At 37.7% G+C, this 131,299-nt stretch overlaps 6 protein-coding genes across 9 annotated transcripts; 4 read left to right on the forward strand and 2 right to left on the reverse strand.

Moving 5' to 3' along the window:
- The first annotated feature begins 47,137 nt into the window (after nt 1-47,137).
- ptger1b (prostaglandin E receptor 1b (subtype EP1)) lies at nt 47,138-50,413 on the forward strand. Its single transcript, XM_056233224.1, has 3 exons — nt 47,138-47,239; nt 48,402-49,308; nt 49,898-50,413. Exons 2-3 carry the CDS (start codon nt 48,445-48,447, stop codon nt 50,165-50,167), a joined length of 1,134 nt encoding a protein of 377 aa, XP_056089199.1. The 5' UTR covers nt 47,138-47,239; nt 48,402-48,444; the 3' UTR covers nt 50,168-50,413.
- A 3,233-nt stretch (nt 50,414-53,646) lies between these two features.
- ilf3b (interleukin enhancer binding factor 3b) lies at nt 53,647-73,826 on the forward strand. Of its 3 annotated transcripts, none has more exons than XM_056233237.1 (19): nt 53,647-53,722; nt 55,791-55,866; nt 59,710-59,939; nt 60,026-60,206; nt 60,304-60,451; nt 62,895-62,986; nt 64,627-64,722; nt 65,248-65,359; nt 65,569-65,666; nt 65,774-65,885; nt 65,986-66,099; nt 66,188-66,393; nt 67,445-67,597; nt 68,104-68,241; nt 68,380-68,523; nt 68,609-68,735; nt 69,573-69,620; nt 71,777-72,154; nt 73,060-73,826. In XM_056233237.1, exons 2-19 carry the CDS (start codon nt 55,864-55,866, stop codon nt 73,191-73,193), a joined length of 2,514 nt encoding a protein of 837 aa, XP_056089212.1. In that variant the 5' UTR covers nt 53,647-53,722; nt 55,791-55,863; the 3' UTR covers nt 73,194-73,826. The 3 variants fall into 3 exon arrangements, with proteins under 3 accessions (XP_056089212.1, XP_056089221.1, XP_056089229.1); XM_056233246.1 differs by having other exon boundaries at nt 68,380-68,493; XM_056233254.1 differs by lacking the exons at nt 71,777-72,154; nt 73,060-73,826 and adding an exon at nt 70,204-70,627.
- Nucleotides 73,827-74,425: 599 nt separating this feature from the next.
- On the forward strand, nt 74,426-83,307 carry farsa (phenylalanyl-tRNA synthetase subunit alpha). The gene is made up of 13 exons (XM_056233262.1): nt 74,426-74,618; nt 75,262-75,399; nt 75,933-76,031; nt 76,128-76,246; nt 78,364-78,456; nt 78,612-78,740; nt 79,672-79,787; nt 79,882-79,966; nt 80,563-80,662; nt 80,739-80,907; nt 81,059-81,136; nt 82,578-82,692; nt 82,780-83,307. Exons 1-13 carry the CDS (start codon nt 74,472-74,474, stop codon nt 82,883-82,885), a joined length of 1,494 nt encoding a protein of 497 aa, XP_056089237.1. The 5' UTR covers nt 74,426-74,471; the 3' UTR covers nt 82,886-83,307.
- Nucleotides 83,308-92,135: 8,828 nt separating this feature from the next.
- On the forward strand, nt 92,136-103,266 carry syce2 (synaptonemal complex central element protein 2). 2 transcript variants are annotated; one of them, XM_056233382.1, is made up of 5 exons: nt 92,136-92,235; nt 98,685-98,771; nt 98,846-98,922; nt 99,017-99,224; nt 102,437-103,266. In XM_056233382.1, the coding sequence occupies exons 2-5, from the start codon at nt 98,688-98,690 to the stop codon at nt 102,629-102,631; spliced, it is 564 nt and encodes a 187-aa protein (XP_056089357.1). In that variant the 5' UTR covers nt 92,136-92,235; nt 98,685-98,687; the 3' UTR covers nt 102,632-103,266. The 2 variants fall into 2 exon arrangements, with proteins under 2 accessions (XP_056089357.1, XP_056089365.1); XM_056233390.1 differs by lacking the exon at nt 92,136-92,235 and adding an exon at nt 98,285-98,353.
- Nucleotides 103,217-114,019, reverse strand: gcdhb (glutaryl-CoA dehydrogenase b). Its single transcript, XM_056233358.1, has 12 exons — nt 113,994-114,019; nt 113,395-113,507; nt 112,584-112,622; nt 112,350-112,490; nt 112,153-112,215; nt 110,901-111,071; nt 110,613-110,742; nt 109,518-109,734; nt 109,114-109,217; nt 108,811-108,936; nt 106,923-107,083; nt 103,217-103,742 (listed from the first exon to the last, which is right to left on the reverse strand). The coding sequence occupies exons 2-12, from the start codon at nt 113,492-113,494 to the stop codon at nt 103,669-103,671; spliced, it is 1,326 nt and encodes a 441-aa protein (XP_056089333.1). The 5' UTR covers nt 113,495-113,507; nt 113,994-114,019; the 3' UTR covers nt 103,217-103,668.
- A 681-nt stretch (nt 114,020-114,700) lies between these two features.
- Nucleotides 114,701-121,596, reverse strand: LOC130069447 (uncharacterized). Its single transcript, XM_056233325.1, has 9 exons — nt 121,483-121,596; nt 121,044-121,292; nt 120,348-120,947; nt 120,053-120,216; nt 118,931-119,148; nt 118,542-118,715; nt 115,449-115,560; nt 115,204-115,292; nt 114,701-115,089 (listed from the first exon to the last, which is right to left on the reverse strand). Exons 1-9 carry the CDS (start codon nt 121,493-121,495, stop codon nt 114,978-114,980), a joined length of 1,731 nt encoding a protein of 576 aa, XP_056089300.1. The 5' UTR covers nt 121,496-121,596; the 3' UTR covers nt 114,701-114,977.
- Nucleotides 121,597-131,299: the final 9,703 nt, after the last annotated feature.

Genomic DNA, 131,299 nt, shown 5'->3' on the forward strand with positions numbered 1-131,299 from the left:
ATATTTTCTTGATAGTTGGTTAGAGACGAGTGTCTGTGTCAGAGGACTGTCCGAGTTGCTGTAATAATAACCCTTTTCTCCAAGTGCAGCAGGCCGTGTTTTTTCTCCATCTCAGTCTAATCCCCATCATCGGTCAGCATCAGATTTTGGCAGCAGAACAGAGAGGTCTCTGGAGATCTCGCCGAGCTGCTACTGATTCCCTCTTGAAAAACGGAGGGATTCTAGACATCTTGAAAGATGAAGTTTGCATTGATCCGCCAGATTTTCCGTCAATTCCAGATTGTTTTTGTCGGCAGATCTGATTTGGATGTTATAGTATTGCATGGCTTTCAGCGTTATATTGTTCTGTATAAGATGAATCTCTGATGGTTCATAATCCACACATATTCAGAAGTGACATCCAAAATAATTTGACTTGAAGATGATTTCTAAATCGATCATAGCCTAAAATGTATTCCAATTGAATTGATTGTTAAAGACCCACTCCGATGAAAATAATGTTTTTCTAGGTGTTAACATGTTCTTGTGGCATTTTTCTGATGTTAGAGGACATACCTTGAGAAAAATAAGCTCAAAGTTGTATTTCTGAGTATTTCTACATTCAAATGGCTGTGAATCAGTAGCAGACGATAAAATGCCGGCTAAAATAGACTGGAGTTGTGACGTAGTAACTCCACTGGGCGTCGCCACACGCGACGTCTTGGAGTGAAATAATGATTGGTGATCGGTGATAACTTTGATTAACTACGGATAATAATAATTAACGTGTATATAATACTGTTGCCCCACCGGTATTGGGGGTGTAAGCTAGCGGGAGAGACAGAGCTCTCAGCAACGGGCAGGGGGAGGGTCGTCTCCGTGCCAACGGCTCCGCCCACAACGCAGAGGCGAATTGCTAATGAGCTACTGCCGCTCTGCTGAAGCGAAGTCCCAGAAAACGGCACAGGTTTTGTGATTTTGGCTAAAAATGGCATAATCATAATTTAAAGACCACTGGGAATGTTTAAAAATAGCTAAAAATATGATCGGAGTGGGACTTTAAATGAACATAGATTATGTACCAGGGCTTTATGCTTAATGTGATTTTTGTTTCTTTAAAGTTGGTGTAAAAGTGAAATGCCTGAGTAAGAAGTTCATATGTTGCATATACTTTATTGTGTTAACTGGATGCCAGCGCCATCAACGCACAGTTGTTATTAATAATTCATAGAAACATTCATTTCACCATCCATTTAACATATGCTAATGGTATCAAACCATCGCTATATGCTATGATTGCGAGAGTGATGTTTATGTGAGACAACATCTGTCAGTGAGTCATGTTCAACTATTTCATAAGTTGTATTACAATTAGAATCCTAAATCCGCGGTGAACAAACACTTAAGAGATTTCCTCTCTTCTACTAAATTGAATGTAGGCTTACTGATGTGTGTCTTACTGTAAGACATTACTGTTAAAATCCTAGCGAATTTATTCAATGTCCCTCCCTTGTACTTTGATGTACCTAGTTGACACTGATTCATTTACAATCATTTTTTTCAAATCCCACCGCTCAATCTTTTTCATAAATCATCTTTAGTTGATGTCCAAGACCACAAAGTCCACATGACACAGTTGAGCGCTTTTTCTGTTCAAAAGTCCCAAATCAATTGGCATAAACTGTGGTCAAAAAGCCTTCATGATGAATTCTGCCATCTAAATATTGAATTGAAGTGAAGTGCAGGTCTTTTTTTCACAACAAAGTGTCTTTTGTGGCTTTTTCCAGCTTTCCGAGCTCTCATCCGTCACTCAGCAGCCGGAGAAGCGCCTCTTCCATGACTTCACCTACAGTAAACGCCTCTGCTCAGCCTCTGTTTCTCTCTTTTCTGTGTCCACGTTTGACAAATCTAGACTCTACTTGAGCTCGAGAGGGTTTTCTGAGTAGTTCAGCTTGATGCAGGCTGCATCTGTTGACTGTTGTGTGTTTGTACAGCCACATTTAGCTTGGCATCTGCTCATTTCTTTCCAGAAAGGATGCAGGTTAATTCCCTGGGAGTGTGCTGTATAGGAAAACAGAGCAACAGCTCAATGACACCGTTGTTTTGCTTTGATTGTGTGCGTGTGTGTGGGTGTGTGTCGGTAGGAGTTGTACAGCAGATAGTTGGAAACTTGTCATGTAACTGGATTTTTTGTTTGTTTTTGTTAGTCTTTTTGCCTAGTTTTGCTATATTTAACATAAACAATATAATGTATGTCTATATAACCACATCTAAAAGTCTTAAGGTACAAACATTTTTCTGAATCATGATGCACGATAGTGTTGAGTTATTTAATATGATGCTACGATTGTTTCTTTCCTAGATAACACAGGGAACATTCTCAGAACCTTGGCAAGATTATGAACAAAATGTTCTTTCAGGAATGTTAATACAATGTTCATTCAAAGTTATCTGGTCTTTATCAACGTTCTCAAAACGTTAGCACAAAACTCTTTTTATACATCGCTAATGGAACTTTTTTTACTTTTAGTTGGATGTTTGTCTAACGGTTTCTTAAAGGGGTCATATAATGGTACATGCACTTTTACAAGTTGATTGTACTGAAATGTGTGTTGGCAGTGCCTGTACACAACCATCATATAATGATAAAAATCCATCCAGTGTTTTTGTTTTAATCTCCTTATATGTTTTTCCCTGCCTCAAATTGAGCCGTTCGTTTTTGTGACGTCAATAAAACGGACGCCCCTCCCGCGATTGTTGATTGACAGCAGTGATTCAACACAGACCCGCCCTCGCTCGTCCTGTCAATCATAGTCTGCGCGGACCGGCGCGGTCATTGTTGATATGCTGGAGCACTGTCTATGAGCAGAATGGCGTCTAAGCGATTGTGGTGTTCTGTTCTTGGGTCTAATAACGAACACAGCAGTCATTTTAATGTTCCTGAATCCGAACCGCTGAAGACGCAGTGGCTGAGTTTGTTTTCGAAGGGAATATTCCCCACGAGCAACGTCAATGCTTTCATGTTTGCCGAATCATTTCTCAGTGGACTGCTTTATAAACGAGGATCAGTGTAAAGCTGGTTTTGCTGAGAAGCTGCACCTGAATAAAGGATCGGAACCTATTCGTCTTCCTGCTGAACCTTCAGAAGAACTAAAGTGAGTGTAACGTTTTATTAATCTTTATATTAATATTTATATAATCTTTGCAAATCGCCAGCTCCACGCTTCACGATGAATGCGTCGGTTTACACTCAGGATACATTACAGCATGTTTTCTATGTACAACGTTCTCAATATAATTCATAATCCCACGTTTATAATGAACAACGCGTGGTTATTGTGTTATTGTGTTACAAACGGTGTATGCGCAGAACAGAGAGGCGGAGTGAGCAAAGCTCATTATCATTTAAAGTCATATAAAAAAAATATAAAAAAAAATCCTTTCCTCTAAATCCTCGCTTGCCTGGCTTATGCTACTCCGAGCTATGTCTGAACTTTGTATTTTGAGCACTTCTTGCGTTGCTTTTGCCTCTTCACGATGACTCGCTTGGTTTAGTCCTCAGTTGTAAGTCGCTTTGGATAAAAGCGTCTGCTAAATGACTAAATGTAAATGTCATATGCACTGAAACGGCGTGCTGAAAACAGAGCTGTTTTTGACCAGGTAAAATAAGTGTTTTCTTACAATACTAATGAGAATTTTTAATTAAAGTATATTACAAACTTTTAATTTAGACCATAAAGAATCATATTAGCTTGTACAAAAATGGCATTATATGACCCCTTTAAAACGAATTTTTACCACACTATTTCGATGGTCCACTTTAGACATTCTACTAACTTTAAGTAACTTTGCAACTACATGATAATTATCAGTCATTAGCCTATTAGTAGAGTGTCTGCTTCATATCTGCTAACACTTTATTTTAATGCTCCCCAACAGAAATTCTACTGACCAGTAACTTTGCAACTATGTGAACCCTAATCATGCAGTCTACACATATTCTAATGAGAGTCAGTTGGCATGTAGTTGCAAATTAATGAGAGTTATGCCATGACACCTCTCAGAGTGTTTGACATGGCAATGTATTTGACAATGTTGATGTGTTTGGTCTTGGCGTAACAGATCTGCTACGCTGCTGCTGTTATTGCTGCTGCTGCAGAGCAAGTACGGGATTTGCTACTTGCCAATACATACACGACACGCTGCTGTGACCAAGTAAAACATTCTGCTGCTTTACAATATAGCATACATGAATTACCCGTAGCAGATCTATACAGGTGGAGCTGGGGGAGGTGGAGGGTTCCTAAAAGCGTGCTGCAAACTCATTGGCTACTGATTCAGCAGGAACCAATCAGCTATGCCCTATAGAGAATGATGTGAATGCTAGCAGGTTGAGTTAAGGACCTATCAGCGCTATCCTTAGTTTCATGACAGAACTTTGTTTTTTAGTTGACATGTAGTTGTAACGTTGCTTATAGTCTAAAGTGGACTATCGAAATAAAGCGTACGTATGTTCACTAGTTTATATTGCAGACTGTTTTTAAAAATGGTATTTAAACCGGAATGCATTATGCAAACGTATGCTGCATTTTTGTCACTTGACCACATTGCATGTTTAATTTAGCAATTATCAATATTAATATAATAAAAGAATAATTAGCTACTCAGTTTTGCTTAAAATGTTATTTTGCCTCTTTAATCAAATTTGTGTAGAATTATTGTTTTTTTTATTTAATGTCCTATCAAATATGATTATAGAAAGAGATGGTAAATATCACGGCTGATTTCAGAAACACTGGAAATAGAAGGATTTTTGAACACATTGCATTGTGGGATATTGCATGGAGTGTACTCTGTTCATTCTGGCAAAAGTAAAATACAAAATTGTTGCCTATAATGTGTTATTCCAGCTTTCCGAACATAGCCACAATTCCTTAACCTGCTAGTCGTGGTTATGCATCTGCATCACAGCTGATTGGCGTTCAGGTTTGCACTCTTCCGTATAGATTTGTGTTTTTCCTTCAACAGTGTTATTCGGAAAATGAACTCCAAGATTAAACCTCTGCTTATTAACGCATTCCTGAAAACCATCAAGCTATGAAATGCATAAAATGGGAATAAAACTGTACGGTTATAGCTTAGGCTGACCATCCAGCTCTGGTTTCGACCAGGATTCCCTCTTGAGTGTTGTGCAATGGATATTTCCATGATAACTCATTGTAATATGAAGGCGATGACTGCTTCTTGGTCACCAATGAGCCTTTAAGGCTCAAACACCAATCCAAGCCAGAGTTATTCATACACGGATGCAATTCAGAGTTTTAAACAAAGAACATGAGCGTGTCCAACGGTGCATTTATCAGTTTTATTCATCTTTGATGAATCTGAGTTTCTTAAATGTATGCATGCATCGTCTCTGTGTCTTACTCATACGCTTACATAAAACTGTCTTTCACAATGTCCCAAAGATTCAAACAGTTACTTGCCAAGATATATGTCGTTCCAAACGTGTATAACTTACTTTCTTCTGTGATGAATGCTCTTTTCCATAACATTCAATGCACAGTCAAGCCCTATAAAGGACAAAAAGAAGTATTTAAAACAAATAAAAGTTTCAAATTTAACTTGTTTGCTATGTTTCTATGAGCTATATATCTCATTCAAAGGAAGCTTTTCAATTAATAACACCACAATAAATGTACCTCTGTTTTTCAAACAAATAATACTGACTTCAAATATAGTGCAATAGAGTCATATGGACTATTGTTATGGTACTTTCAAAGTGCTTTTTGGAGCTTGACAGCCCTTCGTCACTGTGTTGTGTGGAAAATAAGCATCATGTCAAAATGTATTTTTGTGTTCCACAGAAGAAAGAAAATCATAAGAGTTCAGAACAACACGAGGGTGAGTAAATGATGAGAGACTTGCCATTTCTTTTTTCTTTTTTTTTTTAAATAAACGTTTTGTTTCGCTCTCATTGAATGCATTTTAAGACTGTTTGCTGTAAGGGACAGATGTAAAGCACAGCATGTTTTTCTACATGGTCCTTTGGGGTTAAATGTCTTCCTCGTGGTGATAAAGGATGAAAGCCAAGGACAGAAACCCTTACAGAACAGACATTCCCCTTCCTGCATATGGGACCTTCGAGACAAACTTTCCTGCCAAAAACACTGTACACCAGACACAGCTGCGTTAGAAGAACAGCAGTGCGTCTAGCAAAGAAGTAACCTTATATTCAGAACTTGTAAAGGTAAAAATTTAAACTATCCATTTTGATTAAATGGACAGTTCACCTAAAAATACTAATTCTGTCATTATTTACGCACCCTCATGTCCTTCCAAACCAGTATGGAAAACATACTGTAAGTCGATTGAGCATTTATATTTAATACAGCTTTTGACACACAGTGACAACTAATAGTGGGCAGAAATAACGCAATAAAAGTATGTCAGTTTTGTGTCAGTTTTGAATCAGTTTTGTGCCTAAAATATTGAACGTAACTATAATGAAAACTTTGTAAGTGCATTTGTAAGTCCAGATCAGTGAAATAAAGAGGAGAAAACAGTTAGTAAGTAAAAAAATGTGCCTGTGTTTTTTCAAAGACATTTTATTCAGATTCAATTAGTTGTCTTGAAAAGTTATGTTCAATATTTTAGGCACAAATCTAGTTCCATGTAAAAGTAGTGCAACAACTACAGATTTATGTGAAGAACAGATAAAAATTTAAGTGCACACATGATATAACTACTTTTATGACACGTCTGTGCTTTCAATTTGTTCTTTTGAGTTATACACTGCTGTTCAAAGTTTGGGATCGGTAAGGAAAAAAACAAAACAAATGAATACTTTTGTTCATGCATTAAATTAATCAAAAGTAAAGTTTCTACTGCAAATAAATGCTGTTCTTTTGAATTTTCTATTTGTCAAAGAATCCTAATCCTATGATTTCTGAAGGATCATGTGACACTGAAGACTGCAGTAATGATGCTGAAAATTCAGCTTTACCATCGAAGGAATAAATTACATTTTACAATATTCACATAGAAAACAGCTTTTTTACAGTAGCATTGCAATAAAATTTCACAATATTGCTGTTTTTACTGTTTTTTTTTATCAAATAAATGCAGCCTTGGTGAGAATGAGAGAAAACATTTAAAAATCTTAGCTTTTGAATGGCAGTGCACATGTTTTTATTTTGGGTGAACCCTTTTTTTAGCCATTGAAAACACATATTGGTCTTGAATATTTATAGTTCCAGCAGCCGTTGGCGTCTCCATCCACTTCTCTGGCTTGTTATGTTGTTGTCTTTTCTGCGTTCACACTCTTTCTCCAAGTCTTGCTAAGTGGGTTAGTGTTTACGTTGACCACGAGCTACGTTTCTGATGCCGTTAAGATACCGACAACATGATGGAAAGTGTGTTTTTCTGAGCAAAACATGTGTTTAGAGAAGATTTGCCTGTGTCTAAACAGATCTGACAAAGATAGAGCGTCTCCGCTGAAATTCATCTCCCAAAGGACCGTGCCTGTGGGGTTTTTCCTTCTGAAGTGTTTTTTCTGTCAGTGTTTGTCAGTTTATTTCCCCATCATGCCGTTTACTCTCCTTTTCCTTCCTTCCCTAGGGTTTTGCTGCCAGATGTGATGACAGAGATCTAGTAGTCAAAATTAAATATGATTAAATAAACAACAGCCTGTTTTGTTAGGCGATTGTAGTCTCTTTAAAAAAAAAGATTCAGTGGGGTTCTATATAGAATCCTGGACTCAATTTTAAAGAACGCTTTATGACAAAAATTCATATGGTAAAAATGATTGCATATATTTTCATGTTTCATTTTTTTCTAGTGATAAAATGTTTAGCCTACTGCTTAAAAAAATGAAAACAAATAAATTAAATCTAAATCCATAGAATGATCCCATGGGAATCCCTTAAAGGTTCTTTGAAGACAGAACCTTTTAAACTTCTATATAGAACCTTTACTTCTAATGGTGTCAAATACGCGTCTATCGCGTCTTGACGCTTGAACATTCGCTCGAGTTAAAAATTTTCAACTTGCGCGAAAGACATTCGCGTCATTCGCAACGCCCGGCGCGAATGATGCGTCTATTCGCGTCTTTGCATTGACTTTATGTAATCTTTTCGCGCAAATAATTAAATTCGCGTTCGTGTGAACACACCATAAGAGTCAGTGTGTCACACTGAATATGCATGTGCCAATCTACCGTATGTTAAAGCTTATTTATTGTTTTCTTCCTTTATGACATCTGCAGCATGTGTATGCCCTCAAAGTAGGATTTTCCCGCACGAATCGTTTGCATCTATAAGCATGCATGTATTGGTACGGAAATGTCGTGTTTCTCAGTATTCTCTGGGGCGAGTGCATCGAGGTTGCGATTGCTTTCTCGTAACTCTGATTCATAGTTTGGCCCTGTTCTTGAGGGACTTTGAAAGCTGATTTCCTTGATAACCATTTTTCCACTGGCTTTTTCATAAACCATTAGCTTCTGAAAAGCCTTTGCTTTATATTGTCAGTGGAGTTTGCTTGTTTCCTTGGGTGACAGTCACACTCATGCTGTGTGTGGATCTGTTCTTCTTGCCAGATAGGTTTTTAATGGTAGCAACTTATTTTAGTTTATTAGTTTAAAGGAATCTGACATTGACAAAACACAGCTATCGGAGAAGGACTGAGTTTTGTCTTGTTACTATCAGCAATATGTAAAGTCAGAGAACTATGTGAATGTGGAATGTGCTGGACGTTCCAGCTGAAACCAGTTAAAGGTGGTTTTAGTTGGTCAAAAACTGGGCTAAATTGGTCAGTACTTGATCCAACCTGGTCCAAAGTGATAATTAGTTGTTTCAAGCTGTTCCGAGATTATCCAAACTTGCTATTAGCTGGTCCAAACTAACAGAATTAGAAGGAAAACAGAGAAAAGTGACTCAGCGAGGTGTCAGATGTCTTGCTAGTATTGATCAGTTTTCCTCAGAGCTTTGCCATAAACTCATCTGCATTTAAAACACATTTACAAGTTACCATGAAGGCTTGCTCTGCAGAGACCAATGAAATATTATTATTCACCTCATTATTTATGCTAATTTTCCTTCTATTGTCTTCTTTCTTTTTAATAATGTATTGATTCTCCCTAATTCTTTAAAATTGTCCTTTCTTAAAAAAAATTTAATTTTAATTTGACATTTTTATGATTTAATCAATCATTAGCTTTTCATCAACTCACAATCTTCCCTGCAAGTTCTTTCATTAATACTCTAACATAATTTAAAGCTTAATGCACTTGGAAAGAATGGAAAATATTCTCTCTCTCTCTCTCTCTCTCTCTCTCTCTCTCTCTCTCTCTCTCTCTCTCTCTCTCTCTCTCTCTCTCTCTCTCTCTCTCTCTCTCTCTCTCTCTCTCTCTCTCTCTCTCTCTATATATATATAAAGTATATATTAATATGTCACACAATAATCCCCATTCAAATCTAAGTGATAAACGAGTTACAAAAGTAATCGAAAAGTAATCGAAAAAGTAGTCCGAATACATTACCTAAAACGAGTAATCCTGACAATGTTATTAACAAAAACTTTTGTTATGTTATTTGTAATCAGTAACGGACTACAATTTGCGAGTAATCTGCCCAGTACTGACTGTAAAATATTAACTTATTAACCGCACGTTTTTCTGTAATTAACCGCGATTTCCAAGTTTGTAATATATTTTTATATTGTAATACTTTCACATTGAATCTCCAAAATAGTGTACAAACACCATAAACATATTATAAAAATTATACAACGTTTAATTTAAGTGAACCTTAAACATTCTTCACATTAACCCATGCATTGTAATAATTGTCACATTTAGCTGTGCCTTTAATATGTCAGGGCACAATGCTATGTTTTTTTTTCCTTCAGATTTTTACCTGCCCAGCTAAAATGCACAAAAAAAATATTGTTTTCTTTGCTTTTTGACCCATGTAACCTCGTAAACAGTGCTTCAAGATTTTCAGGTAAGTCAACATACATAAATTAAATAATTTATTGAATAATTTGTGTATCTGTGCAGTTAATAAACACTAGACAGTCTTCACTGCATAAATTATAAATCGAATATAGATTAATCCTTATTAAAGCTACAAAAGTGATTCAGTCAACAGCAGTGAGTGAATTTCTCTGTCTTTTGTTCTTTGATTTTTGTTCTTGTTAGGCTGCTGTCACTTTAAGACCTGCCACATGTGACGCATCCTATTTACTCATAAATCTTTGAGTTCATTTATCAATTTTTAAGCCATTTAAGACTGTGCTGTGTGATACACGACAATAATAGGCATTTCAACATAATTGTGTGGTTTTGTCCATTCACGCATGAAAGATAACTCAATACGGTGAGCACAGATTTGAGATATTTTTGCGTCTTATTACGCTTGAATGGTTTAAATGCACTTGAATGAATGGTAGCGTGATTCAATGAATAACTTCCGCATTTGGAAGTATGATCAAATGTCAGCATTGACATTGATGTTTGCTTGATAATTTGACAGTATATCGTTAGTGTAAGACAGCTGGGAAAATGTCAAGTTAGCTGACCTTCTGACAAGTTCAATTCTAAAGGAAATATCATATTAGGCAATGTATTACCTTCTTCTCCACATATAATCCCCACATTACGTCACACAGACCCTCACTCGTGACTTTCTGAGAGCCCCTGCTGATGCTGGCTTAGACACTAATACCCTTTCCTTCCGCTGCTGTTTAATTGCCATCTGGGGCAGATGAACATGAAGTGGCATCTTTTATTTATAGTCTTACTTTCTTCCTGGCTCTGATGGTCAATCGATGTCGGAAAGATTCGTTCAGTGCATTAGGAGGCTTTAGTGTCTCTTGTGTCATCAGAAATATTCCGGTATCTGCTGACCTCCTCATCAAAACAATACGGATTCAGTTATGAAGCTGTCAGAACAGGTATTTCGGAATGTGCAGATATATGACGAGCGTATTATTAGTAGTTTAACTGTTCTGAAAAATATGCTAAAGATATCTTCCAAATGAGCCATGACCATGATTATACAACGTTTATCTGCAAAGCTTTGATTTCAAAAAGGAAAACTTCAGAAAAGAAGAAACAATGTTAAGATTTTGGAATTATTTTAAAGATGATTAAGTGCCCACTGTAACACATCGGGTAATTATACAAATACTTCATGTTATTTGCTATATATATAGAGAGTGTTGATATGACTTTTTCCATTGTCATCTTGTTTGTTTCCATGTCAAATAATGACCAACACCTGTCCTTCATTTAGTCTCTTCATCTTTTGTATTTAAACCTTCAGTCATCGTCTGTTCATTGTCTTCTGTTAATGTTTCATGCATGTATTATTTCTGATGTTTTTTTAAGTGTGATTTCATTGTTTACCTGCGTCAAGCATCCTGTTTTGGATTTATCAAGTTTATCAGTTTGAATTTGTACAGACCTTTTTTTTTACTTTTTTTTTTTTACTTCTGTCTGTGTGAAAAAAGTTTGCCGTTGATGAACTCCACATCCAGACACATTTGAGTCACAGACACCTTCACACTTTCCATAATTCCTCCTACAAAACATTCCAAACTTCTGAGTTCCTGAATTAGCCACGATCAATCTGAAGCTCTTCTCATACCAGTCTGTGCGTATAGCAGTGCTTGTCACACCAGTTCCTTCTGCATATCCTCAGAAGTAAATAAATATCTGTTCCTCATCAAATATTGAATTAGTCACCTAGATTACTGAGATTAACCAGCATGTTTGAACTGGAAGCCAGTGAAATGTATATGTAATTTCATCCAACAGAAATCAGAAGTCAGTTCAACATATACTACCATTATCTTTTAAGAATATATATATATATATATATATATATATATATATACACTCACCGGCCACTTTATTAGGTACCCCATGCTAGTAACGGGTTGGACCCCCTTTTGCCTTCAGAACTGCCTCAATTCTTCGTGGCATAGATTCAACAAGGTGCTGGAAGCATTCCTCAGGGAGTTTGGTCCATATTGACATGATGGCATCACACAGTTGCCGCAGATTTGTCGGCTGCACATCCATGATGCGAATCTCCCGTTCCACCACATCCCAAAGATGCTCTATTGGGTTGAGATCTGGTGACTGTGGAGGCCATTTTAGTACAGTGAACTCATTGTCATGTTCAAGAAACCAATTTGAAATGATTAGAGCTTTGTGACATGGTGGAAGTAGCCATCAGAGGATGGGTACATGGTGGCCATAAAGGGATGGACATGGTCAGAAACAATGCTCAGGTAGGCCGTGGCATTTAAACGATGCCCAATTGGCACTAAGGGGCCTAAAGTGTGCCAGGAAAACATCCCCCACACCATTACACCACCACCACCAGCCTGCACAGTGGTAACAAGGCATGATGGTTCCATGTTCTCATTCTGTTTACGCCAAATTCTGACTCTAACATCTGAATGTCTCAACAGAAATCGAGACTCATCAGACCAGGCAACATTTTTCCAGTCTTCAACTGTTCAATTTTGGTGAGCTCTTGCAAATTGTAGCCTCTTTTTCCTATTTGTAGTGGAGATGAGTGGTACCCGGTGGAGTCTTCTGCTGTTGTAGCCCATCCGCCTCAAGGTTGTGCGTGTTGTGGCTTCACAAATGCTTTGCTGCATACCTCGGTTGTAACGAGTGGTTATTTCAGTCACTGTTGCCCTTCTATCAGCTCGAACCAGTCTGGCCATTCTCCTCTGACCTCTGGCATCAACAAGGCATTTCCGCCCACAGAACTGCCGCTCACTGGATGTTTTTTCTTTTTCGGACCATTCTCTGTAAACCCTAGAGATGGTTGTGCGTGAAAATCCCAGTAGATTAGCAGTTTCTGAAATACTCAGACCAGCCCTTCTGGCACCAACAATCATGCCACGTTCAAAGTCACTCAAATCAACTTTCTTCCCCATACTGATGCTCGGTTTGAACTGCAGGAGATTGTCTTGACCATGTCTACATGCCTAAATGCACTGAGTTGCCGCCATGTTATTGGCTGCTTAGAAATTAAGTGTTAACGAGCAGTTGGACAGGTGTACCTAATAAAGTGGCCGGTGAGTGTATATATATATATATATATATATATATATATATATATATATATATATATATATAACACTTTACAATAAGGTTCATTAGTTGACATTAGTTAACTACCTTAGTTAACATGATCTAAGAATGAACAATACTTCTTCAGCATTTATTAATCTAATATTAATTTCAACATTTACTAATACGTTATTAAAATCAAAGGTTGTATTTCTTCCCATTAGTTAATGCACTGTGAACTAACAAACAATGAACAGTTGGATTTTTATTAACTAACAGTAACAGCGATTAATAAATACTGTAACAAATGTATTGCTCATTGTTAGTTTATGTTAGTAAAATTAACTAATGTTAACTAATGAACCTTATTGTAAAGTGTTACCATATATATATATATACATGGTATGTTTATATATATTTATTTAACGTCTCAAACTGTGCTCAGACCAGCCCTCAAGTTCAGAGATTTCATTTTGAACTTAATTTTGAACATTTCTCATCTAATTCCTCCAAACATATACAGTATGATCTGAGCTGCTATCATACTCATTTTTCAGCTTTATCCTCTTTGTGAAAGAGGTTGGTCTGTAATATTGACGTTTAATTTAAAAGCATGCATCGGAGGAATAAAATGCCTCCCTTATGTTTTTGTTTCAGTCGTCATGTGTTGTTTTAATCCTCACTAACTTGTTATGGATTCCTGAGATTTATAAGAGTAGATTTGTGACACTTTGGGGTTCAGAGCTCTTTCTGAGATCCAAATCTTCTCCAAAAATGAGTTTAATGTCTCCAAAAATGAGTTTAATGTTTGTTTTATACTGTGATGAGTTGTCTGTTAAGAGTAGTTCTCATGCAGATGACCTCTGGTTGTGTTTAAAGCCTGCATAGGCGAGAGATGGTGGAGATTATGAATATTAACACATCACTTAAACATAATCGGGGCTAATGCACCAGTCGCCACAATTTTGAATGTCTACTTCATGACTTTAAACAGGGAGGGATTGATTCAAACAAGAGGCCTAAAGGCTTGATTACAGTTTCAGTGCCTGAAACGCTTCTTCTAAACACTGTATTTGTGGGTGTTTATGCAGAGGTATACCAGATAGACAGGATCTCACATCCATCTCCATCAAACTCTCTGTCCACCTCAGTCTTTCTGTGCACTCTCACAGCTTTCTGACTATACAGCTGCCTTACACTGGAAAATACCTTTTAAATCCTTATTTTTGTCTGTAAAATCCATTTTACCCAATTTTATGCACTATTTTGACTTTTTTTATTGTCTTTTTTTTTTAACTGAAAAATCATTTTCAAGAAGTATTTCTTGTCTCTTTTTGTATTTCTTTTCCTGCAAAAATCAGTTTAATCAGTATTTTATATTTTTGTCTTTTTTAATAAAAAAATCCTTTTTAAACAGTATATTGTCTTTTTTATATTTTATTTAAAAATCTTTTTTTCTTTTTTATCTGTAAAAAATCCTTTATACCTGTATTTTTCTTTTTTGTCTTTTCTTAATCACTATTGAATTATCGTTTTCCTATATTTCTTTCTATAAATATCTTTTCTCATGAAGAATTTTTTTTTTCACATTACACACTCACCTAAAGGATTATTAGTAACACCTGTTCAATTTCTCATTAATGCAATTATCTAATCAACCAATCAGATGGCAGTTGCTTCAATGCATTTAGGGGTGTGGTCCTGGTCAAGACAACTCCAAACTGAAAATGTCAGAATGGGAAAGAAAGGTGATTTAAGCAATTGTGAGCGTGGCACTGTTGTTGGTGCCAGACGGGCCGGTCTGAGTATTTTACAATCTGCTCAGTTACTGGGTTTTTTTACGCACAACCATTTCTAGGGTTTACAAAAAATGGTGTGAAAAGGGAAAAACATCCAGTATGCGGCAGTCCTGTGGGCGAAAATGCCTTGTTGATGCTAGAGGTCAGAGGAGAATGGGCCGACTGATTCGAGCTGATAGAAGAGCAACTTTGACTGAAATAACCACTCGTTACAACCGAGGTATGCAGCAAAGCATTTGTGAAGCCACAACACCCACAACCTTGAGGCGGATGGGCTACAACAGCAGAAGACTCCACCGGGTAACACTCATCTCCACTACAAATAGGAAAAAGAGGCTACAATTTGTAAGAGCTCACCAAAATTGGACAGTTGAAGACTGGAAAAATGTTGCCTGGTCTGATGAGTCTCGATTTCTGTTGAGACATTCAGATGGTAGAGTCAGAATTTGGCGTAAACAGAATGAGAACATGGATCCATCATGCCTTGTTATCACTGTGCAGGCTGGTGGTGGTGGTGTAATGGTGTGGGGGGTGTTTTCTTGGCACACTTTAGGCCCCTTAGTGCCAATTGGGCATCGTTTAAATGCCACGGGTTACCTGAGCATTGTTTCTGACCATGTCCATCCCTTTATGGCCACCATATACCCATCCTCTGATGGCTACTTCCAGCAGGATAATGCACCATGTAACAAAGCTCGAATAATTTCAAATTGGTTTCTTGAACATAACAATGAGTTCACTGTACTAAAATGGCCCCCACAGTTACCAGATCTCAACCCAATAGAGCATCTTTGGGATGTGGTGGAACGGGAGCTTCGTGCCCTGGATGTGCATCCCAAAAAAACTACTGCAAGATGCAATCCTATCAATAGTGGCCAACATTTCTAAAGAATGCTTCCAGCACCTTGTTGAATCAATGCCACGTAGAATTAAGGCAGTTCTGAAGGCGAAAGGGGGTAAAACACAGAATTAGGATGGTGTTCCTAATAATCCTTTAGGTGAGTGTATATTAAAGGTAGGGTAGGTAATTTCAGAGAGGTTAGCAATAGCAAGCTAGCTTTGAAAGGATCCCAGCCTCCCTTCAGAGCATTTCCAGACACGCCTCCTTCAAAACATTTACATTTATTCATTTAGCTGACGCTTTTATCCAAAGCAACTTACAATTGCTATATATGTCAGAGGTCGTACGCCTCTGGAGCAACTAGGGGTTAAGTGTCTTGCTCAGGGACACATTGGTGTCTCACAGTGGATTCGAACCCGGGTCTCTCACACCAAAGGCATGTGTCTTATCCACTGCGCCATCTCCACCTCAAAACACATGAACACACACAGCAGATTCTGCAAAGTGTCACGAGAAACAGCGTGAAATTACCTCATGCCTCAAAGCACATGACATTACAATAATAATGAACATAAACAACTTACAGAGCTCTAGTTCGCCGTTGATAGTGTTATAAATCAGAGTCTGAGGACGTGAACAGCTCCGAGTACATCACGGTGATTATGGTTATGACATGGTGTTAACTTAGCATAAGCTCGTTGTTTTTGGTTATGGGAATGACAGGCAGGACATCGTAGCATTCTGACCGAATTCAATGATTGGACGACCATTTTTTTGGTCCTGAGACTTCCACAGAAGATATATATGTTTTAATATTTAGACTACTTTTATTTTTGATTGCTATCAAGATGTGAAAGTTTTAACCAGAATAACAAAAAGTATTTGACTTATTTTTTTTTTGACATTTATTTATTTATTTGAGCTGTTCACAATCATGTTTGTTACAGAAGTCTTAAACTTACACAATAATGGAAGCTCAAAAGGGGTAGGCTGAAGCAAGGAAGCTTATGTGCGCCTACCCCCATGTTCAATACTCTCAGTACTCATGGATTTCACGATTGTATTCCCAATTGTAACTCAACTAATTACACTGCATTTAAAAAATTATATTGTATTTATAAAGTTACTACAAAATATGCAAAAAATTCAAGTATATCATTTTCATACCCAGGCACACACAACCACGAGTGTGCACCTGTTTGTGAATTACATTTCCAACCATACAATCAGTAATATGGACATTGCATATTGCAGCATTTGAGATGGTAAGAGCTTGTGGCTACATTCCACATCAAACATATTGTCGCAAGCTTAGAGATAACTATTCAATATTTGAGTTATACATCTATTGTACAAGCAGCATGACTACATCTGTAATAATAAGTTCTTCCATAAGGCATTATGTCGCGAAGGATAACATTAACACAGAATTCTGCATACTACTAGAAAATTTACACCTGATGTTAGCAAAAACAAAAAACAGAAACAATCATAAATTTATAAAAACAATTGCCTATTCCCTACCTTTAACAATTGTTTTCATGCAGCCTGCATGTTCTTTTAATTGAGCCAAGAGGTCAGTCTGTGACATTTAGATCCTCTATAGAGCTGTACTGATGAGAATTTGTACGCAAACCTGAAAGGTTAATTTGCCATGGCATCTCTCAGAGATTTACTGTGGGCTTTTGTAATGGGCTTTTTCAAATTATAAGTAAAATAAGGCACGAAGTAAACATTACTTGCACAATTTGTAAAAAAAACAACAACATAAACTATATAAGTACAGCATTTAATATTTTTTTTATATTTTTTTATATGGCATCTTGAAAATTCAGATTTGAGATATATTGAGTGTAATTTATGTTGTAAAACAAGACATCCAAGTATCTGCAGGTCATGTTAACCAAAACAAATATTTCACTCATAATTTAAACAAAAAATCCAGGAAATTCCAAAGGAAACTCATGGCTTGAAAATGCTAGTTCTCTTCCAGGTTTTTCCCTTTTCGCTATGCAGATTCATAGGTCAAAGTGCACCAAGCTTAACCAGTCAGAACACCATAGCAACCACCTAGCAACACCCTAACAAAACACCCTAGCATCACACTGCTGAATTGTTCTTCAGAAAAATGACCTTTCTTTTTTTGCATTTCTGATGGGTGTCACTAATGAGAATAATAAAAAGAAAAACTATATCATTCACACAAATAACTTGAGAAAGAATAAGAAATAGAACTATTACTGTATGTGTCACTTTTTTTTCTGTCACATGGTTCTTTCATATTGACCTCTACCAAAATATAAATAAATAGTAATAATAACAACAGTGTTTCTTCACTGTTTCTTCTGAAACTCTCAAATAATTCCCTCCCGACAGACTCAAGTGCCGCATCGTCTTCCCGGACCCAAAGGAGAAGGGCAAAGACATAAATCCCCCAGCGTTGCTTAAGACCTGAGTCTCTCTGCCAAATTTATGGTGTTTGTGGGAGACAGGTTAAATATAAGGAAGTCTCTCGGCTCAAGTCATTTCACCGGAGCATTAGAGGAATATTGAGTTCAAATAGCACATTAGGGAGAGTCACTTTGGTGCGTATACCCTTGACATTACCTCTCAGACACCTCAAGGCTTTGAGTAACTCTACAACACAAATTGGTAATCGCTACATCTGGCTGTACAGGAAGTGTCTGCAGCTCTTGAAATGAGTGGGCTTGATTATGTTTGTATGTTCCCTGCACTCAAACTCTGAGTAAGTGAGTCTTATACTTTTGTGTGAAACAGGCCATCTTTATGGCTTCTGGTGAAATACAGTGTAATCAGTGCAAACTGCAGTCATTCGGGCTGATATTTTGCCAACTGTGTGTGTGTGTGTGTGTGTGTGTGTGTGTGTGTGTGTGTGTGTGTGTGTGTGTGTGTGTGTGTGTGTGTTTGAAGAACAATTGCACCGACTTGTCCGCAACAGAACACAAAGGGTATTTAAGTTAATCAGACAGTTTGTCTATAATCTAAGAGATCTGATTCACTCTGCATTGGAAATCAATCTCAATTCAGTTCTTTTGATCATAATGTTTCATTTTAAGCCACGTCATTTTCTCATTTAAGATGTAGGCCTATTTTTAGGTTTTTCCATGCATGCATCACCTACACGAACGTGCCAAGATCATATAACTGTTGCTGGTGTTTTATAAATTCAATAATCCACCTGATGCTGTGCTTTCCAGTGCTTTTAGCCTGCTTCATGTTCTGGCTTTTCCCTGTGCTAAAATCACAGTCAGATCACACTGGGCTTTTCAGAAGGAGGGGTTTGTAGAAATTGGCGCGTTTCCAACAGACTGGGAATAGTGGTACTTCAGTAATGTGTATGTGAAGCATAACGTGTTTTGTGAGCATTAAAGCATGTTAACTTATTCTATTACACTCAATAAACAAAATAACGAACTTTAAAATAGCTTCATACAGTATGACCCCTTTAATGCACGGCCTCTAATGCTTTATTTTGATCAGGCATCAGATACTCAACTGAACAGTCAAACATGGGTGGAGGAAGAGAGGTCAGACACAATAGCGGGAGTCACAGTGAGTTCAGGATCCCGAGGTCAAGTATGTTGCCAGGTTTGTCTTGCAGAGGCTTGGGAAAAGGAATTGTGTATGATCTAATACTGTAAATGTGAGGTTGTAAATGTACAGTTGTATAAAATCATGGTTTAGAAGAAAAAGCAGGGTGTTATCTTTCAAAAAGAGGTTGAGGATCCCATTGTTTTTTTTTATGGAGATGTCCTGTACTGGTATGCAGTCACTAAAGACCGAATTTAGCTGGGCGGGTGATAGTTACACAGAATAATAACAAATGCTCATTCCTCTACGGCTTAACACTGAATGCATTTGTTGTGTTTGGCAAACAAACCGGCAGGAGGATCACTCGACCCGAACAGACCGGACAGTGTGTGTGCTTTTGAACTGGAGTGCTGCATATTCAGGACAAGCACTAATGTAAGTGGTGCAACATAAATCACATTCCTAGATAACACTGAAGGATAAAAATAGAAGATGCAGCAGCAATTAAAAACGTCTTTTGTCGGGGCTTCGAAATCACTCTCGAAGTCTTGGGTTTTGATGGGAGAAGAATAGACTTTGTTATCAGAGATATAAAGCCGAGTTGGTCTGAGTCTGCAATGCAAATGTTATACATAATATAGGCTACAGTTTTCCATGTACTTCAATCGAAGGCAGAGTCGCTAAAAGACACTTTATTGTACATCCCAACCTATGTAATATAAAGCAAGAGATCTCTGTTCATCACGTTTTCTCATGTAATGTGAAATGTCTCATGTCTCTGTGTGGGTGCGTGCGGCTTCGAGCGGCCTCTGCACACATAGTTCAACATGACTAGTATAATAACTTAACATAAATGGCTATATTCACAATCTTCCACACAGCAGTGTGTCACAAACTGCTCTGACACGGTTGAAGATCCAAATGCAGCTTTATTAGGGCAATCCAGAATCGTAACCCATAAAACAGAGATGGTCCTCACTGCAGAACACGAAATCCAGGGTTAGGGTTAGGGTTAGATATTACATATTACACCTTACATATACCTAATCCTACCCATCTCCGCCCCCTGATCCCTAACCCCACCCCTAAACCTACTCATCTCCGCCCCCTGATCCCTAACCTCACTCCTAATCCTACTCATCTCCGCCCCCTGATCCCTAACCCCACCCCTAAACCTACTCATCTCCGCCCCCTGATCCCTAACCCCACCCCTAAACCTGCTCATCTCCACCCCCTGATCCCTAACCCCACCCCTAAACCTACTCATCTCCGCCCCCTGATCCCTAACCCCACCCCTAATCCTACCCATCTCCGCCCCCTGATCCCTAACCCCACCCCTAATCCTACTCATCTCCGCCCCCTGATCCCTAACCCCACCCCTAATCCTACCCATCTCCGCCCCCTGATCCCTAACCCCACCCCTAATCCTACTCATCTCCGCCCCCTGATCCCTAACCCCACCCCTAATCCTACCCATCTCCGCCCCCTGATCCCTAACCCCACCCCTAATCCTACCCATCTCCGCCCCCTGATCCCTAACCCCACCCCTAAACCTACTCATCTCCGCCCCCTGATCCCTAACCCCACCCCTAATCCTACCCATCTCCGCCCCCTGATCCCTAACCCCACCCCTAATCCTACCCATCTCCGCCCCCTGATCCCTAAACCCACCCCTAATCCTACTCATCTCCGCCCCCTGATCCCTAACCCCACCCCTAATCCTACCCATCTCCGCCCCTTAGATCTGGATTCAACTCCGCCCCCTGGATCTCGTGTACTGCAATGAGGTGCTACTGATAAAACAGGCAATAGGTCAAAACACAGGGCAGATTTTCCAAAAAGACAACAGGGCAGAGAAACATAGGCAAACAGGGAAATCCACCAGTCAAAACCAAAACAACGGGTAAGCACACTCAGAAATGCAGTGTGACACTTACAAGACTTCACAAAGAATGAGTGAAAACGCAGGGCTTAAATAGGCAGGCATTAACAAGATAATGAGACACAGGTGTAAGTAATCAAACAGAAGTCCAGGCAATGGGTTATGGGAATTCCCAATTCAGAGGCTGCATCCTTCCAAGGCCGTTTGCATTGCCACGAAAAAATTGGGGTTTTCCTAATTCAAAGGGTCCTTCAAATGCGTCGTCCAAATGCGCCCTTCGTTTCCCGTGAAATGAAGGATACAACAGATGGATCCTTCGTGGCCTTGCCTACCCCAGAATTCATTGCACTCCAGTGATTTTCTTGAGAGAAATCGACAAATTACACTTTTAAACGTAAGTTTTGGGTTTCAACTTACTCAAATATCTAATGATACAAATGTTGATCTCTGTGTCACTTTCAAATCATTGTTTTATTGTTGTTTTTTTAAGCTCAACCCATGTTTGCGTTTGGTGGCGGGACTATCTTTTTTTCAGACTAATAGCAGATGGAGAAGTGTTTGGGAAAATGTTTGAAATGTTCCTTTTTGGTTGACATTAGAGGCAAATTTTTTTTCAAAATACAGGAATTCAGATCAGTTCATCTTTTTTTTTTTGACAAGCACTGCTTCATTGTTTTTGTGCTTTCAACATCTGGCCTGTTCTGCCGTCGCGATCAAATCCGTCTGGGGAGATTAATTATGTGTTGATGTCGTTTTCCAGGGAGCAGAGAAGGTAAAGTATTGAATGATGAGAGATGTGGATTGAGCAGGACTATCTGAAGAGCTGCAGAAACTGGCTTGGCCTGGTTTAACAGAAAACTGCAGGCTGTCTACTCCTCAACACACCTACAGCTGAACATCACAGAAGTACTGGTGTTCTAGACGTATGATGAATAGGGCCTTATGGGTTTTGTTTGGAAATCAGATCCAAAGATCGGCTTGTCCTTCCAAGTTTCCAACTGCTGCATAATAAAATCGAGTGGAAATTATTATTATTATGAAGCCTGATTAAAAGGTTTGGCCAGAATTAAAGATTTTATAGTGTTACTCCACTTATAATCACAATTATATGTTTTTCTTTTTATTATTATTGTCTTTAAAACATGTGCACTGCAGATGCATATTAAACATTGTTTTATATGGCACAGATGTTTTTCAGGAAACCATTGGCTGTCAAATACAGAGGAATTATTAATGGTGTGTTGTTTCACCTGCTCTCTGTGCACCAGGCCAACGAAAACAGCTTCCAAGAAATACCAACATCACCGTCCAGACTTCTTAAGTGCCGAGAATGATGTTGAGAATTTCACGGTCACTTTGTACATCAATGAATGGAGATGTGAATGTGCAAAACAGCGAAGGTATGTCCTCTATTAATTCATCAACTGCACTTTTAAGCAGGTAAAGTTTCATTGCTGCTAACAAGGTCAAAGTTCACCAGATGATTTGTACACTAATGTAGTCTATATGGTTCATGGCTAGGCCTTTTGAGCAGACAAAATCTGCCTCTAATTATGAGACAGTGTGTTCAATTTAGAAGAATGTCAAAATGGTTAAAACCTGAATAAAAAACATGAATTACATTAAAAAACAAAATGGATTATTTAATGCAAAATATTTTATGGTAATGGGAAAAATTTGATAAAATATTTAATCAGTTTATGGTAGAATATATAAAATATTAGGCTATATGAACTATATTTATAATAACCTCTGTATTTCAGCAAGTGCTTGAGCCAATAGCTGATCAGAAAAAAATGTTAAAAATAATCAAAATGGGCAGAATTTTCTTTTATGTGAAAAGTAAGAATTATCTTGCCTTGATCATATCCATATGTTAAATTTAAAATGCACTTTTCGGGTCGTGAATCACTTAAAAACTATAGGGAAAAGCACATAGATTCCTGCATTACTCATCACATATTTATGAGTTATGCTTGTTCATCTTTTTGCTGTTATTTATGTGCATTTGAGTGCTTTAAGTTACTTTTATTTGGCAGATACTTTTATCCAAAAAGACATTCAGGGTATTTTATGAGGATTTGTGTTCTTTGGGAATTGAATCCATGACCTTGGCGTTTCAAGCGCCATGCTCTGCCAGAAGCAGTTTTCATTTTTTATAAAATGAAAAGCGCAGCAATTTTTACAGTGCACAGTACAAGAACGTATATGCTTTTCTTTTTTCCTCTGCCGAACAGTCAGAAATGACAAAAAGCACCGTTATGTGTCACTTCATGTTAACAAATATTGCTTCTCAAGTCTTTATCAAATGGTATTTTCACTTGATCTTAAAATGGAGTCAGAGAAGTGATTGTTTGTTTGTTTGTGTTGCTCTCTGATCATATTGTTTGTTTTAGTCATGTGTCTTCCCGGTTTTGTTATCACAAAGCAATAGATAAACAGCTGGTTGGACATCATCCCTTGATACACCAATGTTAAATAAGGATGTCCGGGAAGCCCTACATGTACTTGGCAAGATAGCAAGGACATATACAGTTGTGGTCAGAATTAATGGCACCCCTTGTAAATATGATCAAAAATAAATCTGCATTGTTTATCCTTTTGATCTTTCATTCAAAAAAATGTGCAAAAATCTAACCTTTCATTGAAGTAATAGAATTGAAAATGGTCACATTATGAAATAAATGTTTTTCTCCAAAACGTTGGCCACAATTGTTGGCACCCCTAGAATTTTTTACAAATAAAATATCTCTGAAGTATATTCCCATTAATATTTTCCTCTTTTTTTTTTTTTTTTAGCACACCAGGGTGACTAGGAACATGAAATTGTCCAGCCATGACTTCTTGTACAGGAGTTTAAATATGAGGAAACACAAAGGTGAAATTCCCTTAATCATCCATCACAATGAGTAAAACCAAAGAATAATATTCTTTGGTTTTACTCATTGTGATGGATGATTAAGGGAAACTCCACAAAATAGAAAGTGGCTGTAAGAAAATAGCTAAAGAATTCAAAATCCCCATTTTGACCATCAGGGCAATAATTAAGAAGTTACAATCAACTAAATACATTGCGAATCTGCCAGGAAGAGGATGTGTGTCTATATTGTCTTAATGCACGGTGAAGAGGAAAGTTTGGTTTCACTTTATTTGGATGGTCCCTTTAACACGTTCAGTTGACTATAAGTAGCGTTGCACCTACATCTCTACTAACCCTCACTAGAGTGTTAGTAGAGTATTAGTAGACTGGTAGGGTTAGGGATAGAATAAGTTGACATGTACTTGCAAAGTTACTTATAGTCTGTAGAACGTCTGTTGGAGGAGCATCACAATAAAGAGTTGGCAGATATTAAGCGGACAGTCTACTAATACTCTAATGAGAGGTAGTTGACATGTAGTTGCAAAGTTACTTATAGTCAACAGAATGTTCAAAAGGGACCATCAAAATAAAGTGTTACCGAAAGTTTTAGTGGCCAAAGACTCTTCAAGGATCACAGATGGAGAATTGCAGAGATTAGTTGAGTCTTGGGGGTCAGAAAGCCTAAATGAAATATCAAACAACCCCTACATCCCCACATGTTGTTTGGGAGGGCTTCAAGAAAAATCCTCCTCGCTCCTCTAAAAATAAACTCCAGCATATGCAGTTGTCAGACACGACTGGAACTTCAAAAGGGGCCGAATTCTGTGGTCAGATAAAACCAAAAAAGGGCTTTTTGGCAGAAAACACACCAGATGTGTTTGGTGCAAACAAGGATAAAAAGTACCCCATGCCTACGGTTAAATACACTCCTGAATCTTATATGTTGTGGGCCTTTTTTTTTGCTGGAGGTCCATCTTGTTCAGATACATGGCATCATGGATTCTAGCAAACACCAACAGATAAAAAATCAAAACCTGACTAGTGCTTCTGCTAGAAATCTTATAACGGTCCGTGGTTGGATCTTCCATCAGGACAACAGTCCAAAATAAACATCAAAATCAACACAAAAATGTGTTACGGAGCACAAAATGAAGCTTCTGCCATGACCGTCCCAGTCCCCTAAACTAAACCCTATAGAAGATGAGTGGGCTGAACTGAAGAGAAGAAGTGCCAACATGGATCTGGGAATCTGCAGGAGATTCTGTATGGAGGAATGGTCTCTGATCTCGGGTCAGGTGTTCTCCAAACATCAGGCATTATAGGAGAAAACTCAGAGCTGTTATCTTGGAAAAAGGAGGTTGCAAAATGTATTTAATAACAGGGAGCCAATAATTGTGGCCAGCGTGTTTTGGAGATAAGCATTTATTTCATAATGTGATGTACCCAGCAATTTATATTCTTGTACTTCAATGAAAGGTTCGATTTTAGCAAATTTTTTGAATGAAATATCAAAAGGATAAACAATGCAGATTTATTTTTTACAGCCATTTTTTATCATAATTTCACCGGGGGTGCCATTAATTCTGACCACATATAGATAGCAAAATATAAATGAAAAAGGATATATATCTAATCCAGCTCTTTTTAATCTGTTCGTCATCATATATGTTTTAGTATTAATGGGATTTAGATTTAGATTCTTTTAATTAATAAACTGAAATATCAGAAAAAGTATATTTTTATATAAATGTGCATACAGGCCAAAAATATATATATATATTGTGTTAATCAATACCATTTTTCATGCAGAGCTCAGTTGGTCTTAATTGCTTTATTAATGGAAACACACTCGGTTATATTTCAGCTGTAATGCTCAATGCATTAGCTGCGATTCATAATGAAAATAGACACCCTTTCTGTTCCATGTGGGACTCTGGAATGGATGTGGGATTGGGTTAAAGCATCTGGTTTGAGTTCTCCCTGTCTTCTGGACTCCCGCAGTGAAAATGAGCTTGGCATTCAATGAATTCAGCAATTATTGTAGAGCTGGACAGTGCTAAGCAAATGCAGTATTTTACCATATATGTGCTTTTATCCTGTAAAAGCTTAACGTTTTAGGTAAATTCGTACCAAAATGTTAATTTTGTCATAATTTACTCCCTCTCAAGACATTCCAAACTGAAATTTTTAGCACACGCAATGTTTTTCATCTGAATGATTACAGAGCTTCAGCAGATGGAAAGATTATCAGTGAATAATGAGGTCAAGTTTGGGTCAAGTAATATGCTTTTAGAAGATTTGGAAAAGTCATTTGGACTATATAGGTTTATGATACTGTTATGGTGTTTTCGTTATTTTTTGAGCGTATGGTAAATGGCTTCCTGAAAAAGTTTCAAATGTCTTAATTTGTGGGCATTATGGCGATATGACATTATTTTTTGGGCTGAATGGTATTTTCTACTTTTTTAATTGTATTTATTTGAAAAATGTTATTTCACATCCTGCCCAATGTTGTCCTATACTAACATGGTTCATATTGAAGACAATGAAAACAAATACAGTGAATTTAACCATATATGCTATTAATACATCATGTGCAAAAAAGGGTTAAAAACACATTACATTCTGACATTGCAACATTACAGTCTAAAAACAAAAATAATGTTTTTTAAAGCAGAAGTTATATTCACTAAACTAAAAACAAAAGCACAGACTAATTATATTAGACTATTTGATTACTATAGTAACATTTCATAAAAATACAATTAGTTCTATGGCACATTTAATGTCCAACAACAAATATTTTAGCAAAATGTTGCTATATTTTAGTAAGAATTATTGGCAGGTTCACAGAAAACAGAACTCCATACGAGTTTGGACGAGAGACCTGTGAGTAAATAAATACATAATTGTCATGTTTTGGTGATGTTTTACATTCTCTTTATTTGTTTTTCCTTTATCATTACAGACTTTTTATTCATTTATTTTCATTTGAAGACCCACCCCAGATTCCCTGAAGATACAATCTCCTGAAGCTTTGCCAGAGAATACTTTTTTTTAACCTAAAAAAAGACTTCTGCTGAACTGATTGTGGAATATAAACATTACAGTACGATTAAGATAAAACAACTCTAGGCCTTCATTTGCATTTGTACTCTGATTAATCAGAACTTCATTTGAATTTATGTTGTGATATGCTTCTCCCTAATCCGTCAAAAAATAAAACTTGATGGTAAGTATGGTGATACAGTGACATAATTCTGTGCGTACAAGAAAATGCAGTCAGCATGCATGAACTCCTTCAATACAGTCAATGAAACTTCAGGGTCACTAGTCTTTTGACCTTCTTCTTTCCCCCTGGGCAGTTATAGACAGAGAAACACAAGGGTCAGTGCATATTAAAAACAGCTGCTGATTCTTGTAAAATGGCATAAATAAGCGAGAAATTATTTGACCTTTAATGTGGTCAATAAACAAGCTGAACTTTGGACATTTTTAGAGCCTTATTGGCATCGTGCTTGGAGTAGTTTTGAGTTTGATGCATTTTCCATTTTTGCATCACTCAGAATGCTTGTGTTTCTAAAAATGACTAGTCTGGAGATCTGCGGAGTATATCATTGGCATGCATTTAAGGGGGGTTTATCAGTTGTTTTTGTTTCTGCAGCACAACATGGAATCTCGAAATAATTTCAATGTTTTCCTACACTAAGGTGAGGTGGCAGATGGAGGTCCAGAACAGATGTTCAAACATTCCCTGGTCGTTGTTAGCAGCATAATTTGCAGCTTAACTATATCAATATTAGCGTTATACTGCTAATGGCTTAAATAACTCCCTAGTCCCGCACCAGCATTCAAGGAAAGCTTAAAATCCATTGTAATTTTTTTTCTAATATAGTAAACATAAAACTAGAATGGCTCCATCTACTTATTACATGCCATGGAATAATGGGATTATAAGCAGAATGTGCTTCACACACACACACATATATATATATATAAAAAAGCCCTTACTTATGATTAACAAGTAAAAAAAATTGATGCATTATGGTCTTATTTGCCAATGGAATCAGGAAATAAAAAGGCGGTGTAAATTCTTTATTGGCGAAGGCTGCTTTCAGTAACTCTGGCTATCATTGCTATCATTTATCTTTTGTGCAAATAGCATATAACATCTGTTTATGCTGTGTGTGAAAATCATCACTATATGCACTAGTGTAAACAAGAAGCTATTTGTTTTTACACGTATCTAGTGCGTCTACCACTATTTACACCTGAAGAAAAGGTTCCAAAAAGGAGGTTTTTGCAGAAATGGTTCATCAAAAAATCTTGCACTGACCAGTTCTTAAAAGAATACTTTTTTTCTTAGTTCATTTTAAAAATCTAAGTAACCCTTTTGTGATATAAAGAACAATGGAAAGTTTCTTTATGGAACCATCAATGCCAATATACAACCTTTATTTTTATTTTATACGATATGATACAACTTTGTCAGTTTACAGTAAAATTAACTTCGCATCCATAAGGTCAGATTCATCAAAATGTGCAGAACACAAATTTACATATAACATACATTTATATATATATAAATGAACAAAAAAGTAGCATATCTTTAGATTAAGTGCACTGCATCATGTTTTTTTTGCAGTGTTGTCACAGCTTTCTATATTGCATGAACATGCAACACGGTGAATGTTTAGTTTATCGTCTGTTCAACATTCGAAGTTCTTTTGTTGAAGTGTTTCCCATGTTCAAATGCTCACTAGGAAACAACTTGACCTATAGATTAATCAGTAGCCTTTCCTTTAACACCGCTGTCTTGCTTTCCCTTCAACCTTGATAAGATTGAACAATGTGGACTTAGTGTGTCCATGAGAATAAGTGTGTGTGTGTGTGTGTGTGTGTGTGTGTGTGTGTGTGTGTGTGTGTGTGTGTGTGTGTGTGTGTGTGTGTGTGTGTGTGTGTGTGTGTGTGTGTGTGTATGTGTGTGTGTGTGTGTGTGTGTGTGTGTGTTCTCAGGGAAGGGTGGGAGAGATATTGTAGATGTTGGACGTTACCCAAAACACACATGTTAGCAGTCACCAGCATCTGTCGGCACCTCAATCTCCCATCATGGGTTTAATGGAGCTGCCCTTTTACGTGACAGCTGACCATGATATCTGCACGGCCTTCAGTGGACCAAAGAGCTCTAAACATGATTGATATACATTTAAATTAAAGCAAATTGGCTGAATGGGGAAAAATAGAATAGAATTTAAAATAGAATTTTGTTTATCATAAATGCATACAGGATTTGGAGTCGTTTAAGGCGAATCTAAACAACTAACATTTGGGAAGTTTTATAAAAATCCTTTTACAAATTAACCTCTCTTTTGTCCTTGTTAAATCATTTGAAGGAAGGAACATAGTTTATTTTTTATTTATTTATTTATTTAACTTTTTTCATACCTTCAGGCTCAGCTTAGTGAATAATGAAAGAGAAGTTTAGTTTCATTGACATAATTTAAATGTTGCAAAAAAACTAAAATACACTAAAAACCGATTGTTACTTACATTTTAAACCGATACAATGTCAGACATGGTTGTACTGTGACAGTTATGGCAGAGTTAAAAATATATATATCTAAAACTACAACTTTTCATAAAAAAAAATAAAAAATAAATAAATATATATATATAGCCTATATATTAAAGAATATACATGTTAGCTTGAATGCTTGTAAATATGAGTATGTAATTTTGGACACAATGGTGTCTTATACAGGTCCTTCTCAAAAAATTAGCATATTGTGATAAAGTTCATTATTTTCCATAATGTAATGATAAAAATTAAACTTTCATATATTTTAGATTCATTGCACACCAACTGAAATATTTCAGGTCTTTTATTGTTTTAATACTGATGATTTTGGCATACAGCCAGGGCCGGAGTGGGGCCACTTTTCAGCCTGGGAGTTTCAGGCCCAAGACCGGCCCACTTTTTCCATGGAGGAAATTGGATAAATGAAGCAACAGTTCAGCTCTTACTATTGTGTAGTTTTTATTAATACCATGGTTCAACAATAATGTAAAGGTTAAATAATAATTCACTTAAGCTGAGAAGTTAACAAAAAATATCATGGTCATTATAATTTTTCTGCATGTATCAAATTGTGGTAATTTACTCCTTTACTACACCCACTTCTGAACAAACAATACATTTTGGTTTATCATGTACCGTCATATACTGCTCTTTCTTAAAATTACAGAGGGATTTATGGATATCTACTTTTGTTATCCTGCAAATCAGAATATACTGTCAATAGCCTTAAAAAAATGATTTTCACCATGTTTTTGGGAATAAAATGTTATATAAATCAGGCTACGAATAATATATTTACAAATCCCTCTGTAAATGTCTTCATAATATAACTAAGTACAAGACTGGAAAGTGTGGTGTATAGGTGCTATACTGAAGTGAAGATTTCAGACTTGGAGTATGAGAGAAAGGTCATTTTGAGAAAATGGGCTTTAAAGATTTAGCATCAGCCAATGAGATTGCGCATTCAGAGTTAAATCCAAGGGGGTAATCCATCGACCGGAAGTTGAAGTCGGCCGGGTGCCGCCATCTTGTAGCAGAACTTCACTTGCGTTAGCATTTCCATTGACTCCCATTCATTTTGGCGTCACTTTGATAGCGAATAACTTTACATCTGAGGCGTTTAAAGACTCCATTTGTCCATTATTTATTTCTAAAGAAACACGACAATGTATAAAAGGCTCCATTACCTTCTATGTTACGTTATGGCCCCGTAGAAACAGATTTAGTAAAAATAGGCTAACGACTGCGTCATAACCACTCGACTCTCTGTCGCGCTGTACAGAAATGACCGTATAGACAGAAGTAGAAACTCGCGCGCAATCGGGGGGACGTCGAGGCATAAAGTCAAGGGAGAAGCCCATAGAGAGTTGTAAAGCTGCTCCTGCTGCGAGCTCATGGACAGCTAATACTCACGATCTCCGGCTCTGCAAGTTTTGGAAGGGAATGATACAGATTCCTCTTGGCACAGCCACTAGAAGATTAACGTCTGTCAGACAGGTTGCTCACGTCATCAAGCTTAGTTTGAGTCGGTTTGAGTCTGCGCGTCAGGAACGGAAGTGCTCAAAAATCGCTAAAAATGGGCTTCAACTGTCTCAATGAGTTCCAATGAGATGGCTCTGTCCATTTCTTTTACTGTCTATGGTTAAATCCCCCCCTTTTACTTTCACGATTGGTTGCTGATAAAAAGGAAATGACCATATTTGTATACGACAGCATTGTACAGCAGATAGAGAGCTTTCTAGCGGCCCGGTGTGTGTGATGACAGGGTGCAGAGTGCAGACAGCGATCGCGGAGCAGCGGGATGATTTATATCGCCAACTTTTGATGAATTTATGAGAAATCTACAGACGCAAACAGACAGTGTTGTAAGATAAAGACCTAAATGTGTATTTCGGACTTTTTTTCACCACAAGTCTGAAAGAAGACAAATACCCCAAAATCTCAAAATTGACCAGTAAAAAAATAATGTTTTTGCCTGCCGTGTCTCGCCTTAATTATATTTAATATTTTGCTTGTGACTAGGTTGACATGCTAATCATTAGGCCTATCTTTCTTTACCTGTTGCCACTTGTGTTTGTCCTCTTGAAAATAAATCTGTAAGTTTGGCAGCATCCTCCTCCAATGCCTTTCTTTTTTTAACCTGGCTTTATCAGCCCCTCCTGGCCTCTTCTTCCCATCCATCCTCCCTGACGCATACAGTAACGGTAGGGCCGGCCCAGCCATCGGTAGCCTATACTACCTGAGAAAACGTTTTGAAAAAGACGGGCTATGGACCCAACCAACTCTATTTGGAAGAGATGGGGAGAATTCCCTTACATGGTACAACCCATGCAGAGGCTGCGCGCTGCGGTGTTAGAATGTGGAACGTGTGTAGCCTTTAAGAGAAGATAGACAACGTGACAAATGTAAAAAAAAAAAAAAAAAAAAAAAAAAAAAAATTCCTCGACCGGCCCAAAAGTGAAGCGGCCCACCGGGAATTTTCCCGATTCTCCCGATTACCCACTCCGGGCCTGCATACAGCTCATGAAAATCCAAAATTCCTGTCTCAAAAAATTAGCATATCATGACAAGGGTCTCTAAACGAGCTATTAACCTAATCATCTGAATCAACTAATTAACTCTAAACACCTGCAAAAGATTCCTGAGGCTTTTAAAAACTCCCAGCCTGTTTCATTACTCAAAACCGCAATCATGGGTAAGACTGCCGACCTGACTGCTGTCCAGAAGGCCATCATTGACACCCTCAAGCAAGAGGGTAAGACAGAAAGAAATTTCTGAACAAATAGGCTGTTCCCAGAGTGCTGTATCAAGGCACCTCAGTGGGAAGTCTGTGGGAAGGAAAATGTGTGGCAAAAAACGCTGCACAACGAGAAGAGGTGACCGGACCCTGAGGAAGATTGTGGAGAAGGACCGATTCCAGACCTTGGGGGACCTGCGGAAGCAGTGGACTGAGTCTGGAGTAGAAACATCCAGAGCCACCGTGCACAGGCGTGTGCAGGAAATGGGCTACAGGTGCCGCATTCCCCAGGTCAAGCCACTTTTGAACCAGAAACAGCGGCAGAAGCGCCTGACCTTGGCTACAGAGAAGCAGCACTGGACTGTTGCTCAGTTTTGAATGTCATTCGGAAATCAAGGTGCCAGAGGAGGAAGACTGGGGAGAAGGAAATGCCAAAATGCCTGAAGTCCAGTGTCAAGTACCCACAGTCAGTGATGGTCTGGGGTGCCATGTCAGCTGCTGGTGTTGGTGCACTGTGTTTTATCAAGGGCAGGGTCAATGCAGCTAGCTATCAGGAGATTTTGGAGCACTTCATGCTTCCATCTGCTGAAAAGCTTTATGGAGATGAAGATTTAATTTTTCAGCACGACCTGGCACCTGCTCACAGTGCCAAAACCACTGGTAAATGGTTTACTGACCATGGTATTACTGTGCTCAATTGGCCTGCCAACTCTCCTGACCTGAACCCCATAGAGAATCTGTGGGATATTGTGAGGAGAAAGTTGAGAGACGCAAGACCCAACACTCTGGATGAGCTTAAGGCTGCTATCGAAGCATCCTGGGCCTCCATAACACCTCAGCAGTGCCACAGGCTGATTGCCTCCATGCCACGCCACATTGAAGCAGTCATTTCTGCAAAAGGATTCCCGACCAAGTATTGACTATTGAGTGCATAACTGAACATAATTATTTGAAGGTTGAGTTTTTTTTTGTATTAAAAACACTTCTTTTATTGGTCGGATGAAATATGCTAATTTTTTGAGAATTTTGGGTTTTCATGAGCTGTATGCCAAAATCATCAGTATTAAAACAATAAAAGACCTGAAATATTTCAGTTGGTGTGAAATGAATCTAAAATATATGAAAGTTGAATTTTTATCATTACATTATGGAAAATAATGAACTTTATCACAATATGCTAATTTTTTTAGAAGGACCTGTACATATGAATATTTGCAGTGTGGTTTATCTTTGTGATCCCAACAGGAAAAGACAGAGAAAACAATTGTGAATGAAGGGCGGAATGTGTTCTGAAATTCTAGTCCTGTAATTTCTAAAATAATTGCTGGGAAAAGCAGAGCTTTCACTGCTGTTTCGCCCCTGCAGTCAACTTAACATTTCTGTCTCTGTCCTGTCAAAGCCAGCGTGTGCTATAAGAAACATGTTTCGGTGCCAATACCAACAAATTTGGGGGCTTGAAGGTGAATGTGGCCTCAATCCTAAAACAAATACTAACATGCTTGCTTGCATGCTTAACCCTAAAACAGGCAGCATGCACCACATGCAGAATACATATTTTTTAGTCTCTTGTAGGTGCGAGAAAGAATTTTTCATCCAGTACAGTTGTCAATATCATAGTGTGGGTCACATCAATTGGTTCAAAATTTCTGTGCTCGTTTTGTCAGTTTGACCTAAAGCCAAGATGTCCGTCCATAGTGCTGGACATTCTGACTTTGTATAAAGTAGGCATATATTAATCTTAGTTTTTTTCTGAAAAAAAAAAAAAAAATACACCTGCTAATATTGTGAACATTGTCTTAAGATGTTAAAATAGAAAACCAAGTCATATGTTGATCATGCTGTTATTTACTGCATTTTGAAAAGTATGTATCCCCTGAATTACGTTGCCAGATTAGGGTATTAAAAATTGTGCAAATGGTAATGTTCAATTCTGATATAGTGTTGGGCAACGATTAATCATGATTGATCGCATTCAAAATACATGTTTACATAATATACAGTATGTGTGTGTAATGTGTATAATCATTTTGTATACATAAATACACACACATGCATGTATATTTTTAAGAAATATTTGTATGCATATACTGTAAATATATTTACATATTTTTTATTATATAGAAATATAAATATTTTATATATAAATAACAAATTTTTCTTAAATATATACATGCATGTGTGTATTTATATATACAAAATAATTATACACAGTACACAGCACACACATATATTATGTAAACACAAAATTTTATTTTGAATGCGATTAATCACGATTAATGTGATTAATCATGGTCTTGCAGAGTTAAGCTCCAACCCTGATCAAACACACATGAACAGTCTAAAGTTTTCAAGGTTACTTAGGAAATTACAAGTTGTATCATAAATCACATTATATCAGTGGTTCTCAACCCTGTCCTGGCGTACCCCCAACACTACACGTTTTCCCTGTCTCCCTAATCAAACACACCTGATTCAACTCATCAGCTCATTAACCCATGTGATAATGAGCTGATGAGTTGAATCAGGTGTGTTTGATTAGGGAGACAAGGAAAATGTGTAGTGTTGGGGGTACGCCAGGACAGGGTTGAGAACCACTGCATTATATGATTGATTAGAGATGGATAATGCCTTCAGGACAGTGGACCTTAAGGGCTAGAGTTTCCCACCACTGAGGTTGAAGAGGAAAATGTTCAGCAGTGAAAAAATATAAGAAATGTATATCAATTTTAGGACACTTAGATATGTCATACATGCAGCATATTTAGCATATTACTTTTTTTTTTGCATCAAACAAATCACAGAAACATTGTGCTTTGGTCCTTTTTTATACCCTAATAGGGCAACGTATCCTAGGAGATACAACTCATAAAATCCAAACTATATCAAATATTTCAAAAATTCCATTGGATATGTTTTACTTAAGGTGACATTAAAGGGGTGGTATAATGCCCTTTTCACAAGATGTAAAATTCTTTGATGTCCCCAGAGTGTGTATGTGAAGTTTTAGCTCAAAATACCCCACAGATATTTTCATATAGCATGTTAAAGTTGTCACTTTTTGAGGGTGAGCAAAAACGAACCGTGTTTGTGTGTCTGTTCCTTTAAATGCAAATGAGCTGCTGCTCCCGGAACAGGGGGCGGAGCTTCAAGAGCTTGTGTCCTTTTACCTCACACAGACATGCACTGAAAATTGTTCAAACCAAAGTCAGAAAGATGGAGAGACTCAAGAAGAAGTGACAACATGTAGACAACATTTCTGAATGGTTAGTTGGTGAATTTATGTAGCTTTTGTGTAGGCCTAGTTATCCTCTAGTCATTGATTAGCATATTCTTTCTTGATAATCTAAATCGTGTTCCGTGGGCGGGGTTTATGTAAATTTTAGGGTTCATGATGTCACTAACCCAGGAGGAATGTAACTTTAGTCCCTACCAGTTGTAATCCTTAAAAAGCTATTTCTTTAAAATAAAATATCTCCCTTTGCTTTGAACTTTGAGCGTCATAACTTTGCAGATGTTGTTTATGCTCAAACAGCAACATTACAATAATTACACACTAACTAAAGTTAGAAAAGTGAAATCAAATTCAACCACCCCTTTAAAAATGACATGAAATAATTTTTTGATTATCATTTTCCACTCTTGCTGGTTTTAGTATTAATTATATTGTCAATCATATAAATACAGGAATTTTGTGGATTTCCATATTGATCCATAATTCGACTGTACTGATTCACGATTCAACTCTTATTTATTTTAGTTTCCCAGAAGGGCTTCAGGTCAGACGGATTTGGGTCACGGAGAACAAAACACAGCTGCCAGTATTTTTCCATTGAAATCTGCCTTTTTTTTTGCTTGACCAATAGATGTTTAGCATTTATATATCAGCAGGTCACGGTGATGCCAAATCATTAGTGTAATTAGTGAGATGACTATCAGAGGTTTCATCAGTTGAGAAGGTTAATGTTCATTTGAGAAGGTTAATGTTCATATCAAAGATCAAGGAAGAGTGTATAGCGTGCCAGAATAAGGTCAGAAAGAGTCAATAATTGTTTTAGTCTCGCAGTGGGGGATTATGGGTAAGAATAGGGGAATTGTTTGTGCATTGAGTGTTAATATGAGAATCCATTGAGACAGCAGATGAGGTTTGGTATTAGCTAATGATGATGTTAAGTTATCATCTGTCAACCGCAGAAACTGTTTATTAATCTGTCAGAGGGGTTTTCTGCATGAGAAGATACATGTTTGAATGTGTGTGTGTGTGTGTGTGTGTGTGTGTGTAAGAGAGAGAGAGAGAGAGAGAGAGAGAGAGAGAGAGATAGAGAGTGAGTGTCTGAAACCAGAAACAATTAATTTAGTTCTTCACGCTTTAATTATATCACATTTAGTGAAACATTTCATTAAGGCCTAAGGGTCTGGATAACTTTTTGGGAGGCTGATCTCTCGCAAAGTGTACTGCTAATGTTTTTCCAGCTGATCCTGGACTGTGGATTTTGGAATCATGGACATGGACATTGTAATTGCCTCTTTAAAGATGTTTTATATGGCATGGCTTGTGGGATTTACTAATACCAAATATTTGCCCTCGTCCTTTTAACCAATAAAAGCAATGTTCTGGGTTTAGTGTTAAGTTAAGCATTGCATGCTGTTGATTGCCACAGCAAATACGTATCCCTCACTTTGTTAAAACATGCCAAAATTGTGTTTACAGCCGTTTTAGTTTATAAGTTTATATGTTAGTTTATATGGGGGGACAGTGCCTCAGTGGTTCATGTGGGTTGTCTACAAACCGGAAGGTTGGTGGTTCAATCCTCGGTTCCACCTGACCAAGTGTCGAGGTGTCCATGAGCAAGACACCTAACCCCAGCTGCTCCCGACGAGCTGGATGGCGCCTTGCATGGCTGCCGTCGCCCGTCGGTGAATGAATGAGTGAGTGAATGGGTGAATGTGAGGCAAATTGTAAAGCGCTTTGGTGGCCATTGGGTCTGTGAAAGCGCTATATAAATGCAGTCCATTTACCATTACCATTTACCATATTATTATTTATAGTATTCATTAATATTTATTATTTATTTTGAATTCGATTTTATTTTCACATTTTCATTTCAATTTTAGAAAGTTTATGTGCTTTTGCTTTTTTTGTTAGTTTTTGTTGTTTATTAAAAGTATTTCTATCTAGCTGTAATTTATTATGTATTTATTATTTCCGTTTTTGTCGTTTTAGTACTTTAACTTATTTTATTTCAGTTATACAGTTGTCAAGGCAAGAGTTCTTGTTTTCATTTAAAAGTCCCCATGTAGTCAATAACTGTATCACCAAAATTACATATTTAAACGTTTTTTTTTCCTGTGAAAAAAAAAACCCTATACATGCTTTAAAATAGCTTGATGTAACTACACCCTTGCCTCATTTATATGCAGAACCATGGATATGCTAATTATCCCCGCCCCCACGTGAGCTCAGAGATTCACTCGCTGCACATGGTATCGTTGTCGTCGGACACATAACGTTAATTAATATGATTAGCCTGTTATGTTAATATGTTATCAAACAGCTAATAGTGTTGCTAATGTTACACAAGTTCCAGTTCGCCATCTCATTCTGCCTCCTAACTATCATTAGAAATGCTTTGAACAACTCAGAACATCAGTGGAGAAAGGCATGTTCATCATTACATCGTAATATACACTCACCTAAAGAATTATTAGGAACACCTGTTCAATTTCTCATTAATGCAATTATCTAATCAACCAATCAGATGGCAGTTGCTTCAATGCATTTAGGGATGTGGTCCTGGTCAAGACAATCTCCTGAACTCCAAACTGAATGTCAGAATGGGAAAGAAAGGTGCTTTAAGCAATTTTGAGCGTGGCATGGTTGTTGGTGCCAGACGGGCCGGTCTGAGTATTTCACAATCTGCTCAGTTACTGGGATTTTCACGCACAACCATTTCTAGGGTTTACAAAGAATGGTGTGAAAAGTGAAAAACATCCAGTATGCGGCAGTCCTGTGGGCGAAAATGCCTTGTTGATGCTAGAGGTCAGAGGAGAATGGGCCGACTGATTCAAGCTGATAGAAGAGCAACTTTGACTAAAATAACCACTCGTTACAATCGAGGTATGCAGCAAAGCATTTGTGAAGCCACAACACGCACAACCTTGAGGCGGATGGGCTACAAAAGCAGAAGACTCCACCGGGTACCACTCATCTCCACTACAAATAGGAAAAAGAGGCTACAATTTGCAAGAACTCACCAAAATTGGACAGTTGAAGACTGGAAAAATGTTGCCTGGTCTGATGAGTCTCGATTTCTGTTGAGACATTCAGATGGTAGAGTCAGAATTTGGCGTAAACAGAATGAGAACATGGATCCATCATGCCTTGTTACCACTGTGCAGGCTGGTGGTGGTGGTGTAATGGTGTGGGGGATGTTTTCTTGGCACACTTTAGGCCCCTTAGTGCCAATTGGGCATCGTTTAAATGCCATGGCCTACCTGAGCATTGTTTCTGACCATGTCCATCCCTTTATGGCCACCATGTACCCATCCTCTGATGGCTACTTCCAGCAGGATAATGCACCATGTCACAAAGCTCGAATCATTTCAAATTGGTTTCTTGAACATGACAATGAGTTCACTGTACTAAAATGGCCCCCACAGTCACCAGATCTCAACCCAATAGAGCATCTTTGGGATGTGGTGGAACGGGAGCTTCGTGCCCTGGATGTGCATCCCACAAATCTCCATCAACTGCAAGATGCTATCCTATCAATATGGGCCAACATTTCTAAAGAATGCTTTCAGCACCTTGTTGAATCAATGCCACGTAGAATTAAGGCAGTTCTGAAGGCGAAAGGGGGTAAAACACAGTATTAGTATGGTGTTCCTAATAATCCTGTAGGTGAGTGTACGTCATACAACCACTCAATTGCTAAATCTACCCGATGTTTCACATCAACAAAAATATACAGGGATAACCTGGCTTCTCTCAAGATGCTGTTAATGATATGCTAAAGCCCACCGACACGTTGACCTGATTGGTTACAATGTAGTTTGTGACGTCAGAAACACCAGCTATTTCAAACTGCGTTTTTTTTAGGAGAAAATACTCAGCAATGGTGTTGACTTATGAATTTGCACGTGGCCTGTCTTAAAAAACCACATAGACATATAAACAACATTAAAAACGTTTTTCATTGGATACTGATATAATTACACAGAGAGGGTAATCAATAGAACAGATACAGGTGCGTGGAACTTATTAACAAACAAGGAAACTAACAAGGGAACACAGGCAGGCAAAACAGGGACTTAACACAGTGACAAAAAACTGAACTGCATGTTAAGTATAGCCTAGTCTATAGTCTTAAACATACTTTATAAATAAACTATCATAACAGAGTAATTTTACATCATCCGTCGACGTGATGCCAGTGCTATGATCAGATGCTTTCTTTACTGCTGTTTTCGCAAACTTGTCATTTTCATTGTGTGTTCATTGAGAGGAAAGCACGCAGCACATATTTACATATTCATCTAAACGTCGCTCTCAGCAGCGTGGAAGGCATCAGGATGTTTGTCTTAACAGTATATCGCTACAAAGGTATTTCAAAATTCTTTTGACAATCACGTTCAGTCTCTTGTACGTTACATAAGCACAAGCTCGAACACTAGCAATAAGTTGCTGACTGCAGTTCACTTAACGGCCACCGGTGTCGCTAATAACAAGGGTTTCTGAATTCTACATATAACCCCTTTAACAATAAAAAAAACACTGGTTTACGGTAATACTTATAATAGGAGTCTAGGGGGCAGAACATTGCACTGGAATAAATGTTATAATACAGATTTTTGGAAAGTTCAACCACAAAAATGTCAATTGTTTAGCCTAGTCTATGCAAACTTACATGCAATTTTCAACTCCTGTATAAAGCCAATTAACTTCACATGATCAGCACAAACACAATGATAACAAAATGGACTGTTTACTTACTGTAAAGGGAAATCCAGCCACAAAAACTGTTTACTCATAACTAGAAGCTCTAAAACAGTTGTGCAACTACTAAAAGGATGATATGAAGTCTACCACTCAAATAATAGTTTTAGAAGAATATTTTCAGTGCACTGCTTCTTTTTAACCCTCTTTAGCCCCTTAGGCTGAAGTGCATTTTGTTTGTTTTGAGGGACACAACAAAATAATTGTCAGTGCTAAACATCACATATGCTACCGATAGAGCTTGAATCGACCCCAAAACATTCCTTCAAGATTGATACCACACACCAATCCCTGCATTAACAATTCAGCCAACTTGTGACTGATCTGAGAAGGCCAATGAAACATTTAACAGGACATTACAGCAAGAGTTATAGTAACTAAAGAGGCCTTGGTGGAAGATACAGGAGGCCGTAGATACTCTCAGACGTCACTTCATTAATCTTCATAGTTGTAAATCTGCGGTTATTTCTGGTAGCTGTCAGCAGAGGCACTTGAAGCGACTCGAGCAGTGGCATGACTTTATTTCGAGGATGGGCTGTTTATCACAAGCTCACAGTGTGGCACAGCCGATTAAGAGCCCAAGGGGTTTATAGTTCAGGGTGGTAAAGGGGATTTGTGAGCTGTGTGTTTTTGGATATTGATGCCTTAAAGGGCTGCCATCTCAGTTTGTAATTGCCCTTTTTTGCTCATGCACAAGGACGTCTAAGGGTTATGCACACAATGCATGCCAGTCACACATTACGTACTATTGTCAGTGGCTTAAGTGGATGATTTCTACATTTCTTTACACAAAGACTGACATGAAGACCGGTATAGTGGTTTGGTTTCACAAGTGCACTTCCTTTTGCGACATCTTTCACAATAAATAAAGTGTATGCTCCATTTAGTGTCCAGCAACAGGGTGTTTTGAGATCTTAAGGAAATCATAAGGAAGGAGTATAAAATACACTGCAGATAGCATATATAGGGAACAAGTGTATCATTAAATAAATTAACAGGATGTGGGTAGGGAAATTCAATTTACCCAACATTTGTTGTGCAGTACTAAGTTTGGCGAAACTTAATATGTCATTTTCTGTATGTAATGAATCTATACATTACATGTTGCACTTGGTACGTTATGTTTACCAAAATGCTCAGATTGGTCATTCTTTCCATTTTACATCTCAGTTTTTCTCCATGACTTGCTTTATGCAGTTTTGGTGCCAAACATGTGATTTTCATTTCACTGGAAAACAAGTCCCACTTGGGTTAATTGATTACACTTTACAAAAAGTACATTTTAAGGAAGGAAATAACTCTTAATCGTGCCCCAATTGCACTCTGTGACTATGAGGCAGGCTTAGAAATCTCAACTGCTTTCACAGAGCAATCATGCAACATTTATGCAAATATTTCATTTATCATACAAATCGTCTTCCCAAATTGAACCATGCAGTTGCAGTGCAGACTAAGCCAATCTAAGTATGACTATAGCACTAGGCCTACCAATAGCATAGAAATTCATTCAGTCAGGGTACAGATTTTTTTGTACAGATGTGTTGTTTATTTCCCTGACAAGTCCAGCCAATATCATTGCACATCAAACCATTGTTTGGCACAAGAAGAGTCCCAATTCTCAAATATTTACCTCCATTCCAAGACAAAGCAAAACAATTTTTGTGAAATAACAGTGATATTCTGTGAGAAACTGTGATCCTTTTCTGCATTGGGAATAATTTCATGAAGCCATTATCTTTTAATTTGATGTAGTTCATTTTCTGTACAAGTCTCTAATCGTGCATCAATTTTAAAAGATCACGTTCTGTTCCAGATATATTTACTTGCCGCCCATCATTGTCCCACAGAGGTTATATTTTCAGTCAAACCTCCCAGAGGAGGAAATATGGATTGCTAAGATGCTGTACATCAAATGTTCAAACCTCAGTCTTTTTACTCTCTGAGAATGGCCAGGTTTCGATCTGTTGTTCTGATTGCCAGTAAATCTAAAGATCTTTTTAAGTTCTGCTGCTAGAGAAAATGCCCTTGGAGAAAATGGCTTGACGTTTTTATAGCACTTTCGAGTCCTTCAATTCAGTTTCTCGTCCATTTCTGTCCATCTTAATCCAAATCTTAAATGTTTTGACAGCATCAATCATTCATAAATCAATGACTGATTTAACTTTACTTTTAAAACTTTGTTTCTGAATACTTTTAAAGCCCCATGTGGTGAAAATCAAGCTTTTAATGTTGTTTATATGTGGTGTTTTTAATATGCTTTAAGAAAACCATGTACAAATTCATGTCAACACTATTGCTGAGTATTTTCTCCCTAAAACTGCAGTGAACCAAAGACAGTCACAAAAACGCGGTTTGAAATCGCTGGTGTTTTCTGACGTCACAAACTACCTTGTAACCAATCAGGTCAACGTGTGATTGTCAACGAGAGGATCTCTGAGCTGTTGCGAGTGACTGGAGGCGGGGCTCATTTGCATATTCATAGAACCGCATATACTAAATGAGGCAAGGGTGTAAAGTTACATCCAAGCTATGAAGACATTATTTTCAAGGGGAAAAAAAACATTTAAATATGTATTTTTTTGTGATCAAGGATGAATTTTAAGGGATACAATTATTGACTACAGGGGGATTTTAAGTTTTCTCCTTAATTTCACAAATTTTGTCTGGTGATTAAACAGCCAAGAAAATGTGCATAGAGTTATCAGTGTACCATGGAAACTTGAGCTCTTTTGACTTTGGGTTAGTAAGAAACTACTCACAAGACTAGCATGCAGCATGTTTTTGCTGCAAATGACATAGCTGGGGGATCATATGTTATCAGGGGGTGATGTTGCGGGGCGGTGACACAGTGGGGGATTTTAAACAAAATTCTAATATTAAACATCCCAAAGAATGAATGAACATACAACTGAATGAGGACATAGAACATAGTGTGTCATCTTAGGGTTAGTTCACCTAAAATGTACTCATCCTCATTTCGTTCCAAACCCGTAAGACTTTCGTTCATCACAACATAAATGAAGTTATTTTTAATGAAATCTGAGAGATTTCTGTCCTTCCATTGACAGTCCACACAACTACCACTTTGACGCTTCAAAAAGTAAAGAGATCGTAAAAATAATCCATATGAATTGAGTGGTTAAGTCCAAATTTTCTGAAGAGACACGATCGCTTTATATGAGGAACAGATTTAATTCAGGGTTTTATTCACATATCAACATTCATCAACGCACACTTTATTTATGGTAAACAGAAGCTGAAGCATGCTTGCTTGACGTGCAAGAACCAATGAGGTTCATTTCATTCTTGTGTTACACAGCACATTTGAGCTTCTGCAAGAACCAATGAGGTTCATTCTCGTGTTACGCTGCACGTTTGAGCTTCAGCAAGAACCAATGAGGTTCATTCTCGTGTTATACGCAGCACATTTGAGCTTCTGCAAGAACCAATGAGGTTCATTCTCGTGTTATACGCAGCACATTTGAGCTTCTGCAAGAACCAATGAGGTTTGTTCTCACGAGTCAAGCATGTATGGTTGAATTTCTGTTCCCTGATCAATGTTTATATGTGAATAAAAGTCTAAGTTAAATCTGTAATAAAGCAATTGTGTGTCTTCAGGAAAATCCTGACTAAACCGCTCAATTCATAAGAAAACGTTTTACGATAAGGTAAAACATTTAAAAAAGGTGTGCCTTATGTAACGGTACATCCCCAGTGACAGCTTTTATACCGTTTTTTATAGAAAATGTTAAAGTCTAGTTTACTTTTAAAATGTTTTCTGCAATTTCCGAATTGTGCTTCCCTTTAATATCTGACTATTTCCTCTCATAAGACAAATGGATGAGCGAAATATCCCCAGTAGTGTATTTTGTGGGCCTAAAAGCCAATGACATCGTGATAGCTGCTAAAGAACATTTGTCTCAGTCAGAGATTCCTCACTGGAGACCGATGAAGTCATTAGTCACTGCAGTACTTAGTCCATTTAGCTTTTAGCGAAAATGGAAAAAAAAAAACCCTTGAAGATGTGGTATATTGGTTAAGGCCCAGGGCTGGTACTCAGAAGATTGCTGGTTCAATCTCCACTGTGCAAAACACGTCACCTCAGGTTGCTCCAGGGGGATTCACTCTGTAATAAATGCTGTGACACTTGCTTTGGACAAAAGTGTCTGCTAAATGTCCTTGTATGTGTGAAACATGTAATTGACCACGCTCGAATAGCTTTAGGTTCCAAAGTACTGAATTGTAGCACATTTATCCAAGCTCTGTTCATCTGCTTTTATTCCCCCTCCAGATTTATAGTGGATAAATTCGACTCTAAGATAGATTTCACACACATAATGACCAGAGGAAAGTGCTTGGGTGATGGCCTGCAGTTTTGTGGTAGGAAGATGTGGTCCAGTTAATCAGGACAATGAAAGCCTCAGCAAATGCCTGATGTCAGCATACTGTAGAAAGATGTTCAGAAATTTAAGTCAAACTAAAGATCACATGCAAGTTAGTGTTTTTTTTTCAAATGTTTTGCAAACTTAAATGCATGTGTATGTTCTAAACCCAGATGATTGTTTTATTGCTCAGAAGTTGCTCTTTCATAGCTTAGGAGTTCTCAGTTATGTTTACATAAAACATCAAGCTGTATTTTTTTCTATGTACATTTCTGAAATGCACTTTCTGTAAAGCTGCTTTGAAACAATATGTATTGTGAAAAGCGCTATACAAATAAATTTGAATTGAATTGAATTGAAGTAAGCACAGTTTAAGAACTCCCTGAAACGCCTCGATTGAGTTTTCTTCCAGGAACAAAGGGCATAAAATATATGTTTTTTTCTGTGTTTTTTTTTTAGGATTGTTTTGTATGTAATATTCTGTTGTTTCAAGAGAACATTAGACCTATATTGTTATCTAAACTAAATTTATATGCGGTAACGGTTCTCATTCCGGAAAGCCTGCAGGAATGGTGGGAAATCAAATTCTGGTGCATGTTCCATTATCACAGACCAAGGTTATCCTGATCTTTTCCATGAGACCACAATTGCCTAGGGAAAAAAACAATTGTTTGATGTGCGCCAGATGACTTGGAACTCGTGTTGAGATCTTAGAGAAATAACGGGTTGATATGACAGTGAAAAAAATTGACCAGACATGTTTGCATGCATTTTAAATTCTGAAACCACCTCTCTGGGTCATGTTCTTTATTAACACGGGCTATAGTTCATTCATGTCCATCAAACACAACCCTGATGGAAGCAACACAATGTATGTGGAAATTGCGTATGCTGTATATATTAATTTCTTGCATTTTATACCCAAGCTGTTTTGCATTGTGTGGGTTTCTTTTTATAGAAAGGTATTCAACATTGACATCATGTGATTATTTTTTTCTCTGAACGTTTAAAAGAGATGACGCAAAAGCGACCAACCCTTTCAGTCGTGACGGGATGGTATTTGCTGGGCTTTTCCATTTAGTGCCAAATTAGGTCGGTTGGGAAAAAAGGTCAGTACCAGGAGAAAAATGAAAGCTCTTTTGTAAGGTTCACTTGATTGCCCTGTTCCAGGCCAGTACTCTTCAAGAAAGACACTTTTTGGGTTTATGTGTGTGAGAAGTTTTGTATACATCCTTTGTTTTTTTGTTTTTAATCTGCAAGGAATTGCTCTTTTATGGTAAAAAAATTACCTCTAACATTTATCCCTCTACTCCTCCCCTCAGGGTCCTTAAGTGGAACCAGTGGGGCCAGATTCATGTAAATCTACTTTCAGAAGAAATTTAAGATAAATTCTGAGAGAATCAAGGAAAACATCTTGGAGCGCTGAAGGACCTTTGTTCAGTAATCAAGGTGCTCTTTGGTTGGGTTTCAAAACAAGATCCAAGGCACTTCTGGTTCAAAATCTTTAAAAAGCCTTTATTCAAACCATGACTTATCTAGACACATTAAAAAAAGAATTTACTGTGACATTTTAAGAATAATGAACAATCTCAAGAAAAAAAGAGCATTCTTAAAGAAGAACTTTGGGAATACAATCATTTTTATTCTTATAAGAATGTTTTGTGAATCTGGTCTCATATTCCAGACCGGTCAGATCTAAGACTCTTTGGGAAACGCTCATTTAATTGGAAATATTGGACGGTCATTGATCCAGTTCATGAATAACTAAAATGCTGTTAAAATCTGCTTTTCATTTGATTTCTGTCACCTTAGATGAGGTTGGAAATCAAGCACCGAGACCTAAATTACAATGAGTAGCTTAAATTAGATGCTTTTAATTTAACATTTAACACTATATTTTTGACAGGTCCATGGCGCCCTGTCCATTTACTTGCTCAGCGTAGTGTCTCAAAACCTTGTGAACTGTCTACAGCGTCGTGTCCAACACAAAAGTAGTGTGCTGCCTTCCTAAGAATATGGTTATCAACTATAAAATATGATGCGTAAACATACTGTACGCGGTCATTATGCTTATAAATGTTTCATGCATGACGCCACAAAAACCGTGAGACACACACAATGACGCTTCATTATTTAAGGTGCGCAGCAGAGAGTCTCGCGCACTGAGCGCTATAAATACAGCAGCGCGCGCGCGGGTTACGCCACACATCGCGCGGTTCTCTGCGTGTTTTAATCGACTTTATATTCACTTACATCGGACTTTTCTCAGACTATAGATTCTACAGTACTATTAATATCACTGAATATGTGTATTAAGATTACAAAGACACTTTTATTCGTACGGGAATAAGTTTTTTTCCCCTCAGGAATAAGTATTAAGACTCTCCAGACTAAATGGATGATGGGAGCTTGATATCGCCTTTCGATTCTCAAGGACTGTTTCAAGGACTGTTTGTTTAATTTTTCCGCCTGTGTTGTTAAATGTTATAAGATGTTCAGGTGGAGTGATGCTGCTTTGGATATTCTGAAAGGTGTCTCAAATGGTAAATATTTCTCTCCTTTTTCTCCTTTTAAATCGAAATAAGCATAGAGACAAGCATTGATTCTTCCTTAATGCTATATAAAATATTAAAATAGCATAAAAAGAACTCAAAGCTAAAATGTACTTATGACTGGTACTGTGTTCTGAACCATTGCAATGCAATTGCATGTAGGCTATTGTATTTTGTATGTATGTTTGTGTGTTTGTGTATTAATCTACCTGGTCTGACCCATTTAAATACTTTGGTGTCATGTAATCAGTTTAATTTAGACATTAAATAATAATTTTGATTAAAAAAAACTATTTGAAGCACATTTTTACTTTGCCTGACCATTTTTTTTTACAGTGTTAAACATGACTTATATGTTGATATCACTGTATCTCCAAACAGTTGTTTAGTTGTCGTTACTAGAAATTATAGTGGTAAATGGTCAGAAGTGTTGAAATTTGTACTGCACTTTTTTTCTTTTTTCTTTCTCATGTACCCTAAAGAGGAAATTGTGAAAAACAATGTTCCTATTCACTAAAGTTTTCTAAAAGGTGTGTCAGTGTATAATTTCAGACCTCTGGACATAACTTCCCTCAATTAATGTGTGTAAATAAGATAAAACAAACAAAAAAACAGCATAAACAGGAAGGCAATCACTTGCTTGTTAAATGATTAAATTGTTCCAAATAGCTGAGCTTTGTGGCCAAAATCAACAGTACATCACTATTTTTACATCTTTGTTTGCTGCTTGTCTGCTAATGAAACTAATGGTTATACTTTATTTGGTAACACGTTATTTGACAGTGTCCTTGTTACATATGTTACATGTACTTGCCATAACAGTAAATTATGCATAATTACATGCCAAGTTAACCATAAACCAGAACCTTATCCTGCCCTAACCCAATAGTAAGTACATGTTGGAAATTATTATTACTCAGTAGTATACTTAAATATAATTACACTGTAACAATGACACCTTAAAATAAAGTGTAACCCTATATAGAGTTATGCTTAGGGTTTGGTTTAGGGTTAGTTACTTGTAATTCTGCATAATTTACTGTTATTTCTATAGTAACATGTAGTAACATACATCAACCTAAAATAAAGTGTGACCAAGCTTGTTTGCATCATATAATCTCAGCTTTCCACTTCTTTCCTCTTTTCTCTTTAGCTATGTGTCTCTAAGGTCAGTGGTGCTCGTCCCATATCTGGAGATGTTGGCCATCAAACACTGCAACAGTTCAGACGTTGTGGATGTAGCGTTCAGCAATCAGACCCACCAGATGTTTGTGGTGGAACCGCTGCGCTGCAAGGAAAACCTGAACTCCACAACCAGCCCCACGGCGGCGGGCCTGTCCATGACACTGGGCATCGTGTCCAACATCATAGCTCTGGTCATCCTGGCTAAAGCGTACGCTCGCCTGCGGAAGCGCTCAAAAGCCACGTTCCTGCTGTTTGCCAGTTGTCTGGTGGCAACGGACCTTGCCGGTCATGTCATTCCAGGTGCCCTGGTTCTGCGCCTCTACACTGCCGGGGAAATTTGTAACCATCCTGATGCCACCTGCCATTTCTTGGGCGGCAGCATGGTGTTCTTCGGCCTGTGCCCGCTGTTTCTCGGGTGTGGCATGGCGGCCGAGCGGTGCATGGGTGTGACGCGGCCTCTCCTGCATGCCCGCGTGGTTTGCACTGCACGCACTAAGGTGGTGCTGGTGATGATATGGTTTTTGGCTTTAACAGTAGCACTGCTGCCCTTCTTTCGGCTGGGCTCATATACCTACCAGTACCCACAGACCTGGTGCTTCATTAAAGTGTTAGGCAATAAATGCATCGCAGACGAAACACCCCCGACCCTCACAGACGTGGTGTTTGTGCTGCTCTTTTCTGGACTGGGACTGGCCTCGCTGGCCGTGGCACTGGTTTGCAACACTATCAGCGTGATGACGCTGGTCATCGCCCGTCTCCGCAGGAAGAAATCAGCTAAAGATCAGCGCAGATCAGCTAAATCGCATGACATTGAGATGGTGGCACAGCTGGTGGGCATTATGGTCACTTCTTGCATCTGCTGGAGCCCTCTGCTGGTGAGTGTGACCATTACAACTTATCAGGGCAGAGCAAAGAGTTATGAATTATTGTACTGTTTTTACTGTACTTTATTTTATTTTCTATTCTAAACTGTTTTAATTATTCTTTTTTTTTTTTTTATTCTTTTTTTTTCCTATGTAAAGCACTTTGAATTACCATTGTGTATGAAATGTGCTATATAAATAAACTTGCCTTACACAAGTAACAGAATATATTTATCTATTGATCTATCTATCTATCTATCTATCTATCTATCTATCTATCTATCTATCTATCTATCTATCTATCTATCTATCTATCTATCTATCTATCTATCTATCTATCTATCTGTCTGTCTGTCTGTCTATCTATCTATCTATCTATCTGTCTGTCTGTCTGTCTGTCTGTCTGTCTGTCTGTCTGTCTGTCTGTCTGTCTGTCTGTCTGTCTGTCTGTCTGTCTGTCTGTCTGTCTGTCTGTCTGTCTGTCTGTCTGTCTGTCTCTGAGCAATACAGTTGTCCTCCAGGATGTTTGATCTGGATTCTTCTTTTGCTGTCACAGCATGATTGCTTCGTCTACAACTAACTTCCTCTGTTATTCTGACAGATCTTCGGTCTGATGTCAGTCATCCGCTCGTACAGAGGCTCTATGGGGAACGATCTGGAAACCTACAGGACTTTAATGGTAATGGGAGTGCGCCTGGCCTCCTGGAACCAGATTCTGGACCCTTGGGTTTATATTCTTCTACGCCGGGCCGTCCTCAGAAAGATCTACCGCTTAACCACCGGCCGCAGTGACCTTAGGGGGAGCACATTCCGGCGGTGGGAGATCAGCTCCTTCCAGAACTCAGTGAAGAATGCAATTAATCTGAACTGATGAAGAGATTCCAGAAGAGTGTGAGTTCTTCCACATGGAAAAAATTGGAAATGTTTGAACCAAATCGCTGCAGTATAACTGAAAGCAGATGTAAGATCCTACTGTATTGCTTGAATGGTGGATGAAGGAGCAGCTTACTGGAAGTTGTAAAGCGAGGCTCTGGAATAACCACAGACACTTCAATAAGCTTTGTAATTGAGCACAGTGGGGTTCTGGAAGTCAAAATCCCATTAATTTTCTCCATAAGGAGATAGCAACAATATATAAATCTTTCAAGCCAGTGGTTGTTAAGTGATAATGTGCGCTTCTGTCTGTGCGATTTCAATAAAAAAAAGCACATTTAATTGCCAAATTTGTGGTTTTCATGCACAATTCATCATCAATGACTCATTGCCAATCATAATACCATTGTGTGTTATTATTTATTATTTATTTACATCATTCACAATGCTTCATGTGATGAGTAATTAATTCCCTCATAAAATAATAGTCTTGTACACTGAAAAAAATGATACTTTGGACCAACCTAAAAAATTACTGTAATTTGTTTATTAGTCTTTCTCAAGCTATATTTTTGATTTGGTTTAAACTTTAAATTTTAATTTAATAGCAATCAAAATAGTTATTCTGCTCAACAAAAAGTTAAATGACTCTGAAGCAGTGTTAAAGTTAATGAGATAATTAATTGATTAATTGAGTGATGATTGAGCATTATTGAAGACACCTGATGTTAACAAGCAGAATCACTGAAGGAGAAAAATAATAATTTTTAAGTCACCGTTATGGTGATCAGTGTGTGTTTTGGTTGGACTCTTGACCCTTAAATCATTAACTTTTAATGTTGTTTGGCTGCTGACAGCCAGATTAACAACTAGAAAAGGTGATCTGATGGTGTTGGTTGAGTTTTGACATAATCATTATTTCACAATAATTTCACCTGAATCAACTCATATTGAGTCCCATTTAGGTTTACTTTATTAATTATAGCAGCACTGGCCTTGTTAAGCATAATATTTTTAGCCTTTTCAATGAAATCCAAAATTCAATAAAAAGAAAACTTCAAAACCACTTATGTTGGCGCACACACAGACATCAATAATTAGCGTATGAATCTCAGCAATGGTGACAAACAGATCACCTCTGAACATAAGCTCATTATTTATTCATGCAGCAATGCATGCTGGGAGCCATGAATGAGTTTTGATTGGTGGCACCCAGAATGCACTGCAACATGCTTATTATTGTCACCATTGATGAGATTCACAGGCTGATTCTTGATGTCTGTGTGTCTAAAAATGAAATAGAATCAATAAATTATTTTTTGTACATGAGACATGTTTAAAAAATATCTTTGGATTTCATTGTAAAAGGTAAAAAATATTATGCTGTACAAGGCCAGTGCTGCTATAATTAATAAAGTAAACCTAAATTGGACTCAATATGAGTTCAGTGATTCAGGTCAAATGATTGTGAAATAATGATTGTTAAAACACAACCAACACCATCAGATCACCTATTCTAGTTGTTCATCCGGCTGTTATAACTCACGTACAGCAGGCAAACAACATCTAAAGTTAATGATTTAAGGGTCAAGAGCCCAACTAAAACACAGACTGATCTCCATAACGGTGACATAAAAATTCCGGTTTTCTCCTTCAGTGATTCTGCTTGTTAACATCAGGTGTCTTCAATGATGCTCAATCATCACTCAATTAATCACTTAATTATCTCATTAATTATCTCATTAACTTTAACACCGCTTCAGTGTTACTTTAACTTTTTGTTGAGTAGAATAACTTGATTGATATTAAATTAAAATTTAAAGTTTAAACCAAATCAAAAATATAGCTTGAGAAAAACTAATTAATTTAGCTGTAACAAATTACAGTAATTTTTTTAAGTTGGTCCAAAGTATAATTTTTTTGTGTTTGTTATTTGCTTTAAGGAAAACTGAACAAAACAGGTTTAAATCAGAAACTGTGATTTTCACTTTAGGCCAATATAAAAATGCACTTTAAATGAACGACACAGTAGTTTCACTTTTTTCAGTGTACCTTTTCTTTTTTTGCTTCAGTTCAAAGTTTGTAGTGTTGATTGAAATTTCTAAAAGGCCTATGGAGAAAATAAGTGGGAAAATATAGTTCTGGAACCAAGGGTGTGAAAAAGTAGGTGGTCACTGGTCACTTTTGCAATCTGTAAAGTGAGTCTGCTAAATGAGAATGTGAAATGGACTGCAAACGTGCCCTCCTCATGTCACCTGCATTATTTTACCATTTCAAATGTTGATGTAGAATTGTTATAATCATAAAGAGTCAATTAAACTTATGAAATGTTAAATTATAAAGATGACAAATATCTATTAAAAAGAACACACTTAGCTCCCATGTAAAACAAGGGAAAAGAAATATAAAAAGGGCAAATCATGATACAGGGAATTCAGAGGACGAGCAAATAAAAGAAGTGTTGTGTAGGCCTGGGTTTTAATATGCTAGTTTGCAATTGTTACTTTCAGGACAAACAAGCACCATCTCTTGTGGTGAATCATCATAATATGATAATAGTGACTTCACCAAAATGTTTTTGAACATGATGAAGCTTTTTGTTTTTGCTTCAGAGCTATTGCACAGGATTTTGTATTGTCCATTGCACTATATTATTTCTATTTCATACAATATATAAAAGTAAAATAATGAAAAATACTGTATCACTACAGCCTAAAAGTTGAACTTTTACATGTGCATGGCAGTTTCAGTGTTCTTGTAGACCTATCTGTATATTTGTGTCTTGCCCTGTATTTGTGATCTTGAAAAGCTATGGAATAGTCTATAAAAGCTATTGAATATATTATTTTGACCAATAAAGGTTCACTTCTGAAGAGTTCTTTCTGTCTCCATGTTGCACTTCCATTTCTACTACACTGTATGTCACATAACTGATCAATAAGTTATGACAACATATGATTTCACATTGCTTTAACTCGTCAAAATAACTTTTTTTTGTAAGTTATACAAGATTCAACTCATTTTTTCAAGTCAGTTTAATGTAATTTAAGTTGAAATGACTTAAACATCCAAGTTAATTGTAGCTAGTTAAGGAAATTAATACTTTTTAGCAGATGAAAATAAAAGTGAAAATAAAGTAATTTATAATATTACAAAAGATTTGTACTTTAAATGAATGCTGTTCCTACGCACTTAACAATTTAAGGCAGGATTTCTTTTTACAGTGTAGTAATTTTCTTTTCAAAACCATTTAACAAAAAGAAAGAAAGAAAGAAAGAAAGAAAGAAAGAAAGAAAGAAAGAAAGAAAGAAAGAAAGAAAGAAAGAAAGAAAGAAAGAAAGAAAGAAAGAAAGAAAGAAAGAAAGAAAGATTTTGAAGTCTCTACTAGTCTGAATGACAAAACCACGCCCTCTCCATTCATCCGGTCTGTCGCGGATGGGATGATCTTATTGGTTCACTGAGATCACGTGTCCCTGTTCCAGCTTAGCGCACGCTGTCGCTGATTCTCTTCAGCTGCAGAATAGTGAACGGGCGCATCTTTATTGCAGCATTGGTGAGTAGATAAAAACATAAATATTCTTAAACATGACCTGTTTTTCAAATGTTTTTCCTGCAAATAACCCGATCTAATAATTCTTATTTGCCCTGAATGTGTTGGTTCAACACTTATATGCAGTGAAAATGTATAACGTTACATTTGCTCAGCAAACGGCTATGGCTAGCAGTTAGCACGCTAGCTCTTCACGAGTTTGACAAAAACAGAGACAATTGAGCATTACGTGATAATTTTGCCTTACATTTACTCCTTAATAAATAAAGTAGACTTCTGTTTTGTCTCATTGTGTACTTAAATGAGCATTCTGACCAAGTTAAATGAGTTTTTTTGGGGGTGTTTGGGGGGGAGGGTCACGACCATTTTATCTCATTCGGCGTCTCTGGCCGTGTCTCAAAACCAAATGCGTATCTTGCTTAGAAAGCATGTTTTGGCGTCAATAGCTAGATTTTCGTGCAAATCGTAATTGTACCATCAGGAATGACACCTTAAAGACCAGTGTTTTTTTTTTAAAGACGGTAGATGTTTGAGCACACCGGTCCCCATTGTTTGGCTGCACTAAAATGGCCGCACACATCTGTGATGTATACTGCGTTTTCCTTGTTTACTTCCACTGGTGTGTTCATTTTGATACAATTTCACTTTAACTTGTGCGTACATTGAATATGTAAGAGATTTTCTTTTTTTTTAATCATATTTTTACTGATCTGTTTTAGATTTAGAGTTGCGGGGTTTGTTTAGAGACACGTTATTCCAAATTAAAGTCTTCATAGCAATGAAGCAATAATATTTATTTTAAGTAGTACAGTGAAATGATCGTTTAAGTCTAATAATTACACATTTTTGTCATTCTTTTCACATCAATGCTTAGGTCATTTTTTACGCTTCATTTTAATATTTGGGGTAATCAGTCTCACTAGTGCAAAATCCAAGTTTTTTTTATTATATGCATTGGTATTTTTGTTACTTTAATATAATACAAAGGTTTTCAAAGTGGGGTCAGGGGGCCTTTAGGGAGTGCTAGGGGATCTGTGAACAATTTTTAAAGAGAGAAACCGTAAAAATCGGGCAGGAATTTTTTTTTAATCTAAATTATTTTGATTAAAACCAATAATTAAAATTATATAAATAAATAATACATAACCGCACTGTAGTGAATAAAAACATTTACCATAGTAGGAACTACATTGTTTTTTACTCAATGAAATATTTTTTCTCAGTATAAATTGAGTCTTTAACATGCAAATTTTCGGGTGGTACATTTCGGATGGTTTTATACCAATAATAATAGTCTAGTTAGAAGTTGCAGAAGTGATATGGTTCACTTGTGAATTGTGAGATCAACAAACATTTACTGACAATTCAAGGAGCTATGAGTGATAAAAACATTCTGCAAAGATAAAAAGGTGAGAATGGCACTTGTGAACAACTGATTTACTAGCACTTGTGCGACAAGCATGTAGACAATAGCAGGAAATGAGTTTGAGGTTTCAGGAAAGGCAAAAATCCCATTCTTTTGAGTTATAATGGCTTCAGGAAGGCATGTCAGTCATGTGTGTTAATTGTATATCAGTTTTCAGTCTGGTAAATAAAAAGGGGTTTCAGTTTCTGAGCTGGTTGTGCTGCATCTCTTAGACCTGGATGACATTATGGGTTGTATTGAGTCACTGTCTCCATGGAGATCTGAATATGATGCTCCTGTGGTCTGTGTGACTGTGAACATTGGCAAGGATGCACACAGAAGGGTTAAATATGGATTGGCCTAGGCCTTGATTTATGTTGATTCTGAAATCAGAATTGCTCTTACGGGGTTGCACTTTATCTCTCTTTAATTTTTGCTTTAATATTAACCACCAAGACAATCACAGACACTGTTTTGTATCGTGGAACTGCTTCCTGTGTTTAACAAATGTAAACATGACTATTTTGTACCATATTTTGATTGAAACGGTCTTTAAAATAGGCGCTGTGAAAGAATTTTACCATGTAGGTTTCAGACGATTATATAAAGTATAATGAAAATATATTGAATGATGAAAAGTTGAAAACTGATTGTTTTTTATTACAGACCAACTGGAGCAGCATTTCTCTGCCACATTTAGACCACCACTGCCAAACTGAAGAACTACTTTGTACCCATCATGGTAAAGTATACGTATTTCAATTAGGGCTGGTCCGAATACCATTTTTTGCGCTTCGGTAGTAATGAACATCGAATATTCGAAGCTTCGGAATCTCTATAACCTATGTCTGTCTGTCCGTTAGCATTTTGATTATTTAGAGAACCGTTCATCCAAACGACTTCACAAGAGAGTGCAGTGTCGTATTTGGTGCAATATAGATAGACAGGCGAGACGCAACACGTTCAGAATTAATAAACTTTTAATAAACTACAGAACAGTGCAAGCGGGAAGCGCGAGCAGAGCTTATATGCTCCGAGAACGGACACTACACTAGTGATATAAAACACACACAGGTCTGTTAACTTAAGCAATATTTTTAATAAGTCTTCTAATATTTTTCTCACTAACAAATTACTGACAAAATAGGGTAGATTTAAATAAAGAAGCGGCGCGCCTCACGCGATCAGGGCTTTGTTCCGAGAACGGACACTGCACTAGTGATATAAAACACACACAGGTCTGTTAACTTAAGCACATTTTTTTAATATGGTAGTCTAATATTTTTCTCACTAACAAATAACTGACAAAGTAGCCTAGGGTAGATTTAAATAAAGAAGCGGCGCGCCTCACGCGAGCAGAGCTTATATGCTCCGAGAACGGACACTGCACTAGTGATATAAAACACACACAGGTCTGTTAACTTAAGCAAATTTTTTTAATATGGTAGTCTAATATTTTTCTCACTAACAAATAACTGACAAAGTAGCCTAGGTAGGGCTGGGCGATAAAACGATAACGATATGTATCGCGATAGACACGTGATCGATATCAATAAAAAATGTGTTCGATAAAACGTTCGATATTTTTTTTTCTTCGTCGGAAGAAACCACAGGTTGCGAAGCAAGTTTGGTTGCATTATCAAAGGCACGCGCTCTCTGGTAACCTAGCAACGTAGGGAGTGACACGCTCAGGCAATCATGTAACGTGTCAGTTTTGTTGCGCCACATCGTTGTCTCGTGCTGCTGGGTTCCTCTTCAGTAACCGGCGATTGATAAGCAGAAAATGAGTGCCCTTCATCTGCATGCCATGCAGGCTAGAGTTGCGAAACATTATTGGATAATTCGCTCTATTCGCGTTTGATGTGAACACAGCATAATGAACAGGCTGCGATGTCAAGATTTCAATGCTGGAGTGTGTGTGTGTGTGTGTGTCCGACTCCGCGCGCGCGAGAGAGAGAGAGACACGCGGGCGCGATCGAACAGTGGAGACATAAAAACATACTCCGTCATTTTGTTAATACAGGACATCATTCAGTCTGCAAAGTGTTTACTTATATTTGTGTAGGCCTATACTCGCAATAAAACACAACATTGTGCTTTTGTCACACTGTATTTCTTGTCAAACTGTAACCTACAACTGTCACACACGTTTTAAAAGCAAAACATATTTATCCAACCCTTTTTAAAACAGTCTGCGTGTTCCATCTTTTGGACATTCATCATATCGCATTGGTTTTCATTTCTTGTCCTCAAAACAGAGCACTAATCTGTTTATTTTTAAGTTACACATTGATTAAAAAAGAAAGTGAAATATGTTGGTAGATTATTTTATACGGAAATCAATTATTTATAATTCTGATGAGAATAAAGTTAGGGTTAATTAAAATTAAGGAAAACAAATATATTGATCTGAAATATAGCAAATTAATTTTAAATTCATTCAGGTACAATTACCAAACATATCTCATATCTATCTTTTTATTAGTTTAATTAATAAACCAATTATATAAAACTATTATCAGTGCACTATAAATAAACTGGTTCTATGCCTTTATTAATAAAACTTATTTAAAAAATACAAGGCTTAAGACATTTATAAAAATGCCTAATATATTTCTGTTTTGCTTTTTATTGTACCGAAATCGTACCGAACCGTGATGTCTCATAAAAGAAATCAAGCAGGGGGCACGTACGATCACAACCCCCCACCACCCCCGTCCCGCCGCGCCACTGTCACCTTTTTTACTCTGAGGAGTTTGCAGGTCTGATTGTGAATTTAGACTTATGTTTACATTCTAATTATTTGAGTTTTCCATGGTTGTGTGGACATTTCTGTCTTGGGATTGTAATCAGAGGAAGGGTACGTTTAAAATAAAAATGTTTAAATGTAATATATTTTTTCTCCTGGTCCTTATTTTAAATGGGTCATAAAAAAATCAATAATTATCGATATCGACCGATATGAAACACTGATATCGTGATACAGTTTTCAGCCATATCGCCCAGCCCTAAGCCTAGGGTAGATTTAAATAAAGAAGCGGCGCGCCTCACGCGAGCAGAGCTTATATGCTCCGAGAACGGACACTGCACTAGTGATATAAAACACACACACAGGTCTTTTAACTTAAGCAATATTTTTAATAAGGTATAGTCTTATAATATTCTCACTGACAATGTAGGGTAGATTTAAATAAATAAAAACGAAATTTAAATAAAGACAAACGAAAAATAAATGAAGACCTGTAATAGCCTAAATAAAGAACACGGTAGCAATAACAATTTCAATAACAACAATCACAAATTTCTATTAATATTTCGCAGTAGATTAATTTAGATTGATAATAACGGTAAAAAGGATAATACATTTTGTTTCTATTATTCTATTTTCCACAATGTCAAAGCAACGCAGCTTAACCCAAAACACAAGCTCAGGCATGCACTTCTGTCCACACAAACTCCGCTGTTCTGCGCTCTGGCCAGAGAATACTCCCGTTGCAGGAACACTTTTAGTAGTCCAAGAAGCATCAAATATATTTATTAAGTAGCTATAATGAAGTTATATGTTAAGTATTATATTTCACCAGATTTTATAGTGTAAAACATATTAAAGCGCGAAACCGTTTCGAGGGGGATGCCAGGTGTGCAAAAAAAACAACAACAAAAAAAACCCCGAATATTTGAATGTTGCATTTTCAAATCGAAAACCAACACCGAACGAATATTCGAATATTTGGGTCCAGCCCTAATTTTAATGCTTCTACATTCTAAGAATGTATTTCTGTCTGCTGGTATGAAGTCTCTCAATAAGTGCAAAATTCACTAAAGCTAATTAACACAATCTAGAACTAATTAATAATAGTAATAATATGCCAGAAAATACACAGCACAACCACGCTAGTTAGGGAAATTTGAAAGGTTTTTGTTTACATGAAGCTTCAGGTTTGTTTATTAATGTTGAGAAGAGAAAAGATTAATTTTTCATTGTTCAGAAGTTTGGGATCAGTATGAAGTGTTTTTGAAATCCGATCCGGCTCTGCAAGTACGGACATGGTTTCATTTTCCACTGTGAGCCTGATAACGGGGCTCTTTTGAATGTAATAGAAATGCATCAGTTGCTGCCTTGGTAAAGCAAGAGTTTGAGATGTAAATGGAGAACGCGTTATGGAGGATGATCAAATATTTATTTTACTTTTATTATTAATTTATTTACGTTGCTCAAACAGTGTGCTTAGCCAGCTACAGAGAAAAACGGGTAGCCAGACAACAGATACGCTCTACGAGAACAGTTAGCCAACAGCGCTGAGAAATCTGGGCAGAGAAGAGTTTGTAATCGTACTGTACTGTACCGGGCTCAAGTGGAAATATAACTGAAACCATTCCTTACCGTTCTTAGAACCGTTCAGCCTAACCGTGGAAAAGCGGCTATAGTATTCATTTGTAAAAAAAAAAAAAAAAAAAAAAACGTTTTAAAGGTAGTGTATGCGCCCAACCGTTTGGTTTAAATGAATGTGTATATATTAAGTTATATATGTATATAAATTAATGTAATGTATATTTATGTTTTTCTGTCTTTGTTTCCATGAAGCCTCCTCCTCTTCGTCATCGCTCCATGCGCATCTTTGTGAATGATGACCGTCATGTGATGGCTAAGCACTCGGCCATCTATCCCACCCAGGAGGAGCTGGAAGGGGTGCAGAACATGGTGTCCCACACCGAACGTGCCCTCAAGGCTGTCTCTGATTGGCTGGACGATCAGGAGAAAGGAAATACCAAAGAGATCACCTTGGAGTCCGATGGAGACGCCGAGAAGGAGACGTCAGTGATCTTTTAATTTAATCTTCTCTGTGACTATATGATTAGTTATTAGTATCTCTCATGTAACTCCAGATTTTGTCCTCCAGTGAACCAAAGTCCATGGATCAGCCCACGCGTTCCCTGCGTGGAGTCATGCGTGTGGGGCTGGTAGCTAAAGGTCTCCTGCTGAAGGGAGATCTTGACCTGGAGCTCGTGCTGTTGTGCAAAGACAAACCCACCATCACCCTGCTGAAGAAAGTGGCAGAGAACCTCGCTGTGCAGCTTAAGGTATACATGCATCTGTAATTTTAACACTTTGAACATTGTCTAAAAAGCCAGGATGTCATGATAAATCATGTGGAAACCTCATTGATCTGTCCTGCAGCTCATCACAGAGGAAAAATATGACGTTAAACCTTGTATCCGTGATGCCACCATTGTCATCAAAAACTCTAAAGAGCCACCGCTGACCCTCACCATTCACCTGACTTCACCTCTCGTGAGGGAGGAGGCTGAGAAGCAGGCTGCCGGGGGTAGGTTTGAAATCACATGCCTTATGGTTCCTCTAACCACGCCCACGACCCCAGAAACAGCAAATGCAGATGGGATGGACTCAGGCAGGGATATTGTTTATTGGGCCTTCAATAGAGCTTGGGGATGTTGTGTACAGACTAGTCATGTAACACAGATTGTTATGTTTACTGCCACCTGAAGTCTCTCAGTTCCATGCAGCATGATGTTAAAGTGTTGACGGCCCAATATACAGTAACATAAGTGATGGGTAAAGCTTCAAATAAGACCCAGTTCCAGGAGATTTTACTGAAGGCTTACTGAGAATTAAGAAACAAAATCACAAACCTTGTTGTTTGCATGTGTTCATATAATGGAGAAGAAATGGAACAGTTTGCATTGCAGCAAAAATGAGAAGCAGAAGTATTGTCGAGCTCTGGTTTGTTCACCGGGTCTTGTTGACAGAGACTGGACGGAGGGCAGGAGGGTTATAGATAATGCTAGACAGTAGGACACAATGTAACAAAAAGATTAGACTCGGTAAAATACAGCCTGATAATATATGGTCACAGCATCTCAACGAATCTGTAGTTAAGAGCATCGTGGGCAGACTTTTAAGTCTAGTAAAGGGCTTGTTCAGGGCTACAGTGTTGGACAGGGAAAATACTGAAATAAAAACATGTTTCGGTGAGAGAAAACAATTGACCTTTCGCTAAACCCTGCTTTGCAATCCAATCTGAGCTGCTTTAGCCATTCTCCATTTTATCTGACAAGTTTCTGGTCTTTTCTGATGTTTGTCCATAGAAGTTCTGTCTGTTTGCATAATTTTTGTACGATTTGATCCAAAATATGGTAAAATGTTGTTGCTCAATCTTTTAAATTGACAAGTGCATTGGATTTGGTTTTTCCCAAATGAAAACCTAAAACATTAGATGTAATGCCTACATCTGTGCCTGACTTAATGCTAATAACTGAATGCCATGTTTATGAACTGCTCTAGTAGTTAGAGAGACGATAGAAACAGTTTAGTCATCCTACAATTCCTTTAAAAAGAAATGCTTTTTTCTTTTGAGATTCTGCTGTTTTGAGTTCTATTACTGTAATTAAATGTCTTTAAAGACAAATGACAGATAATGTCACAGTTTAATCCAATCCTTGCAATTGAGTTTTACCACTTTTTGAGCACATTTTACTGAGAAACAAAAAGCCTGAATCTCTAATTGGTTCTTTTGAAACTCATCTGAGCGGAGCAACCATAACCAAGGGTGGCAGGGCTTAGCGAAGGGTCAATTGGGAGCAAATTTGAGGCTGAACTCAAAGCCTAGCCCTATCTGTGACCCCATGATTAGTGACGCCTGCCTTTGACCATCACAAGCCATCAGTTTTGCTGCAGTGTGGACTCGTTTTAATCATACCTCTTGTGTATCTGACTACTGCTGCCTGTGGTTCAAAATCTGATTCTCTCTGTCAAGCCTTCTAGTTTGTCAATTTTAGGGACGCTGGACCTTTGACCAACTGGACGCTCTCTGTCTCGGAAGGGGCAAGGCAGTGCACCCAGAAAAACAAACAAGGGGGCGAGGGGGAGGGGTTCCCCCATGTCACACCAACACACAAATGAACACACAGTTCTGTATCACACACTGATACATATATTATATTTAGCCAGACAAGAACCTCCCAACAACATTCACTCACTGTGCACCTTCATGCCTCAAAATACAGCTGCAGGGGTTCTGTTCCAAATCATAGTGAGCTGCCTACCTAGACGCCATCTATAGGTGAAGACGGTTTCAGTCAGTTGGCAGGAAATTGCTGTCAAAATCTTTTGTGGTTAAGGCTATTCCAGACCTTTGCATTTATGCATTTTGACAGATGCTTTTATCCAAAGCGATATGATGGTTTTATGGCGAGCTCAGTTAAATATTTTATTTAAAATGTGTGATGCTCATTTTATACAGATATGTATTTTATCCATTATCGTTAAAATGGTTCCGTCTTAATATTTCTGTGTACTGTATATTTTGGTACTTGCACGTATTCGAATAAGCTAGAATGCTTTAAATTTTAATTCAATTTGATTTGAACGATCTCTAGCCTACCAATCGAAATGCTTTTTTTGTCTTATCATATGTAAAATACATTTAAAATGATTCTGCTTTTATAAAAAGTCTCATTCAATATATTTGTGTTGAAAATAAGGTAGGAAACGACTAGATTAATCCATTTTGTTGTCAAGTGTCGCCTCACTTGGGTTTGGAACAGAGCCGAATGCTCCGCCCACTTGTAGGTTTCTGTCCTTGCTGTTGTGTACTTGCACAGGAAGGGTTGCTTTTGTTTGGGGGGGTTCCCCCTCCTCTCCCCTCCACTGCCTTTGGTAGGGGTCATCTGCCTCCTCCCCCCTGGCCGTGAGACAGAAAAACCCCTTGGTCAAACTGTACCTTGTCTTCTTATTCCACCTGCCAATAGAAACGCTATCAGTCAACGATCCCCCGGATGTACTGGACAGGCAGAAATGCCTGACTGCCTTGGCGTCCCTCCGCCACGCCAAGTGGTTCCAGGTTTGCATCTTGTCTTTATTTGTCTTCTAGTAGTTGAGTTTGTTTTTAATTTTGTATCTGTGTTAACCTTATTTCATGCTGTATTTTTTTTTTTCCAGTTTGTGTGAATTTCTTTTCAGTGTATCTGTGTAGATTTTATTTATGGGAGTGTATTTGCCTCTGGTAAAATGTCACATTCTTGCTGGTTAGGTTTGAGTTGCGTTGCCAAGGACATCTTTGACCTCTGCCTGGCTAATTTAACTAAGTTTATTATCACCTCGATAAACTGTTTATTACCCTTTTGACATGTCATCAACTGCCACTTTTACGGTCCAGTTTAATACTTCATGTTTTTGATCACCTTAATTTTAAATGTAAATATTTTAATGCAAATGTCGGGTGCAATATTTCTGAAGCCAGCCGCACCGTTTGACACTTGACTTGTCGGAGTCATGTAGTTGTAGTTTTATCGTTCCCGATGTAATTTCCTCATTGTAATGTTCTTGGTTCAATGCATCAGCATTTTTTTTTTGCATAATATTGAGTGCCAAAAGTTAACTTTGGTGACTTCGTGTTAAGGGAATGCAGGCAGGAAACAAACATTAAAATGCACCACTTTTCAAAAGTCTAGCCATGACACTTGTGTAAAGTTATATCCAGAATTTCAACTGCTACAAAACTGTAGCTTTTGCATTAGACGTGCAAGGAAACCAGAAAGGGATGATTTGTCCCGCCAAGTCTTATCATGCTTTCCAAAAAAATAAACAGTACAAAAACGTTTTTCAACATAGATAATAAATAATTGCAGGAATAATATAAAAAAAGTGTATTACTTCAATAGTTTTGCTAAATTATAATAGTATTTCTTTTCAGTATTACTGTTTTTACTGCATTTTTATCAAATAAATGCAGCCGTGGCGAGCATAGGAGACTTCTTTTTAAAAACATGAACAAATCTTCCTGACCCCAAACTTTGGAATGTGAATATAATTATCCATAAAGCACTAGATAATCAAATTAATAGTTGTTTTTATAGCTTTATTGATCAAATAATAAACAGTGATATGCTGTTGTTCCCTTTGCTAAACAAACTGAGGTGTTATGCCACAAATGTTGCCTGCTAAGCTTTTATTGAACTTGGAACATTATTAAAAGCGTGAGATGTTTTACTTCAATACCCTGCAAAAATCTCACGTTGTTTTGGCATCGTCAGCTTTTTTCATGCCAAAAAGGAATATTGCACCTCTTCCGCCATTTTAGCGTATTCATGCTTTCATTGATGCCCTGCAGTGCTTTAAAAATGCAGCTGCATTTCCCAGATCCTCTCGAACATTCTCACTTCTATCAACTCGTATTTAATATCTAATCAGAAGGCCAGCCTCAAACACGAGCTCTGTTGTGTTCTTCATCTCTTCAGCATAATGTATTTAATCTCCTCTCTTAATATCTGTCATATATGTAGCTTCTCAACTGAGTGATATGCTTTTTTTGTTGTACCTCTTAATCATTCGTCACCTTTACATTGTTAATGCTTATCGACACATTATTCAGTATCGGCAAATCTCACCCCTTTTGTTTGTTTGTTTATTGCTTTGGTGTAGTGCCACATTGAGTCCATGAGATTAACCGGTGGATTGTATCCCTCCTGCTTTTGTCTCTAGGCCAGGGCTAATGGGCTCCGCTCCTGTGTGATCGTCATCCGTATCCTTAGGGACCTCTGTGCTCGTGTTCCCACCTGGGCCCCTTTGCGAGGATGGGTAAGTACGAAAACAACCAGGGATGACCAATGGTTTTTTTAAACTGCAGCTTAAGCTGGTGTAAATTTATGCATTGTTTCCATTGTGGTGCAAATCAGCGCTGCATAATAGAAAATGGGTGTTCATTCTAATCAGATTGCGGCTGTGTCCAAAATCACATGCCCTGAGTAGTTAATTGTTTTGAATAAGTAATAACTTCACGACTGCAAAAAAAAAAAAGCATGTTCTATATAGAATGAGTGTGTGTAGGATGAGTGTAATCCCGGATGTACTACATTCGCTATGTTATGTGACCTACCAAATAATTGTAATGAATTTATTTCATCACAATTTACATGGAAGAATTCATTTAGTTTTTTCTTCCTTGAATATCCATGTAAATGTGTATTGTAATTGACGATTTGAGAATTCATTCTCAATTTTAGCTATAAGCGTTGGTCTTTTTTTCTTGATATAAATAAATGGTTTGCTTATTATATTATTCACATGTTGGCATCCATGTAATGCAGCTCTTGTTTCTTGAAGCCCTTAGAACTGCTGTGCGAGAAGGCGATTGGCACTGGGAATCGGCCAATGGGAGCAGGAGAAGCTCTCCGCAGAGTTCTTGAGTGTCTCGCATCTGGAATCCTCATGGCTGGTAAGAATCTAAATTAACATCTAAAATAGATTACAAAAACACTGTCTGCCTGCGTTTGGCAGTAATTGAGACCGTTTTGAATCCATTCAACCCCTTTAGCTGTGAAATTTTCTGGTTCCTGTTGTTGTATTAACCAGTCATCAGTATAATGAATGATTGAGAAGTATAGCATACTACAAAAATGCTTTTGATATTTTGTCTGCTTTCAGATGGTTCAGGCATTTGTGACCCTTGTGAAAAGGAAGCAACAGATGCCATCAGTCACATGGATCGCCAGCAGCGGGAGGACGTCACTCAGAGTGCTCAGGTTTGTCAATAAATTATTCCGCTTTTTTTAATTACATTTTTCCATTCATTTGTTTAGAGATCTCATTTGAGCTCTATGGGTGACATTGTCGTCTTTTTGATTGACAGCATGCCTTAAGGCTTTCAGCTTTTGGACAGCTGCACAAAGTACTTGGAATGGATCCGCTTCCTTCAAAAATGCCCAGAAAACCTCGGAGTGACACTCCTATTGACTACACGGGTAAGATGGACTGGCTGTGGATATTTTTCATTACTTACTTGATGGATGGTTTTGTGTGAAACTTGATTTTTTTTTGTGTGTGTGTGTCTTATCTGCATAGTTCAAATCCCACCCAGCACAACCTATGTTCCTCCAATGAAACGCCCCATGGAGGAGGAGGAGTCCACCGATGAGAAGAATCCAAACAAGAAGAAGAAGAAATTGCAAAAGAAATGTAAACGCTCTTCATATGTTCATAATTCGCTTGTGGTGGAGTTTTGCACACATTGCACAAAACACTTACCTTGTATTCTGCTGTTCAGCTCCAGAGGAGAAGGCAGAGCCGCCACAGGCCATGAATGCTCTGATGCGTCTGAACCAGCTGAAGCCGGGTCTACAGTACAAACTCATCTCTCAGACCGGGCCGGTCCATGTGCCGGTGTTCACCATGGCTGTAGAGGTGGACGGGAAGAACTTTGAAGCTTCTGGTCCCTCTAAACGCACTGCTAAACTACATGTAGCTGTCAAAGTAAGAAACTGATAAATTATTTGACTTGGTCTGAAACACTTTAAAGTCGTCATGAAACGGTAGTTGAGTTTGTCCTTTTTTCCTTAATGTGACGTGTATCCGAGTGAAACGGCTTCTGAAATTAGAAAAAAATGTAGGGCGGGGCTTGATTTCGTCCTTCGGGAATTGATTGGATCGTTGGAGGTTGGGCGTTGCTAACAAAATGTAGGCAGATTTGAATGACATTTGATAGGTTTGGTTCACAGTCAGTTGTGGAGGATTTCTCTCCACCGGACTCACCACCGTTACCCTCCCATGAAGAATTTTTACTTGAGGAACCCGACGATGAGAACGAGGCCGAGCAGCCAAATTTTCCGGAAGGAATCACCCCACATTTATATGAGCCTCCCGCGAACCAAGATGAGGCGGCTGATAGTCAAGTTCACCCTTGCACACAGACGCGAACTTGCCATTATTCCTCCTCCTTCGATATGCAGGAATTCGAGCCAGCGGGCACGCAGAAGTGGTTGTTTAGGGATAGGAAAGAGGACGCGAGGAGCGCAACCAAAAAAGCACCTAAACACCATATTTGCTGGCTGTCAGACACTGACAGGTTTCTGAGAGGCGGGCCAGAAACGAGACAGACCCCAATAGCCACGCCCTCTAGTAATAGTTTTTGATCTGAAGAGAAGTCGTTTCGAGGGGGGAGGGAAGGGTAACGTATTTGATTATAAGGGTACATGAATAAAATAAAAAAATGAAGTGCACAGATAAATCATTTATAATAAACACTACAATATATAAAAATACGAATGGTAAAATTTGATTTCTTGACGACTTTAAAGTTGTTGTGCTTTTTTGTTTTGGTTTTGCCATAAAAGCTACATACAAACTTTTTTTTTTTTTTTTAAATCAATGAATTTCTTGATTCAGAATGTTTCGAATGTAATAATGACTTTCCTTTTCAACAGAAATATCAATCATATTGAAAAACTAAAATCTGTGAATTTTACCTGTGGATTTTTACAGCCCTAGCAGAAACTGAATTTAGTTTTTTTAATTCCTTCTCCAGGTCTTGCAAGATATGGGTCTGCCAACGGGAGTGGAGCAAAAAGGAGCTGAACAGGTGAAACAGGAGGAGCCAGTGACCACACAGGAGACTTTGCCCCCAGTGACCCAAATGGAGCCAGAAACGGTGCCAACCTCAGAAAGCCCCACTGATGAGGTATTTAAGATCATCTTTATAACATGAACCCAGATAGTGGCTTATAAGGACAAATTTGTAATTACTACAGATTGCACTACATTTTAATTTTGGAAAATGATTAGCCTTATAATGACCAAGCAATTTTATACCATGGTCGGTCTGAATACTCTGTTCTGATTGGCTGTAAGGTGTGCAATAAAACCGTTTAATGCACAGGTAGTCAGTTTAATTACCGTTCTATATTAACACACACCACTCTCGAACAAAGTGACAGTAAAGACATTTATAATAAATGCTGCTCTTTTGAACTTTGTTCAAAGAATTTTTTTGACATTACTGTTTTTATTGTATTTAAGAGCAGAAGAGACCGAAACCAAACTTTTATGTTATTGTCATGTTATTCATGAAGGAAAATGCAAATTAAACTTCATTATGATTTAATTTGGACTGGTTAGTCACATCAAACCTCCAGTGTTGTGTGTTATTGGGTATTATAAGAGCTTGTGTCTTCCTTGCTCTCTCAGAGCGCTCGGCAGCAGGGGCCCATCCTTACAAAACATGGAAAGAACCCTGTCATGGAGCTCAATGAAAAACGCAGAGGACTGAAGTACGAGCTCATCTCTGAGACCGGTGGAAGCCACGACAAACGCTTCGTCATGGAGGTGAGGGCACGTCGTCAGAGACGCATTCTAGTTTACCTATCGCTTCCTTTCTAAGGGCGATTTCACATCACAGATTCACAGTATTTATTCTAGACCGACAAAATATCCATGCCTTCTGTTTTTCATTCCCGCCTCCAGGTGGAGATCGACGGACAGAAGTTCCAGGGTACCGGGTCCAATAAAAAGGTGGCGAAGGCCTACGCGGCACTGGCAGCCCTGGAGAAGCTCTTCCCAGAGGGCTCCAACTCAGAGGCAAACAAAAAAAAGAAAATGGCTCCAATGGTACATCGTTGTTATTCTGTGTTCAGTGACGTTGAAATCTCCTCTTATATATTCTCTCTTTAATGGTCTGATTTGGTGGCTGCAGCACCCCACTGGATTTGGGATGCTGAGTGGGCCACCTGCTGACATGATGGCCAATCCCAGGGGCCGAGGGAGAGGACGTGGCAGGGGCCGAGGCCGGGGATTTAACAATGGCGGAGGATTCAATCAAGGTACACCAGTGCTGTCTTTGTTTTAAGGATTTGGACAAACCTTAACAGTAAGAGACCCAGTGTAGCAGAATTGCAACGTTTGTATAAAACAAATACCTAATTTTCACTAAAAATGGCTAAAAACTACACACCAGTAGCTGTCACCCTGAAATGTATCAACAATTTTAATATTAACTGCCACAATTCTTAACACTTTTGGAACACATTTATATATATATATATATATATATATACACACACACAAAGTATTTGATGTCCAATTTTTTAAATTATTATTTCTATGTTCTATAATGTGGAAAGGTTTACATGCCCTGAAATTTTCCAGCTTTTTTCAGTGCTGTTTAGTTATTGTCTTATTGATATGTATTTTGTTTTAGTTTAGTGCTATTAAAATTAATAAATTGCATTAAAAATGTTTTGATATGAATATGTATTGCATTATTTAAATAGACATATAGTGAGATTCCTAAACTTTTCATGGCTAGTTAAAATGTAGTATTTTTCAAATACACTTGTGTGCTCATTTGAGTTATGAATTTAAAACTTCCACTTAGTTTATCAAAAACTAGTGGTGAAAAAATAAATGTTGCAATTTTGAAAGGTTTTTAACAAATGTTTACCCCAATGTAAATTTTGGCTAAACAACAAATTGTTGCCTAAAGGGTGAAAGAAATACATCATGAATATCAATGCTTGGGTCCACTTAACGCCCATCCTGAACTGTTTGTGCTACGAACATAAGTTCACATCAAATTATGTCTAAACTGCTTTGCAGACAATAAAACAAAAGTCCTGTTGACTTGCATTTGAACATGCATATTCTTGTCCTCTTTTTAGGTGGATATGGGACGTATGGATATGGTGGCAATAACAACTCTGGCTACAGTGAGTATTTTCCTATTTGTCACTGGGGCCATTGATTTTTACTAGGTTACATTTTAATTTAATACCCATTGTCTTTATATCCTAATTAATTTGTTTCTAGCTGTAAGACTTGTATTAATGGCACAAGTTATTGCCAATTTAATTTCCTCAGTTATTTTTGAATTTCTCTCAAGTAAAGAAATCTGTGCACATATAATAGCCCTGGATGTATTAAAACCGCTACTCTAGTTGTTTTTAGGACATTTTTGATGATGTCTTTGAGTTTATGTAGGCATCCGTTATTGTATTTTCCTTTTGATTTTACATTTCTCTGCTTTGTTGTGCCATGGGACGCAAACTTTCCTCGGCGAAAAACGAGAAATGTTCCCAACATGCCAACGCCACTCTTTCTGAGGAAAGCCGCCTTGAGGGTGACCGGAGCAGAGAAATCTAAAAAAAAAAAAAAAAAAAAAAAAAGCACAGAAAACTATCTTTGACCTTAATGATAACTGATTGACATCATATGCCCGGTGACATTTGTCATGGCATGCCGAACACAGAAGACGTCTAATTCTGTGCTTCTCTGCTCTGTCTCACCCTTTAGGTGACTTTGTCTCAGACTCCTATGGCTACCACGAGTTTGCGACATAAACCGCCCTGTTTTCAATAAGCACACAAACGTGAAATGAACAATAGAGACCGAGGGGGAAAAACACTGGTTACCCGCATTTTGAACTCGTTTCCTCGTGATGTATCACCCACAATCTCACCTCAAAAAACCTGCACCCACCGATCAACTAACACTGTGGATGTGAATGGGAGTTTCTGCCTACAGTTGCTATGGAAAATCTGACATTATCTGTGCCACAATCAGTGCACTCGAGTAGTCTGATTGGCTGACGGATGGTCACAAAAGTAGCGGACTGACATTTCATCATGACTGTATCTTCACTGCAGCTCTGAATCACTGTATAAGCCATTTTTTGCCTACAGTTTAGTTGTTTTTCCTGAAGTAGTGTTCCCGACGGATTTTTTTCTAAAATAGGAAGTAACTTCTATACATTGCCATGTTTTTAATTGTTTTTTCAAGTTTATTTATTTTTCTTTTTTTAATTGTGGTGAAATCCATTGTTTGTGAATGAGTTGGCACAGATTTTGAATTTAATTCTGTGAACCATTGAACAAACGCAGGCATATTTGCTGCATTTTTGTTTTTTAAAATTGATGTTTGTGGATTACTTTATTTTTTGCAATAAATTTGAGTTACTTTACAAACCTGTGATATCTATGTAAAGTTTCTTTGAATATTTCTTGAAAAATAGATTTGCATCAGGTTTAGCAAAGATTTTTTTTTTGTGGGAAGTTTTATTTGGTATTAGGATTAAATTGAGGCTCTTTGCCAAATGTTTGAGCAGAATGAAAATGATTTCAATCAACAAAAACAAACATATGCATACATTATACACATACTATATTGGCGCAGTTGCTTTCAGACCACACGCAACAAGTTTTAGAAAACAAAATTAGTGCAAATCCGCGTAGACTTTGAGCACACAGAATTTCTTAAAATGACATCACACTCAAACAAAACAAATTCAACATTTGGAAATATATCAATAAATAGTTAAATACATTCTACTCCACTTTCCTAGTGTAGTGTTACGGTTTGTTCAATTCAAAGGTCAAGCCATGACTTTAGTCTTCTAGTGGATATCCGTCTTCATGTGATACGAATTCGCAGGTCAGAATTCAGCACTCTTTGTAGCTGTGAAATGTGAAACGACTTTGCACCAGCTTTTGCATTTTCCGGCCTTTATAATTGGCATTTGCATGCATTTTAAATGGAAAGTAAAGTACAGCGTTGACCGTTCCATTGCCATAAAGCCAGAAAATAGTCTGGTTTTATTGAACCTCCATTGGTCATCCAGTCAGTGACGCAAGACATTGAGAAGGACTGTCCTATCCCACAGTTTAATTTGTTAATGTTAAATTAACATGACGACTCTGTATGGATGTTAATTTTGTACAAAGTTGCATTGTACAGCAATATGTTTTTAACCTAAAGCCCAATAAAATGATGATTCTGTAAAAGCCTTCAGATTTATGATGTGAACTGAATTACAATTAATGTCCCTCTGAGCAGTCTGTTTGACTTGTGCCGTGTTATTCCGCTTCAGATTTCTATAATAACGGAGGGTCTAATGGCGGATCGGTGTCCTCGGGTCCGGGAGCGTCAGGTCCAGGCACAAACACGTCTTCTGTCGGAGCGGCAGGAGGAGTGGGCGGTTTTGGCTCGTATTACCAGAGTGATGTCGGGTTCACCTCCCCTACGGGAACCCCCAAACCACCCGTTAAGAAGCCGCCCATGCACCAAAACAACAAGCCTCAAGGACCCGGAGCAGGCCAAGGGGCTTCCTTTGGTCAGTACGGCCAGGGCTTCGGACAGAAGAAGAACTTCGGCCAGGCTCAAGGTGGAGGAGGAGGAGGAGGAAACTTCAACTACAGCACTGCTTATCCCTCGCAGGTGACCGGAGGACAGGACTACAGCTATGAAGGTGATGAAAACATTGTGATTTATACTGCTTTCACATGCTATCAGAATTAGCTTAAATATGAGCTTCCTAGTCAGAATTTAATTGGACCTGAACGACCTATCAAGTTGTATTTACTACTGGGAAAATCTGAGATCATTTTGATGCCCACGTTTCCAAGTTATGAGGGCAGTAAATGACTTGTCATTAAAGTAGTGCATATTTACATATATGAACAACCATTTGAAGCCTATTGTATGTTTTATACACCGTTAAAATGGATGGCATGTATTTGACCGAAATTCCAAGATGACTTTCTAGATGGCGTGGTGAATGATTATATGGTTGTCAACGAATGGGACGCTGCATTTTTATTAAAAATGAAATATCTTAATGTCCCCCTGTACTGCCTGTAGTCAATATTTTTATCTCTTAAAACTCATCTTTGATCATCAAAATGACACATTTAAACATTTTTCCTTGAAAAAAAAAACATTCTTCATGCCTTAAAATAGCTTGAATGTAACTCTACACCCTTACCTCATTTAATATATGTGGATCTATGAATATGCAAATTAGCCCCGCCTCCACTCACCCACACCAGCTCTTTGGTTTACTGCAGTTTTAAGGTGAAAATACTCAGCAATTTGTACATGGTTTGACTTAAAGCATATTAAAAACACCACATAGACATATAAACAACATTAAAAGGTTGATTTTCACCACATTGGGACTTTAAATACATTTTGGCTTTTATAAGATTTGTCCTCCATGATCCCTATTTTTTCCGACAACAAAGCACTTGAACACAAGCTCAATTACAACTGCAAGAAATTTCCATAGCAAGTGAAGGCAATATTAGTGAGTCAGGGTAAAGAGATTGTGGTGTTTTACTGTGTTTCCTAAATTCTGATTGGTCTGTCTCATAGGTTACAACAACCAGTCAAACTACAACTCACAGGGCGGAGCCAACCAGAATTTCGGCGGTAGCCCCGCCTCCTTCAACAGCGGACCAGTAGGGTACGGCCGGGGAGATCCCAGTATGAACTACCAGTATCGATAAACCTGCCTTCCTTCCTGTGCTGGTCCTGCACCATCACTTCCAAACAAGGAGCATCATCCTTTCTGATTCTATCGTTCTTGATTTTCTTTTGGTTTGTCACCAACATCTGAACTAAAACACAATAGTGGTATCTAAACATTGTGCAAAATAGTGTATTTCCATGTTTCTTTTGAAGTATGTGTATTTTTATTTTAGTTTAGTTACTTTAAATCTGTGAACTCCCCCTAAACTACTGCCCTCAAGAGGGACATACGAACCCAAAGCGACGCATGCGAGGACCTGATATTTGTTAACATGCAGTGACGGGACACGCAGTCCTTGAGTGATTTTAACCATTCAGACATGTATAAAGATGCATCGTCTCAAGCTGTAAATCATTAGTTTTATGATTTTTTTTTTTCTTCCTCTGTTTGCCCAGCTACATTTCATGATTTTGCCTGTAATCATAGGCTTTTCTTTTAAATTATGAATGCACATGTGACATTGTTTTAAATGGTTACGTGATTGTGAAAGTTGTGACGTGTCGGGTCGTTGTAGCGTTTGGCTGTTTTTGGGTGGGGGACCTTTATTTTCCGAACATTGTTTGTTTAAAGAATGTGTGGTGTTTGTAATAAAGGATTTTATTTTGGAGGATATCTGATTTCTGTGGCGTTTTTGAATGCACTTCTCCAGGTATTTGGCCTTATACCTGTATTTACGTAATACATGAAAAAGTCACATCGAAATCTACCATTCTGTAATTAAGTACATTTAAACGTTAAAATAAAATTTTAGGATATAATGGAATATTTTTTAATAAAGTTTTTGATCCCATGATTGAAAACTCATAAATACAGAGTCACTAAATATACAGAAGATTTTTAATGTTGACACGATTGAAAACGCGGATAATGATTATGTAAAATGTGTTTTATGTTCAAAGGTTTAAAAATAAAAAAAATATATGATTTTTTATTTACATATATTTTTTACAAATAAAAATTTGTGGATGCCTCAATTGAAAATTATGGTGATAGTAGCAGTAGTAATAATAATGTAAATATGAATCTTCATAAGTCTAACAATAAATACAGAGCTGTTCAAATATACAGATAGTTTTTTAAATAAATAAAGGTTTGTGGACCCCACGACTGGAAACTAGGTAATATGTTTAATATATTTCACAGAGCAGTTCTACATGGTTTACGGTAAAAACAATTTTGGTGCGGTTTTGTTACTGTGGTTACGGCTGTGTGACGTCATGTCCGTTTCCCCATCCGAGCGCAAGGCGACTCCAGCATGGCTGACACCGGGCTCTTGGAATCGCTTTTACGGCTAGTGGAGAAGGTCGACGGCGGCGTTGACAGCCAGGATGTCGCCGTGTCTCTCGGGGTGGATCATCAGGCGATCGTCGGCGCGGTGAAGAGTCTGCAGGCGCTGGGAGAGGTGAGGAGATCCCGCAGCAGAATCACGCACTGACTGACGCAACAGCGGCGCAAATGATGAGACTCACTCAATCCGCAGGATCTGTACGTTAGCGTTACTAACCTGAAATCATGCGAACCCGCTCAAGAGAAATGATCTGACCGACTATTATACCCGCCTAAATAGCGGCTAATATAAACGAAAATATTTATATCTATCTGCATATATGTCACATCTATCTATCTGTCTGTCTGTCTGTCTAGTGTCTATTTGTATATCTGTCTGTCTGTCTATCTGTAAATCTATCTATCTATCTATCTATCTATCTATCTATCTATCTATCTATCTATCTATCTATCTATCTATCTATCTATCTATCTGTTGTTTTGTCACACTGATGTAGAAGCACTTAACCCTGGTTGTAAGCCTAAACTTGACATAAACTGTAAACTTATCCCTCCAATCTGATTGGTTAATTATAATGTCATTATTATCTCTGTATGTTATTGTTCCCCAAGAGCATGTTGCACTTGGTGAAATCACATACATATATATATATATATGTATATGTGTGTGTGTGTGTGTGTGTGTGTATCGATCTTCTATAAATATGTGAAATTTGTGATTGTTTATCTGTGTTAACCTGGCTGAATGATGTGTTCAGGTGATCTCGGCAGAGCAGAAGTCCTCCAAACACTGGGAGCTGACAGGAGAGGGGCGTGAGATCGCGGAGCAGGGCAGTCATGAAGCCCGAGTGTTCAAGGCCATCCCTGCCGAGGGTCTGCCGCAGAATCAGCTCATGGTGAGAGAACAGCGTTATCTATAGTGTATCACACCGTATCACACCGTCATGTGCTGGCTTTGCCCTGTACGAGTCGAGTATCATTACGATGAATCTCAGATCAAGGTCATATTTCACCTCAAAATCAAATGGATTTTTTTTTATATTATACGATTATATTATTTTCTATTTTTATTAAAACACTGTTAGAGTATATCTGTTAAGTAGAATTAGACATATATATCATGGAAGTATTTGTTATACAGAATTTTCAACAAAACAAAAATCCTTTTGACCAGACAAGGTGATTTTCATCACTCTTACAGTAATGTATGAGATTTTAACATTTATTTTCTATTGTTATTAATATTATTATTATTATTTTGCATAACAGTTGGAATAAATATGCAAAATATAGTCTTGTTTTTTTTTTGCTTTAATAACATAAGATCACTAGTACTATTAATCCTGTGAATTCAAGACTGATGCACATACATTGGTATGCATGTATATCTAGACCTGTGGAGATTTTATAATGGGCCTTTTCCTTTTAGAAAATGCAGAGCGGGAAAGTCGGTTTCAGCAAAGCCATGTCCAACAAATGGATCCGTCTGGATAAAGCTCACGAGGGAGGACCGAGAGTCTTCAAAACCGTGAGTTACATGCAGTGCGGCACAGATCATGAATTAAGCCCAGATACCTATATCAATGTGTTATTAATGTAGTGTGTGTGTGTGTGTGTCTTGCAGGTGGAAACCATTGAGGATACAGTAAGGGACAAACTACAGCTGGTGCAGAAGGGACAGTCGGCAAATCTAGAGGAGAAAGAAAAGAATGAACTGAAGAAGCGGAAACTGCTAGCGGAAGTGTAAGAGAGCGTTGAGTTGTTCATCAAAGGCCCTGTTTACACCTGGTATTAAAGGGGGGGTGAAACACTCAGTTTCACTCAATCTCATGTTCATCTTGAGTACCTATAGAGTAGTATTGCATCCTTCATATCTCCAAAAAGTCTTTAGTTTTATTATATTTATAAAAGAAAGATAGGCTGTACCGAGTCTTTCCGGAAAAACCCGAGCGGGTGGAGGCGTGCCGTGTGGGCGGAGCTAAATAATCACGACACGAGCGCGCGAAGCTTTTGCGTTGAGAGCGTCTGGAAGCTGTGAGTGACATCCGAAAATAAACCATGGCTAATAATCAGATAGTAATCCCATGCAGAACAAGGATCTAAACAATACTAAGGGCTCGTTCATACAGAACGCGTTTTTGCTCACAAAAACGTGAGATGGGCAGTGAAATGGGTGAAAAACATAAGGTCTCGAGCGTTTTTTTAAAAATAGAAATGATTTGAACTTGAGCGCAGTGTTTTTAGAACACCATGTCATGCGTGAGTTTTACAACATTTGTGTGTTGTAAACAGACAGACTCGTGGTTTATGAGGACATGATTTATTTTTACAATAAACAAACTGACACCACAGTGGCCAGCTAAACAAATGTATTTAAACACACACACACCATACATCGCATGCTCCATAGATATACATTAACTGTATGTGATCATGTTGTTTACTTGCTGTGCTTACACGCCGATAGTTAACAACTCAGACATTTGAAGCGGTTTTACTCACCGCCTGCGGTTCCAACGCACGACCGTGAACCTTTATCGTTGGGACTGCTCCATCTAAAGATGAGATTTGAGACTTCTCCACTCAAGAAGTATTAGGCGATCTGCAAATCCGGCGTTGAACTGGGCCTTGTTTATAAAACTATTACCGTCGAAATGAAGGGAACAAACAAAAACACTTGCACAACTCCGTTGCTGCTCTGGAAAAACAAAATCCATCCACAGGTCCCTTAACGCTGGGTTCTTTGGAAATTTGTGCGGTGTTGTCTTGCCCTGGCAACCAAAAACACACTTTTTTGGAGCCATTTTTTTAATTGCAGCGCAGCCGACCGAGCCCAGCGCTCTGATGGGCATAGCCGTACTCTCGCACGCACTAGGCTACAGATGCGCGTGCGCCCTTCCGGGAGAAGTGCCCTTAAGACCCGTATAAGGAAATTCCGGCCACTCTGACGTCACACACGCCCGTATTAGAAAAAAACTTTCCGAAACTTGTGACAACCCGGAAGGAGTATTTTTGGAACAGAATTACTCCATCAAACTTACAACTTCATTTTTGAAACTTTGTCCATGTTTAGCATGGGAATCCAACTCTTTAACAGTGTAAAAATCTCACTATGCATGAAACAGCATTTCACCCCCCCTTTAAGATGTGTTTTGGTCGATCGGATCACAAGTAGACGAGGAAGACGCATTCCCGTTTACACCTGGTGTTTTAATCCGTCTCTTTTGTCCACTTTCAACCACTTCTGTCCTGTTTTCTTCCAGGGGAGGGTCTATAGGCGGCGGGTATGTTGTTGTTGTTGTTTTTTTTCAGATCTTTCGAAGCTTTAGTTTCTGCTCTAACGGCCTCAAGACCAGCCGAACACTGCAAGTGTGTGTTAGAAATCAGGAATGGCGAGAGAATATTGTGCTTGGTACGTTTTCACCTTCAAACCAAACTTGAGTCTTCAGCCTACAAAGTTCAAGCGCACTTTCCATAATGTTTACGCGTTAGGTCAGTATGCGGAGAGTAGACGGTCTTTAGTGTCCGTTCGAACACATTCAACAACATGAGCGTTTACACGAAATCAATCCGGTCGATTGTGTTTTCGACTACCTCTGGAAGTGGTCGAAAGTGGACAAGCTCAAAACGTTCTAGACCCCGTTTACACCTGTATTTAGCGTCGTCCACTTGGGATCCGATCGACCAAAACGCATCTTAATAGCAGGTGTAAACAGGGCCTAAGATGCATTAAGTGTTTGATTAGTCTGCAAATGTTGCAGGGTATTATTTATTATGTGCTACATGAGCAGTAGGAGGCGCTACAGCTCAATAATAATCTCATCTCAGGTACAATTTTTTTAAATTCTGGATGATTTTAGGACGGTTAAGTCTTACTGGATCACTAAAGGCAGCAGCTTCAGTACTACCATCACCAAACAAGAGACAGAACTGACTCCGGAGATGATCGCCAGGTGAGACCGATCGCACTCTTGAAGGGAAATACTGTCAGATGCAGTTCACTTCTTGTGACTCATGCTGGGTTTTTATTATTAAAGAGCCGCACACTCATTTGGGTTTCACAAACACTTCATAAAAATGGAGGTTTTGGTTAACTTGTTTCTTTCAGTGGCTGCTGGAAGGAGAAGAAGTTTAAGCCGTATAATTTTGAGGCGATGGGTGTTGCTCCAGACTGCGGTCACCTGCACCCGCTCATGAAGGTCCGGACACAGTTCAGGCAGATCTTCCTGGAGATGGGGTCAGTCCCTTCATGCTTACAAAACACTCTTCTACCTCAGATGATAAACTTAGCAGATGTATTTGTTTGGTCACCATGTTATGGACAAAAGGATTTCACTCATTTATTTTAAGTTGTGCGTTGTTTAGCAGACGCTTTTATCCACAGAGCCTTACAAAAAGCAGTTTGTCAAAGAGACAAGAGTATTCGTAATATAAAATGGCAGGGTTTTGGACAACTAGATTAGGAAACAAGCTAGAGGATCTTTTTTGAGTGTGTGTAAGTGTTTAAGTGGAGCAATGGTAGTACCATTGTGTTTTTTTAAAGTGTGCTGCAGTATCATGTAAATACCATTTGTTTCCGTTTCTCTTGGTCTTTAAAATATCTTTAAAAAGTCTTAATTCACACATTACACAAATTAAAGGGATAGTTCACCCAAAAATGAACATTTATACATAATTTACTCACCCTCAAGTTGTTCTAAACCTGTATGAATTTCTTTCTTCTGCTGAACACAGAGATATTTTTGTCTCTGTATTTTTGTCCTGTTTTCCAATACAAATACCTAAACATCTTTAAATCAAGATACGTTTACTTAAGATGCAAATGCAAACTGAAGTAAAACTTTGAGCTGTTGCTTATACGCCTAGAAAAAATTGACATTATTGTCAATTTATTTCTTAAAATTCAATTTATTCTCCTAAAAAAGTCTTACATTTTCCTTCATAAAACCTGCAAAAACCCTGATTTGTACAATAATATTGTGCTAATTCAGTACTATGGTGTGTTTATCAATACAAGTACAATGGTATTACTGTTGAACTGAAACTAATAGTTGAATATATCAACCAATTGCGCCTTCATACACAACTTTTTACTCCATACCAGTGTTTTTGATCTTAGATCACTCATCTACAAGCATATTCCTTGCTATTGTGTCTTTGATCCACAGATTCACAGAAATGCCCACCAATAACTTCATCGAGAGCTCCTTCTGGAACTTCGATTCTCTGTTCCAGCCCCAGCAGCATCCGGCGAGAGACCAACACGACACCTTCTTCATCTCTGGTGAGAGAAGTCCTCCTCTGGGCTGTACGAGTTTAGACCGCTTGCTGTCAAAGCATGTTTTTCTGGTCTCGAATGAATTGTTTGTATTTCTCAGACCCAGCACTGGCTCACGAGTTTCCTCAGGAATATCTGGAGAGAGTGAAGAAGGTTCATTCTGAAGGAGGTTATGGATCGCAGGGGTAAGACGAGTGACATTCATTGATTTCCAATGTCGTTTATTTACACAACCATTCAAAAGTTTGGGATCAGTACGATAAAAAAAAATGAATACTTGTATTCATTGTGGAAACATGAAACTGATCAAAAGTAAAGACATTTATAATGTTACAAAAGATGTATATTTCAAACAGATGCTGTTCTTTAGAACGGTCTAATAATCAAAGAATACCTTGAAAATGCATCATGGTTTTGAAAAAAATATTAAGCAGCAGAACTGTTTTCAACATTGATGATAATCAGAAATGTTTCTTGAGCATCAAATCATCATATTAGACTGATTTCTGAAGGATCATGTGACACTGAACACTGGAGTAATGATGCTGAAAATCCAGCTTTGATCACAGGAATAAATTACAGTTTAAAATACATTTCAATAGAAAAAAGTTATTTTGAATTGTAATAATTTTTTACAATATTACTGTTTTCACTGAATTTTCAAAATTATCACTTATCAAATAAATGAGCCTTGGTGAACAAAAAAGACTTAATTTAAAAAAACATTGAAAATCAATGCATTTGTAGATTTGTATTTTTAACTTCTCAAATCAATTTTAAGATACAAGTATGACTGGAAGATTGAAGAAGCTCAGAAAAACCTCCTGCGAACACACACCACGGCAGTCAGCGCTCGGATGCTGTATAAACTCGCACAGCAGGTGAACACACACACACTCATGGCCTCACTCACTGCCTTTTACTTCAGATCTCACTCGTCTCTGTCATTCCTTCCAGGAGAAGTTCACACCAGTGAAGTACTTCTCCATCGATAGAGTTTTCCGTAACGAAACTCTGGACGCCACCCACCTGGCGGAGTTTCACCAGATCGAAGGCGTGGTGGCCGACTACGGCCTTACCCTGGGGAACCTCATGGGCATCCTGCACCAGTTCTTTACCAAACTAGGTACTGCACTCCTTGCTTTTTACTAATAAGATCTGAAAAGAAAATATTCTTCTTTTTTATGTGTATAATTAGTATGATTAGCCATTTACAATGGAGGATTCCTGAATATTTCAAAGATTTGTGATCATGATTTTGAAATATTTTACTCCAGGAATCACAAAATTGCGTTTCAAGCCAGCGTACAACCCCTACACTGAGCCAAGTATGGAGGTCTTCAGCTATCATGAAGGTAAAACTCTCCATATGAAGTGGTATGTGACTGTTTATGTATGCTATATGCTACGTTTATATTGCTAAAGGTACAGACATTAAGTCTTTCATCATAGCCTGCTGTTTAGTAAGTATATTGAGTAGATTGAGTAATAAAATAGCATTGATATTGTAGTTGGCATGAAACAGAAATTCCTTTTTTTGCTTTGGTAGGCTGTAAGGCTCTCTGAATAACACTAATAATTAGCTAAAGTCATGTGAAACTCGGTCAACAAAAATGTCTTCAAACAGCAGTTATTGGCAATCAGTCACCGCTCTGGAACATTTGTCAGCCAATCAAAATCAAGATTTCAACAGCGGCATGGCATAGAGTGCAGCTGTCAGATCCCGGACATAAAAAACTAATTCCTTGTTGAAAAAACGACATTACCCATGATTTGGCAAAGAAATCTCCACCAATCAGAGAACTACGACAAGCAAATCGAGTGCAACATGCGGGTTTTGGAAGTAAAAAATCTTCAGGGAACTCCATTTTCTCCATAGGGAAATTTATTTTGAACTTAAGGGGCTTTCGCACCGGATAGTTCTAGGAACCAACCACCAGGGTGGTTCCCCGAGAACTAATGGTTCCCCTAGGAATGTTTTCCTGGTTGCATTCGCACCGCCAGTAGGAACTCTAAAGTGACGTAAGCCACACTTGTTGTTGTGACTTTTGTTTTGTCGGTGCTGAGAGAGCACCAGCCAGAGCCTGAGTTCACAGCTCTCGCATTCTCAGTGTTTATTAGTTTACGATCTGTCCAACAGTCCTGTCTAATATGTTATTAGAACTGTTATGCTTAGAAAGTAGACAGTAATGAAAAGTTATTAGCGTATGCCGTGTGGTTAATGCCAGTGATGCTAGCTGAGCAGAAAAGCATGATCATGTTCAGCTTGGTCCCCTTAAAGTTGTGTTGGATTTTCTCCTCAGCATAAAGTTTAAGAGGTCCATCTATCACTGTTTTCCATGTTCGTAGAGTTAGTTTCTGGAGTAAACATATAGGCTATAATCAGCCTTTTTAAAAATGGCGGGTGCTGGTGTTTCGCGTGCGTTCGGCCAATCCGCGTACACTAACGTCACGGATAGTTCCTATAGTGCTGGTTTAGACAGACTCTGAAGTAGGAGCTAATTTAGTTCCTCCAAAAGAGTTCCTAGAACTAAAATCGTTCCTAGTTCCTGCGGTGCGAACACGCCAAAAACCGGGAACTTCCCCCAATAGTTCTAGGAACTATGAAAAAGGTTCCTCTGGTGCAAACCGGAGTGTTTGTTGATCTTATGATTCAGCTCGCAGGTTGAATAGGAAAAACACTTCTGGAACTAAGGCTATGTATGTGGGCGTACTCTGTTGCCCTCTATAGACGGAAAGCTAACTGTCTGACCCAGTTCAGCATCACAAACCTTTGTCTCTCTGAATCTCTCTTAGGTCTGAAGAAGTGGGTGGAGGTGGGTAATTCTGGGGTCTTCAGGCCTGAGATGCTGCTGCCCATGGGTTTGCCCGAGGGGGTGTCAGTCATTGCCTGGGGTCTGTCCTTGGAGAGGTACGTCAACACGCACATATAAAATTGCATTGTTTGCGTATAAAATCTTAAAGTTAAAAAATCTCTCTTTTTTCCACCCTCCTTCAGGCCCACCATGATCAAGTACGGAATCAACAACATCCGAGAGCTTGTGGGCCATAAAGTGAACCTACAGATGGTGTACGACAGCCCTATATGTCGACTGGACTCTTAAATGATGTGCACTCAGCATATGGATTAAGTTGTGCTCTCATGACTCCTCTGCATAGTTATTGTCCATTTAAGCCATAACACACACCCTGAACTACACTTTTCTGCTCGGGCATTAGTTATAAGGACCGTGTTGTACAGGCTGACGTCAAAACGGAGGAAAAGATTCACGTCTTTGCATGAGGAACGTCACATTGACCTTGTTACAATGTCACCGCCTGATATAGAAATCCCTACTGGCCTCCATTTGAATCATATATATATATAATTTCAATTGATTTATTGTCTTTTTCCACAACCCGTTTTTTAATGACAGCTCTGTATAAACAGCCACCCAGTTTGTCTCACAACCCAGAATGCAATGGAAACTATTGAAGTCCTCATACTGTAGCGATATTAAATTAAAAATGTTTCAAATCTCCTAAATGACTTGATTAATGGTTGTTTATTCTGAAAGCACAATTCATTTCAGTGTTTGAAATGAAACCGGGGTCTTTGTGCTGTATTTTTCATGGCTCCCAGTACACCATTGACCATCTTTATGGTAGGTGACGTGTACGTTTGTAAATGCCGAGCTCAAGAGGTCTGGATCTTAAGAGGGTCTTGGGTCATTTGTGTAAATCCAGTGAAGAGGTTTAAGCTTTCTCCGTGCAGAGTAAATCTCCCTGTTGGTTAACCTGTTAAGCTTCAAGCCCATTTTTGAAAAATCCCCAGATATGGCATTCCCAAACTGAAACAGATACAGTTCATGAACCCTTTGTACTAAAAGCACAAGTAAGATCTCATTTGAAAGCTGACACCTGGAAGTTTATTGTAAATGTAGAATTAATTATTATCATAATGAAAAAAATAGTTATAAATAGCTTCAAAGTTTTGTAAAGTTATTATACATTTATTTTTATGAAACATCTTCATGAAAATAAAATTGAAGTTGGCATTGTAGCAATCTAGAAATGCACTGCAGCTAAAGCCACATGTCTGGCCATGTTATATTTAAAATTTGAAGATGATAAGTCTAAAACTCTGTATTTAGTTCAATGTTTTTCAAGATCATGTCATATGACTTTATTTTGATTAGACTGCTGTTTATTGTTTTCTTATAAGCATCTATTCAGTCTATTGCCTCTATTGTTTTGTGATGCAAAAACGAGCCCCATTCAGTCTCAGTCTCCCCTGCACATATTCACACCTCTCCAGCCAGTTTATTGCTCTAAATATGCTTTTCTTTTGTCTGCATTATAATCACTAACGACTAGCAATTCACACTGTTTCAATCCCTCATTTATTTTATAAAAGTTCTCACTTCACAGTGAAACTGTATCAAATGCCCTTTTTGAAAAACGAAACATTTCAGTAAGCATTCTTATTTAGAAAAAAATCATAAAAATTACACCGAAGTAAGGTAGCAGGTGCTCAGTACTAGCTAGCATGTTAGCTTAGCACACCATCAATACACGACAATTTATGAGAATAAAACTATGTTTGTTCTCCAAACTTACTTTATAGCGCAAGTCGAGTGTTTTAAATAACTTTCTGTAATCTGATTTGGCTTCAGATAAAAAAATCAGATAGAAAATATATTATTTTATTGTATTCTGCACAATTTGAAAGTCTATCTCGATTAGCATTACATTATACATATAATCAATTATTATGAAAATACCTGACATGACTCGAAGAACACAGGTAAATCAAATATCATTGCAATCATGTTTATTGTCTTCAAAACATCTTTATCTGCACTTTACAGCGATCTCGGATAGCTTTGTTGTGGCAGGACTTCCTGAATGTCACATGATTATGGCTCTTCTTCATGTGATCCATATATTATGGACTTCTGTTCAAACAGCGCCCTCACTTTCAGGATGAATTGATAACACAGTACAGAGTATACAGCGCTCAAAATGATTACATCGACGCATTTGGGTATAAATTCAATAAATATTATTCCTGTCTATAGAAGTCTAATGTAAAGCTATGAGAATCTATCAATATTTCTCCAAATCTGCACATGTTTGAGCTAAAAGCCCTGAGGGACGTTGTTTTGTCAAGCGCTGTCATGACGATCGCACGGGAGTTTTTTTCTGAATGAGACCGGCTGAGGCTCATAATTCATATTAAAGGTAACGACTCATTTTTTAATTTCATAACTCCTGACACAAATTAAGACATAACTGTCACTATAAGTTTCTCAGAATACAATAGTGGTCAAATACTGAATCTTGAGTCTTATATCTTTTTAATGATGTATAGTTTGTCAAGGTATAACATTAAATCTGATAGTATATTTGAACTAAATAAATAAAAAAACGCTTCAGTGCGCCGACGCTCTGGAGACGGTTAAGAGGTTAAACAGGAGAATCCGTTTGATGCCAGTGTTTCTATGTTTGAGCACAGGGTGTAACAGAGTTATGAACAGTTTTGCAAAAATGCAAACGTGATGTTTAATGTGTAGCTATGAGAAGGGGACCAATGAGATTTCACTGTGTTGTGTGGGCGGGGCTAACCAATGCAGTGCAACAAGTGGTTCTAAACCTTTTTGAGGCCCCACATTGTCCAACATTATCGATGATCAGCTTGAACTTTTTTTTTTTTTTTACTGTGATATATTAGTGTTCCTAATTTTGTTTTGGAGGTCTCCTATGATATATTTACACACATCAAAGATCAAAAAACACTTTATTTTCTCATAATAAACATTGCAGAATATCTTATTTTCTCAGTGTCTGAGTTTAACAGTTTAATAAAGGATTGAGTCTCTCTAAACCCCTCCTTTCTAAGAATCTACTCTGCTCTGATTGGTCAGATGACCCAGTCTGTTGTGATTGGTCTACTCTGCTCTGATTGGTCAGATTGCCCAGTCTGTTGTGATTGGTCTACTCTGCTTATATTGGTTAGATGGACCAGTCTGTTGTGATTGGTCTACTCTGCTCTGATTGGTCAGACGGCCCAATCTGGGCTGCGTTCAGCCCTGACAAAACGTTGCACAACGTTTTTTAAACAGAAATGGAGATGCGTTGAACACACTGTTCTGCTGACGCAAGAGTTGCAACTATGGCAGCTGAGAAGGCCATTCTTTGTGTTCTTTGTGAAGAATTTTCGGAGCCTGATGAAGTCGGTATAAATATGTGTTTAATACTACAAAATATGCCCGATGTTACAGTTACTTACTGCACTTGCCGCCCAGAACACGAGAACATCCCAATCGAGTAAAGGGATTTGTGGGAACTGAAATGGATGCACACATACCTAATTCAGACTAAAACACATCTATTTATCCTCACATACTGACTTTATTTGTAGGTCATTCTGTTTTAATACCCTGTATTTTCTTTCTCATTTTTAGGAAAAGCACTTAATTGCCATTGTTTATTTCTATACCAAATGTCATACACTTGCAATGAGGCTAAAAATATAAACAACTACATCATTATGTTGATATCCTATATTTTTACAATAAAACTTACGACAAACATGTCTTCACTATCCTCAGTTGTTGCATATACCGAGCTGCATCGAACACATTTGTAAATTACTTTCCTTGAACCCATTGTGCGAGTTCACTTTAAAACCGCGTGCTTTATATACATGTTGCTGCTGATTGGACTGCAGTTCTGACACACCCACCAAACAAGAGAAAACGTATCTCAAACCCCGTTGCACACCGTTTCCAGGAAACATACCATTCAACCCGGAAACCGTAGCAAAACGTTGCGCACCGTTTTGAACTTGAACATGCCCCTGTTGTAATTGGTCTACTCTGCTCTGATTGGTCAGATGACCCAGTCTGTTGTGATTGGTCTACAATGCTCTGATTGGTCAGATGACCCAGTCTGTTGTGATTGGTCTACTCTGCTCTGATTAGTCAGATGACCCAGTCTGTTGTGATTGGTCTACTCTGCTCTGATTGGTCAGATGGCCCAGTCTGTTGTGATTGGTCTACTCTGCTTTGATTGGTCAGATGGCCCAGTCTGATTGGTCTACTCTGCTTACAGTGCTTGTCAGAAACAAAACGTGTATTAGCATATCTGAATCAGCTCTGGATCTTCCTCAGTACTTGATACACAGTGATCTGCATGAACAATGGCATCGGTTTTACCGTATCAATTCCAGCACAAGTCCTCATCCTTTAGAAGTGCATCAAAGTGGATTCGCAGTGCAGAAAACTTTGTCTTCTTGACATGTCAACATCCCGAATAAAATTCTTCCAGTCTCAGGTACAACTACAGTGTTTGAGGGTCAAAGTAGACGTTCACGGGGAGCCAATGAAGACCATTATGCAAATGTGTTACACTTTGTTATATCTGAAAAAAACATAATAGTGGCACTTTAAATTAATTTACCACTATACATTTTGTGATTCCAGAACTTTCGAGAACAGTACGTACTGTTATGTGTTATATAATTAATTTAAATATTTTATTTAGATATATTTATTTTAATTAGTTAAATTTAATTTCACTCATTTAAATATATAACTTTGTAAGTTTCCAGAGGACCCCAGGTTGAGAACCACTAGAGTCAAATTTAAATTGATGTTTCTGCTAAACGTCTCTTGTTCTCTTGTGATGTTCTGTGCCTTTTCTAAGTGATATTTCCTGGCAGCATTGATTCGGTTTTAGTTGAAAATGACGTAAACGTTAAGCAGTACGTTTTCATCTCTAGGGTACACTTGTACCATGTAGTCAAGTTCCATGAACAAACTAAATAAGATTAGTAGCACTAATTCCATTTATTTCAACAAAACTCATGGTTGGAAATGAGTTCAAGCTGCTTCCGTAATCTTTTCATTTCTCTACATCTACCACTTGTGTGCTACACTAAAATTACATAAACACACACGACTGTTCAAAAGCTCAGGTTTTATTTAAGACAAGTAAAGCTATACATTTTTTCCCTGCCACTTTTGCTCAGTTTAATGCGTCCTTTCTAACGTTTAAACTTATTGCAAATAAAAAAAATCGTACCGACACCAAACTTGTGAATGGTATTTAAATGTTATTTATGAACTGGACTCTAAGATTTGATTTGCAGGCTTTGAATTAGTGTCCGACAGACCGCTTACACCATGGAAACATGGCTTCCGTAATCTCTTCATTTCCCAGCATCTCTTGTAGTTGGCACACATAATATTATGTAAAAGCACATGTGGAGAGGATGTTAGCTGAGGATGAGTTGGTTGTTAAGACGGGATGAAGCTTTGAATCTCAGAGGACACCAGTTTGTGCAGAACTCTTTTACCACTGAAAAAACTATTTAGATGATTTGAACACAGTTCAGATTCGAGAGGGCAGTCAGCAGTGTATGGTAAATCTGTTGGCCCGCCGATTGCCCTTTGGGGGAGGAGAGGTTCAGGGAATCCTTTGTGACACTGAAGGATTACATCTTGTTTACTTGCTTAAATGTTGTAACATCTTAAGTGCCCGGGTCAAGATAATCCCATATCGTTTGGAAATAACCTGTCTGAGAACAGCTCTACGTTAGCCGCTGCTCCATTTACTACCTGTGTGGATCGCTTCAACATCAGACTAGTATTTTCACTTTTGTAGTGTTGGTTTTCTCACTATTATTTATGTAGACACTATACAATGAAATATTTATACATTGTTATGGAAATTACTTTTTCCAAGAACACCTTAAGGGTTAGCACAGTTCTTTATTTACAGCATTTGTAACCGTTCATAACAGTATTAGTTCATTTCTTGCCAACCAATCTTGACTGTAAAAGGCTTGCAAAAATTAAAATTCAATACACTTTAGCAAAAATGCTAAGCATACAGTATGGTGGTGTTCACACAGCACGTACTTATGTTGGAAAAAACTAGTCGGATCGCTACAGAATGGGCCGAACTGAACATAAGATGGCATTCGCAACCCGTTTTACATTCGTAATGTGACACAGTGTGCAAGTGAAATGGGATATTTGGTGAGAATATCTGTACAATAATGCAAGTTTGCTAATACATAACTAACTGGCTATATTACACATTAGTGATGGAGTCCTGTAGGAGTATTGTGCTAGCAAAAGCATGGTCATGGGTTTGATTTCCAGGGAATGAAAGTCAAACATTATTATTTGCTGTGAAATAACGTGCCCTGATTAGTGACACAATTAGACGAGGAGCATATTAAATAGTCAAAGTTTTTCATAGTTCCTACTAACTTGACCGTGCAGTTTAAAAAACAGGATGTTCATGACTTGAGATTCTGAAAAAACAGAAAGACTGAAAAAAACCCACACATATGACCAATATTTAAGAAAGCGGAGAAACAATGAATGTGAAAGGAATGTGTCCCGTGTGAACAACCCCATGTGGTCTTCAAAATGCAAACTAGCAAAAACAAAGATTCTAGTGCATCTCTAAAATGACGAATCCAATGATTCAATGTCAGCTTGACATCTAGATCCACTGTTCACATTCAGATGTATCAAAGATTCTCGATCAGCTTCTTGACCCTCTCAAGGGCATTTGGTGTTGCTTTAGGCCTCTGTCCAAATAATGTTCCCTTTTTATCCTTCGCACCGCTCATCTCTGATTTCCACGAGACTGTATCCCGTAAAGAGACGCTCCTTTGAGACCATCCGACACTGAAGGGGATTTTTGGGTTTATTTGTGCTGGCATGAAAAGTCTAGACTTGAGTCGTTATGTCATTAATACCAACTGAGAATATAATGCTGAGTCATTCTGAGCTCATGTCCTGGTGCTTTTTTGTCTTGTTTGTTTAAATAATCCTTCTTTTGGGGATGAGTTGAAATGATGTTCAACAGTGCTCATAACAGAGCTTCCGTAAATCGTCTTACACAACAGGAAACATTCATATGACTCAAGCAATCCATCCCCTTTGTATTTCCAAATGACTTTTCGGAGTCCAAAAACTCTGGCAAATAAAATGAGCGAGGCTTCCAATGAAGTTGATCCTGAAGCTCAAGCCTGTTTCTAGCGATGCCAAGGTTATGGGTTTGATTCCCAGGGAAAGCACAGACTGGTAAAGCGTGTCGCTTGAATGCACTGGAAGTAGCTTTGGATAAAAGCGTCGACGAAATGCATGATTGTAAATGTTATCGGATTCATAATATCACGTCAGTTTTGAAAAGTCCTAAACCAGAGAAAATGCACAAAGTCTTTTTTGGTGTACAACACTTGTCCTTCACTGTTTCTGTTTTCTGTTTGCTCATCATATGAAGCAGCCATGTTTGACCTTCTTACCTTCCGTCTTTCTCAGACGTCCCGTGGGATAGTAGGACTGTTGGGCATTGACATGCTGTTGTTGGAGCTGGATGTGGGGAAGAACGAGGGGATGTAGGGGATAGCGGACAGCAGCAGAGGGCTCATCTGGGGACTGTCGTCCGATGGTAAGGGGATCACCACATCATCCTGGTCCCACACATGGAAGGCGTTGGCATGTGAGAGAGACAGAGCCTGGGGAAGGCGGGTGGGTCTGATACTCGATATGTCGTCTTTTTCGGCATCATCTTCATTTGGGCCAAGCACACAGTCTAACATGGGTGACAAGGAAATCAAAGTGTCGAGAACAATTATTTGGTAAATCTTTCTAATTGTTTTATGGTAGAAAGCTTTCAGCAGGGTTAATTTGACTTTAGTTGAAGTATTGTGTCAAACGTTTACTCTATTAAAAGGCAAAAATATCCCACCAAATTCATACTTGAGTGAAAGTTTTGATTAAAAAGTAACAGTAAAGTTGTTGTTGTTTTCTGTGCTTTAGAGATTAAAATCAAGAGACAACTGTCAAGAGGAATAGAGATTTTCTTAGTAAGTAATTTAGAGGCACAAATTCTACAAAGCAACCTATTTATTCATACTTTTCTATGTCCTGATCAAGAGGATACGGAAACCAATATCCTAAATGAATTAATTTAGTTGGCTTAAATAGAAGTTACATTAAATTAATGGGTGATTTTATATAACTCAAGACAATCAAAGTAAGACAATCTTATAATATAATATAATTTATAGTACTTCACACTCATGGCTCAAACATGTTTGTATTCAGTTCTTGCATTTTAAGGTTAAAATGTTATTTTTTCTTCTTTACATTTTACACTTTAAGGACCCTTAAGAACAACTTTGACAGAACCGTGGTATAGTCATTGTTTTAGGTGACATGAAACAATGTTGTGATTTGCGTAAATGTGTTTCTAGTTCCAGAACATTGGGATTTATGTGAGGGCATAAAATCCTCGCTACAAAAACACGGTATTGATCCCTGTACCATGCACAGGGATGGTAATAGAGGGTAATACCATGACACTTTAATAGATACCATTTAAAATACTCCAAAGAATTCCAAAGCATTGCCATTGTACAAAATAGGCTACATTATTACATGCACCCGTAACTATGATACCATGGTACTTTTTTGTTACCTTTTTACAGAGGTTTTTCTTCTAAGGCGAATAATACAGAAAAGACAGTGTTGCTGGAGTAACTTGAGATTAAGTCTTTCACAATGGCAATGCTACTGTTGTGTTGACAGCCTGAATCATTAAGCATAGGGTTTAGGGTTAAGGTTTAAGCAGCTAAGGTCAAACCACAAGGTCATAAATCATACCTTACCTACTATATCATTAGCGAGGTCTTTGATTAGATGTCCCACTATGGCATAGGCGACTGCAACAATCACCAGCGCGGCCATTAACAGGTACAAAACCCCCTTTGGTAAGGGAATGAGGTCCCGGTGCACTGGCTTGTAGTCTTTGAACATCGGGTCCTCGCTTGAAAAGGAGTATTGAAAAAAATGCCCAGTCTTATCCGTTACGTTCAAACTTGACACGTTGAGAGAATTCATTACCAGCCTTTCTTTCGACAAATAATCCCTCCAAAAATAGAGATAATGTAGCCTATTTGATGTTTCTTTCACGAACTGGCCGCCAATGAATGGTGCTTTGATTTCTGATAAAAAGCTTTTCGCTTTACAATAACCTGGAAAAGTGAAATAATTTTGAGGTAAGATTTTGGAAAGAGAATGCATGCTATAATTCATCTGTTTATTTAAACTTCAGTATCCAAAACAGTTTAATAATTTAATAGCTTATTAAATGTCCTCACCTTCATTGTTGAAGTTGAATTTCTTTTATTTCAAGGTTCACTTAGTTTGATGTTTCCTTCATTCTTCATTGCGTTTGCATCTTCGTTTCTGAGGGTTTCACAGCCTAAATAGACAAGTCCCAAGTCCTAAGATTCAGATAGGCGTGCTGCGCATGCGCGTCTGAGCGCTGTCCGCGGTGCTAAAGGCTCCGCGCGCGACTCTCGGTTGACGCCAACGTTATCAATCATCCCGGAGAACATTTCCAAGACCGCCCACTTTCACCCGCTTTGGATCATTGGATAGAGGTAGATAAACTCTTTCATCCCGCCTCCAAGAGGTTGATAATGCCGCCACTGCTCACGTCCCAAGTCCTTTAATTCGCTTAATTAAGTTGGGGATTCCGCGAACATGGTGATCCCTCTGAAAAAGACCTGTTTCCCCAATTACTCGCGTTAAGTCCAGTTTATCAGACTAATCTTGGCTTTATTTGGGCGAAAATAAATCATAGTGCGTGACAATAGCCAAGTCCAACATGTAATTAGGCTAATAACGTTAGTCAGAGAGGCATTTAATTCGTTTTAAAATGACTAAGATTTTGACAAAGCATAACTTATTGTTCCAAAACAGCAACCAAAAAAAAAAATCTAAACAATCCAAATAGTTTTTCGGTGACATTTTAAAAGCAAAACGGTTTTTAATTGTTATTTTTGGGTAGGAAAATATACATTAAAAAAGTGATAAATAGTGGTTGTACGTTGCTTTGTTTATTATTCGTCAGATACTGATCCCAACGGCAAGGTCTCTGTTGCTACGGTTACCACTTCACGCGAGTTTAGTTCACGAGCGTTTGGCGCAGTGTTAATATACGCACTCTGTCTGACTTACTAAAGTTTTGTTTATGGAGAACATTCTCATCGTTACTGGTAGAAAAGACAGAGCAGAGTACCGTAAGACACAGACAACTTTTTATAAACATAAACTGGAATTAAAAAATGGAAAGATCGCACCCTGTATGTCACTGAATTGTACCTATTCGATATACAGTAAACCATTATTTATGCATAGGATCAATACAAACTTATTATTATTATTATTATTATTATTATTTATTGACCTCCATTTTGTCCTTTGCACATGATGTTAGGCTACTTTGTAAGTGATTCAACATGGCCAGATAATAAACGGGGAAAAATAAATAAATCCCATAGACTTACATTGAAAGATTAAACACCCTAGCAACAATAATATTATGTTATATCAATATGAACTGCATATAGACACCACTTGGTAGCCTATACTTGCTCTTGTGTGGATCAAAGAAAATTGCAAAAAGACATACATTTTCTTTAAGCTGAAAACTTGCATGTTTACGTTTTTTCATTGGGATAGTTCACCCCCAAAAATGAAAATTCGGTTATCATTTACTCACCCTTGTTGTTCCAAACCTGTATGAGTTTCTTTCTTTTGTTGAACACAAAAGAAGATATTATGAAGATTGTCGGTAACCAAAGAGTTGATGGATCCCATAGTAATACCAACCCCCACCCCCCATTTGTCACCCCCCTCCCATACTATGGAAGTCTATGGGGTCCATCAACTGTTTGGTAACCGACAATCTTCATAATATCTTCTTTTGTGTTCAATCAACAGAAGAAAGAAATCCAGAATTACGCTTTGCTTGTAAAAAAACCCCCCAAAAAACAGCAGACAGCTGGACATGGAAAATTTATTTTTAAAGTCATCATTATTTTTACAAATCCTCCTAAAATCTGTTTTTTTATTACCTCATCTATCAGAGGGCTTCATGTAACTGAAGATTTCCCTTGATTTTCCAACATTAAAGCAGCACTTTAAAGGCTCTTAATTAAGCGTGACTAATAAAAAAGAAAGTATGTTGGAAGTTTTGTCAGGATATATATATTGTCAAATTAATTTTAAGCTACAGCTAAGCAGAATTCCTCTTACATAACCATTTGAGCTTGAGCAGGATTTGTTGATTTCATAATGTTCCTCTTCAAAATCAGCATGGCTTGACAGGACTATATGAGTGTTAGTTGTTCTGTTGCCTTAGTCTGCTCAGTGTAGGCCATTTAAAAAAAATCATTCTGTTAAAGGCACACTGTGGAACTTTTGGCCACTAGGGTGCGCTCGACCTGTAATTTTCACGTCTAGTGCCCCTAGAGGCCACAAGCGCCGCAGCATTGTCGCAAAAGTCAACAAACAGTCAACCGGTCAACCTCCCGTGTCTGTATGTGTGTGCAGACGGCATTTGATTTGTATGTTGGAGAAAGTTAATCGATTCACTACTGACCAAAATATTAATATAAATATAAGATTAATAATATAAATCCTATAAAGAAAACAAATTGAATAAAAGTAGCATACGCAGAAAACAATGTCTGATCAGGTAAGTCGCATTGACAAGGGTTGCCCAATCCTGCTCCTGCCGATCGTCTGTCCTGCACAGTTCATCTCCAACCCTAATCAAACACACCTGAAGCAAACAATTAACGTCTTCAGGATCTCTTTGCAATGGGTTGGAGATGAAATCGAGTAGTCGGGAAATCGTGTAACAAAACTGATATAACTCACTACATATTTCCGTTATTTGTAGTCTTCAGTTTGTTTTTCCTTTTACACAAATACAAACATATATGAGCTGAAAGGAAAAAAAAAACATTTACATTTGTATACGGCAGTATGTTGTGACTTATATCAGTTTTGTTACACGAATTCGCAGTAAATATTACATTACCGGTATATACACTTTTATGCCGATGTTTATTTTAAACTCTCCCTTTTTCTTTTTTTGGTCTCCTCTGACAAAATCTTTGCTTTCTTCGCTTTCTTCCGAGTAGCTGTTGATTTAGCCATGACGACAACATACAGACGCCGGCAATCAAAGGCGAGTTGAGCTCTCACGTTAGAATTTGAGGAAGTTGGGGTGGTGGGGGAAGTGACGTATGCCGTAAAGCGGTCGAATTTTGTAGTTCTTTTTGTGCTCGGGTTCCTACCCGAAACCCGAAGTTACATAGTGCTGGTAAAAGCGATACAGACACCTTCAGGCTTCGGCAGACGTGTCATTCAACCTATTGTAAGTCGATGTACCATCTCAATGGGTTTTGGTAATATATTATAAAGGTTGAAAAGTTCCACAGTGTGCCTTTAAATACACAAATAGTTAAACAGTAAAGAAGGGGTCCGATGTTGCATGGAACAAATGCGATATCAGGAAATTATTTAGAAAATCTCAGAGCTAATAATATGATGCAGCCCTCGTCTCAACAAAATATGTTATTGCTATACATTGGACTTATTGATGTGTGTGTGCTTCTTCTTGAGACCAGAGCTAGTCATCACAGATTTGATTCTGTTTATAGGTTATTTTTGAATTTAGGCTTATTCACACCTGTAGGCTCCCATATACACTATGTTCAAAAGCTTTAGATCTGTAAGATTTGTTTAAATGTTTTTAAAAGAAGTCTCTTCTGCTCACCAAGTCTGCACATATTTGATAAAAAAAAATACAGCAAAAACAGTAATATTGTGAAACATTATTACAATTTAAAATAGCTGTTTTCTGTTGAAATATATTGTAAAGTGTAATTTATTCCTGTGATCAAAGCATTTACTCCAGTCTTCAGTGTCACATGATCCTTCAGAAATCATTCTGATATGATGATTTCAAGAAACATTTCTTATTATATCAGTGATGAAGACAGTACAATTGTTTTTCAGGATAATTTGATGAATATAAAGTTAAAAAAGAACAGCATTTATCTGACACAGAAAGCTTTTGTAACATTATAAATGTTTTACTGTCACTTTTGATCAATTCAATGCATAAAAGTATTAATTGCTTTAATTTCTTTAAATAAAAAAACCCCAAAACTTTTGAACGGTAGTGTATAATGTTACAAAGGTTTTCTATTTCAGATAAATGCTGAGAAAAAAAGAAGAAATGTTTCTTGAGCATCAGATCATCATATTAGAGTGATTTCTGAAGGATCATGTGACACTGAAGACTGGTAATGATGAATGCTGAAAATACACAGGAATACATTACATTTTCAACAGATTACAATAGAAAACAGTTATTTTAAATTGTAAAAATATTTGCTGTATTTTGGATAAAAATAAAATAAAATGAAAACTGATCTCAAACTGTATGGGAAATTGTGAACATAATCTGAGCGGTCATGATATTTAGTGCAAAACACTGACGAATACGATCTTTCTGCAATAATGTGTCAGCACATGGGTTTATATCAGATATATTGTCTCTCTAAACAGATTGACATCATGCTTTCACGACATCCTGTTCTCTTTTCTGTATCCCTCACTGTTTTCTATTTTCATTTGAGCTTTTAAATGAAATCTGGCACCTGGTTTGACTTTGAACATTTGTGTGTGTGTGTGTGTGTGTGTGTGTGTGTGTGTGTGTGTGTGTGTGTGTGTGTGTGTGTGTGTGTGTGTGTGTGTGTGTGTGTGTGTGTGTGCGTCCCTGTTAGAAGTCAGTGTCCTGGAAAGTTCTGCATTATGTGATTGTGCAAATTAAAGGGTCATTTAATATCTCAAAAACAACCAAAATACAACAGGGGTAATAGGTACTCTAAAAATACTTGGTTGTTTCAACCCATGTTTGGGTCAAATATGGACAAACCCAACCATTGGGTTGAAAAAACGTCCATATTTGACCCAAACATGCATTTTAATTTTAGAGTGTGATATATTAAGTTGTTCACATAAAAACGTTTAGCCTTTAACTAGAATCTTCAGAACAACAGTATTTTAATTATCTAACATTAACAAAGGTTAATAAATGCTGTTAATGCATTATGCAATAATTAATGCATTATTATTGTTTAACATTATTTGAACAATAGGCTTTTTTTTCTTAAAAAAAAAATAATAATAAAAAAATCATTGTGCAAATGTAGATCCTTTGCTGCGGGTTGTCCCAGCTGGCTCAGCAACAGGGATTATCTGTGTCCTCTGACACTCACTCATCTCATTATTACAGTCCATTATGTTCTGAGCCAGTGAATGTATCTGCATTTACGGATTAATGCTTGCTCCTCAGATGCTGACCTGAGACAGTAGTGCAAATCACGGGGTCAGGTCTCCATATATATAAAACTCATGATGTGGTTGGATTGAAAACTGAAGTAAGACTTAACCTCCTCATTTACAGTTTACATTGTCTTTGGGGTCTGTACATTGTCTGTATAAAAAATATACATTTTTTAAATACAATTTTTTTTCAATTTTTTTTTTTTTTTTTACATATTTACCACATAATTACTCAACTACACCATTACCTATACATGCATATGAAATATTACATTTTTATGAAAAAATAAATACTTCAGTGATGATCTTAACTAAATATAAGTTATTTGTTTCTGGATATTGATCTAGGTGTTAGGGACAGAATCTAGCCATCTTCTTTTTCTCAATTATATATATATATATATATATATATATATATATATATATATATATATATATATATATATATATATATATATATATATATATATAATGTAAATATATATAAAAATGCCACACAAGTTGCCACTAAAAGTGTGTGTTGTTCCACATTGCATTTGTGGTGTAGTACCAGGCCTTCATTTCTGTGTAATATTTTTTTTTTTACAAAATAAATATTTTAATATTAATTTGTAACTTTTTTTATTACTTTTTTCAACTTTCCCATTCATTTTCAATATCAGCAATTGTCAACGAAGACAATAAGTGTGACTTATTATTATTATTATTATTTACATTTCTTCAGAACAACCGAATCAAACCCAGTTTAAATGGGGTCCCCAAAGACAATATGAGGGTTAAGGGAACTTGCTTGATCACATAACACAAAAAATTCTATGGTTTATTGGGCACATATACCAGTGTGTGTGTATTTTTGGATATGTAGACTACTGTACCATGGTAGTCATTCACTAAAACTATTAAAATTACAAATTAGTAAAAACTAAAACTAACTAAAACCAAAATAAATTAAACCTAAAAAGCAGCAATATTTTCTTTTTATTAAAAACTACTAATAAAATGACAAAAGCACATAACGAAATGACTAAAAATCGAAATAAAATTACCATGAAAAATATAAAAATAAAAGCAAATGCAAAATATTAATAAAAGCGATGTGTGTGTGTGTTTTTTTTTTTACGTTAAAAAACGTAAGTAAGGTTGTGGTTTTCCCATAGAATCACACGGCGCGCGTGCAGGTCACGTGCATGATCGCGGGTTGTGGACATACTGTCTATGGTTGTGGATATGAAAACAACTTCGATAAAACGAGCAAAACTACCTCTCAGGGCTCTCACTTGTTACTTTGTTACTTTTGACGGTTGAAAAAACCCTAGAGACACATAATTCGACGGTGACACATTAAAGTGTGTAAGTTTAAGTTATTCAGACGTGCTAAGCAACGAGCTAGTTACAATATCAGTATTTAACATGCTAATTTGAACGCGAGATTTAAAAAAGTTCGTTTGACCTCATTTTTAGTGGTGAAATTATGGATTATTTACATACCATATTAATTACATGTACAATAGAAGAAACATGTTATTCTTTGACGCTTTTGGATATCATGCGGTTTATATCAAAAGTATAAAAATCTTTTACGCAATATGGTAACTTACGCCAGTACGTGTTTGTATGAGGACGCAGGTTAATTGTCAACTTGTATTCATCATATATATGTGTTATATTTTATGTTTTTCAGATCATGGCTCAGCATTTCTTTGGAAATTCAGGATCCATGACATTGCAGTCAACACCCAAATTAAGTCATCACCATGTATCAGCAAAGGTACATCTGACATATGTGGTCAAATATCTAATAATATTCTAATATAAATACTGAAGTGAATCTTTTCTGTGCAGGTGCCAGATGATGGTCTTAACTCAACAGGTGAAACTTTATCATTTGTTACCATAAATGACAGCTCTGAGCAGCAAAGGTGAGCCGGTAATAGGAAACATATTCTTTTATAATACTCATACTATTGTTGATTATATTTACAGTCATTTTACCTATTTCTCACCCTGTGACAGTGAGGACTCTGGTATCGGTGTTTCAAATACCTCAATTAGAAGTTCACCCATCAACAGGACTATGGAAGATGTTGGCGTTTTATCTCCCACAAATTCACGGATAGATGAGATTGGAAAGAAAGCACAGGACCTTATTGAGAGAATCAATGAGAGAAGGGCCATGGACCAACATGTGATGAACAGTTTTGAGGAAAAGCTCATTAAAAAGGTAATCATTACAACAGACATAGTCTCACATAACCAGACCTTCAGTCTGACTCCATCGCAGTTGTCATTGGCCAAGGACCGCCCAAGAGGCCGTCTGACTGACATTTAAAGCAACCAATCACAGCTTGTAATGTTCAGCGTCATGTTTAGGAGCGTGAAAATGTAGTCTATATCGCTACAATAACAGGCCGGCAACCAATAAGTCATTCATTCAAGAACGTTGTGCAAATTTACTGCAACAATGGTGCATTACTCTCTGAAATTTTTTAAAACACAGCGTTTAGTTGATCCTGATAAGCGTTCGCTGTCACAGTTGTAAACACAACAGTTTCTTCTTCCATGAGGCGGTTTGGCGTCACTGCGTTTTGTTTTTCAGCGGACCGTTAAAGAATGTGACGCACACGTCTCCCAGAAATCCTGTAGAATTGTGTTTCAACAAGTGTTTCCCATTTTGTGTGCCTTATGTATCAGACGTTCAGCCCACGGTCCGTGGATGTGACTTCTGAGACTATAAAAACATAAGAAACATTAGTTTATGACTTATTTTTAAGTAGTCAGTGCAGTTGGCAAAAATAATGCCAACAAAATATCAGAAAATATCATATTTACTATATAAATATGCGGCAATATCATAAAACATGGATGATTTTAAAGATGATCAGAAATGGAATGTTCTCTGCAACATTTTTATTTTATGCACATTATTATATTTTTAGATGCACAAAACACTTAACTTTTACTTAAGCCAAGCAGGTACAGTTATCGGCCCATGCGGATTATCGTAAAATATCCGCTAGTATTGTTCTGCTTTATCTATGCAATGCGGTTTTGGTAACGACAAATTAATTGAACACGCTGTATACACATTTCAGAGGTCTCAAACCTCAATAATATTCATCTGAGATTTGGAGCCAAATATACGAGTAGCACCTCATTGCAGTACACGAGATCCAGGGGGCGGAGATGGATCCAGATCTAAGGGGTGGAGATGGGTAGGATTAGGGGTGGGGTTAGGTATCAGGGGGCGGAGATGGGTAGGTTTAGGGGTTGGGTTAGGGATCAGGGGGTGGAGATGGGTAGGATTAGGGATCAGGGGGCGGAGATGGATCCAGATCTAAGGGGTGGAGATGGGTAGGATTAGGGGTGGGGTTAGGGATCAGGGGGCGGAGATGGGTAGGATTAGGGATCAGGGGGCAGAGATGGGTAGGTTTAGGGGTGGGGTTAGGGATCAGGGGGTGGAGATGGCTAGGGGGCGGAGATGGGTAGGATTAGGGATCAGGGGGCAGAGATGGGTAGGTTTAGGGGTGGGGTTAGGGATCAGGGGGTGGAGATGGCTAGGGGGCGGAGATGGGTAGGATTAGGGATCAGGGGGCAGAGATGGGTAGGTTTAGGGGTGGGGTTAGGGATCAGGGGGTGGAGATGGCTAGGGGGCGGAGATGGGTAGCAGGGATGGAAATTAACCTTTTTGTCCACCGGCCACTGTGGCTGGTGGATTTCAAAATCTACCAGCCACTCAATGTTTTTACCAGCCACTTTCTTGTTTTTAACCGACAATGTGTAACTGCATGTGAAAATTAATACTACAAGAATACTTAAGCAGTTCATTTAATCTCAAGTCTCAATGAAATACTGACATTTTCTCTTTCTCTCACCCTCGGCCTCATCCACCTAATCTGTCATTTATTTTTGTTTTGATGATAATTTGAGCCAGCCTGTCCTGTGATTTTTTTTTTCTCTCACACAACACTCTCCAGACACGGATTTATGAGCTATAGTATGTTGGTTGCCTTTACATTAGAATAATATTTAATATAATCTAGATATGAAATGGAATAAATAGCATTCAATACAAAATGAATATGTCTCATATATTGAAATCAAGTTTTATGTGATAAAATATTTGCTTTGTTGTGCATTAGAACCACATCAGGCATTTAGTACAAAATAATTTATTGAAGCATCCAGATACTTCACCACGTGACAGCAGCTAGGCTCCTGATTGGTTAACGCGGCGCGAATTGACGCCAAAGTTCAGATTTTTCAACTCGGGCGGCAGACGCGAATTCGCGTCAAACGCGTGAATGCACAAAAGCACTCAATAAAATCATGCGCGCGGAACGCGTCAGACGCTCGAACTTGCCGTGCGAATGAGGCGTATTCGCATCTACCACGCCGCGCTCTACACCTCATTCGCGCCGTAGGAATTTTTTACGCGCGTAACGCGTCTTTGCATTGACTTAACAATGAAATCACTCGCGCCAGACGCTCTATTCTCGTCTGGTGTGAACGCACCATGATGTTTTCTCTGCAGACCTCTACGCCTGCGATGTAACGCCACATTTTTGTTTGAAAGTGTGCCTCCTCTAAAAGTGTCCGCCGTCCGGGTGAAACAGTATGCTATTTTTATTTACCTGCCACGGTGGCCGGTAGGTGAAGCGAGTTTACCCGCCACAACACAAAATCACCCGCATTTGGCTGGTGGCGGGTGCTAATTTCCATCCCTGATGGGTAGGTTTAGGGATCAGGGGGCGGAGATGGGTAGGATTAGGGATCAAGGGGCGGAGTTGGATCCAGATTTAAGGGGTGGAGATGGGTAGGATTAGGGGTGGGGTTAGGGATCAGGGGGCGGAGATGGGTAGGTTTAGGTATATGTAAGGTGGGAGGAGTTGGATCTGGATCCAACTCCTCCCCCTGGATTTCGTGTTTTGCAGTGAGGACCATCTCCAAATTACAGGGGGTAAAAATGTCACTTTTGGCATATAATGCAACAAAGATTGCTTAAGTCAACAGATTTTATTAACAGACCTACCAATCTCTGTAAAAATAAAATAATGATGCTGCCATCTTTTTAAAGTAATTTTTACCCCCTGTAATTTGGCTGAAAAATGGTCATTTTGACCCCCTTCTACAAAATAGTGGATTACTCAGTCAACATACATTCATGATATTAAATATTTTGGCTTTCGTCTACATTTATGTATTTCTTTCACCGGAAATGATCAAAATAAAAAAAAATTAGCCTAGGACCTCTGGTTGAGTTGACACAGAATGACCCTATAAATGATTGTGTAACACGGCTCAGTGACAACTGACCTAAAATTATGCAAAATCAGTAATGCAGACTGTACATTTAGTCTTTCAAATGCAGACACAGCTTTCAGTGAATTGTAATGGAATTGCGATGTGAATAATGTGCGGTGTGTGTCCGTGCAGGTGAGTGAGATGTGTCAGCGGGTGAAGGAGCAGATGTTTGAGTATTATGAGCAGCACAGTCAGGGCATGGAGGCCAGCCTCGCTGAGCTGTCGGAGGTGCTGGAGAGATGCAGTCAGCTGAGTATGGAGCTACAGGGAGCCAGTCAATCCCTGGCCACCGTCAATAAAGTCCTGCAGCACAACACTGAGCAGTAGAGACACAACCTAACTAGAACATGAGGCAGAGTACACTTTTGCACTTTTGATTTTTGTGTTACTTGTGGTACATACACACATCACAACAAAGGCAGAGTCTTGTTTACTTACAGTAATTTAACTTCAACTTAAGGAGTAACTGTTCAAACGTTAATATTTAAGTGAGTGTAGCTGATTAAGTTTTTCTTTTCTTATTATAGTACGTTAAAGACAGTTCAAATGTGAATGAATATGCTAATCTGATTTGTATTTACGTGTATTTAAATGTGTTTCATTACATGGTTTATCTAAAAGACTTTTACTATTATTCCTTCTTTATCCTAAAGTGGTTTTGGTAACTACATTATTGGTTGCTTCAATAACTAAGGTTTGAGATTTGTAGGATTAAGGCTTTTCTCCCCCAGCATTAGCTACTGAAAACCCATTTAATTCGTTGTCAATTCTCTTTATGGCTTTCTCAGTACAAATGAGCAGCTCTGAATAAATATAGATGGCAAGATGCAACCGTTACAAAATGAGGATTTGATAACAGACCATAGAGCCTCCGGTACCATCTGCGTAATGAAACCAAAAGGGGAAACACTGTAATATTTTACATTTTATTCACCTGCATTAAATATAATTTGTTCAAAACAGCCTAACACTTTGAGATTTTTTTATAATACATCAATGTACAAAGAAAAACATGCACATTTTCATTTTTGCGATCCTTGGTGCATTTCTTTACAAATCTACTGCGGTCACACTTTCATTCAAAGTCTTGTGATCTAGTTATGAGGACATAGAAAAATAGATATCTGACAAAGACTACATAAAGTACAGACATTAAATTATCATATACAGTACCTGAAATACTGCTAACACGTGTTTTTTTTTAACCAGATTCAGAGAATATTGTAATTTATTAAAGATTTCAAATAAGTTGTAATGGTAAATGATAAAAACTCTACAAGCGTTCAGGAACTGAATGGGTAATACTTTAGGGCGAAGGCAGCAGAAGTCAGTGTAAATGATGTGTATAGTAGGGAGACGGCAGCTCATTTGTCCACGGTGAAGGACTGCAGTCCAGTGATGGCTCTGCCCAGGATCAGGGCATGGATGTCATGGGTACCTACAAAAGACCACAATAATCAATGTGTTTGGAAAAAAAGAAGTTACTCAATCAAGCCTTCAATCAATGGATGCATTCATATGTACATCAGAACTAGCTCACTATTATATCAGGTTTTATACCAAGTTTTACCTCGTTTTTTTTTGTGATTCTTTATTTATGAAATATTTTGTGTATAACTATTTACAACAAAGCCCAAGATCCATAAGACTAAATAAAATAAATAAATATGACAAGAAATTAAAATAAAATTGACCAAAACAATATATAGAAGGATCTCAAAGTCTTTTTGATAAAGTCTCAATAAGGTCCAACATAAATTGTATTGTCTTTTTGGTCGCCCCATGCTCTTCAGCTGTGGTACACTCCAAAAAGGGCAATGTCCAGCAAATAGGACATCCAAATAGACAACCACAGTTTTAGGATAACCTTTTTTTCCTCCATTTGAGATAAAAATATTGCGTTGACACTTAATAAGCGAAGCTGATCAAGTAAATGTATTCACATCAAGAGCTAATTCACAGTAATGGCCATAAATCTAAATGGGCAATCTGGCTGTGCAAGTTTCACTTCATAAAAGAACAAAGTTTAACCTGTTAACTGTCACCCCCTTTTTGAGCATAGATCTGAACTCAAATGCTTGCAATTCATGAATGTTTAAGAATACAGTTAAAAAATAAAAGTGTAATAAGCCCCTTTCACACAGAGCGTTGATCCCAGAAAATTGCTGAAGAATTGATAGAGTGCCTTCTGTGTGAACGTAAACACGTTTCGGGATCGATCCCGGGATGAGGACCTGGTAACATTGCTGGGTTCAGTCCGGGAATGTAACACCCTGTGTGAACAAAAGGCAGGACCAATGCCGTAAGGGGTGTGCCGTAGTGATGACGCTGAAGCTGAGATCGTTTAGTGATATAGTACGCGATGCGCTAGTTTATGATCAAATCAGAAAAAAATGCACGAGCATGGTAACGAGAGAGAGAAACCGCAGATCATAAGCCAACTTAAGATGCTGCAGAGACATTACATGCCACATGTCTTTACGGGATGTGTGTGAACACGCACAGATTCCAGACAATCTCTGGCAGTGTGAATGAACCAAAATCAAACAATCCCGAGACTAGGGTTGGGTATCGTTTTTTTTTTTTCCGATACCGGTGCCAAATCAATACTTTTAAAACGGTACCGGTGCCTGAACTGATACTTAAAAAAAAAACCTAAGCCACCTAACCCAAATAGAATAATTTAACACTAAATAACACTACAGTAATAACAGCAAAGTCTGTATTCGGTATGCTACAAACCAGCTTTAAATTTCAGCAATTCTTTTCACATTTTTTGCCTTCTCTGGCCAAATACGACACCTCTCCTGACTTATTGTATGTCCAGCACAAGGTGAGCGTTATTTTAGAACGCATCACCTTAAATGCCGTGATGCGAACCCACCGTGGAAGAACGCAGTCATTTACAACTGCGACGAGCGTTCATCAGGATCAACTGAATGCTGGATTTTCAAAAGTAGGCTATGTGAGGTTCGCACCTCTATTCGTGCAGTAAACACAAAGTTCTTGAATGATTCATTTATTAGATGTACGCACTAAGCCGGTCTGTTATTGCATGTGATGGACATCGACTTTACATGTTCACACTAAACATGACGCGGAACAAAACGAACAGTGATTGGTTGCGTTACATGTCAGTCAGTCCTTGGCTGATATTTTTATTCTTAAATACATGTAAGTGGATGTGTTTTGTAATTCAAGAAACCTATATAATGATTTATGTTAGTTGATCTATAACGCACAATGGGCGTCATGTTAGTACGCACTGCAGTTCAGAGAATTGGATCTCTCGGATTTAGGCCTACAACACGTCAATTCATCCACTTCTCCCGAAATACATTAAAGTAAGTGGCTGGTGAAGTGTGAGAAGAACAGTAAATTTTATAGTTACCTACACAATATCTATCTAAACACGTCATCAATTTACAATTGAAAGGATTGTTATTGCCGCTTCCATAGACATCAGTGTGTATTTTACAAACTATAAATGTTGTTTTGCTAGAGTATTTAAATGTCTGAAACCTAAAATAAACCTTATGATCAAGTTGATGATCACGCGATCTGATCATTAAGCACACCAGTGTGAACGATCGTACGCGTCAAAAGGGTTAACTAGCGATCACATGCGGTGATGATGCGTCCGTTTAGGAGAACCAGAGGGCAAATATTCAACAGACAGCTGAGGCATTTAAGTGGCACCGAAATCTGCGTTTTGATTCGGTCCGGTTACTTATGTACCGGTTCCATATCGGTGCCCGGTTTCGGTACCCTACCCGAGACACATTATCAGTGTATTTTCTGGAATCTCTGTGTGAAAGGGGCTATAAAGTTACAGAAGTTTAAGTTTACTGTAAAGCAGGAGTGTCATATTTTATTTTACAATGTTATTTGGACTAAAAATTGCTAGAAAATCAAAGCCAAAATTGTGTTCCGCTAAAAAGTTTTAGGCCTGGTTTCACAGACAGGACTTAGATTAAGCAAGGATTAGGCCTTAGTTAAATAAGGACATTTAAGTAGCTTTTATAAACATGCCTTAGAAAAAACATTACTGGTTTGCATGGATTTGTTCGTGTTGCCAGATCTTGCTAGGAAAAAACAGTGAACAAGAAAAAGCCCATAATAAATCCAAATGCTTTATATTGAAAATAAAAACAAAATATCGCGACACGCACCTGACTTTAATATCTCAATAAACTTGATCGCTTTATGATTGCAAATGATTTATGTTCTTTACTTAGTGTAAAACTATGCACTAAGAGCCACCTTTATGGCGACTCATTTGTTTTGGGTTACAGTGGCAGTGTTTATGAAATTATGTATTATTCCTTTAAAAAAAAAAAGAACAAGGGAAGAGACAGGATGTTTTGAACAAGTTTGTTGCTGTTCAAGGCAACCAACTGGAAATAATATAAAAAGTGCTTTAATGCAAGCTTTCTGATGTCCTCCAAAAATATCGAACTTTCTTTGTAATCCCGATCACTTTCCTAAAAGCTCAAAGCATTACAGATCTCTCGTCTGTGCTGTGACCAGCAGGAAGTTTAAATCAGGGATTACACACGGGTTTCTCTGTAATGCCTGATCTTTTCACTGTATACACATCTCCGTCACTCTCTCTGACCTTCATAAGTGTTGACGGCTTCCAGGTTCAGGACGTGACGAATGACGTGATACTCGTCTGCGATGCCGTTTCCTCCCAGCATATCTCGGGCGTGTCTAGCGATATCCAGGGCTTTCCCGCAGGAGTTCCTCTTCAGCATAGATATCATCTCTGGAGCCGCTCTGTGAATGTAGATCAGGGAGTAAAGACCGTTAGCTTGGATGTGATCAGTTAGACATCTATCTTCTTAATACACATTAACATCATTCTTTCAAGACAGGGTCTACATTTTAAATTAAATTGTATGTTTTAGTAAAGTTAGAAGTGGCCTTTTGACAGGAAACTACTGGGGTATTTTTGTAATGATAAATATTGAAGTGACTTAAAAATTAAAGAATGACTCAAGTACTGGACCTTTTAAAAAATAATTTATTAATCACATTACTTTGTTAAAAAAAAAATGCAATTGCAGTGAACGAATGGCAAGTGTCTAATGTTTCCATGTTTCTCTTCTTAACCAGAATTCACAAAAGTCTTTTTTGTTAATCATATTATAGGGAAAATAGTCATAATGACCAAGTCAGTTAAAGGAGCTGTATGTAAGATTGTGGCCAAAACTGGTACTGCAATCACTTTCAAATGACTGTAGAGCGGTGTATCCCCTCCCCCTCCTCCCTGACTCGAGGTTGCCAGATAGGCTGCAGGATCCAGCAGGAACGTAGTCTGCTCCAAGAAGTGGTAACTAGAGCAGAGCTGGCAACCCGGATCTCGCAACACTACTGACTTTGTGATTGGTAGATAGGTGGAGGGTGGAGCATCAGACCAAAATACAACATGACAACATCAACATCAGTTGAGGGCCGGCAACTTCACTTTTTAAATGACAATATCCTGGCCGGACTACTGTTGTCAGTGATATAAGTATTTGAAATGAACATGATTTCTTAATGTCTAGTGACATATCAGGGCCATTTTATGATTAATTGAAATAAATTTCTTAAATACAGCTCCTTTAAATATTTGAGGCCTGAGTAAAACTAAAATTAGGTCACTATATACTGTAGCCTGACTTCGTCATACTCATATTCTAGTCAGAATGTGAGTCTGATACTGCTTCATAGGGCTTTGATTATGAGGCGTGTCTTAACCGAACCAGGAAAAAAAAAACTCTGCACTCAATTGGATAGACCTACAACCAATGAGAGTAACGCAGTAAGTCAACTACTTTGCATAGCACAGTTGTCAACTACAGAACTCAAATGCACGCACGCTGGAAGAAGTAAAATAACGAGTGTTGCTTCTTTTACTTGGCCCTCTATGAGTGCGACCAAAGGAGAAACTACAACGACCACAGGGTTTTCATTGCGTCCCATCTTCTTAGTTACCATCGGAGCAAGCTGATAAATTAAACTTTTGCCGAATCCTGTAGGAAGGACGGCAAACACATCTTTCCGATCGACAAATGCCTTGATTGCAGTTATATGTTCGTCTTTTAAAATGAATGCGCTGTCGATTTCTTTTACAACGGACGCGATAGCGGAATCTCTACATCTCAGTTCTCCAGCGGCAGTCATCTCTGAGGGAAACCAGTTCAACCCAAGCGCTCTTTGATAACGTGAGGATTACGTAACTGCAGATCATCTGTCCATCATCGTATAAAGCCCGCCCTGGCAATTTGATTGGCCCGACGATTTCTGAACCGATCATAATTACTCCTCAATGGATCGAGTCCAGACCGAACTTCCCGATCAAAAAATGTTGTGGGCGGGGTTCGGGCTGGCATCCAGGCCATATATACTGTGTATCCATGACTTTTTTTGACCTGGAAATCACCATTTTAAAAAAAACCTCTGAGATGTTCCATGTCTATAAATCCTAAAAACCAGAGCAGCGTAAAGATGAACCTCACTTTTTGTCATCTATCAGTCGGCCCAGCTGCAGACACGACTGCAGGCCAATGGTGATCTCGGTCAGCATGTCTGCCATCTTCTTCTGGATCAGCTGGTTTCTGGCTAGAGGAACTCCAAACTGGATCCTAAAGAGAACATTACAGGAACATTATGCTACATTCTGAAAAACAACATCTGCAAGAACCATATACACATGAACTATAAGGAGAGCCAATCTTAGCAAGCAAGCAAATTTACTGAGACAGTCCACACTTCCCTCATTATCCAGTCACTCATTAATGAGATTGCAGACGTGTTCTGACCTGTCCAGTGTGTACTGTCGTGCGGCGTGGAAACAAAACTCTGCGGCTCCCAGAGCTCCCCAAGCGATGCCATAGCGAGCGTTATTCAGACACCCGAATGGACCCTGGTGAACAAGGAAGAAAATCACAGCTATATCAGCATTGACATTCACTAAAAAAATATAATAAAAAACCTATTATGCATTGACAAGGTGCTTGTTTGAGAGAAGCCTTATCACCCAGATATACGTCACAATAGGAAGAAAAGACTACCGCAACTTCCGTTTCATGCCGACTTCAAGCCAGTGCTTCATTATTGTGAAAGACTATATCTTGCATTTACTTTATGTCTATGCCTACTAATAATCAAGTCAAGCCAATAAACCCTGAGCCATGGTGTCTCATGCAGTTTCTCTCTCACTCACCGCCAGTCCTGAAACTTTGGGCAGCAGGTTTTCCTCTGGCACTTCCACCTCGTCCATGATGATCATGCCGGTGGCTGAAGCCCGCAGAGAAAACTTGCCCTCGATCTGCGGGGTGGACAGACCCTTCATGCCACGCTCCAGGATGAAACCACGCACCTTCCCGTCCTCGCATTTGGCCCAAACCACACAGATATCAGCCACGGGTGAGTTCGTAATCCTGTGCGAGAGAATGAAGCAAGTGTAAGACGATAGAAGAGACTCTTTGTCACTTCTCTTGTCCATAATTTAGATCATTTTACAAAATAAGTGCTGCAGGAATGAGACCTAAAAACCGGAAATGAGCATTTTTGCACTTCTGGTTCCACCGTCTGGAAGTCAATGGTGTTTTGGTTAAATGCCTGAAATAAGATGTGTGGTTAACACAAGCTCAAGATATTTTAACGTTTTTTTTTTCTAAAGCATAAAATACATTTGAATGATTTTACTTATCTTGAAAAAGGCAGTTGTTAACAAGTGGCTAAATGGACTACAAAGGTTGTCGGGATATAAATCGTTAACTCTTTTCACTAGTTCACGACTTTTACAGCTTTGTTGAGTTTATACAAACTATTCTAACTCAAACTTTCCAACTTGTAGATTTTAAGTAAAGACTGAAAGATACGTCGCAGTGGTGATGACGTTGAAGTCAAATGACCGTGGTGTAGTTCGTTTATAGTCTAATTTTAGATTTTTCTTTCAGGTGATGTTAATGTGTAAAGATTATCATGATGAACAAAAGGTGTAAGAAAGAATCATAATCTTTTGTTGGTCACAGAGCTTATTTTCTACAATAATCCAAAAGCCAGTGGAAAAAAATCCTTTTGGGTTTCTGCCAAGGGAATCAGGGTCATGCAAACTTCTGGGATGGCCTACAAAAACACACCATAACTGCTGCATTCTGGCACTGGCAGCAACTGCCCATTAACTGAACGCAGTCCTTAAAAAAGCCTTATGGCACCACCATGTGGACACAGACTGTTACTTGTAACCTTGTGATTTCTTGCCCTTTACTGTTGTTCTAAACCTGCGATATATAAGAGCGCACGCTGGACGCACCAGGTCTTAGAGCCGGTGAGGGTGAAGGTGCGACTGGACGGGTTGTACTTGGCTCTGGTCTCCATGCCGCCCGGGTCACTGCCGTGGTTTGGCTCCGTCAGTCCAAAGCAACCTAGAATCTCTCCTTGTGCTGCGCGACACATAGACAATATGACGTCTGCATGGTTATGAACTTAAGTGGGTAAGTCTTATGAGCAATATTTCAGCCCATAATCAAAAGATAAAGAATGTGAACCATTAAGATTTTTTGCATTGTGACACATTCTCTTATTGGTCTTGCAGTCTCACCCAGTCTGGGCAGGTATTTCTGCTTCTGTGCCTCGGTGCCGTAAGCGTTGATGGGGTGCATGACCAGAGAGGACTGCACACTCATGACCGAGCGATAGCCGCTGTCCACTCGCTCCACCTCGCGAGCGATGAGACCGTACGCCACATAACTTGTGCCAGCACAGCCGTAACCTTAACAGGGAAGAGTGAGGGAGAGTTACAGAAAAGTATATATGGTTACAAAATAACACTTTGCAATAAGGTTTCATTTGTTAACATTAGTTAACATGTACTAACAATGAACGTACTTCTAGTACAGCATTTATTAATCTTAGTTTATGTTAATCTCAACATTTACTAATACATTTTTAAGATTGAAAGTTGTATCTGTTAACATTAGTTAATGCACTGTGAACTAAAATGAACGTTAGAATGTTCTGTTAAAATATATTGCTCATTGCTGGTTTATGTTAGTTAATGCATTAACTAATATTAACAAATGAGACCTTATTACAGTGTAACCGGTTGCACTTTCAACAAGCAATTCATTCTTTATTTCCTGACTAGGCATTAGAGGAGGGGAAGCATCTTTTAAATCTCTAATAAAGGGCTGCACAATTTGGCAATTTCGTGATTATATACTGCATCAGTATAACTATAGTTATAATAATTATAATTTATGGTTATTACTAAATAAAAATATTAAACAAAATAAGAAATATTACTATTGTAATACTATTGTACATTTAAAAAAAATATTTAAAAAAAATAATATAATGATGTAATTGTACAGTTGTATTGTAAAATACAATTATTACATCTTTCTTGAAAACTCTTTTTTATTTTTATTTTTTAAAATACTAGTATTTATGTCTGTCTTGATTTCATTTTCAAAAGTTAAACCATCAAACTTTTTTTTGATGGAAACCCGCTGGGAGCCCTTAACAGTGTCTCAGTTGGTTTATATGTGCTTTTTATTACAAGTTTGGGAAGACGGTTTCCAAATGCACATTATAAGCAACGCAGAGATGGAGTTTGTGTGGAGCAGCAAAAAAAAAAAACACCGGGTTTGTGTGGAGCAGCATTTCCTGTGAACCAAACCACTCTGAGACACTGAACAAAGTGTATCATCAAACATGCAGTGCATATATTCTTTTAAATCGCAGCTTTTGCAATTTGATACCCACGTTTTTGTGATTTTATTTCCATTAATTGTGCCGCTCTACTCTAATATCGACTGCTAACCAATATGGGACTGATATATTATACATACCTTTAATAGTTGGGCCCAAAACACCCAGTTCCCCCATCTCAGACACAATCTCACGATGAAAAACTAGTGGAGAACAAAGAGAAGTTAGTTTAAAAATGCTAAATCAATGGAAACTAACACCCTCCACAACCCGTAGCCCATTTTAGAAGTCCTGTTGTAAACTACAAGCTGTCATTGTGATATAAATATACACTCACCTTCATTTCTGTTGGCCATCAGGATACGCGGCATGAGTTTCTCCTGGCAGTAAGTGCGAAAAGAGTCTCGAATCATGACCTCCTCCTCCGTCAGGAGACCCTCCAGCTCCAACGCATCACGCCAGTCAAACTGCACTTTAGCTGAGGTTTACATGACGGGATATAACAAACACACAGGTCAGAGATCAGCAGATAAGCTTACAGCAGGAAATATTGCAAAAGAAGTAAACATACGTGTTTTCACTTGCTTCTTTTCACCAGACTTCTCTGCATCTGATAGAAGAATAATAGAATTATACATTTGTGTATCTTTACAATGTTATGGATGTGCGAATAGAAATATGCATTAGAAATACACTCCCATTCAAAAGTTTGGGATCATTAAGATCCTTTAATACTTTATTCAGAAATGATGCATTGAATTGATCAAAAGCGACGGTAAAGACATTTATAATGTTATAAAAGATCAAAACTTTCTACCATCAAAGAATCCTGAAAAAAATAATACAACAAAAAATATTTAGTAGCACTTTTTTCAACACTGATTATAATAATAAATGTTTCTTGATCACTAAATCATACCAAATATTATTTCAGGTAAGGAAATTGACATGCTTGAAGAACATGACTTATATTCTAGATTTGAGCTGTGGAATAAATATCTAATGACCACATTTAAAGGGATAGTTCACCCCAAAATGAAAATGATTAATGTTGTTCCAAACCTGTATGCTGTTCTTTTAATATAAAGAATCGTTATATTGCATAATGATTTGCATGAATGATTTGAATAAAGACTCAGTTTCAGTCTGTTCATCACATGAATACACTGTATAGCTTCAGAAGTATTGAAATATATGGCTTATACAGGCCTATTATCTCAAAAACGGTTTGGATTACTGTTATGGTAGATTTTTTTGAGCTTATAATTTTTCAACATTCTTTTTATGTTCCAAAAATAAAAACCAAACAGGTCTGGAACAACACAGGGGTGCTTAAGTGTGCATTATATAAAGACATATATCTGACAAACTGCTGTTCTGACCCCATGGAGAAGCCGCAGCAGTTTTCTGTGACCTGCAAGCTGTAAAGAGGACACCTCTCTGGCTGTTCACAAGCAGACGACTCGCACTCCTTAATGCCATGATGAGTGAGCCTCTGTAAAAGTAATAATGCCTGTCATAGAGCAATCATACATTACATGTGTATCAAAACATTCAACAATGCCTAATCATTTCTATGCATTTTTAATATTACATCTTTATTTTACCAGGTTGGCCCCTTCAAATTAATATCTAAGAGAGAACTGCCCAAAATGGCAGCATACAATATCAACATAATACAAATTATAGAGTTATTATGTCATACTTTGCTGAAGTAACTAGTTAAAACACTTGACATACAGGATAGTAACATTGTGTTTTTTAAATGACAGATTTCATAATACTACTATAGCTAGGAGAGTTTCAGTCACTGGCCAACGTAGGTAAACAAATAAATCCTCAGACACTTATCTGTAAACAACATTAGCGTCACAGTTCTTGGCCACAATTCATGCACACGAATAGCAGTTGACCCAAAAGCACAGGAGCTAATAAAGGACTCCGGTATAATGTCATATAAACAGATAAAAGCTTTACGTACCTGTATACGACGAATTATGAGCAGACGGTACTAGTTCACTTGTCATACAGCGATAAACAGGTGGGCTTTTTTATTCAGTTTGACAGGCAGCGCACGCAGGGCGCTAGCGGAACATGAATGTGTGAAAGATGGAGAGTCCAGGGCGCCATTTTGAGTGTGGCACACAGCGTCACTGGACCATAGAAATCTTCTTTTTATTTTACGGCGGTTGTCTTGAACATTACCAGGTATTATAAAATAGACACATTTTGGAGGACTAATAGTCTAAAACTAAAAAAGTTTTATTTTTTAATTCAATAATTAAATCCTTAAAGCGCATCTCTTTTCTAAAATTGCGCATGTTCGGTTACTTTTCGATTCCTCTTTTTTTTAACAATTTAGTGTGCTTTTGCTAAATGAAAGTAATAATTTATTGTTCTTTTTTACTTTGGAAAAAAAAACCTTGTTTGCAACATTGATAATAATAAGAAATTATCAAACATAAAATATAATTTTCGTGTGCATCGCTAGTTTTGATTGTAGGCCCTGCTTTATGTAATTTCCAGAAGACATACTCTGAGACTGCTTTCATAAACCATTTATTTACATGATAGGAAAGATGTCAATCATATAAAATTATTACAGCCCTGATTTGATTCAATCTTGATTTCATAATAACTTACTCAGAATTGTATTTTGAGTAGTGGTCGGTTACAGAGAATCCACAAAGCAAAATTCAAACAAACATGTTTTTGTTACTAATATACATCCACCAACTTTCTGCTGCAATTTTAGTTGGTTCAAACAAAACCTTATTTGAGTAGACCCTGAAAACTTTGTAATTAAAAGAGAAAATATAATCACAGCCTTTTTAACCTTTAATCTGTGAATCTATCTGAACTACAAAACCCAATTGAAATGAAGTTATGTAACAAGTTTGAGAACAATGACTGCCCTCTGTGCTGAATGTGAAAACTGCAAACGCTTTCGCCATGTAATGTCCTCTCAGCTTCTCCAATAATCCCAGTCTAATTCTTTAGCCACTCTATGTAAACTGATGAAGAAGTCCGGGAAAAGACCAAAAATGTTGTTCTCTTCAAATTCATTTCTGACATTCCTGTTAGAAACAAAAGATAGAGGGAACTAAAATCAAAACAGAGGCATTAAAAATATAAAAGGCAACAGAGATGTAAGTAACTGAAATCTGGGTGGACATTTGTGTCTCACTTACCCATGCACCAGTTTGTTGCGCAAAACACGCAGCAGGCCAAGTACGTCCTCCGGAAGCTTCTTGTTGATGTCTGGCCATATTTCTGAAAGCTGCAAATAAGACACACACCAGCATGGATGGTCTAGTGTGCTACATTACTAGTAGTCCCAACACAGCCTTGAATGAACCAAGATAATGTGCAGAGCAAGGAGAGGAAAGCTCTTGTCTTGTGTTTAGGCGAGTCTTGTGGTTTTAGTTTTACTCACCTGCAATTTCCAATTAGAAAAGGTTTTTCCCTCTGTGGCCTCCTTTGCAGTTTTGAAGAGCTTCCAAAGGTTTTTTAAATCCTCACCCACTATAGCAAGGATGTCCCTTCTCCTGAAGGACAAAAAATGAACAAGCATGAATCACATGTCAACTATGTTGTATCTATGTTTATGTCATGTGAAAAAGGAAGTACACCTTTTTGAATTCTATGGTTTTATGTATCAGGGCATAATAAAGAGAGCTGTGCATAAACGGATGCCCACAAACCTCAATGAACGGAAGCAACGTTGTAAAGAAGAGAGGGCCAAAATTCCTCCACAACGATGAGAGACTGATAAAGTCATATAGAAAATAATTACTTCAAGTTATTGCTGCTAAAGGTGGTTCTACAAGCAATTAAATCATAGTGTACTTATTACACATGGCTTTTATTTAAATAAACCATGAGTGTAATAAACCTACAGTGTAAAATGCCATGTATTGTTGTTCATCTGAGGTTGTATTTCCCTGATTTTAAGACCTGCCAAGGACTAATGTTTTTTTTTTAAATTATGTCTGGATACATAAAAGCATAGAATTAAAAGGGTGTACTTTCTTTTTCACATGCCTGTATATTATATATATATATATATATATATATATATATATATATATATATATATACACACTCACCTAAAGGATTATTAGGAACACCATACTAATACTGTGTTTGACCCCCTTTCGCCTTCAGAACTGCCTTAATTCTACGTGGCATTGATTCAACAAGGTGCTGAAAGCATTCTTTAGAAATGTTGGCCCATATTGATAGGATAGCATCTTGCAGTTGATGGAGATTTGTGGGATGCACATCCAGGGCACGAAGCTCCCGTTCCACCACATCCCAAAGATGCTCTATTGGGTTGAGATCTGGTGACTGTGGGGGGCATTTTAGTAGGGCTGCAACAAACGATTATTTTGATAATCGATTAATCTAACGATTATTGGAACGATTAATCGACTAATCATCGATTATTTTCGCAGACTAATCAGTAAGTTTGGAACGATTATTCAGCTTTTCCAATTATTTAAAACATTGAGTTATACATATTCTAACTATAATATAAAAAAAGAAAATCACTTCAGCTTTTGAAATAGTTGTTTTAATGAACTTTGAGCCAACTAAACAGGTCATTCTCTTTAAGTTTTCAGATTTCGGTCCAACTCAAATCACACACAAATGCTCTCTAAGCATTGTTTAATAGGCCCACTGCTTTTCTGAGAACTGAAACAGAAAAAGGGACATTTACTTCAGGACACAAAGAATGGTAAAATATTAATCTGCAAACAATTATTATAATTATAAAATTACAATCTTTTTTTACATGACAATTGAGCTGACAGAGACGTTCTCATTCACCTTTTAATTTATAGTATGAAAAAGTAACTGCCATGATATTCTTCCTATATCATAGGAAGGATAGGCCTATAACATCTCGTTTTGTAAGTCTTCATGATTATTGAACAAAATACAGGCAAGTGATAAGACTATAATAATACCTAATATACTAATAGTGTTACAATATAAAAACAGCCCTGACTCCTAAGCTGGATCAAGCTTTATTCTATACAAAATAAGTCATCACATTACTGTAATTATATTACTATTGATAATATTATTACTATTATTAGTAGTATTGCATTCTCTAATAAAGAGAGATTTACCGCTGGTTAGTAAGCTCCAGCTGGAGAATACTCACTTCTCACCGGCTCCTCTTTTGCCGGGATGTTTCCTCTTGCACTCCAACATGCATGTTGTGCTCCCGTGAAAATTGCACACGACAGCATTCTTGATTTGAAGTTTTGTGAAACTTTCCCAAACCGAAACCTTGCTAGTTCGGATTCGTTTGCACTGTCATAATTCGCGCTGTATTTTCTTCTACCGCAATAGCATTTGTAAGGGCTGCACTACACTCTAGCGCTACAGCGCCGTAGCGGTCAAATCGCGGGATTGCAGGCCCTTACATTAGGTCACGTGAGATCAAACGACTACTCGACAACAAAGATATTTGTCGACAAATTTTTATTGTCGACGTTGTCGACAACGTCGACTAATCGTTGCAGCCCTACATTTTAGTACAGTAAACTCATTGTCATGTTCAAGAAACCAATTTGAAATGATTCGAGCTTTGTGACATGGTGCATTATCCTGCTGGAAGTAGCCATCAGAGGATGGGTACATGGTGGCCATAAAGGGATGGATATGGTCAGAAACAATGCTCAGGTAGGCCGTGGCATTTAAATGATGCCCAATTGGCACTAAGGGGCCTAAAGTGTGCCAAGAAAACATCCCCCACACCATTACACCACCACCACCAGCCTGCACAGTGGTAACAAGGCATGATGGATCCATGTTCTCATTCTGTTTACGCCAAATTCTGACTCTACCATCTGAATGTCTCAACAGAAATCGAGACTCATCAGACCAGGCAACATTTTCCCAGTCTTCAACTGTCCAATTTTGGTGAGCTCTTGCAAATTGTAGCCTCTTTTTCCTATTTGTAGTGGAGATGAGTGGTACCCGGTGGGGTCTTCTGCTGTTGTAGCCCATCCGCCTCAAGGTTGTGCGTGTTGTGGCTTCACAAATGCTTTGCTGCATACCTCGGTTGTAACGAGTGGTTATTTCAGTCAAAGTTGCTCTTCTATCAGCTTGAATCAGTCGGCCCATTCTCCTCTGACCTCTAGCATCAACAAGGCATTTTCGCCCACAGGACTGCCGCATACTGGATGTTTTTCCCTTTTCACACCATTCTTTGTAAACCCTAGAAATGGTTGTGCGTGAAAATCCCAGTAACTGAGCAGATTGTGAAATACTCAGACCGGCCCGTCTGGCATCAACAACCATGCCACGCTCAAAATTGCTTAAATCACCTTTCTTTCCCATTCTGACATTCAGTTTGGAGTTCAGGAGATTGTCTTGACCAGGACCACACCCCTAAATGCATTGAAGCAACTGCCATGTGATTGGTTGATTAGATAATTGCATTAATGAGAAATTGAACAGGTGTTCCTAATAATTCTTTAGGTGAGTGTATATATACATATATAAACCTTACTTCTTTTCATTCTCGATTTTAAGTTCACTGAAGGCCTCATAGATGGTCAGTGTTGCTGTTGGGTCTGTTTCCTCTGTGTGCTCCTTTTCTATGTAGAGATTGCGAAGTTTTGCTAAATACTCGTAGTTCTGGATTTCAGGCCTATCACCCAGCTTCCTGAGGACTGCATCTTTCCTGAAGGAAATAAAAACGCAGGCATTGAGCAGGGCAGTTCAGCAGTGAGATGAGGGTGAGAAAATAATGGTAAAATTGTCATACCGATTCCTTGAAGATTTACAGCTTAAGATAAAGAGTCTTCAATCTAAATCAATGTCCTGGCAGTGACTCAGTATAATAAGATACATGTCAAAATCACCAGAACTTTTGACAAGCATCACTTTATAATTTACCTGTGATCATCCCAGAAAAAAGGGTGTCGTAGGACCTCATCAACAGTCAGTCTCTCTGCTGGTTCTTTGTTGATCATCCATTCAATGAGATCCTTGGCTACTATATCTTGTACATGTTCAAGAGAGTAGTTCCCATTCTTGATGTTCACCTCACGATCCATGTCCCCAAAAGGATGTTTTCCGTCAGAGAGGATGTAGTACACCAACATCCCAGCAACCTGCAATAATTTGGGCAAACTGTGAAGCACATACGAACGGGACAGCGAGATATAAACCGGAAGAGCTGATAGAGAATGTTGTACTTTGAGGCCGGTCTCACACTGAAATTTTTTTCCACTCATCCATTCACATTTTAACTTTATTGACACATCAAATGGTGAATGTAATCAAATGATTTTTGAAAGATATTTCGGTTGCTCTTTCATATAATGAAAGTGAATTTGGCTACCAAGCTCCAAAAACAAAAAAAATAACTTCATGAACTTACTATAGAGTTACGGTAAGGGTTAGGTTTAGTTGTAATTATGCATAATTTACTGTTATTAATACAGTAAGTACATGCAGTAACATGTAACACCTTAAAATAAAGTGTTGCCAAAATAAACCATAAAATATTTTTTTAACAATATCTTTAAGTAAAGAACAGAACAAGAAGTTGTTATTCGCTGACAAACTGGTAAAGGAAGGTAAGATTGTCAGAGAACAGCAAGTTAACCTTTTTAACCCCCATATATTTTCCATATTTCTAATAGGGCCTACTTGTGCCATATTTACGACAAAGCTGCATGTTTTCAAATTATTTTTATTAGCATAAACTGCGAGAACTGAAATATAATATTAAACGAACCATGATTCATTTGATCCTCTAGCATTGGTCATATCGACTCGTTTTGTGTCCTTTTTGTACAATGAAAGTGAATGGGGACTTAAAGATTTAATTCCTTTAAGTTTGATGTAATACTAAAATAATCGTACACCAAGTGCAAATAGCCCGCCTTGTTGGCAGAGGCTTACACTAACTCCGCCCACTAATCATCAGCAAAAATGAAACCACAATCCACCCTTAGCTTGTGAACTCTCAGTAATCTCATGACTGCAGTTGATTCGTGGTATTTCACAAACCTGGATATCTGAGCTCTTTTTATAACCACTCTTTTCAGACTGATTCAGGATCTCCGTTGCCTCCCAGCCTTGAGTACCAGCTCTAACAGTATGAACTGTGCTTCTGCCCTCCTCCAGTTTGCGACTCAAGCCGAAGTCGGCCAGCCTGGCATTTTTTCCTGAATCTGTTGAAATATGAGTTTAGCTGTTACCTATGATATAATCTCTCCCTCTCTCTCAATTAATGTTACAGACTAGATTATGATACATTCCTTGTAAAGCTGCCACAGTAGTAAATAAAACCTATTTTTGATACCTATCAAAACATTTCTAGGCTTTATGTCGCGGTGTATCACTCCAGCGCGGTGAAGAACTTGAAGGCCAAGAAGCATCTCCTTCACTATTTTCCTCAAAGCGTTGTCTTTGTCCTTTTGCTCCTGCAGACGAAGATTTTCCATGTAGTCCTCCATATCATATTCACAAAGCTGTAGCGCAAGATAATAAAAATCTTCATCCTCTGCTAAGTCCACATACCTGACGATGTTCTTGCTCTCAAGCTTTAAATCTCGTAGATGCTTCAGTTCATTTTCAAAGTCTTTGCTATTCAGTGGATCCTTGGTTATTCGTTTAATGGCCACCTCAGTGCCATCTTCCTTCAGGCCGAGATATACTGTGCCACTTCCTCCAGAGCCAATAATGTAATTATTACTTCTAGAAAAGAAGATGTTACTGACTTTTTTCTTGGAGGGATCTTTCTGGAGCTCCTCTATTTTACTTCTGTGTTTTATTGAGGATGGGTTGCACCTGATGATATCATCATCTAGTTTGTCTGTCTTATCTTGCACATTTTCTGTTGCTACTTTTTGATGGTGACACTCAGTTACCCGCTTGTCATCGGCCGTCTGTAAGGATGAACCTGGAAAATCCATTTAAAATAAAAGTTGACTTCCAAAATATATATATATATATATATATATATATAACACATTTAAATATGTTGTTTACTTCATACCTTCAAGTTCTTGAATGACATCAGGCTCTATTTCTTGCAGTATTTCATAAAAAGCAGATTTTACTGCAGATCCTCCAGATTTCACAGCTTTTGAAAGCTCTGTACTTTGGGTCCTTTTAGTTGAGTTTGTGATTTTTGAATACTGACTCCAGGTAAGCTTTCTGTTTTCATACAGCTTATCAGCGATGGTCATCACAGATGTACCTCTTTGAATGAGAGCTTCATAGTGCGTGTCCACAAACTCAGCATCTGAGTATCAAACATCAGTTAAAAAAAGACAAGTGTGTCGCTCTTTTCTCATCTTCAGAACACAGTAACAAACCAATAAATTAGCCAGCAAACCCAGAAAAGAATAGGTCAAATGAATTTTATATCCCAATATTATTTAAAATGTGGTGCAATTAGGCTAATTCAGATAGTTTTTTCATGTAAAACTTACACTGATGTTCCATTGTTTTTCTTCAGTCCCTTTAAACTAGCCAAAAAGACAAAACATCAACATTAACATGCTGCTTTTTATATTATTCTTTATTCTTAATAATTTAAATAAATACAATGCCTGTTTTCGCTATCATTGGTTTTGAACCAGACAAAGTCAGACTTTACTTGATATCAGGTTGGGGCAAGTTGAACTATCACAAGTTGAGATATTTTTTTTGTCATAATTGTTTTGCTGTGACATTGTGAAACGTACCCATTTACATACCACATAAATAATTGTTTATTCATTCAACTGTAAGTTTTTTGTAGTCAAGATTTGTCTCTAGAGAAAATTACTTTCAAAAAGAAACTCTAGACTGAGAAATGTTCAAATTTTTTCATTGACTTTTGAAATCGAAAGGAAATCACTGACCAACGTCAGTCAGAACAACGTAATAATCTAGCATCTAATAAACATCATATTTTATGCATATACAGATGTGAGTTTCACATACCTGTAGTAGTTTATAAGGAAGCACGGATACTTTTTGTCGTGCAGAAATCGGGAGGTTAGAAAGAGTGCGGAAGAGGGAAACGATGCATGCAGCCAATCAGTGCTAGCATACAACAACACGAGACCAGTGGCTTTCCTTTCGGAGAACTCCACACACCCCTGCTACACATATAAAACAAACTCATCTTTTGCGGTCTTCTCAAATCGTCGTTAATACAAATTTCAGAGACATAGTTGTGATATATAACGTTAAATCTATAGAAGTGTGAAATTATAACAATATTTATTTTCTCAAGCACAAGCAGCCTACTGTTGCTATGGTTACTTCCTGACGCGAACTTTCCTCATCAAAACACTGATGAGGTCATCCCAACAACATTGGGACGGTTGGTCTGGGAACAGCTCCACACTGGTCAAGAAGGCTAACCAGCGCCTGTTTTTTCTCATCTCTACTTAGAAATCCTGTTGAACGTCTACCAATGTGCCGCCGAGAGTATCCTGACCTACTGTATTACAGTTTGGTATGGAAGATGCTCTGTGTCAGGCCGGAAAGCACGGCAATATGGCAAGCCGTTTTAGCTTTAATTGTACCCAGCCTTACTCGTCGTAATTACATTTTTACTAGTAATAATTCAATTAGAGAGCTCTACAATTCAATTATTACTAGTAACAATTACAATTAGAGAGCTCTCTAATTCAATTCTTACTAGTAAGAATGCAATTGCAGAGCTCTCTAATTCAATTATTACTAGTAAGAATTACAATTAGAGAGCTCTCTTATCCAATTATTACTAGTAACAATTACAATTAGAGAGCTCTCTAATTCAATTCTTACTAGTAAGAATGCAATTACAGAGCTCTCTAATTGAATTTTTACTAGTAAAAAAAACGAATTAAAGATATGTATAATTGGAGAGCTCTCTAATTGAATTATTACTAGTAAAAATGTAATTACGACGAGTAAGGCTGGGTACAATTAAAGCTAAAACGGCTTGCCATAGTATTACAATTGCATTCTTACTAGTAACAATTGAAATAGAGAGCTCTCTAATTGAATTAAAGAGCTCTGCAATTGAGTTGTTACTAGTAAGAATTGAATTAGAGAGCTCTACAATTGAATTGTTACTAGTAAGAATGCAATTAGAGAGCTCTATAATTCAATTACAGAGCTCTTTAATTGTAATTGTTACTAGTCATAATTGGATTAGAGAGCTCTCTAATGGAATTGTTACTAGTAACAATTCAATTGTGGAGCTCTCTAATTGTAATTCTTACTAGTAACAATTCAATTAAAGAGCTCTGTAATTAAAAATGAATGGAAGTCAATGGAGACATATGACTAGTAAGAATTCATTTGTAGAGCTCTCTAATTGGAATTGTTACTAGTAAGAATTGAATTAGAGAGCTCTGCAATTGTAATTGTTACTAGTAATAACTGAATTAGAGAGCTCTCTAATTGTATTTTCACTAGTAAGAATTGAATTAGAGAGCTCTCTTATTGTAATTGTTACTAGTAATAATTGAATTAGAGAGCTCTCTAATGGTAATTCTTAGTAACAATTCAATTGTAGAGCTCTCTAATTGTAATTCTTACTAGTAACAATTCAATTAAAGAGCTCTGTAATTAAAAATGAATGGAAGTCAATGGAGACATATGACTAGTAAGAATTCATTTGTAGAGCTCTCTAATTGGAATTGTTACTAGTAAGAATTGAATTAGAGAGCTCTGCAATTGTAATTGTTACTAGTAATAACTGAATTAGAGAGCTCTCTAATTGTAATTGCTACTAGTAAGAATTGAATTGTAGAGCTCTCTAATTGAATTCCTACTAGTAAGAATTGCATTAAAGAGCTCTCTAATTGAATTAAAGAGCTCTGCAATTGCATTCTTACTAGTAAGAACTGAATTAGAGAGCTCTCTAAATCAGTTTTTACTAGTAATAATTGCATTAAAGAGCTCTCCTAACGTAATTCTACTAGTAAAAACTGATTTAGAGAGCTCTCTAATTTAATTCTTACTAGTAAGAATGCAATTGCAGAGCTCTTTAATTCAATTAAAGAGCTCTGCAATTACATTCTTACTAGTAAGAATCGAATTAGAGAGCTCTCTAATTGTAATTGCTACTAGTACGAATTGAATTGTAAAGTTCTCTAATTAAATTCTTACTAGTAAAAATGAAATTACAACAAGTAAGGCTGGGTACAATATAAGCTAAAACGGCTTGCCATACGGCAAAGGGTGGTGAAAACTGCCCAACACGCATTGTAGGAACTGCACTCCCAAACCTGGAAGATATCTACAGAAAACATTGTCACAGGAAAGCACACAACATCATAAAAGATTTCTCTCACCTGGCTCATGGACTGTTTGACCTCTTCTGGGAGGCGCTATTGGAGTCTCCGGGCCAGGAGTAGCAGGTTTAGGCAGAATATAATTTACCCCGTATTCTATCATTCTAGTGCACTCTTCAATCAATGCTACACTACACTGTTTATATAAAAACTCAGGATTGCAGTATTATAAACATGTCATATTTTATATAGCTCCCCTTCATGGTAGCCTACTCTCATATCATTTTTGTACATATGTTAGTAATGTTCATAATCTTATATTATATAAGCTGAAACTCAATACGTAAGTGTAATTTGGCAATTTCTCTCAACAAAAACTGGCGTGCAATGAATTCTGGGGTAGGCAAGGCATCTGTTGTATCCTTCATTTCCTGGGGAACTAAGAAATCATTTTAAATGAGCCTTCGAATTGCGACAGCCTTTATCGGCCGCATTGACGCAATCGGCCTTCGAATGAGAGCCTCTGAATTATAGACTGCTGCATATACAAACCATTTCACAATAGATGAACGACATACACATGGGAAAAGATGCATGTATTAAATCATTACATTACTGATTTGATGCATATAAACAGCAAGTAAAAAATGTCAATATTGACTTTAGTCGAAAACATGATAGCAAAGATACGCATGCCTTGAAACCACCATCAACAGCCTTGAGCTGAAACCAATATTGTGGAGTTTAGATTTGGGCGATTGGGGATTCATTAAAAACATCATTATTCAACATTAAGTGCAAAGCAATGGAAGTGGCTATAGGTGTCTGCATCCATCCAGTCTCTTCAATATTCCCAGCCCATGTCAGTAGCCAACCGGTGTAAACTGATGAGGAAATCTGGGAACCGATCAATCATGTTCTCTGCTTAGGATAGTTTTTCCATATTGGAAACATAGAACAGTCATATCTTACAATAGCATATATCATATACAATAAATAATATATGTAACAGGGTTAAAAAGAACATTCAATTTAAAGAGGTTTGATGCGTGAATGTTCATAAAATAAGGCATTTGATTGTAATCAGTGTTCAAATGCTCCCCTCCTGTGGCTTTTTATGGTACTGCAGATATACTATTTTGTTCCGCTTCTCTTGCCGTACTGCAGCAGATTCGAGTAACGCTTCTGTGGGTATGTGTACGTTTTTCTACGCTCTAACTAACGAATTAGTTGTGAAAATAATATGTTTTAAGTAAGTTAAATCTTTTAGGCGCAATTGTTTGCGTGTATGCATTTGATATTATTTGAATTTGATGTATGAAATGCATTTAACACTTAAAACCTTTTACAGTCTATGCTTTAAAGTTTAAACACGGTTGTTGAGATTGTTATAATTGAATTTCCTCGTGCGTCACACGAATGGGATTGAGTTTATTTTTTTGTAGTTTTATTGTGTCTTAAAATGCTGACAATTGTTTGTATTATGAGTTGAGTGAATGTGTAATTTCTACTTTTCTAGTCTTTTGAGAATGTCTCATGTCTGCAGTATTCAGGCAACGTGATTTATACTTCTTTTTCTATTCAAAAGGTAATTATGTGGTTTTCGTTTTTATTTTGTTAGAAATGTTAATTGATGATATTTAGCAATTGATTTTTCTTTAGTACACTTGTAATTATTATTAATATTATTAATAATAATATTACTTGTAATTATTATTAATTATAGGTATATTGTTGTGGTTTTTCATGTTGTAATACGAGTTTGGATGAATTGAGCAAATTCGAGTGTCGCTGCTGTGTTTTTTTTGTGAATGTCTGCAGTATTCAGCGTATAATTCAACATGATTTATACTTCTTTTTCTATTCAAAAGATTAAGTCAAGTACAAAGAAGACCTGTGTCTTTCCACACACTGAATCACTGACTTTGGGAACGAAACAAGCCGGGTTAGGTAGCAGTGTAACCTTGCTGTCATCATCCGGACTAAAATTCAGACATTAATGAATTGACAAGACATGTAATTCACCCACTCGCTTTGCTGAGACTAAAGCAAGTAGTGTTGTGGAAAATTGTCTTCTCTTTCTTGCAAATGAAGCTCAGGAGTCAGAGGTCCAAAAAAACAAAATAAGACTTTATTGAACAAAGCAACAATTAAGCCGAGATGCCTGCAAAACATCTGAATTTTCCTTTGACCAAGACGCAATTATTATACCTTTTTAGGGCCCGAGCACCGATGGTGAGATAATTGCTCTGTTTATTTCTTATCTGTTATTTCGCAATAACCAGGTGACATAACTTCTGGTAAGATTCACCCCTCCTGTTTAGGATTCAGACTAATTTTACAATTGTTTCTATAGAATAGATACAATATTTCAACATTCCTCCCTTTAGGAATCTATCAATTGTGGGAATCTCACAGGTCAACCGCTCTATTCTTCTTTCTAAGGACTAAAAGTGGTCCTCCTCTCCATTATCAAATGGCTGCCTTATGAAACTGCACTCCAGAAGAGGTCAGAGCCAAACATCACAGCCCACATTTTTTACTAGGATTCTGCTGCCTCTGGAGATCATATTTTATTCAAAATTGATTTAACTACTAATCAAAATGGACGTAGGCAATAAATTCAGACATCTTTCTTATCGTCCGCTTGAATCTGGTTGCATTACCTCATAACACGGGCAATGATCTGCTTCTGACCCTCACAGTCCCCTCTCATTCATCAACATCATCATAACTTTATTCTTAATCAAGTTTTTTTTTTTTTAGATATGTGATTTTCAAAAAAATAAAAGGCTGCAAAAAGGATTTGACTTCAGGAAGGGTTTTATGCCATAATAACAAACAACACCCTCTAACTTCCTGCCTACACTATCCAAAATCTAAAATTCTAACTAATTTTAGGAGAAAAGAAAAATACAATAAATAACTCCCTCACTGTCAAAAATACAATAAAAGTTCAAAAATAAGGAATACAAACAAAAAGGCACCCCTTACATACCATTCTTCATTTTGCATGGGCTTTACTACACAAATGCATCCAGCCCAGGGCCTATTAGGTACGCATTGGTACATCCCACATAAACTCCAGATCGTCTCACAGATACATTGATCATCTGTTTGCATTGGCCATCATTGATGTAAGAAAAGGCACAACACAACAGAACAACAGCACAAAAACAGCTACTACGATTATTTATTCCCGCTTTAGGAAGTAAATTACCCCATAATCCAAATATTTTGTCAAATTAATTCCCAATATGCTTATCTCCTGCATTTTCAGTGACCCCTTCCCTTATTATTCAGATTCTTCATTCCTCTGTGAATGATCCTTCAGGATCTGTATTTGGAACATAAATAGGCTACAACAGTTAGCTTCAAATATTACACAATGCACTCTTTCTTTGCGAATAACCAATTTAATATCTATCTGTTTTGCCAAGTAATTTTGCTTATGGGTCCCCAACTGTTCTCTCAACAGTGCGAGCCATGGCTGTGAACGGGCTGGGCCGGGCTAATAGCCTCGGACCTGTAGCACCGGGCCCAAAATCTCCTACGTTTCCACTGTCGAGCCTGAAGCTCCGCAGCAGCGCTTCACTAAAACCCGGCTGTAACACGCCTCTCTGGAACTATGTCACACAAACCCATCATTTCACCAACAAATGGAAGTTTTATCAGAAATCACTGGAAACAGCATGTTTGCAAAACAAACATGATAAAAGCAACTGTTTGCTGGCATTTTTGTTGTTTACTTGAACCAGTTTACAAGTAAATTGGACCAGTTTACATATTTTACCACAGGTTTACAATAAAAAGTGCTACATTGATCATAATTAATTAATTTGTGTCAAAATTGCACATTAGTCACACAGAAATAAAGTGGTTTACTGTTAGGTCCATTTCACAAAAGAAAGAGGACACTACTTATTCAGTCGCTGCTGTTTCTGTTTATTTGGTAGTTACAGGACATATTTGCATCACATTTAGAAAGAATGATAATTGCTACAAATATGCCACCAAAATACGAGCTTTAGCACTCTCTCCCAGTGGGCTACAGTTATATTTTCAGTCAGAGAAACAGAGGAAGCTCCCGAAAAAAAGTTGCTTTATTTTATGATGGTCAGGTATAAAGAGAAGAGATGTAGCCTACTGACAGATACAATAAAAACATGATTGTGATAGCCTTTATGATTTGTCTGATTTCAAGCGTTCATATTTACAATGTTTACAATGTTCACTACTGCGCAGAATCAGGTCCCAAATCTGCACAAGATGTCAGCAGCACCATATTAGGACTTTGGTGGTGTGGTGAAGAGATGAGTCCCAACATAGGACACAAGCCCCCTCAGGCGACCGTTATGATTACATTCAAATGAATACACTACCTACAGATGATTAACTAATATTTTAAATCATCCACCAAATTATCATCTCTTCCTTAGTTTAATGAGTTAACAACAATGCCACAAATTATTATAACAACTGGCTGTTAGTAAAACGCATTCAATTGAATTAATGTCTAAATAATATATTTTAATAATATAGCCTACCTATATAATTTACCTTATTAATATAATTTCATTAAATTTATAAATTAATCTATATCATAGTCTCTATATTCTAATGTTTTATAGTAAGCAAGTAATGATTGATTAAAAAATAAAAATAAATAAAACTTGCTGTACCGGCTGGACGAAAAAAGACAACCCAAGAGCAGATCAGTTCAAACTGTTTGTCCAAATTGGACAAAAAAATCAAAGTAAAAGGAAACTATATTTAATCAGGCAGCAAAGCCACCGAGCAAGGGGGAAGCGATGATGACGTAGTCCAAGGACAGACAAGGGTCAGCAAAGTGTAGACAGTCCAACAATGCAAGAGGGCAAGACAGGAGAGTGGTCAAGAGGCAGGCAGGGTCCGAACCAGCAAACGACAGTCCAACGAGGGGAGCAGAGAATAATCCAGGTACAGGCAAAGGTCCAATAACCGAAACAAATCCAAAAAGGCATGGGGTAAGCTGAGCTGCAGGGCTGGACAGGAATAGGAGAAACAAAACAGGGTCAAAAACTTGACAAGGCAAAAATATAACACTAGGGGAGAGTGGGGCACAACCTAACACATTTTGGTTTTGGCTCAATTATTTAAAAAAATAATTAAGTTAGATTCATCTTTTTTTTTTTACACAAGCAACATACACATCTCTGCTACAAATGAACACTTACAGTTTTTTTCTAGGACCTTCCATTTTCGTACAGTTGCACTGAGAGTGATAGATATGCAAATGTTACAACCTACCCCATATGCGAGGTTAATTGTAACAGACAGAGGGGTTAGTTGTAACACTTGTGTGTAACACACATAATTGACCCTTCGCTAAGCCCCGCCCTCCCTAGTTACTGTTGCTACGCCTGTCAAGCTTTCGCGCCTGGCACGTCTATTACAGTGTGTATGCACCGGTGTCAGACATTCCCAATGAGATGATTAGTCATTTTTGGCGAACATGTGAAATATCTGAGAGCAAGACAAAAGGGACTGCAGTATGCATTCGAGGGATATATATCCACGACAAAATATGCAACCGATTAGAGGATAATTTTATAAAAATTGAAGCTAAAGCCGTCTTGTCTTTAATCGTCTTATTTTACGTTAAAATATATGCATTATGAACAAAGAACCATCATTATTTCCAACTTCCAAGCAATAGGTGTTTTTGTTAATCCTGTCGACATAGTTGTGAACGGGGTCTCCCACACTGCTTGATCCACGCCCATTATTTCTCCCCTTGGCTTTTAGATTTTTCGGGAAGGAAAACAATTCCAAACTTTTAGAATACCGGTTATCAGATTTGCACAATCCATACGCACAACGCTTCGGCATGTTTCCCTCGCTCGAAAGCTTGCCAGACCTCCCGCGCCTAGTTACGGTTGCTAAGACACGATTGGCCAGTGGCGGTTTTCAGGCGTGGCTTAGCGAAGGGTCAATTCAGTACTATTTTATTTGTATAGTTTGATATTGTTTGTGCATCTGTATAGATAGATATCCATACATCCATCCCTCATCCAATCATCCTTCTATTATGGATCAATATCATGGAAAGAGATATGAAAGGGCTGCAGTTTTGCAAGCAATAAATAAATAAAATCATCAAATATTGTAATTGCAATTAAATTACATTTGTGTGTGGCAGCTGCATGTAAAATTATTATTATTGATAATAATAACAGTAATAATAATAAAAACGAGCTTAAAATAAAAATTTAAAGTGTTTATTGCATTAAAACCAGGCTATATTTTTAATAAAGAAACAAGTGATCAATGCATAGTAAACTAAATTTAAAAATAAATAAATTCCAACAATGTTTGTGAAAGTCCAACAAAGTTAAATATATAAATAAATACTCAAACCTGAAAAGTTGTGTGGCTCCCTGTTTTCCTTTGATTATCATTGTACACTTGGCGGCTTAGTTGTAACACTGCGCTACAACTAACCCCGCTGTGTAAAAAATATTTTAAGCCTAGCTAACAGTTGCTAGGAGTTGCTGACATGTTTCAAAACGGTGCTATGTTTTAGCCAACAAGACAGTGATTAAGGCAATATAAAGTTAGATTTGGAGACGTACACACCCAACTAAGAAACCGAAAAAAACCTATGATGAAAAAATTTACTTGCATGGTGTCAAAACACTCTTTGTCCAGTATCTTCACGAAATATTATCAAACCTTTCCACAAATTCGCGGGAGACTGTCTTCTGGCAGCGAGAAAAAGAGCGGAAACACAACCGGCTTGATCCTGACTAATGCCGCGTTCCAGGCAACCTGTAACCCGTGTTTTTCCAACCTTATACCCGTGAAAGTGCACTGGAACGGCAGTCGAACCCGTGACTTCCCACCTGTGAACTCGTACTAGATTGATGTACTCCCAGTTACGAGCTCTGACGTCACATAGCCCGCAAAACTATACAAAACAACAATGGCAGCCCCTACGGATGCAGTGTTTCTGCAGGTGGTACACAGTGAGAATACACTTTAGGACAAT

Source organism: Rhinichthys klamathensis, unplaced genomic scaffold (genome assembly GCF_029890125.1).
Source record: "Rhinichthys klamathensis goyatoka isolate OS25496 unplaced genomic scaffold, OSU_Roscu_1.1 h1tg000015l_1, whole genome shotgun sequence".
In the NCBI taxonomy this organism is placed as follows: domain Eukaryota; kingdom Metazoa; phylum Chordata; class Actinopteri; order Cypriniformes; family Leuciscidae; genus Rhinichthys; species Rhinichthys klamathensis.

Excerpts from the sequence above, each read along its gene's own strand:
- ilf3b (XM_056233237.1), top strand. Across the intron at positions 64,723-65,247 it reads GGGCCCCTTTGCGAGGATGG|CCCTTAGAACTGCTGTGCGA; the intron begins GTAAGTACGAAA and ends TGTTTCTTGAAG. Across the intron at positions 66,394-67,444 it reads AACTACATGTAGCTGTCAAA|GTCTTGCAAGATATGGGTCT; the intron begins GTAAGAAACTGA and ends TTCCTTCTCCAG.
- LOC130069447 (XM_056233325.1), bottom strand. Across the intron at positions 120,948-121,043 it reads TGTCATTCAAGAACTTGAAG|GTTCATCCTTACAGACGGCC; the intron begins GTATGAAGTAAA and ends TGGATTTTCCAG. Across the intron at positions 115,561-118,541 it reads AAAATCGAGAATGAAAAGAA|GAGAAGGGACATCCTTGCTA; the intron begins GTAAGGTTTATA and ends TTTGTCCTTCAG.
- ptger1b (XM_056233224.1), top strand. The coding sequence starts at position 48,445 with ATGTTGGCCATCAAACACTGCAACAGTTCAGACGTTGTGGATGTAGCG. Across the intron at positions 49,309-49,897 it reads TCTGCTGGAGCCCTCTGCTG|ATCTTCGGTCTGATGTCAGT; the intron begins GTGAGTGTGACC and ends TTATTCTGACAG.
- farsa (XM_056233262.1), top strand. The coding sequence starts at position 74,472 with ATGGCTGACACCGGGCTCTTGGAATCGCTTTTACGGCTAGTGGAGAAG. Across the intron at positions 74,619-75,261 it reads GTCTGCAGGCGCTGGGAGAG|GTGATCTCGGCAGAGCAGAA; the intron begins GTGAGGAGATCC and ends TGATGTGTTCAG. Across the intron at positions 79,788-79,881 it reads CGACACCTTCTTCATCTCTG|ACCCAGCACTGGCTCACGAG; the intron begins GTGAGAGAAGTC and ends TGTATTTCTCAG.
- syce2 (XM_056233382.1), top strand. The coding sequence starts at position 98,688 with ATGGCTCAGCATTTCTTTGGAAATTCAGGATCCATGACATTGCAGTCA. Across the intron at positions 98,772-98,845 it reads ATCACCATGTATCAGCAAAG|GTGCCAGATGATGGTCTTAA; the intron begins GTACATCTGACA and ends TTTTCTGTGCAG. Across the intron at positions 98,923-99,016 it reads GACAGCTCTGAGCAGCAAAG|TGAGGACTCTGGTATCGGTG; the intron begins GTGAGCCGGTAA and ends ACCCTGTGACAG.
- gcdhb (XM_056233358.1), bottom strand. The coding sequence starts at position 113,494 with ATGGCATTAAGGAGTGCGAGTCGTCTGCTTGTGAACAGCCAGAGAGGT. Across the intron at positions 110,743-110,900 it reads GAAATACCTGCCCAGACTGG|CACAAGGAGAGATTCTAGGT; the intron begins GTGAGACTGCAA and ends TGTGTCGCGCAG. Across the intron at positions 108,937-109,113 it reads CGACAGTACACACTGGACAG|GATCCAGTTTGGAGTTCCTC; the intron begins GTCAGAACACGT and ends TGTTCTCTTTAG.